The sequence below is a fragment of the Mustela erminea genome, chromosome 10 (genome assembly GCF_009829155.1).
Source record: "Mustela erminea isolate mMusErm1 chromosome 10, mMusErm1.Pri, whole genome shotgun sequence".
Classification (NCBI taxonomy): Eukaryota; Metazoa; Chordata; class Mammalia; order Carnivora; family Mustelidae; genus Mustela; species Mustela erminea.
In genome coordinates this window covers 93,866,671-93,988,566 of record NC_045623.1, presented here as the reverse complement: position 1 = coordinate 93,988,566, position 121,896 = coordinate 93,866,671, and the positions used below count along the sequence as shown (strand labels likewise).

General features: G+C 48.0%; 2 protein-coding genes, 1 long non-coding RNA gene and 1 other non-coding gene across 9 annotated transcripts; 2 read left to right on the top strand and 2 right to left on the bottom strand.

Moving 5' to 3' along the window:
• The first annotated feature begins 390 nt into the window (after positions 1–390).
• On the top strand, positions 391–50,861 carry CDC42 (cell division cycle 42). 2 transcript variants are annotated; one of them, XM_032303358.1, is made up of 6 exons: positions 391–487; positions 31,862–32,017; positions 35,022–35,094; positions 44,041–44,150; positions 44,274–44,471; positions 47,860–48,718. In XM_032303358.1, exons 2-6 carry the CDS (start codon positions 31,913–31,915, stop codon positions 47,947–47,949), a joined length of 576 nt encoding a protein of 191 aa, XP_032159249.1. In that variant the 5' UTR covers positions 391–487; positions 31,862–31,912; the 3' UTR covers positions 47,950–48,718. The 2 variants fall into 2 exon arrangements, with proteins under 2 accessions (XP_032159249.1, XP_032159248.1); XM_032303357.1 differs by lacking the exon at positions 47,860–48,718 and adding an exon at positions 49,344–50,861 and having other exon boundaries at positions 392–487.
• A 2,439-nt stretch (positions 50,862–53,300) lies between these two features.
• LOC116567961 lies at positions 53,301–90,746 on the top strand. 3 transcript variants are annotated; one of them, XR_004276454.1, is made up of 5 exons: positions 53,301–54,363; positions 84,582–85,043; positions 85,400–85,490; positions 87,633–87,766; positions 88,663–90,746. It is a non-coding gene; the product is annotated as an uncharacterized LOC116567961 (long non-coding RNA). The 3 variants fall into 3 exon arrangements; XR_004276453.1 differs by lacking the exon at positions 85,400–85,490; XR_004276452.1 differs by having other exon boundaries at positions 84,582–85,490.
• Positions 73,686–99,137, bottom strand: WNT4 (Wnt family member 4). 3 transcript variants are annotated; one of them, XM_032303349.1, is made up of 5 exons: positions 98,807–99,137; positions 84,812–85,047; positions 75,952–76,083; positions 75,714–75,856; positions 73,686–74,959 (listed from the first exon to the last, which is right to left on the bottom strand). In XM_032303349.1, exons 1-5 carry the CDS (start codon positions 98,881–98,883, stop codon positions 74,591–74,593), a joined length of 957 nt encoding a protein of 318 aa, XP_032159240.1. In that variant the 5' UTR covers positions 98,884–99,137; the 3' UTR covers positions 73,686–74,590. The 3 variants fall into 3 exon arrangements, with proteins under 3 accessions (XP_032159240.1, XP_032159239.1, XP_032159238.1); XM_032303348.1 differs by having other exon boundaries at positions 73,686–75,058; positions 98,807–99,136; XM_032303347.1 differs by lacking the exon at positions 98,807–99,137 and having other exon boundaries at positions 73,686–75,058; positions 84,812–85,331.
• Positions 99,138–111,639: 12,502 nt separating this feature from the next.
• LOC116568305 lies at positions 111,640–111,782 on the bottom strand. Its single transcript, XR_004276542.1, has one exon. It is a non-coding gene; the product is annotated as a U4 spliceosomal RNA (small nuclear RNA).
• Between the last annotated feature and the right edge of the window lie 10,114 nt (positions 111,783–121,896).

Sequence of the window (121,896 nt, the reverse complement as noted above, 5' to 3'; positions counted from 1 at the left end):
GGACCCATGCAGGCCTGGGGGTAGGGAGGTGGTCTCAGGCAAGTCATCACCCCCAGGCAAGTGAAAGCCTCCGTCTTTTTTTTTTTTTTTTAAACTCCGTCTTTTTTTGCAAAATAGGGATGATAATATTTTGCTTCACAAGGCTGAAAGGAACAAAAGCATTGTTAGTGGCAGCGCTCTGCAAATGATAGTTTGTAGCATCATTACAAACATAACCGTCGGAGAAAGAGGGGCGGAGCTTAGCAGCGAACTAGCGAGCCGTGCTGGTCGGCGCGTGCGCGGTAACGGGCCAGACCCGGGCGTGGGGGGAGGGAAGGAACTCAGGCCCCGCCTCCAACCGCTCCGCCAGGACTCGCCTCCGGGCCCCGCCCTCTTCCGCGGGCACCCAACCCTGCGTCCCCTGCGTGCTGACGTCAGGCGCGTGCCCCTGTCCGGCAGCCGAGGAGACCCCGCGCAGTGCTGCCAACGCCCCGGCGGAGAAGCTGAGGTGAGTGCGGGGCCCGAGGCTCCCCGCGGGAGCGGGTTCCCCATCGTCCCGTCCCCGCTGCGCGGCCCGCGCCGTCTCCCCGTCCGCGGGGACTCCCCGCCTCTGGGATCCCGGGAACCCTGGGAGCGCGGGGCGCGGGGAGGGGTGCCCGGCTCGCGCGGCGCCGTCCGGGCGAGCACAGGTCCGGGTTCTGTCGGGGAGCGGAGGGGAGAGGGTGGCGGCGGGGCAGGCGGGGGCGCTCGGCTGCCGAGAGGTGCGCGGCCCGGGCGCAGGGTGCCGGCCCGAGGGCGCGGTCAGGGACGGGCTGTCACCGGACAGCGGCGGAAGGAAGGGGTCACACCCATCCCGGCGGTCTGGGGCCCTCTCCCCCTCGGCCCGGCCCCGCAGGCTCCGAGGACGGGCGACGGGCCGGGACGCGGAGGGCAGGGGCCGCGGAGCCGCTCGCGGGTGGCTCGGGCTCCCGGGCCGGGTCTGCCCCCTGCGCCCCGGCTTGGACTTCCTGCTTCTCCCGGCGCCGCCGCGGACATTTTGCGGCGGGCTGGGGGAGGGGAGCGGAATCGCCAGCGCCGCGGGGAAGTGGCGTCCGGGGAGGGGGCGGCTCGCGGACTGCCCTGGGCTGTGCCTGCGACGCGCTTCCCTCCTCGGCTCCGCGGCCCGGCGGCGCCTGGTCGGGTGGGCCGGGTCTCTGTTTCTCCAGGCTCTTTTATTCCGGCCCTTAGGTTGAGTTTCTAGCACCATTTCCGTTTGCTTCTCCAGTTCTCCCTGCTTATTCAGCTGAAGCTTCCCTTTCAGGGAGTTACCTAACCACCTCTCGAAACTGTCGTTCTGCCGCTTGCTTAATTCCTCTTATAAGGGTGAAATTTTCTTTGTTCATTTGTTTTTTCCTCCCCTTTAAGTCCAAGAGAAATGCAGTGTGGAGGATTACGTCATCGCAGTATAAGGGGTGAGAGTTTTAACTCCTACAAGTCAGGGACTCACCGAATGAAGACAGCGTTTTGCAGCCTCAGGCACTCAGTGGCACATCCTGCCTGCTTCCCAGCGCATCGTGTTCATAGACGATCCTTTGAAATCTTTTGGCTGTCTCAAAGGCATCTAGAAAGAAGGTTTAAAATCTCAAGATTAGCTTGTTCTCGGGAGTATAGCGTAAGACAACACCTACAGCCACTTGTGTAGGCAGTAACTTGAAAGATCCCTTTGCAGTTGAATGAAGTGATTTGTGGGAGAATTTCTTTGGTCCAAAATGACTTTTCCAGACTGTTTTAACTTCTCCCTTATGACTTAGCAATGCACAGTACAGACCCAAGTTGGCTCACGTGTGCTTTTTGTGGCAAGGGTGTGGTGGAAAGAGAATCAGTTTGTTTTACACTTTACCTTTGTTTGCTAGACAATTTAATTTTGTAATTAAAAACGAATTTTGGATTTTTAACCAAAAACACATCAGTATCTATTTTCAGACTTTTGGATCACAGTATTTGTTCCTCAGAATATTAGGTACATCCCCAGTTGTATATCCTTCATTGATTCTGGGGATATAGCACAGAAAAATGTTAGCATTGTAAAGCAAATCAGAGCCCATTATGTAATGGTATTGTAATAAGGGTAGTTCATGTTGGAACAAGTACTTTCCCATTGTTTTTCTTGTGTGTAGATAGAACATCGCTTGTTAAGAAACACTTTAAAGAAGTAGGTTTAAATCAACTTTTCTGTGTTGTGTAGGTGTTGTAGATGATTGGATAGGTATTGGGCTTGGATCTTCTGAAATACATCTGTCATAATGTGGTATTTTGTTTTAAAACACTTCCTGTTGCATTGTTTCTTGAGACTTCTCCATTAAAGAAGTTTAAATATACATACACCAATTTGCATCATTCCTTTTAAAATATAGCAGAATGTTTAAACTTACAATATTTAAACTGAGGCAAGGATAAGAGATTGATAGTTCCACTAAAAATGAGCGGTTTTCTAGTCATTTCTTCAAGACCTGGGAGGTATCACATCCATTTAAAGTGTTTCTGGCCAAAATGTGTATTCAGTTAAACTTGGTTTTTCGGGAGTCTAAGACCGATGTTAGAGTAGTGGAGGTTAGGGCTTAAACATCTGTGAAATTCTTAAAGCCCAACAAGACCATTGCAACTGGGGCACCTGGGTGGCTCAGTGGGTTAAGCCTCTGTGTTTGGCTCAGATCATGGTCTCAGGGTCCTGGGATCAGCAGGAAGCCTGCTTCCCACTCTCTCTCTGCCTGCCTCTCTGCTTACTTGTGACTCTCTGTCTCTGTCAAGGAAAAAAAAAAAACCCAAAACCCAACAAGACCAAATCTTGACATTTTCTGTAATTTCAAGATTGGTTTTCCTTTATTCAGATACTTTTTCTGCTTAGAACTTTATGGTTTATTAGAAAAACATTTCTAGGTTATTTTTAAGATGGTTACACTAATAAAATGTTTTTTTTTTTTTTAATTATTTATTCAACAGAGAGAGAGAGATCACAAGTAGGCAGAGAGGCAGGCAGAGAGAGAGGGGGAAGCAGGTCCCCCGCGGGGCTCGATCCCAGGACCCTGGGATCATGACCCGAGCCGAAGGCAGATGTTTTAACCCACTGAGCCACCCAGGCGCCCCTAATAAAATGTTTTGATTCAAGAGTGTCACATTTAGAAAAGTTTGAAGTACAGTTTATTCTGCCTTTCTAGAAGTAGTATTTATAGGCATTCCTGGGAGTAAAAGTCAGATTGTCCTTTTATTTACAGATACATTTTAGATGTATTTCTTTAGTGTTTTTGGGGTCTTTCTGAGAGGATAAGGAACACGTCAGTCTGTAAGGGCTTCCTCTGCAGGGGAAGGAGGGATTACTATTTTGTTAACTTATGTCCCATAAATAGTTCTTTCATGTATCCTCTGATATCAGAGGACTTCATTCTAGGCTTTTATGATAGTGTCTTATTCAGTGTTCTCTTTCAAATCTTTTAGTGTCCCCCACCAGGATGTAAGTGATATGAGAGCAGGACTTTGACCTGCCATGGACACCCCTGTATCTCTAGCACCTAGAATAGTGCCTGATACATAGTAGGCCTCAAGAAATGTTTGTCAAATGAATGAATTTAATGGTGTCTGAGGGTTAACATTTTCTTTCTGCATATTCCATAGGCGTGTTTACTGTGTTTCCTGAGACTTGTGCTTGGTCAGCCATATCCATATGGAGGCTCCTTGAAGTGAGGATTACTAATCTACTCTGCTTGATGTTAGCCCTCTGTTTAGTCCAGTGCCTTCCACAGCTGTACTGTCTGGACTGTTCACCATCGCTTAGAAAGTTTTTCTGATGATCTGTTCTTATTCTCCTAAAAATTATTTAGACTTTGATGTTTGCTTTTTTCTTTTCGTTGTTGGCTTTAGCTGCTTATTTTTGCCACTTACTTCACTCTGCTTAACAGTATCACATTTCTGGTCATACTAGGCTTTGTCCCTTACCAGTTTCTGCTTTCAGTTACTCATCCTTTTAGTCCAAAATATTTTTGCTAAAGCAATTTTCATTACTTGTTATTTCAGTTATGTTTGCTGCTGCTGCTGTGAAATTCCTGGATGTTAAAACTCTTTCTTAACTAGTTGCCCCTGGGACATTGGTCTTAGAATGTTTATTGCATGAGGTTAAACCAGGTGTGTTTTGTTTTTAATTTTTTAATTTTCTCAGGATTTTATTTTTAAGTAATGTCTACACCCAGTGTGGGGCTCGAACTCACAACTCCAAGATCAAGAGCTGTATGCTGTACTGATTGAGCCAGCCAAGGACCCCTGAAACCAGGTGTTTTCCTTCTTTTAAAAAAATATTGTAGGGACGCCTGGGTGGCTCAGTCTGTTAAGCATCTGACTCGATTTTGTCTCAGGTCAAGGTATCAGGGTGGTGAGATTGAGCTGCACAGGGGGCCCCGCGGTCAATGCATAGTCTGCTTCAGATTTTCTTTCTTTCTATCCCTTCGCCCACTTGAGTGCGTGCTCTCTCCCAGAAAAATAAAACATTACCAAAAAATACTGTAGAGAATATTTCTGAAATACTTAGCTATTATGCTGAAGTCCACAGTAGTTTCTAATACAGGAAAAAACTGTATTGTTAAGTCCTGGGATTCACCAATGATTGGTCATCTGTCACCTCTGTTGCCCACTCAGTTCTTTAACTCCTGCCTCATGTTCTCCAAAAGTAAGCCATTTTGGTTTGCCATCTTAATTTTGCTGTCTTGGGAGCTCTACTGCTGGTATCATAATTAAAGGTGTAGACTCTAGAACCAGACTGCCTGGATTCAAATCCTACCATATATTATCTACGTGCAGTTTGAGTAATGTCTTCGTGACTTAGGTTTACCTTCAGTAAAACAGGGCCAGCAGAAGTCCTGACCTCACAGTGTTGTTTTGAGAGTCAGATCAGTTAATCTGTGTGGAGTACTTAAGACAATTCCCTGGGACATACTAGGTGTGTGTTCTTTTATTACTGCAGCCTCTCTCAGGCCCTCATGTGTGAGGAGCTGGGTTTTCCCCCAAATCAAAAGTTTAGTAACCACCATCCCCCAGATTAATGTCATGAAACCATAAAAATTATTAAATGAAGTGGAGATTGTTGCCTGCCTTAAGTTTTTGTCCACTCTCTTAACCAGGGTTACATAAACGAGGTTGTAAAGTCAAATACAGTGTGTGGACTGTGGACCAGCAACACAAGATCACCTTGGAGATCCATCCCAGTCCCACTGAATCAGGATCTGCATTTTAACAAGATACCCACATGATTTTTATGCACGTTAAAGTTTGAAGCATCCTCTTTAGGACTGCTAGCAGGATGTCTTGAGGGATTTCAGAAACAGCGTTGGGGACTTTATTTTTATTTTTTATTTTTATTTTTCCTCCTACTTAAGTATGAACTGCTTTCTTTTAGGCAGTGTACCAGAATTTATTGCAAGGATCCTAACCTGAGAGTAGGCGAAACTGGTTTGGCTTGTAAAGAAGTGAGTTATAGGGGCCTGGGTGGCTCAGTTGGTTGAGCATCTGCCTTTGGGTTGGGTTGTGATCCTGAGGTCCCTGGATCGAGTTCCACGTGGGGGCTCCTTGCTCAGCGAGGAGCTTGCTATCTCTGTCTGCCTGCCGCTCCCCCTGCTTGTGCTCTCTCCCCTCCCCCTCTGACAAATAAATAAAATCTTTAAAAAAAAAAAAAGAAGTGAGTTACAGTGTCTTACCTGTTGTGTAGAATCGCCTCATGTCTGTGCTCACTGTGAGGAGTGTAAAGTTGTTAAAAGTACCTTTGCCCGCTTAGTACTAAGTAATCATAAGTTCCAGTTTAGAATATCAGTTACACATTTGAACTCAAATGATGTTTTATTGAAAGCATTGTTTGGAAGAGCATATGATCAGGATGATTCCTTTAATAGTTGGTTATGAAAACAGGTGGGCTACAAAGCTGGTGTTTAGCTGGTGAAATGTAACAAATATTTTCTGTTCTCGTTCTTGAAATTAACCATATTTCTAATCCCAAGAGAAAATTCTAATAACTAAAATCTAGTCCTATTTAGCTACCATCCTTTTCTTTAAAGGACTAGATTGAATTTTTTTTTCTAATAACTTTTTCTTAAACTGTTTGGTGTAGGAGAAATCCCCCAGTACTATCCTTTTGTAGTATATGCTTTAGAGAAGTGTTTCCTAATCCTTTTCAAATCAAGGCATACATAGAAAATTATTCATAATGCCACACTGAAGTGAATGGATGAGGCTCCTCTTGGCTGGCTGGACAAGTTGAGACCCCAGGAGAGCTGGGACCAGTGTCTCAGATGCATCTGTGTCCATTCTGCTTCAGGTGGCAGTATGAAGCCATCTAGTGTTGGATATTAAGGCACAGCCATCCTTTTCAGGTAAAAAGATTATCACTGTTTGCTGCTCCTTATGGGAGCAGAAGAGATCGAGAACAGACCAAATGAAGAGAAAATGAAACCAGGGGGAGAACTGGGAGTTAGAATACAAGAAGACTGTGTTAGTTCTTGTTAAGGAGTATGAGAAAATTTCTCATAGAAGAAAGCATAAGTGAGGTTTCAGCAAAATCCATTTGTTTTGTTGATAAGCAGTTTGAGGGTATTTGTAATTTTGGTTTGCTTCGAAATCTGTTTAAAAGCAGATGAAGAGTTGGGGCGCCTGGGTGGCTCAGGTCGTGGCCCCATCGTTCCAGGGAGCCTGCTTCCCCTCCCCACTCCCCACGATCTCTCTCTCTCTCTCTCATGCTCTAGTAAACAAAGTCTTTCAAAAAAGCAGATGGGGGCGCCTGGGTGGCTCAGTGGGTTAAGCCGCTGCCTTCGGCTCGGGTCATGATCTCAGGGTCCTGGGATCGGGTCCCACATCGGGCTCTCTGCTCGGCAGAGAGCCTGCTTCCCTCTCTCTCTCTCTGCCTGTCTCTCCATCTACTTGTGATTTCTCTCTGTCAAATAAATAAATAAAAAATCTTAAAAAAAAAAAAAGCAGATAAAGAGGAATGGGAAGTAATTCAATAAACTTTCTTAACAAGTAATTGTTGGTATTTGTGGGATTTTCATTATACAGCCTCACTGTAGTATTTACTAACTGAATGCTGCTTGAGAGGAGTTTAATTTTATAATCTTTTGAAGTGGATTTAAACCATCTATATATCACTGATTCCCAGAAAACTATATATTTATTTTGGAATTTGAGATTAACAGGTTTTATTATTATTATTATTATTATTATTTTTTAAGATTTTATTTATTTATTTGACAGACAGGGATTACAAGTAGGCAGAGAGGCAGGCAGAGAGAGGAGGAAGCAGGCTCCCTGCTGAGCAGAGAGCCCAATGTGGGGCTCGATCCCAGGACCCTGGGATCATGACCTGAGCCGAAGGCAGAGGCTTTAACCCACTGAGCCACCCAGGCGCCCCGAGATTAACAGGTTTTAAATAAAGTAGTAGATTTTATATATATTTTTACGGAGAGAGCATGCACGTGACCCTGGGGGGAGGGGCAGCGGCAGAGGAGGAGCGAGGGGCTCTCCAGCAGAATCCATGCTGAGCATGGAGCCTGATGGAGAGCTCAGTCTCACTGCCCTGAGATCATGACCTGAACCAAAATGAAGAGTTCCAACGTTCAGCTGACTGAGCCACCCAGATGCCTTAGACTATAGATTTTAGAATGTAGATTTTCATTTAGCAGATAACTAAGAAAAAAAATGAATAGTTCCTGTGCATACTAGAGTACTAGGGCTTAAATCAATATCTAATGCCCTCATGTATTTAAGAAAGTGTCCAAGTAGAATAAATATTACAAAATATAAGCTATGGAAATGTTTGACTATTTTAGGTCATATTATTTTTTTGCTCTGGTCACCACAGGGCCAAAGGGAATGTTAGATGATTCTGAGAGTTCATAAACCAGTAGAAATGGGGGTAGGGGATAATTTTAATTTTAAGAGTAAATTACTGTGTTTTTCTAGTGTGTTTTGGAATACCTGAGGGATATTTCCAGGAGAGTGGCATCAAGTAGGAAACTGTAGTTACTATAGCCCCATCTTGGAAATTCCTGGAAACTTGTTTGATGGACATCCCCTCACCCCATTTTGAGAAAATGGACTGGGAGATGTGGTATCTGGTAGTTTATTAATTTCCATTAGATTCAGGGACTGTTGGTGTGGCCAAACAATGCTCGCTGTGGATAGAAAAATGGGAACAGTTTTCTCAAGTTCCTGAGACACATGAATGGTAGAAACTTCAGCAGAGGCCATGGATGATCTGTTCTTGGTGTGTATGAAGCCCCACTCAAGAGGTGTTGCATTCTTGGGATTGAACGGAGTATGTTATATTTAAAACACATCTTGGGGGTTCTCTGGGCAAGTAGCTCCATCTCAACTTAAAATTGGGGCAAGGTATTGGAAGGGAGAAGCAGACCAGTATTAGGAACTGGGGAAGTGATTGTCCAATGGCTGCGAGGGAATACTCTGAAACGGGGGTCATGATCTCCAGTTTCTTCTGTTCTTGGATCAGTGATCCTACTTAACTGTATTTGACTGTTGTCCAATATTCTGAAAAGCTTGCAGTAGTTTCAAGCCAACATTTTAATATTCTGAAAGTCATAGAATTCATAACTTTTATTTTTTAAAAGATTTTATTTATTTGAGAGAGAGGAACTGAGACAGAGAGCATGAGCAGCGGGAGGGGCAGAGAGAGAGGGAGAAGCCTGCTCGTGGCCAAGCAGGGAGCTTGATGTGGGGCTCCGTCTGAGATCATGACCTGAGCCGAAAGCAGAGGCCTAACTGTCTGGGCTACCCAGGTGCCCCCTGAAAGTCCTAGAATTCATAACTATTTTATTTATGGTTCAAAGACTTTCTGTCTGACTTTTTAAAAAAAAAATTGTTCACATATGTGAAAAGTTAAGTTTTTTTAGGAGTTTGTACAATAATCTGCAAAGTCTTTGTATTTTACTGTTTGACATTTCTTTCGCTTTCTCTCCCTTTTCACACATGCTGCCCATCCCTGCCCCCAAGAAAAACCCCTACCTGGGATCCTATCTTTTAGATGAATGTTTTCTTTTTTCTCCCGGGTTGTATCTATTATGTGGGAGTGAAGGTATATTTTCCTAAAAACTTGTCCTTGGCTCTAGTTAAATCAGAGTCAAGAAAAATCATTTCACTTAAAACTGTGTTGCTAGTCACCCCAGAAATGGGAGAGAGGGGAAAGATGTAGCTAGATAGAACTTTACATGTCCACGTAAGGGTTAGGTACTTAGGTTGGGCTGTCTTCTTTCTTAAAAAAAAATTACTATTTTTTTAGTAATTGAGTACATTTTCTTCAGGGGCAAAATTAATTCATGTCCTGGATGTGACATGTGTTAAAGAGAAAAAAGTTTGTTTTCTGGGTGCCTGGGTGGCTCAGTGGGTTAAGCCTCTGCCTTAGGCCCAGGTCATGATCTTAGGGTTCTGGGATTGAGCCCCGCAATGGGCTCTTGGCTTAGTGGGGAGCCTGCTTCCCCCTCTCTCTCTGCCTGTCTCTCTGCCTACTTGTGATCTCTCTCTCTCTGCCAAATAAATAAAATCTTTAAAAAAAAAGTTTGTTTCTGTTGAAGCCAGATTCTTTACCTTTGCTACTTTCATTTGGAGAAATTAGTATCATTTTTGCTCCTATAAAATACAAATCTTTCTTTCTTGATTTCAGTCTCTCTCTTATTTATCTATCTATTTATTTATTTTTAATTAAATTTTTTAAAGATTTTATTTATTTATTTGACAGAGAGAGATCACAAGTAGGCAGAGGCAGGCAGAGAGAGAGGGGGAAGCAGGCTCCCTGCTGAGCAGAGAGCCGGATGTGGGGCTCCATCCCAGGACCCTGGGATCTTGACCTGAGCCTAAGGCAGAGGCTTAACTCACTGAGCCACCCAGGCGCCCCTCAGTCTCTATTTTTAATATGAAAATGAGATGATTCTTTACAAATATTAAAAAAGTAAAAATCTATCTAAAAAAAGAAACAATACATAGAAACAGCTTTTAAAATAGAACTAATCAGTAGTAAAGATTTTTATGAAGACCTAAATTATGGAGATAATTTTTTTGGCAGTCTTGTGATTCCTTAAGTTCATTATATACTTTCAGTTTATTTATTTATTTATTAATTATTTAGTTTATTATCTCTGCTGGGCAGGGAGCCCAATATGGGGCTTGATCCCAGGACCCTGAGATCATGACCTGAGCTGAAGGCAGAGGCTTAACCTGCTGAGCCAACCCAGGTGCCCCACACTTTCAATTAATTTAAATGTAAGTGAATTGTTCCAAAATTAGACTGGACATTTTTGTTATCTAAAACTACTGAGTGTAAGATGTACATTAACTATTTCACTGTGCTACAGTTGCAGTCACAATGTGATATACATAATTCTTAGGGATGCTGCTTTTTTAGGAATTTTTTGTTTGTTTGTTTGTTTTCTAGTTTAAAAGTTGGTAGAATTAGGCATTCTTGGAACAGGACATGGCATTCCCTGGAAATAATACTGGGTGGCTTCAGATACTTGTGTTAACTATTTCAGCTAGTTCAGGTTGTGGACTTGACTTATGCCTTGGGAATATGGGTTTTCTAGGGCACCTGGGTGGCTCAGTTGGTTAAGTGGCTGCCTTTGGCTCAGGTCGTGATTCGTGGGTCCTGGGATCCAGTATGTGGGCTCCCTGCTCAGTGGGAAGCCTGCTTTTCCCTCCCTCCGCCTGCCGCTCTCCCTACTTGTGCTCACGTGCTCTCTCTGCCAAATAAAGAAAGAAAATCTTAAAAAAAAAAAAATAGTTTTCTCTTCAGAAGGGTAGCAACTAAATTTTTCTTTGTTTTTGGTTCTTTATCCAGATAGTAACAGAAGAGGGTTTAGGAGCCTAGAGGACCCATTAAAGGGGGATATTCTGAGTACAAAGAACAAGTTTTTTGATCTGCTGCATTGCTCACCCATAGTATCTTATTAAATTTATGGATTCAACAATTCTTTGAGTGCCTGCTCTATCAGTCACTGTTCAGGGATTGGGGATAAAGCAGTGAATGAAATAGGTCCAAACAAAATTGTGCCCTCATGATTTACATCATAATGTGTGAGTTGGACATTCTTGTTTGGGGGAAAAAAAAAAAGGGGGAGGATAATTGTGGGGGAGCTGGTGGTCGGGTGCAGTGGAATGCTTCAGAGTTTGGTATAACTTGGGTTGCAATTTGAAATAAGATAGACGAGGGGTACCTGGGTGTCTCAGTGGCTTAAGCATCTGATTTTGCCTCAGGTCATGATCCTGGGGTCATGCCCCACCAGAGGCATGAGCCAAGAGCCTGCTGCTCCCTCGCCCCCTCCCCCTCCTTGTGTTCTCTGTCAAATAAAATCTTTTTTTTTTTTTAATATTATATTTGTTTATTTGACAGAGAGCTAGAGAGATAGCACAAGTAAGCAGAGCGGCAGGGAGAGGGAGAGAGAGAGAAGCAGGCTCTGCTGAGCAGGGAGCCCGATGTGGGGCTCGATCCCAGGACCCTGGAATCATGACCCGAGCCGAAGGCAGCCGCTTAACCAACTGAGTCACCCGGGCGCCCCCAAATAAATAAAATCTTTAAAAAAAAAATAAGAGGAGTTCTCCAAAATGACTTTCAAGCAGAGACCTGTGGGGATGACTAAATGAGCTTTCCAGGCAAGAACATTCTAGAGGGAGCAATTGTAACCACTTTCAATCCGCAACAAGTACTACTGTGCTTAAGTTTATAGGAAATCTTTAAAAATGAACATGAAGCAAGTGTATTTCGTAATGCGTTTGGAGTATTGTTTTAGTAGCTTAGTTTTCCAAGATACGGTGTATGTGTATATTAACCATAGAAGTAGTTGATGGTTAAAATAGAAGTTTGTGCTTTGATGGTGTTGCTTTTGGTTTCAGGTGCTCTTGAAAAGGCAGATTTGTAGCCAACTTATACTGGTTATTTTTCAGAGTATTCGCAACTCTCTCTTTCTTGTTTTTATTTCTCATGCTGAGAGTGGATAAAATACACTTAATCTTCTGTACAACCAAACTGAAATGCCTGCGCTCATGCCAGGAGCCCTGCACCGTCCTGGATTTTGGTGCGGATGTTACAGCGGTGCCTAATGTTTGTCACACTGTGCCTTGAAGTATATGGTTGAATGCGTCTGTCGAAGTTCACCCCATTAACAATAAATCTACATCAAAATTGGTAGACTTTTTTGATTTAGAGTCTTGGTATTCTTGTTCTTTTAAAGTGCGGCTTGTGGTTTATAAGACAGATTGTCTGAGAATCTGAATGAAGGTAACTCTGCCACATCAGATGTAACAAAGGAAGTCATGGTCAGTTTTGTAGTTGGCATCTCATTTGGTGATTTCTTGAGAGAAAGATTCTCAGTTTGTCATTCATTTTATAGTGTGTGTTGTTGCCTTGATAATAGAGTGACTTATTTTTTGCAGCCAGTGTATGCTTGTATGTGGGATTTCTGATACAGGCTGGCACATGATTTCATCCTTGATAGACTTAGGACCAAATTACTGTGTACTGATTGTGAAAAGGCTATTATGTGTTTTCTTACAAGAGGGCTTTAAGAACAGACAGCCTGACAGTAAGGTTTCTTCTTCTAACTTCTCCATTTGTGGTACAAACCAGTCCTCTAATTTCCTAAACTAAAAAACTTCCTCATAATTTGCCATCTCCTTAAACCCATCTTCCAGTCCCAAACCCATCAACTATTTCTACTCGTTTTCCATGCTTCTCCCCTCATGCAGATCCTTCATTATTAAAGTAGTTTCTTAGCTGAGTTCTTTTGCTTTATCTGGTTACCTTTGGCAGTCCACCTTGGAATACAGGTACAGGATTGATTTTCTAAAACAAAGGTGTTCTTCATGAATTTCCCACCGGGTTAAATGAAAACTCCTCTGCTTAGTTTTCAGAGTCTGTATGACTTGGACTTCCCCAGTTTTTTTGTTTCTTCCACTTTGCACGTTGGCACTGCTTGTACTCTTTTTTTTTTAAGATTTTATTTATTTATTTGTCAGAGAGAGAGTGAGCGAGAGCGAGCACAGGCAGACAGAGTGGAAGGCAGAGTCAAAGGGAGAAGCAGGCTTCCTGCGGAGCAAGAGCCCGATGCGGGACTCAATCCCAGGACGCTGGGATCACGACCTGAGCCGAAGGCAGCTGCTCAACCAACTGAGCCACCCAGGCGTCCCTTTTTTTTTTTTTTTTTTTAAGATTTTATTTATTTGGCACTGCTTGTACTCTTTCTGCCCATACTCCATTTAGCAAGAGATTTATTCTTACATTCTTCTAGACCACTCTCCCATATTTATCATTACTCACTTGAAAATCTGTGGCACTTGTAGTTTATAGTGTGATTTTGTAGCAGTCATACTGCTATAGCTGTGTTCCTCTGTAATGCTTATAACCAGTAAAATACATGATGTGATATATGATGTGTGTAAAGCTATTTAACATAGTGTTTGGCACAGAGTAGGCATTCAGTAAATTATTGAAATGTTTTGAAGGCCTTTAAAGGCAGGGTTTCTGTCTTACCCAGTGTAGTGCTATAACAAGCGCTTAAATGTCTTGCTGACTTAACAGTTAATAGAGTTGTTTCTTGGAAGAACAGAAGCCTATTGTAACATGCTCTAAGTCCCAACTTGTGTCCTGATGCAGGGAAGATTGGATAAGATCTGTTAGGTGCTAGGGTATTGTTCGTTCTTTCTTTCATTTTTTAAAAAAACGTTTTATTTATTTATTTGACAGAGAGCGATATCACAAGTAGGCAGAGAGGCAGGAAGAGACAGAGGGTAAGCAGGCTCCGCAGAGAGCCTGATGCGGGGCTCGATCCCAGGACCCTGAGACCGTGCATGACCTGAGCTGAAGGCAGAGGCTTTTAACCCGCTGAGCCACCCAGGCATCCCTTGGGTCTTGTTCTTTAACTGACCCCCACGAATGTGCCAACACAGCTACTGTTTAACTCCTTTTGCATTTTTTTTTAACACATGAGAACTCAAAATTTTAACAATTAGTGATAATACATGTTTGTTTTAAAATATTTATTTGAGAGAGAGAGAGAGAGAGCATGAGTCGGGGGGAAGGGGAGCACAGGGAGAAGCAGGATCCCTGCCGAGCAGGGAGCTCAACCTGGGGCTCCATCCCAGAATCCTGGGATCATGACCTGAACTGAAGGCGGATGCCTGACTGACTGAGCCACCCAAGTGCCCCAGTAATACATATTTTTAATAACATGGTGTTATATTGTTAGTCTTCACAACTGTTTTTAATATGTAAAGCATTTAATCATGTGGTATATTGTTACTTTATCACTTTTCTTTTGCATTAACTATTTTACTGTTAGAACATTCCATTGTTTCTTGATAAAGTTTTTTTTTTAAAGATTTTATTTATTTAACAGAGAGAGATAGCAAGAGAACACAAGCAGGGGGAGTAGGAAAGGGAGAGGCAGGCTCCTCGAAGAGCAGGGATCCTGATATAGGGTTTGATCCCAGGACACTGGGGTTATGACCTGAGTGGAAGGCAGACTCCTCTAATGACTGAGCCACCCAGGAGCCCTTCTTGATAAAGTATTTTATCCATTTTGGATAAATTGTCTAAAGTGGAATTATTTTTTAATTTTTTTTTTAAAGATTTTATTTATTTATTTGATAGAGTTCACAAGTAGTCAGAGAGGCAGGCAGAGAGAGAGAGGAGGAAGCAGGTTCCCTGCTGAGCAGAGAGCCTGCCTGATGGGGGACTTGATCCCAGGACCCTGAGACCATGACCTGAGCCGAAGGCAGAGGTTTTAACCCACTGAGCCACCCAGGCACCCCTGGAATTATTTTTTTAAAGGGGGTTACAAATGTTTTAAGAGGGATAGATGGAGAGGGAGAGAGAGAATCTTAAGTGAACTCCCCAGTGAGAGTGGAGCCTGATGTGGGGCTTGATCCCACAACCCTGAGCCAAAATCAGGAGTCCGATGCTTAACTGACTAAGCCTCCCAGGTGCTCCGTGTACTTTGCATTTTAAAAACTTTTTTTTCTTAAGATTTTCTTTATTTGACAGAGTGAGCACAAGTGGGGGGACAGCAGGCAGAGGGAGAGGGAGAAGCAGGAGCCTGATGCCTGATGCTTAACCACTGAGCCACCCAGGTTGCTCCTGCATTTTATTTTATTTTATATTAAAGATTTTATTTATTTATTTGACAGAGATCACAGATAGGCAGGGAGGCAGGCAGAGAGAGAGAGGAGGAAGCAGGCTCCCTTCTGAGCAGAGAGCCCGATGTGGGTCTCAATCCAGGACCCTGGGTTCATGACCCGAGCGGAAGGCAGAGGCTTTAACCCAGCCACCCAGGTGCCCCATAGATGATTTAAATAGTAGAAATTTATTTCCTGATACTCCTGGAGGTTAGAAGCCCAAGATCAAAGTATTGACAGGGCTAGTCCTTTGAGGGCTTCTTTCTTGGCGGTAGGTAGCTGACACGTTTAGTGTCTTCATCTGGTCTTCCCTCTTTGTCTGTGTGCTAATCTCTTTATAAGCACACCAGCCATACTGGGTTAGGGCCCACCAGTATGACCTCATTTTTTACCTTAAGTACTTCTTTAAAGGCTCTGTCTCCAAATACTGTCAGTCGTATTCTGAGGTACTGGGGGTTAGAACTTCAACAATAAAAATTGGGGGGGGCACAGTTTTGTCTATATCAGGCACTGTGGCTCATTCTTTTTAATAGTTGTGTAATATTTCTTTGTGATATAACGTACCATTCTCTTGTTAGTTTACACGTAGGTAGTCTCCTGTTTTTGTTCCTGTAAGCAAGGCTGTGGTAAACATCCCTATGCTTACCTCTTTGCATACTTGGAGAAGTGGAGTTACTGGTCATAGAATGTACATGTTAAATTTTGGTAGGTGTTGGGCGCCTGGGTGGCTCAGTGGGTTAAGCCGCTGCCTTCGGCTCAGGTCATGATCTCGGGGTCCTGGGATCGAGCCCCGCATCGGGCTCTCTGCTCTGTGGAGAGCCTGCTTCCTCCTCTCTCTGCCTGCCTCCCTGCCTGCTTGTGATCTCTCTCTCTCTGTCAAATAAACAATAAAATCTTAAAAAAAAAATTTTTTTTTGGTAGGTGTTGGCCCAGATGGGGAAGCCTTGTTTCTTATTTTTCTCTTGTTTTGAAAGCAGAAATTTGCCTTGTGTATTATGTCCTAATCTAAAACCAGATTTTGTTTTGAAGAGTAAGTGATTGGCTGTCACCTAGCACTCTGATGTAGTATAAACACAATCTCCTATATAAGATTGTCTAGATAATCAGATTCTAAATTGATTGGTTATTTGGGTTGCTTTATGATGATAAAAAAGAGTTCATATTTGAGTGTAAAGTGCTGTACAGAAGAGTAACCCAGTTAATTCTTACAGTCTGTGATGTTAATACTATTTATTTTATGGATGGAGAAACAGTCTTTTTAAAAAGATTTTATTTATTTATTTGACAGAGAGAGATCACAAGTAGGCAGAGAGGCAGGCAGAGAGAGAGAGAGAGGAGGAAGCAGGCTCCCTGCCGAGCAGAGAGCCCGATGCGGGGCTCTATCCCAGGACCCTGGGATCATGACCTGAGCCGAAGGCAGAGGCTTTAACCCATTGAGCCACCCAGGTGCCCCGAGAAACAGTCATTTTAAAGATTTAATTTAATTAACTAAATTAATTTAATGTTTATTTGAGAGAGAGCGAGCAGAGGAGAGGGGTGAGGGGCAGAGGGAGAAGCAGACTCCCTGCAGAGCAGAGAGCCTGATATGGGGCTCAGTCCTGGAACCCTGGTATCATGACCTGAGTGAAGGCAGACGCTCAACTGACTGAGCCACCCAGGCACCCCTTAGAGGGGTTGACTAGCTTGCCCAAAGTTGCACAAGAAGAGGATATGAGTTCAGGGCTGCTGACTTGAAAGCCTCTGTGCTTGATTACTACTCTTAGATTGTCTTCCTTGAGCACATTATTCTACAGTAAGTACTTGTAGAGTTTTGTTAGTTTATCTCTTCTTAAAATAGAGTTGGATTACAACCCTTTCTGTAACACTCCGAATCCTCTCACTAGGAACATGACATTTAGTTTAAACTGCTCTTCAAGATCAGAGTGTGAGGATTTTAGAAAGGATTAATTTAGCAAATAAGCCTGTCAAGTAGAAGTGAGGATTTTTCTGAGTTTCCTCTTATTTATAGTGTTTCGATGATTTCATTGAACAATTGTAGTTCTGATCTTTATTGTAGGGCCATTTTGGTTTTGCAAATTTAGTTGGGGATGAGAATGGCATATTAGGTGTTTATTCTGTGCCAAGTGATCTATTTAGTTGCTTTATATACATTGTTTCTCTTTATGGCGGTTTTATAAGTTAGATGTTACTGCCTACATGAGAAATTTGAGGTGTAGAAGTGAAGTAACTTGCTGGGACCACACATTGAAATGGAGCTAAGATTTGAACCCATATTTGCTTCTCTTCAGAAATCCCATGCTTTTTTCATGTTATTAACTTCAGTCAGCAAGGTTTTTAAAAAGTTTTTTATTTTGAATTTAATTAAAAAAAATTTCCCCTTAATATAAAGTCAGTACTGCATTAGGTCCCTTGGGAAGTGCAAGCCTAGTTTTTCGGAGCTTAAAATCTATTAGAATAGACACGTGAAAAAAACTAGCATGATCAAGTACGGAGTTTTGTGAGTCATTAGTTCAGCAAGGGCCTGTTGTGTGTTCCGTATTGAACTGTTTTCTGGCAACACAGCAGAGGCCCTGCCTTTATAGAGATTTCCTTATTTTTTATGTCTCCTTTATTGCAGTATAATAAACAAGGTAATTATAGATTATGACCATACTGTAAAGGAAATAAACAGGGTAATATGAGAGAAGTAAGGAGGGCAGAAGCTGGATATTACTGGGGATAATGTGCTCAGGGGAGGCTTTTCTGAGAAGAGGATGATTTGAGCCGAGATCCAAAGAAGTCAGCAGCTTTCAGAGCAGGGGACCAGTACCAGCAAGTATCAATAATAACCTGCAGGACGGACAGGGCATATTGGAGGAATAGAAAGAAGCCTGTATGTAGTTAGAGCATGGGAAGCGAAGGGGAGAGGGGTATGAATTGAGATCTAAGGACTAAGAAGGGTCTTGCTATGGGTGTTCAGAGAATTGGGGCAGGGCAGTTTTTGATAGCTGTAATAGTTAGGGAAGGTGTCTCAGAAAAGGTGGGAATTGGGGGTGGAAAGCTAGAATAGAAATAGGAGGAGTTGTAAGGCCTGACATCCAGGGTTTAGAGAGATGATGTGAATAAAGGCTTAGACTTTGAAATAAGTACACACCATATTGGATAATTCAAATAGTACCAGGCAATCAGCAGTTGATTGGAAGGGCAGAATAAGATGCCTGGAATCTGGTTGAACAATTTTGGTCCTGTTTTTTTCCCTGTTCTTTCTCTCTGTCTAGACTTCAGAGCTGTGGCAAATTCAGATTTGAGATTTGGGATAAGCAAAAATGCTGGTGTCTTTAGTTATCTGTTCTTTTTTTTTTTTTTTTAAAGCATTTTATTTATTCATTTGACAGAGAGAGGTCACAAGTAGGCAGAGAGGCAGGCAGAGAGAGAGGAAGGGAAGCAGGCCCCCTGCTGAGCAGAGAGCCTGATGCGGGACTCGATCCCAGGACCCTGAGATCATGACCTGAGCCAAAGGCAGCTGAGCCACCCAGGCGCCCCGTTGTTGTTGTTTTTTAAAGATTTTGATTTTAAGTAATCTCTACACCCAATGTGGGGCTTAAACTCCACATCCTGATACCAAGAGTCTCATACTCTACTGACTGAGTCAGTCAGGTGCCCATAGTTATCTGTTCTTTTTCATGAAACTAAGGGGAACTTTGAATATGTTTAATATCTCCTTGCCTTTTCTCAAGAGTATAGAACGATACTGCCCTTAATTAAGAGACCAGAGTGGAAAAATTGCATATGAGGGTGTCAGTAATGTTACAGAGTGGTGTAGGTGTTAACTTACTTGTTTATTTTCTGGCTACTCCACTTAGGGTTGTTGCTCCAAGGAGACCTGAACTTTGTTCCAGGCACAGGAGGGATAAGGCTAGGTTAGGATAATGATGGTACTTACTAGATGGTTAAGTGCATAAGTCCCCTTCTATGTGGAAAAGTAGATCAAGACTGTTATCAAAAGTTTGTTGGTGGGACGCCTAGGTGGCTCAGTGGGTTAAAGCCTCTGCCTTCGGCTCAGGTCATGATCCCAGGGTCCTGGGATCGAGCCCCACATCGGGCTCTCTGTTCAGCCGGGAGCCTGCTTCCTCCTCTCTCTCTCTTTGCCTGCCTCTCTGCCTACTTGTGATCTCTGTCAAATAAATAAATAAATAATCTTGAAAAAAAAAAAAGTTTTTTGGTATTATTGCACATGACCTTAGGATCTAAAAAAATTTTTTTTTGTCAAGTTGTGCCTTTCCTCCTGGAATTGTAATTTGAACACAATACTACTAGTACCTGTTTACACTGTGAAGTGGTTCTTGTTACAGAGAACACACCCAGAGGCTTTCTCACTGTTAAGCACATACTGTCTTGTAAATGTATGATCTATGGAGTAACTCCTATAGTTTCATCTGTTGACGCTGTCTGTCTTCTTTTTTTTTTTTTTAGGATTTTATTTATTTATTTGTTAGAGAGTGAGAGCGAGCACAGGCAGACAGAGTGGCAGGCAGAGTCAGAGGGAGAAGCAGGCTCCCTGCGGAGCTAGGAGCCTGATGTGGGACTCGATCCCAGGACGCTGGGATCATGACCTGAGCCGAAGGCAAGCGGCTTAACCAACTGAGCCACCCAGGCATCCCGACGCTGTCTGTCTTGTTGGAGAATATATTTTGGATGTCCCTCTCCTCTCCTCCCTAATTTACAGGTCTTGAATATTTTGAGGAAAAAGTTTTCTTCTAATTAAATAATACTCTTATACATTATTATATACTTTTCAGTTATACCAAATTTTTTGGAAATGTTAAATTAATCAATCAACTAATTAATTAATTTAAAAATATTTTATTTATTTATTTGACAGAGAGAGACACAGGGAGAGAGGGAACACAAGCAGGGGGTGTAGGAGAGGGAGAAACAGGCTTCCTGCCGAACAGAGCCCGATGTGGGGCTTAATCCCAGGACCCTGGGATAATGAGCTGAGCCGGAGGCAGATGCTTAACGACTGAGCCACCCAGGTGCCCTGGAAATGTTAAATTTAAAAAATATCTTTTTTTTTTTTTAAGATTTTATTTATTTATTTGACAGAGATTGCAAGTAGGCAGAGAGGCAGGCAGAGAGAGAGGAGGAAGCAGGTTCCCTGCTGAGCAGAAAGCCTGATGTGGAGCTCGATGCCAGGACCCTGGTATCATGACCCGAGCTGAAGGCAGAGGCTTTAACCCACTGAGCCACCTAGGCGCCCCTTAAAAATGATCTTATTTAAATCTTTACTACTTGAATTTTTAAGCTTTTTTTTTTTTTGGTCACAAGTATAATATAAAATGATGACTCTGGCTAGTATCCCTTGGTTTTTGCCAATTTGAGGCAAACTCAACTTTATCATAAAAATAAGGACTTGAGTTCTTACTGGATCAGACATTTTAGAATGAAGTCATTTTCATAAATGAAGCCGACACAGCAAACTTCTAGCACTGAAGACATCATCTTTTCCCATGTAGACTCAAGATCTTTATGAGTGCTGCTTCAGTTTTGTCTACCCCAGGACCCATAGAACCCTTCTCTCTTAATGTAGTTTGTGATTTCACATGTATCAGTTTCTTTCACAAGTGGCAGAAAATGGAGGAATTTGAATAATTGCTTTAATGAGTGGTTAATATTTGCTATCTGACACTCTGCATTTATTAATGCCTTTTTAAAAAAAAATTTTTTTTTTGAGGGAGTGTGCATGTATAGGGAAGCGGTGGTGGAGGGGGAGGGCGGGAGGGTGGTAGGAGGTGGAGCAGAGGGAAAGGGAGAGCAAGAATCCCAAGCAGGTTCCATGCTCAGATCTGATGAGATCATGATCTGCGCCAAAATCAGGAGTTGGACGCTTAACCAGTGGAGCCATACAGGTGCCCCTATACTGATGCATTTAATCGGCAGCTGGAGATAACTGGGAGTTTTGCAGCCATTCTGTGAGAGACGTTTGTTCAAAGAACTCGAGATGCTATGTATTTGTCAGAAACCCAAAGGTACTTTTGTTTTATGCAGCATCTGAAAAGTACATTTAGAGGAGAAGCCCCAGTATCTTATAGCAGTGAAAAGCTGTAGTAGTGCTGTTATCACTTATATTCTGACTGGGTCTACTTCTGTTGATTTTTTTTTTTTTTTTGACCTTTTTTTGGTAAAATATCTACCAGTCTTGTCGAAAATCAACAAGAGAAAAGCAACAGGGCTTTTGGACATGTACCATGAAGACTTTGTCCTTTAAATTTCTGTAATGACTTAATGCTAGGAGTGATTAAGTGGAATTTGGGGGGAAAATAATTTATTCACAGCTTTTCAAGGATAGGAGAGAACAAAATAAGGTTTTCTTTAAGTTAAAAATTTTATTAGCTTTACTACCTTAAAGCAAAACAATAATACATAATTTCCGTCATTTTTATATGCTCACCCCCTTTCCTGATGATAGGATTCTGGCCTTCACTAATTTTTTCCTGTTAAAATAGACACCTAGAAGATGGAAACATAAACTAAAATAACCAATTTCTAGAGAAGATGTGCTAGCTGGCTTGGGAGTGTGGAGGAGAGGTGTAGAAAGAAAACTTTAAGATTATTTCCAGAGGATTTTCTATAAAGAAAAAATTTAAGTAATGAATAAAATATTTAAAACCATGTATCTGGTAGTTAGTGTAAGAAACTAAGCTTTATTATTTACATACAAAACTTACATTCACAACAAAATGATGATGTCTCACAAAGTTCAATCAAGTAAATAGGTTTGGGATTTTATTTTACTCTCCTTAAAGCTAATAGATTAGCCTGGTATTGTTCTATGGATGCTGGCTGAAGACATGAGACTTCTGGGTCAGAGGCAAAGAATTTAATTACTAAATGCACAGCCAGCAGCAGATCAGTGTCTGTATTGCTTCTCTTTGCCCCTAAGACTTCCATGGGGAGATGCAGTGGGTTTGTGTCAAAGCTTAGGAGCTCAAGTTGAGCTTGGGGAACCCACTGTTTAATGGCAAGCAGGAAGTAACACTGCTCTTTGTCCTAGAGGGAGACATTACTATATTCTTCAAGATCGTTCGCTGCGAACATAACCCATACAGCATGGCCTGGGTGGGGTGGTCAGGACCTTGCATTTCTTAGTATACCCAGCCAGACGTATAAGGGACCTAAGGGACCCCCCAGGTGGAGTGGGGGAGGTGGGGGACTATCTTTACCAACACAGGGTTGTCTGCTTTTTAGTAATTGAAAAATATTTTACAAAATTCTAATTTTATTTTCCAAATTGGAGTGGATATGCTTACTATTGAAAACTAAGGCAAACTGTTGATCATATTAAGCTTCTTTCGTATTTTAATTAGGGCAAATCACTTGGAGCAGTAGCTGTATTGCTTTGGCTTTTTGAATGCATGCCAAAGATTTCTAAGATTATTTGCTGTTTACTGAGGACTCTGAAAACAAATTATAAAGTTGGAAAAGAATGATGTTTATGTGGTTTGTTCTTTATTTGCTTGAAGTCTGAAGAGTTGGAAAAGAGTATCAGGATACCTGGGTGTTAACAATCTGGCTTTGGGATAAGCCCTTTGCTTTTAGGCCAGAATAACTGCAAAATGATGGGATTAAGTTAGTTCATGAGAGGGTATTTCAATTCTAAAAAAAAGTTCTTATTATTTATTTTGGTTCCTTTATGTAATATCGGGTGAACTCATAATTGACCTCTCTTAAATTTTGTTTGAAGCTTAACATTTATTTCAAAGTTAGAAATATTCCTTTTATAGTATATTGTTTGTTTTGGGGGAGGAAGGTAATTATGATGTAGGTATAATAGGGAAACCAAACAAGATGATGTGTTAGAAGACCTGTATACATGTGAATGCATGGGATACATCTCTGTAGTTTGAGTACTTTGTTTTGGGTTACTTAACAGTCACATGGGCAAATGTTTAAAATATTACGCTTTGCATGTGCTACTATAATTTACAGCAAAAGGTTATATAACATACTCTCTGACATGACTGATTTGATTGAGGAGAGACGGGTGATGCTGATTTTATTTGTTTTGTCTAATCCTGCAGCCACACCATTGGATAGGTAAGGAAGGCTTGTGAAGTTCAGGATCACTATTGTCTTGATTTGTGTAGTGCCTCTTCTTTCCTGTATCTTTGGTATGAAATGGGTTACTTCAGGGTGAAATGTATTTAGGATGAAAACAGTATTATTTTTGGTGTATTTCACCTTGGTGTGAAAACTGTCTTTTTTTTCTGATACCACTTATGTCTCTTCAATTCTGACACTGACTCTAAGAGTGAGTATAGACTCCATGGTTTTAAGAGCTTATCCCACAAGACTGCTTCCATTTCAGGCACCAGTTGTAAATGGTGTGCTCACTCTGTCTGGCCTTTTGCCTAGCCTGTTCCCCTGAACCTCCTCAGGTTTGACAGTTCACTAAAATGACTCACAGAACTCGAAATACATTTACTCATTTATTGTTAAGGAAAAACTCAGTAGTCAAACGGAAGAGATGTATAGACAAGGTGTGGGGAGGGGGTAGGGCACAAAGCTACTTTGTCCTTCCTCTGCATGGCACACTCCTCCACATGCTTGTGTTCACCAACTTGTTCTAGATCTCTGTTCAGGAGTTTTCACGGAGCTCAGTCTCCAGTGGGCTTCCCAGTGCCCCTTGCTGAGGTTGGTAAAGTTCCAGCCCTTTAATCACTCGATCTTTCTGGTGAGCAGTCCCTTCCTGAAGCTGTTGGGGGCCCCATCGTACTGTCACCCTAAGTTACTTTAGCATAAACTCTTCTGTGATGGAAGGGGCATTATGAAAGACAAAAGACACTTCACTACTGTCTTTTGGAAATTCCAGGGATTTTAGTAGCTCTGTACCAGGAACTCAGGAGAAAGACCAAAAACTTATATTTACTACAGTGAAAGTGCCAAAAATTTTACTTGCTTTATTTGTTTATTTATATGTTTATTTTTCTTTTCCACTTTTTTAAACTTGCTTTTCATTCAGTTTGTTTACTGTTAATATTTGACACGAGTTTTATAATCTAATTGAGAAATACATCTTTTGCAAAAGATGCTTGTTATTAGCAAAACTTAATCTTCAAATCTTTTCATGCACTGTTTATGGTATGTGCCTAGAATGAACCACTGGGCATGGGGCATCTGTAGCTAGGAAGCCTCCTTTTCCCCCATACAGATCTTTTCCCTAGGGACTGGATTGTCTGGTGGAGTTTAGTGGGCAGCTAGCCAGTAATAATGATACTACAGAGAGGGTTCCATGACTTCAAATTTAGAGCTCCAGGACTCTAGAAAACTTAAAAGGGCTGAGTTCTGATATTCTCAACAGGTAATTGGACTTCTCAAGCATTTAAAAACCTAAGAGATAGAGGTTTTATTGTGGCTCTGTGGTGGAATGGTGGGTACTGGGAAGGAATATGGTAGATACTCCTTATTTCACAATTTATTTTGCTTGTGATTGGCAGAATCACTTTTTATGCTAAAAGTTGCCCAGCCCCAGTTCTAAGTGCTGGTATAACTGAACTTCAGTATTAAAGAGAGTGTTTAGTTATTGATGTAAAATAACTTTTCTAGATGCTCTAGATAGCAAAATGGTAATTGGTACTACATAGCCTCTTTGCTGCTGTAGTGATTGGACATGTTTTGAAAAGGAAGCTAACATAGGACACAGACATGTCTGTCCTAGTTACTTCCATGTTGCTGAAGCTGGCGTTTTATGTATTGCAAAGCCACAGTCTTTTCCCTGGTTGCCTGCTCCTTCCCCATCTGTGGCTCGTCTGGTGACTTCTTAATACATGTCAAATTTTTGGTAGAATTGTCTTAATTAAATTGTGGCTTGACCACTTTGTAGTTGCAGCTAAATTTACTACATTTGTAATAAGAACAATGAGTACTATAATTATTTTGGAAATAAAAAAATTTACGTGTTCTTTTCTAAGTGGGTTGGAATTGTTGGTATTTTAAAAATTTATATTGGCTTAAAAGTGCCTTTAATTATTCAGGAGTAATAGCTAACATTTAGTAAGCATTTACTGTATGCCTGGCACTGTTCTAAATTCTTTACATGTATTAATCAACATAGTTTATGAAGAAGGTCTTAACTATTTTCATTTTTAGAGAAGGGAAAACAGTCACAGACAAGTAACTTGATTAAGGTCATATAGCTAGAGTGGTAGACCCAGTCTGACTCTTGAACCAATGCTTTTAGCAGGGGACCCAAAACCAGTTTCTGACAAATTGCTGAGTTTAGGTCAGGAAGACAAAGAAATGGAAGATTTATGGGAATATAGAAAGGGGAAGAGCAAACCCTGTCTTACTAATTCCTGTTCTCGTCTCCCAATAAAAACTAGTAGTTGTCTACAGGGTGAAGAAATAAATAGGAAATGAACTTAGCTTCTGTTTGTTGCTTCCTCCTCTCTCTTCCTCTTCCCAGTGCTGCACCTATATATATATATACATATATATATATATATAGGTATATACTTGCCACTCCATTTGCAGTAATCATGTTTGTTTTAATCACTGTCACTTCTCAGGAGAGGTAGTGACTAGTATAGTGTTTTAGAGCAGGGGCTTGGCAGTCATACCACTTGGATTTAAATTCCAGTTCTGCCATTAACTGGTTGAGTAATCTTGGCCGACTTAACTTTACTGAGCTTCACACTTTTCTTACCTGCAAAATGGGGATAGTATAGCACATACCATGTAGGGTTGCTGGGAGGATGAAATGTACAAAAGTGTGTAATATGTTTAGAACAGTATATAGCACATAGTAAGAACTATTTAAGTATTTGCTCCTATTATTATTAGTTGAGAACACTATTAGGTTAAGCCAGTAATTGAAGCAGCTCTGAAGTATCTTGATTCATGCGCTCTCAGTATCTAACATGAGTTTTTCCTTACTAAATATGTAAAATGCCTTGTTGATACCCCTAATTCATGTAGGTAATTTTGATTCTACTTTTAGAAGTTCACTTCTAGATGATCTAAAATGCTGGTACTTAGCTTAGATTCTCATGTTGCTGGTATTCCTTGTCTTGCTATCATGTGAAGTAGTAGTTCTCAAGCTTCATTGTACATTAGGATTATGTAGGGAGTGTGAGTTTTTTTTTTTTCTTTTTTAAAGATTTTATTTATTTATTTGACAGAGATCACAAGTAGGCGGAGTGGCAGGCAGAGAGAGGAGGAAGCATGCTCCCTGCTGAGCATAGAGCCCAATGCAGGGGGCTCCATCCCAAGACCCTGGGATTATGACCTGAGCTGAAGGCAGAGGCTTTAACCCACTGAACCACCCTGGTGCCCCAGGAGTGTTGAGTTCTGATTTAAGATTTGGGGTGAGGATCTAGGAATCTGAATTGTTAATAAACCCATTCCAGGTAATTCTGGTGGTCTGATAATTTTGGAATTACTGATTTAGAGGCTGAATTCAAACATGTAGGTAGTGATGATTTGTAGACTAAAAACATTTAAATAATTAGTCATTTAACAGTAGTGATTGGCTGTATTTTCATAATAAATTATTTTGTTAACACCTGTTAGGTAACTTATTTTTAGGAACTACTCTGTAAAATACAGAAATAAGTTACAGGAAATAACAAAAGAAAAGTTCAGAAGTCTTCAGGGGAAGAAATATTTGGGTGGATTTCTTGTTTCATTTATTTTTGTGTGTGCGTCATTAGCTAAATAGCAAATATATTTGGTTCATTTTAACTTACATTTTTGGTATACCTATTATGTGCAAACTGTGAAAAGTTTTGATTCGGTAATAACCCACCAGTTTAAGTTTTGACCCACAGGATGAAAATATGATGTGAAATAGGATCGATTTTAACTAGCACACTTGGTAGATGAATTTTTGTATATTGGATATGTGCTATGAGCTGTGAGGTCTTTTTATTTAATCTTTGTAACAGCCGTGCAGGGTGTTGATGTAATTAGTTCTGTTTTACAAATGAAAACACTTAGGCAAAAAGAGGTTAAGACCCTTGCCCAGGTCACTAGTAAGTGCTGAGCAGAGATTAAAGCCCAGTTTTCCTGGGGCGCCTGGGTGGCTCAGTGGGTTAAAGCTCTGCCTTCGGCTCAGGTCATGATCCCACGGTCCTGGGATAGAGCCCCGCATCGGGCTCTCTGCTCCGCAGGGAGCCTGCTTCCTCCCCTCTCTCTCTGCCTGCCTCTCTGCCTACTTGTGATCTCTGTCTGTCAAATAATTAAATAAAATCTTTAAAAAACAAAAAACACAAAACCCAGTTTTCCTGACTTCAAAGTTAAGAACATTACTGTTACTTATAAATGAAGTTCATGTACTTTGGATATTCTTTTCCAGCTTTTTAGGCAGGACGCACAAAGAAGGACCCAGGTGACTTGGGGGGCTGTTTATTCTTCTGGTACAGGAAAAGATACAGACTTCTGAAAGTTCTGAAAATAGTAATGTTTGTTCAGTGATCTAGCCAGACTAATTCAGAACACATCCCCGTTACACAATCTATTACCTTCCATTGGAAAACCTTAAAGATTGCCCTCAGAAAGTTTGTCATTTAGTTTTAATGAATTTGTGCTTAAGAATACAGAGAGGAGAGACACCTGGGTGACTCAGTTGGTTTTGTGTCTTGACTCTTTATCTAGGGTTGAGTCTTGATCTCTGGGTCATGAGTTCAAGACCTGTGTATGCTGGGAGTAGAACCTAATTTAAAAAAAAAAATGCTGAAAGATTATGAGCCCATTTGAAATAGTGTTACCTTTGTTCCCAAACTTAGATTGTAGATTTCTTCTAGTACAAATTGTGTTGTATCCATATGTTTTACTTCACAGTTGGAAGTTTCCTGGTGGCCAGAATGATTTCCCCTCTCTTTTTAAAGATTAATTTATTTGAGAGAGAGAGAGAGAGAGAGAAAGAGAGTGGTGGAAGGGGCAGAAGGAGAGAATCTTCCAAGTGGACTCCCAGTGGAGCACGGATCCTGACTCAGAGCTGGATCTCACAATCCATGGGATCGTGGCCTGAGCAGAAACCAAGGAGGTGGGCACTTAACCAACTGAGCCACCCAGACACCCCAAGAGTGATCTCATTAACATATTCTTATTCTTCACTGGTGTCAGAGAGAGATACTATGTTTAAAGTTTGCACAGACAGAACCGGTATTCTAAGACTGCTGTTTGTGATGGGCTGCTGAAGACTGCTAATTTTGGTGGAATTTCCAAATATATTTTTAATATATAAAAAAGGGAATTCAGTGTGAATCTGATGTAAATTATTCTTTTTAAATACAGTTATGAATGAAAGCACTTCTCTGGAGTGTTTTAGACTAGCTCCAGCCTTGTCCATCAGAGCTTGTGGTAGTTGTGATTTTAGCACATGAGGCAGTCATATTCATAGTTCTGATCATGGGAACTTCTTGTTCTCAGTGTCGGCTTTCTTTCTTTCTTTTTTTTTTTTTTTAAAGATTTTATTTATTTGACAGAGCTCACAAGTAGACAGAGAGGCAGGCAGAGAGAGAGGAGGAAGCAGGCTCCCTTCGAAGCAGAGAGCCCGATGTGGGGCTCGATCCCAGGACCCTGGGATCATGACCTGAGCCGAAGGCAGAGGCTTAACCCACTGAGCCACCCAGGCGCCCCCAGTGTCGGCTTTCTTATTCCCTAGGGAATCTTAGAAAAATTTCAAGAAACGGTGGCTTTTCCCCCCATTAGAATTTTGAAGCTTATAAGTGGCCTGTTGATTTTGTGTTTTCTTGTTAGTATGGTATACAGAATGAAAATAAGGAGCTTCATAGGTAGGGATGACAATTTGATTTCAACCATGATTAAAATTTTAGAAGAAGCATTTACCTTAGATGTTTTTGAAAGAGCCCTCAAAAGTGGTCAGTTTTACTGTAATTTACTAGAATTTCTGTGATGCTAATACAGTTTTCTTCTGCATTTAACACTTCTAAATTTAGGATATATTTAAAAATCATTGGCTTCTTAGAGTCTGTGAAAGATAGTAATTAGGATATCAATTCTGCTGTTGTAACAGAGAAATCCAAAATACTAGGGACTTAATGGAAGAGAAATTTCTTTCTTTCTTCTTTAAGAGTCCTGGAGGCGGTCCAGGGCTGGCCCTTCCTATTATGTTACTCATCCTTAACATGTAATTTGTGTCTTGTGGTTCAGTATGACTGCGTCAGCTCTCGTCATCACGTCTGCATTCCAGCCTACAGGCTGGAGCAGGGAGACTGTTCCCTTTGCTATTAAGGCGACTCTTGAAGGTTGTTTCATCTGTAATTTCCACTCCCCTTAATCACAGTGGTCACATCCAGCTGCAAAGGAATTTAGGAAATGTAGTCTCTCTTTATTGGGGACCACATGCTTAAGTGAAAATTCTGTTACTAAAGAAGAAAGGAAGAACTGGGAGACCGCTAGCAGTCTCTGCCACAGTGGTCGATGATTACTTTCTGCCCAGTATTGTTGATTAAACTCTACATAAAAAAATCACCTGGTAACAATAATCAGGAGAAATAGAAGATAGAAGGACTGAACTTGAAATAGATTTATAGGCACCTGGAAAATATTCTGTAGAATGATCAGAGTTCTCTGCTTACCTTTCTTTTCTTCACTGTGAATTGAAAAGAAATTCTACTGAAGACCTTATTATTATTTTTTTTTAACCAGAACATTACGCTTTTTTTCAGCAGTAGATTGAGGAGCGTGAGAAGACAGCTATTCTTTTCTCTTCTTTATTATTATGTAAAAGACATTCTTTAGGAGTAATTCTCTATAATTTGTACTCGGTGTTCTAAATTATTTTGATAAATAATTTTGATTTAGTTTAGGGTTTAAGATCTTTAACCTTTAATATTATATTAGTATGAGTGCTTCTTCAGTGCATTATAAGCAGAAGGGAAAGAACAAGATAAAAGGAGGTTAAATAAAGAGAAATACAATCAGGATGATTTTGATGAGGAATGGGAGAGTGTATATTTCCTGTAAGTTACTCCTACTGTATCTACAGAGATGTTAACAATTTGTAACTCATCATGATTAAGAGTTGTGATGGATACTGTAGGACAAAGTAGGCATGGCAGTCAGCCCAGTTAGGTGGTTCTGACATTTTTATGTTTAGTAAGGTGGTGGTTTTGGCAACCCCTTCAGGATTGTAATTGAACTAGGACTTTATCTTAAAATGTAGGAATACAGGGCATGATGTTTCTTTTTTATTCTCCCAGAAAAATTTTAAAGTTTTCATTGATGGCTTGGTGGGTGGCTGGCCTTGGTTTCAGCTCAGGTCATGATCTCAGGGTCCTGGGATTGAGCCCCATGTTGGGCATCATGCTCAGTGGGGAGCCTGCTTTGAGGATTCTCCCCCTTCTTCTGCCCCTCCCCTGCGTGCATGCTTTTTCTCTCTAAGATAAATAAGTCTTAAAAAAATTTTTTTTTTCGTTAGCTTTAAGATGCCATTTATCCTGATTTCTTAGATGTCAGAATGTGGAGAGGGGGATGACTGGTAATGATTTTAAGAATCCTTCAGTAAAGACATGTTCTGATTTTAGAGATGTTTGTTTATTTATAAGAGATTTTATTTATGGGGGAGCCCAAGTTGGGGGGATGGGCTGAGGGAGAGGGAGAAGCAGACTCCCCTCAGAGCAGGGAGCCCAGTGTGGGGCTCCATCCCAGGATCCTGGGATCATGACCTGAGGAGAAGGTAGATGCTTAACCAACTGAGTCAGGCACCTGATTTTAGAGATGTTTAAATGTGAAAGCAAGCATCTATGAACTGATGAAATATAATAAATCTTCAGTGCATTTGTAATCAGTAGCTTCTTAGAGTGGAGAACTATAGTAAGGTAAACTTAATTTTATCTGTTCATAAGTCAGTGTGCTTTAGAGTGATCTCTTTATTATAAATGTGTGGGTTTTGGCCTCTTCGTGCCATGAATATTGAGTTAGTAACTAGGCAACCTGGTGTCAAAACAGCTGCTGAGACCAGGGATCACCCTGATCTTTTTCCAGTTCCTCTGTTACAAGGGGTTGGTGGTGGTGCTCTGTAGCCTGTGGGTTACAGCCTGAGTAACTAACTGTAGCTCTAAGAGTGGATAAATGGACCAGCCTTTAAATCAGTGACTTCTGTATTGCAGTCTAGGACAAATATATGCGTGCACATGTACACACAACTGAAGGAAGAGTTTCACACAGTCATGTGGCACACTACATGGGATTCATTCTGAAATGGCCTCTTCTCTTTCTTTTTTTTTTTTTTTTTAAATTTTGTTATTAGAGAGAGCACATTGGCAATGGGGGAGGGGCAGAGAGAGGGAGGGAGAGAGAGAAGCCCATGCAGGCTCCACACCCAGTGCAGAGCACAGGGCTTGATCTCATAAGTTCTTGAGATCATGACCTGAGCCAAAATCAGGAGTGGGACACTTAACTGAATTACACAGATGCTTCCTTCTCTTTCATTATAGAAATAAATATGCTGCCCCTTACACTACTTTGGACTTTTAAAGACGTTGAAAACAACAGGGATCAGAAACTTAAGAAAATTGACTCTAATTTGTTATTATGACTTTAAACTAGTCACAATTTTTCCTTTAAGGTTCTTTCAGCCACAGTAGTTGGGGTGCTAGTTCTGTTCTTGCTCTGAATGAATCTTTTGCTAGTAGAAGAAATAAAAATAAATATATCACTACAAATGAAACAAATGTCCTTCATCTTTTTGTAGGTCATCACTGAATTTTGAAGTATTTTAAGTGGATACAAAACTGTTTCAGCAATGCAGACAATTAAGTGTGTTGTTGTGGGTGATGGTGCCGTTGGTAAAACATGTCTCCTGATATCCTACACAACAAACAAATTTCCATCTGAGTATGTACCGACTGTAAGTATAAAGGCTTCCATTTGCTAGTGAAATGTTTTCTGTTTGGATCTTTTGAAAACTCTGTGTACTGAAATTTTTCTTTTGTCTGCCTTTGTGTCCTCTTTTTAAAGATCTGTCATGGGTAAATTATATTCACTTTAAAATTAACAGCTGAAAAATCAGTAAAGAGTCAGAGGGGTGATAACAAGGGTTTGCAAGAAGTGCTGGGAGACCAAACTCCAATAGACAAGATTCTTCAAAGAGTGATGGTCTCAGTTTGGAGAAGTATGCTCAGTGTCTTGGAATGAGATGACTTTGGGGGAGGGGGGTGGATAACTTGGCCAGTGAGGAATCAGTGCTTGGAGGTCTAGGATGCTTTTTGGGGTCTTGTAACTTCAGAGAAAGTAGTATGTGTCTCCGTTTATTTTCTGTAGGGGGTAGAAGAGGATCTCATGGAGCTGTTGTCTTAGCAGTAAATGGAGCTCCAAATTGCTTTTAAAGGGCAGAGAACTGTTTTTGTTAGGAGAACACTAGCAGAAGCCTTTGGGCATTCTCTCCCACAAATGCTATGCTTTTTTTCTTTCTTTCTTTCTTTCTTTTTTTTTTTTCTTTTTTTTTTTTTTTTTAAAGATTTTTATTTATTTATTTGACAGAGAGAGACCATAGGAGACAGAGAGGCAGGCAGAGAGAGAGAGAGGGAAGCAGGCTCCCTGCTGAGCAGAGAGCTGGATGCAGGACTCGATCCCAGGACCCTGAGATCATGACCTGAGCCGAAGGCAGTGGCTTAACCCACTGAGCCACCCAGGCGCCCCTCTTTCTTTTTTTTTTTTTAAAGATTTTATCCATTTATTCGACAGACAGAGATCACAAGTAGGCAGAGAGGCAGGCAGAGAGAGAGGTGGGGGAAGCAGGCTCCCCGCTGAGCAGAGAGCCTGATGCGGGTCTCGATTCTAGGACCCTGAGATCGTGACTTGAGCCGAAGGCAGAGGCTTAACCCACAGAGCCACCCAGGTGCCCCCCACAAATGCTTTTTATCAGCTCCTTAGAAGAGTAGGGGGAAAATGGGAATAACAAAGACAACGAAGTGAAAGAGAAGAGTTCTTTGGAGTGACACTGACTTTTGAAGGAATGTGTTTGGAAGGATCCACTGTTTGTTCCAGGTTGGGTGACCCAATCCAGTGGTATAATGTTGTTAAACACAGGCGTTCCTTCAGTATGCACGCTGAGCTAGGGTTGGCCTGGCTTTCAGTAAGCACCTATGTTAAGTGAGTTATTTTAGGGGTTATGAAGAACCTATATATGATTAATATGAAATTAGTATTGTTTGGATGTAAAAAGGAAGAAAATGTCTGAATACTTCAGGTTAATCTTAAGAGACATGGACATTGTTAAGAGAATGAATACAGGTTAAAGGCTTGGTGATTTTGTTTAATTAGAATTGACAGTTTATAATATCCCGAAGCAGAAAAAGTGAGTAGGCCAAGGCTGTAGGAAGCAGAAAGGTTAAGTTTCTTGGAGGGGGAGAATTTGAGGTATAATTAAATATACGCTCATATTTTGGGATTGACCCATTTGTGACTGGGACATGGTAAGTGGAAAGTTCTGAGGTTAAGAGGGACTTGTAGGGGATTTTTAGAGATACAGGAATCTTGTTTCAGAGTGAGGTCAGCTATTGGAATTTTGGCGTTTCAGTCTCCTTTAAAATTATTTTCTTGTAAACATGATTTCTGAGTCTGTGTTATGATTTCTGTCATGAGGTGTTCTGTTTAAGGGGTCTAGCAGGTGTTTCATACATGTGTTTGTATGTGGGTATCTGAAAGACGGGTTAGGTATGACTTAAAAAATAATCTATATGGTTGAGAGCTTAACCACATTCATTATAATTTTCCTTGTTTTTTTTTTATTAAATATTTATTTATTTGAGATAAGCAAGAGAGAGAGCATGAGCAGGGGCAGAGGGGGAGAGGGAGAAGCAGACTCCCTGCTGAGCAGGGAGTAGGCCGAAGGGTTCCATCCCAGGACCCAGGGATTATGACCTGAGCTAAAGGCAGACACTTAACTGATGGAGCCACTCAGGTGCCTCTTTCTTGTTCTTGTTATCAAGAACTGACTTTCCTTTAACTACCACCTGCCCGGTGCCCTTGCTTTCACTCTTGTTTACAAACAATCCATTAAAGCTTGAACCAGAAAGTTAGAGTTAGATGAAGCAGGGCTGATCTGAAAATATAACATCCTTCTAGTTGGAAAGATTGCTTTTCATTTGTCAGTTCGGAAAAATCCATGAATTATCGTTGGGTCTTTTTTCATTTAGCACCATTACCTCCCATTTTCACGAATAATTTAGCACAACCAATATTAGTATATACAGAGTTTGTCATGGGTTTTAGAGTATTCGAAAATAAAAGCATCTAGTCACAGAAGGTCTCTTCAGTCATGTGGTTTGTATTCAGTAACATAAGTTTTATTCATGAAATCTCAACAAATAATCTGCCAGCCTTTTCTTGGACACTTTCCTTGACTTGAGGGAACCTTAATTTCTTTCTGATGGGCTTGTTTGTAACAAGGCGCTTCTTGTCTTGAACCCTGAAAGGAAGAAGATTTTCATGGATCTAGGATATTTAAATTGTAGATTAAAATGAAATGGTCTGTGAAGAATTAATTTCTTAGAAATCAGATTGAGCATTAAGGTAAACTGTAAGCTTACTGTCTCAAAGTTTTAAACTTGAAGAGGATTGTTTTGGGTAGCTCGGGACTCTGCTTCTGTGACACCTCTAGCTTTTCTGTGGCTTTTAATCCAGGCTGCTGGGGTAGAGCAGACCTCCCAGAGTACATTCCCTGTCCCTTTTTCCCAAGAATCATTTAGTTCATGCAAGGGTTTAGTTGGCAAGGTTTGCTATATAAGAACCATTTGGGCTAAGAGAGGTTTAAGTCTTAGGAAGGAAATATTGCCTTTACTTAAGAGTTGTTCTATCCCAATTTGACCATCCCCTTGCATACTAATGATGTTGTATTTTTGTGTTTTTAGGTTTTTGACAACTATGCAGTCACAGTTATGATTGGTGGAGAGCCATATACTCTTGGACTTTTTGATACTGCAGGTGAAAACTTGGTATCTTTTATGTTTTAGTCTATAAGTATTAACAGTTGCTGGTTGTCTGTCTTTTTTTTGTGGACATTTTGGGAAACTAGCATATTAGTAAACCACTTGCCTTTTGTTAATACTTTAGTAGGATTGGATATCGTGATGGCCGATACTTGACTCAGGAGGCAGTCCCAGAGCTGGAATCACAATAGGAGTTTGGAGTTCCTTGGGTGCATGGTGTGGAAGGAAATAAAGTAGGGTGAAATAAAGTACATGTGCGGATAGCTTCTTAGATAGTTTGTTATTTTAACTGTATCTGAAACTGCTTTGAACATGAACCAGTACCTAGCTCATATTATTGACCTTTGAGGTCAGTTTTTGAAATTGAAGGAATAAATTGCTTTCTTCCTTAAGTATACCCAGTTTCTCAGTGTTATTTCCTCGTTGTTTTTAACAGTGGCTGCACAGCTTAATTTCTGACTTCTCTCTGTAGTCTCGGTTATTATCAGCTTAATTAGCCAAAGGAAAATTTCAGAAAGGTAATCTTTTCATATTTAGGAATTCTAAGTGCTTCACATCTTATGTGTGCTCCTCTCCCTCTCTGCCAGCTGCCATACTGCCCTGATGGAGTGTGGTGTACTGCTCACCTTTAGGGACTGTCTAGATTTAATTGGGAGGGTGAAATGGAGAGACAGTGGGACAGTGGTAAGCAGTTCATTTTAGAGATCAGTGGCTTTCTAATGTTGGTTTAGGCCCTGAAATGTTCATGAATTAAAATTTACAAGAGTAATGGTGTACGGGAGGAAACTTGGAAAATAGAAAAAACAATGACCTGTACTTCATTATAGGTGAGGGATTTTTCTGTGTTTGTGTGTGCCCTCGGAGGCAATCTGTATGCAGAAAAAAGATAACTTATGGCCTCTTGGGGTTGAAAATTAATTTTATATTTTATTTTAAAATTTCAAATCAGTATTTAATCAGTATTTTGCTTTTTAGCTGAAGTGAAGTATAATACAATAGAATTCAGTCATTTTATGTGTCAGTTTGAGTTTTACTGACTATATAGTCATGTAACCTCCACCATTATCAAGGTCTGTCACCTAAAAAATTTTCTTGTGTTCTTTCCCAGGCAGCCACAGCTTTGCTTTCTGTCATTGTGGTTTTGCTTTTTTAGAATTTCATATAAATGGAACCTAGTAGTCTTTTGTGCTTGGTTTCTTTTACTTAGCATCATGGTTTTGAGATTGATCTATTTGTATGTATCAGTAGTTTTTCCTAATTGCTGAGTAGTAGTCCATATTGTGACTATAGCACAATTTGGTTCTCTCTCTACAAGTTGATGGATGTTTGGGTTCCAGTTTCTAAGTGTGTGAATAGTGGTGCTGTGTACATTTGTACACAAATCTTTGTATGGACATATTTTATTTCTCTTTAATATTTAGTTTTGGAGTGGGTAAAGCTTTAAATTTAGTTGTATAACTTAATAAATTTTTTAAATTAAAATAGTCACTTTTACGAATAAATCATTCTCAAGGTGGCCAAGGGTCCCTTGATTAATACTGGTTTATTTAACTTATGTTGACAAGACTTTAATCCCAGTCAACCTCATTTACAACTGTGTTAAATATCTTCTGGTACTTTAATCTGCATTTTTAAATTTAATATATTCAGTTTTCTGTTTTAATCAATTCAATTTGCTTGACCTGACAAGTGAAGCAACCCCAGGCTTTTATATACAAAGCTTCAATTAGCCTGATAACTTAGATTTCCTCTGTTTATGTTTTAATTTATCACAAACAGTATTTTTATAACCTTTATAAAATTCTTAACGCTTTTCAACAAAAAAGTTCCAAGGTTAAGATCAGTTACACATTTTAAATTGGAATCAGAGAACAAATCTATCATGTTCTTTAATGTGGCAGATTATTATAAATATTATAGGCACGGTGTGCTAAATAAGGATAGATTATTCCTAAATGTAATGAAAAATTAACAATAGTATTTGATTTATTTCATCTGTTAGATTCTGAATCTTTCTGGGTGTTAAAAAACATTAAGGAAATGATTTTACTAGCCCAGCAAGTTGGGGGGTTTGACAAACATTGGAGAATTGGGGCAGTAGGCATCCATAGTGACTCTCTGTCTTTGATAGACTTAAGGGGAGACTTGTATCTTCTGCAGAGGCCTTAATTTCAGAGTCCCTGTCCCTGGTTCAAGTCATGCCATTAACTCCGTTTTTTTTTCTGCTAAAGCTTTCATCCCCATTGAGATGGCCTTGGACTATTTGCGTTTAATCTGCTGACTTTTTGTAATTTTGTTCTGAATTCTTTTTATAGCATTCCTGTCTCACCTCTGGCTACAATTCTCTGTCTTTTTTTTTTTTGAAGTGTGAAACAAAAACGGACAAGGGAGGACTGTACTTCTCATACAGTCTCTAAACCAAGCTAATGGCTTATGTATAAGGGGTTTAGGAGGTTCTGGCTGCAACTCTTATCGATACATCTAATACCATTGAAGATCAGAGATTGGTGGAAACACCTGGCTGGGTCACTCAGTGAAGCATGCGACTCTTGATCTCAGGGTCATTTAAGCCTCAAGGTAGTTTAAGCCCCAGATTGGGGGTAGAGCCTACTTATTTTTTAATTTTTATTTTATTTATGTATTCATTCATTCATTCATTCATTCATTTTTAATTATTTTTATTTTTTTGAGAGAGAGAGAGAATGAGCAGGGAAGAGGGGCAGAGGGAGAGAGAAAGAGAGAGAAGCAGACTCCCTGTTGGGCAGGGAGCTCTGCATAGGACTTGATCCCAGGACCTGGAGATTGTGACTTGAGCTGAAGGCAGACACCTAACCAACTAAGCCATCCAGGCGTCCCCTATTTTGTAAAACATTTTAAAAAAAGATTTTATTTATTTATTTATCAGAGAGAGTGAGAGAAAGATTAAGACTGAGCAACCAGGGGAGTAGCTGGCAGAGGAAGCAGATTTCCCACCAAGCAGGGGTCCTGATGCAGGACTCATTCCTAGCACCCTGGGATCATGACCTGAGCCAAAGGCAGACACTTAACTGACTGAGCCACCCACGTGTCCCTAGAGCCTACTTTAAAAAAAAAAAAAAAAAAAAAAAAAAAGGGATCACAGGGCTGTCTCTGTCACAGCTTTTATTTCTGTCTCTGTGGTCACAACAGTAAATTTTTGTTCATGAGATTCCCCCCACAGCTCTTTTCTTCTTTTTTCCCCTTCACATGTTGTACTATTGTGTATTTCCTTCTGTATTTAGCTTTTTTTTTTTTTTACTTAACATGTTTATCATGTTAAGTTGTTCTGTAATTGTTGTATTGTTTATAATCATTGCTTCACTGTCAGTTCCTTCCTGTGTCAGACTTTTAAATGTTATTCTTTATTACAAAGATGTGGGTTTTACTTATAGGGAAAAATAATAAAAATGTAGATAAATAAAATAATGAAAAAGCATCTGTATTCAGAGATGTCTTAGTGTATATCCTAAACAGAGCTCTTCCTATACGCTTGTATTTATTCTTAGGGAAAGGGGATATTATTACCCCCCCCCCCCCCCACCTTCCCTTTCCTCTTAAAACAACATGGTGATGTCTCTCAAGGTTGTACTTGTGTGTCATAGTCCTGGTAGTGACATGGTAGTCTTCTTTATGGCAGATCACACCACAGTTTAGTTTCTTTTGTTAATGTTTGGGATCTGTTCACAGTATTTTATATTAAGACCTTTTCTGGGTCAGACATTTTTACATTTTGACACACATTCCTTTTTGTCTTTTTTTTTTTTTTTTTTAAAGTGGACTTCACACCTAGCATAAAACCCATGTGGGGTTTGAATTTACCATCCTGAGATCAGGACCTGAGCTGAGATCAGGAGTCAGACCCTAAACCAACTGAGCCCCCCAGGTGCCCCTTTTTTGTCAGTTTCTGTCCTGATTCAATTTCAGATTTGAAGAAAAGTTGCTAGTACAAAGAACTCCTTACCAGATTTACTGGTTCTTAATGATAGACTTTCTCTTGCTCTGTATGCATGTTGTTTAATTTCTTAACCATTTGAAAGTAAGTTGCATACATCATGCCCTTTTGCTTTTTAATGCTTCAGTGTATGTATTTCTTTTTTTTTTTTTTTAAAGGTTTTATGTATGTATTTGACAGAGAGAAATCACAAGTAGATGGAGAGGCAGGCAGAGAGAGAGAAGGAAGCAGGCTCCCTGCTGAGCAGAGAGCCTGATGCGGGACTCGATCCCAGAACCCTGAGATCATGACCTGAGCCGAAGGCAGCGGCTTAACCCACTGAGCCACCCAGGCGCCCCCAGTGTATGAATTTCTTAAGAGCAAGGATATTCTGTTACAGTATTCCTCTCAAATTCAGGAAATACAACATTATATGTAATATTTTAAATTTTAATCTATAGTCAGTGCCTATAATGTCCTTTACAGCAAAATTTCTTTCTGAAACAGAAAGAAACATGCATGTCACATCGGAAGCAGGATCACTAGGTGCCATTGAATTTTGAATGATTGGTTGTAGAAAAAAATGATTAGGTTTGAGTCTGTAGTGGTAAATACTGTGAAATGCTTAATTTGTTTTCTTTTTGTATTTACAGTACCCTATTGGAAATATCTAAAAATGTGGCTTTTGGCAGTAAATTTATTTTTCATGCCATGAGATTCTTTCAGACTATATGGGCTGGAGTCCTCCGTTCAAACGACTTAGTTCCTCTTGAATTTCAGTTTTAAATACGAGATTCTAAGTAAGGGAAAGGTCAGCAACCCATGAGATGTATCCCTGCTTTTTGGCAAATGTTGGAAGTTGAGCAGTGAGCTTATGTGCTGTTAGAGTAGGTATAATTTAAGACTTGTGGTCAAAACCTGACTTGCACGTAGAGTGAAATTTTCTTGATCATGTTGTTTACTGTAAAGGATGCTCAGTGATGACATTAACGCTATCAAGTGAGTAATAGCTATTTGTGACATTCTTAGAGGATACATTTTACTTGGAGAAATAATGCTTGGATAATGAAGAATCTTGCTCATCTTACGGGACTGCATTCATTCTTCCTTAAATGTAGTCCTTGAAGCAGAACTAGAGGTAAGGTAGCCTGCATCCTATTTATTGAACAATTTCCTTTCTGATTTCTTTCTTCTTGGGAAAGGAAAAGAAAGATATTTATAGCTTTGGGGGTTTGTTTTTCACAAATGTATGACTGGACCAATACTGCTTTGGACATAGTATTAAAAAAAGAACGGCTATTTGTTTTCTGTCTTCATCTGAGTAGAAGGTTCATTGCATGTAACACATTGGACATTCATTTAGATGCTCTTACTGGTGCTCAGGAATATAGAGTTGGATCTGTTTTTGATGTGCACTAACATGGGTTGATTGCAGTGACCGAATGACTAGAAATGAAGCCATTTTCTAGTCTGTGTCAGGCTTAATTTTTTTGAAGTACATTCATTCCATTTGAATAGAGAATAAAGCTAAGAAAAGGTTGTGTGAGTGTACTAATTTTTGTAAAAATAAGGGTTGGTTAGTTCTGTCTTCTTATTTTTAATTTTTTATTTACTTTTTCTTAAGATTTTTTTTCCTTATTAGAGAGAGAGCACTCAAGTAGGCAGAGCTGCAGGCAGAAGGGACAAGGAGAAGCAGGCTTTTTGCTGAGCAGGGAGCTGGATGAAGGGCTTGATTCCAGGACTCTGAGATCATGACCTCAGCTAAAGGCAGCCGCTTACCCGACTGAACCACCTAGACACCGTATTCACTTATTTTTTAAAAAGATTTTATTTTTATTTATTTGAGAGAGAGAGAGAGAACACATGAGCAGGGGGAGGGGCAGAGGGAGAAGCAGACTCCCCGCTGAGCAGGGAGCCCAATGCAGGGCTGGATCCCAGGACTCTGAGATCATGACTTGAGCTGAAGGCAGCCGCTTAACGGACTGAGCCACCCAGGTGTCCTTCTTATTTATTTATTTATTTTTAAAAAAGATTTTGTTTATTTATTTGACAGAGAGAGAGAGATCACAAGTAGGCAGAGAGGCAGGCAGAGAGAGAGGAGGAAGCAGGCTCCCCGCTGAGCAGAGATCTCGATGTGGGGCTCAGTCCCAGGACCCTGAGATCATGACCTGAGCCGAAGGCAGAGGCTTAACCCACTGAGCCACCCAGTGCCCCATGTCCTTCTTATTTTTTAAATTTATTTTTTGTTTTGTTTTATTGGAGCTTTGACAGGCAATGTGTCAAATTTCCAGCCAGTGTTAGAGCTCAGGCTGTTCAGATTGAGAGAATTAAGGAGCTTGGCTGATTTTGTTTTCTTTAAGCCCATTCTTTTCTTAAATCTCTTCCATGTCTGTAATAATACATTCTGCATGGTAATTTTAAGAAGTGAAAGTTACACTTCTAAGAGCATACCTTTAAAGCCTTTGACTCTGACCCTATCATATTGTTAGAGTAAGTATGCAATCAGTACGAGAGGTGGTGATGACCATTTTTATTTTTATTTTTATTTTTTGTAACCTCCTTCCTTTTTCCCTTTTCGTTTAATCTGTATTTTAATCTCTGTATTGTCCTGAAGGTAGATACCGTTTTTGTCTGCTCACAATGTATTGCTCATTCCAAGTGGCAGTAACAGTGATGTCTTTAATTATTATGTTTTGATAGCTATCCTCAATTCTTGTATTTTCTCTCAATGCTGGAAAAAAAAATTTCACTGGCATACAAAATATTTAACTCTCCTTTTTCCTCCCCTGTAAAAGTTCTTTATTGTGGTAAAATAGATACAATGTAGAATTTGTCATTTTAACTTTTTTTTTTTTTTTTAAGATTTTATTTATTTGACAGACAGAGATCACAAGTCGGCAGAGAGAGAGAAAGGAAGGGAAACAGGCTCCCTGCTGAGCAAGAGCGCCTCATGTGGGGCTCAATCCCAGGACTCTGGGATCATGACCTGAGCTGAAGGCAGAGGCTTTAACCCACTGAGCCACCTGGGTGCCCCATTTTAACTGTTTTTAAGTGTACAGTTGAGTAGCACTAAGTACTTAACTATTCTTTTAAAACATAGGATTGCTATAGTTTATTTTCGAAATTGAAGTGTTAAACCCTGTCCTGGCAACTCCTCCCCTCCCCTCATGGTTTTAGAAATGTGTATAGATATTTTTAAAAACTTTTTATCTGGAAATAATTTTCAGGTCTACAGAACAGTTGGGAGAATTGTACCAGGAGCCTCCATACACCGTTTAACCAGATTTACCAATTTACATTTTGCCTTATTTGCTTTATTATTCTATTTCAATGTAATATGCACATGAATTGTTTTTCCCTGAGCTGTTTGAGAGTGAGTTGATCACATAGCCATTTAGTCTTGAATAAATATGTATTTCCTAAGAATGGAGACATTCTTGTGTAATAATAAACAACTTACGGAAATTTAACATTGATACAGAACTTGAATCTAACATCTCTGTCTCTGTTCTAGCTTTGTCAGTTGAGCCAAGCCCAGTATTTTCTGCTTTCAGTACAGGATCATGTATAGCATTTAGTTGTCCTGTCTTTTTAGTCTCTTAATTTGGATCGGTTCTTCAGCCTTTTTTTGGTCTTTCATGACATTATTTTTGTAGAATACAGGCAGGTCTTCTCCCTATCCTCCCGTTGGATTTGGTCTGTGTTTTCTCAGATTAGGTTCAGATTATGTATGAAATAGTACATTGGGGATGTGTCTTTCTCAGGATATAAATCTAGGGGCACACGATATTCATCTGCCACTCAACTGATGATGGTAAGTCAAGGTCATATCCAGTTTCCTGGCAGTATAGTGCCATTCTTCCCCTTGCAGGTTTATTGGCAGTCTTTAAGACCATACAAATATTCTTATTTTCCCTAGGATAATCCCCACACAGATGTGGCATCCATTGATTCTTGCCAAGTTATTTTTTTGTAGGTAGTTTTATTTTCATATACTGGTGTTAATGCACACAGTAACTAAGCCTGTGCATATGCTTTGGTAATCATGATGAGCAGTGGATTGTGTCAGTGCGGTTTCGCTGAGATTTTTGTCTCCTTAGATGGTTTCACTGTGATTATTTCTTAAAAAAAAAAAAAAAAAGAAAGAAACAAATTAATTTATTTAACATTTTATTTATTTGTTTTTAAAGATTTTATTTACTTATTTGACAGAGAGATCACAAGTAGGCAGAGAGGCAGGCAGAGAGTGATAGAGAGAGAGAGAGGAGGAAGCAGTCTCCCCGTTGAGCAGAGAGCCCCGATGTGGGGCTCGATTCCAGGACCCTGAGATTATGACTTGAGCCAAAGGCAGAGGCTTTAACCCACTTTAACCCACAGGCGCCCCTCACTGTGGTTATTTCTTAACCAGATTTGAGTAGGATTTATTTTAACCATTTCTGTAGCAACAGCTTACTGTTTTTGTTTTTTTTTTTTAAAGATTTTATTTATTTATTTGTCAGAGAGAGAGGAGCGAGAGTGAGTACAGGCAGACAGAGTGGCAGGCAGAGGCAGAGGGAGAAGCAGGCTCCCTGTCAAGCAAGGAGCCCGATGTGGGACTCGATCCCAGGACGCTGGGATCATGACCTGAGCCGAAGGCAGCTGCTTAACCAACTGAGCCACCCAGGCGTCCCAGCTTACTGTTTTTATTACGTTATCATTGGGTTGCTGATGGACACAAAGATTGGAAACTACAAACTGGTAATAGGGTAAACAACTAAAGCACAATGGATTTATTGCTGTTTTCAGGGATTGAAATACTGAATTAGCTGAGTAAGAACGTTCATCAAGGGTTATATTAGAAAAGCCATACATTTTATTAGAATAGTAAGTTGCTTTCTCAATAACGGTCAGCGTGCTGTTAGCTGCATGCTTAATCTGTTGACTGACTTGTGATTTTGATACTGTGAGGATGCCAAGATTCAGTAGCTGATTTATCCAATTTTTTTTCTCCAGGGCAAGAGGATTATGACAGATTACGACCGCTGAGTTATCCACAAACAGATGTATTTCTAGTCTGTTTTTCAGTCGTCTCTCCATCCTCATTTGAAAATGTGAAGGAAAAGGTGAGTTGGTCAGATACTCTTGCACTGAAAAAGGTGGTTACAGAACTTCTGTTGAGTTGTTCGGTAAAGCTTTAGAGGCTTGTGGATTAATGCAGGTATATTTTTAAAAATACTTTTCTCTAGTGGGTTCCTGAGATAACTCACCATTGTCCAAAGACTCCTTTCTTGCTTGTTGGGACCCAAATTGATCTCCGAGATGACCCCTCTACGATTGAGAAACTTGCCAAGAACAAACAGAAGCCTATCACTCCAGAGACTGCTGAAAAGCTGGCCCGTGACCTGAAGGCGGTCAAGTATGTGGAGTGTTCTGCACTCACACAGGTGAGGAGAGAGTAGCCCCTTGTTTACTTACAGTTGGGTTGTTTCTTAAGAGTATTCGGGTTTGGGGGCTATTTTTAACAGTGGCCTGCAGTGCTCAAGAAAGCTGCGGGGAAGACTAGGACCAGCTTCATAGTATGTATTCTTTTGGTAGAGGTTCTGTGTTTGTGGAGAAAATTACTAAGCTCTGAGTAAAACTCTTGTGTTGGTGAACTCCCGTATTGTACTGACTCATTTGTAGTGGTCAGGGATTGTGTTAAAATTTTTTTATGGGTGGGTTCCAGATAGCACTCATTTGCAAGAGAGGAGGTGAGTGATCCCCCCACTCCCCTCCCGCCCCCGACACTTAAATTTTTATCTAAATGTATCTGATCTTTTCCTGTCAATTCTGATCACTGATGCTATAGTTTCTGGGGTAATTCAACTGACATCGGGAATTAGTCATAATGATTGAGACCCGCATGTCAGAGAAAGCTCCCTTGGCTATTTCTCAAGCATGCTTTATAAAAGGGCATCAGTGCTTGTGTTTTTAGAGACATTCCTTCCCCATGTGGTCCTCTCTGTCCTGTCCCTTTCTGGATAATTTAACTGGGCTCTTCTAGTTTGATGGGAAACACCAGATTCTGAGGTTAGGGAACAGTGTTAGAATATTTCGAGTGGGAGCTATAACTGACCTGTGTGGTTTTATCTTTTCCACCTTCATGGTATTACTGACTGATTCTCCCTTTGAGTACTGTTCTGGGGGCAAAAGAAAACATTATGGGAACAGAACAGCACAGAACTATTTTATTCTATTGGTACTGGAGCTCTGAGGTTTGAACATTGAGCAAGCATGTCTAGTTAAAATAGGGCAGGGCTAGGGCGCCTGGGTGGCTCAGTGGGTTAAAGCCTCTGCCTTTGGCTCAGGTCATGATCTCAGAGTCCTGGGATCGAGCCCCACATTGGGCTCCCTGCTTGGCAGGGAGCCTGCTTCCCTTCCTCTCTCTCTGTCTGCCTCTCTGCCTATGTGTGATCTCTATCAAATAAAAAATAAATAAAATTAAAAAAAAAATAGGGCAGAGCTAAAGAGGTTTCCAATAATTACATTAACTATGCTTACATTTATCATGCTTACTTGTTTAGGTAATTGCTCTTTTTATTAAGTTTTTTTTTTTTTTTAAAAAACACTATTGTATTCTTGATTGTATGTATACTAAGGCAAATGGCATGTATAATTAACCTAGTATGCATGGTACTAGGTGCTTAGTATGTGTGGCCTAGACTTAATTTAGTAATCTCTAACTCAGTGCCAAGTTGGATATTTAAAGATAAAATTTTTATGCTTAACTGGGTATATTCTGCAGGATGGCTTCAGGTCTAAAATCATACTCCCAGACCCAGTTTTCCTTGGCAGTTCAGTCCTGTTGTAAAAGCAGATATTTTAAAGTTCAGAAGATTTTATATCCTCTTATCCACAGCACTGACTGAGATTTTAAAAAAATGCCTGATGGTTCTGTGTTTTGATACCATCAGAAGAGTCAGAAGGGGTGTGTGTGTGTGTGTGTGAAGGATATATGTGAAACGCGTGTGTCAGATTATAACTAACTCTGGTAGGCATCCTTCTGTACCCTTCTCCTCCAAGTATGGGTTGCTTTTGGGGGAAATGGAGGCAAATAGACCATGTAGACCCAATTCTAGGTCACTGGTAAAGTTTAAAGAATTAGATGCTTCCATTTAAGATTTTTTACAAGGTAAATACGTTTATACAATAAGTCACTTGGCAGATAGTAAGAATTTGAAAAGGTCTTAGCAACTATATTTTTCTTACCAGATTTTGATGTTTGGAGAAGTCAAAAGAGAAGATAGAAAATGGGGTGTCTGGTTGTGTTTGGGAGATAGAACTTTTAGGACTCCAGATTCCATTATTGGTTCCTCTAAAACTGAACTCTTTTTATGATCAGATAGTATAGGTAAAGCAAAGATTAGTTTTGTTATATAGGGGATTGGTTATTTTTGTCAGTAAGCAAGAAGGGATTTGCTTTTTATGAAGGGGTGCCCTAGTTTCTCATGGTCATCCTCTTTTTTTCCCTTATAAAATGCATTTCCCTGTCCATTGTCCCCTTTTTCTTTTGTATTTGACTACCAGAATTTGCTCTGAGATGTGTAGAAATAATTTCTAGGAACTTTGCTTTTGTTTAGCATTTCTACTTTGTAAAAGTCCTAGAAGAAAACTTTTTAACCTCTTTGCTTCTTCTTAAGTACTTAATGTTATTTCTGATTTATTTTCTATCTCAAGGGATGTGTGGGTACCCATCTTCTGGGATATGTACAGGGTTGGGTGGGAATGCCTGGGGTAGTCTGGGGCTGGTGCTTGTTACTGGAGCTGTGTTCTGGGACTTAATGGGAGATTTTTACTTGGGATCAAACTAACGTAAAGAACACGTGAAACCTCTTTGGGTGGTAAACCTGTGGCTTCAGATTTAGGTGAGGTTAGGTGAGTCTATAGACCTGGGCCCAAGGTACCAGTGCTACTGAGTCACACTGTCACGTCGGAGTTCTGCCTGAGGTGTAAGTGTGTTTTTGCATCTTAATTCCTGTAGATCTGAGAATATTCTTTATTTTCACCCCATGCTTTATGCTCTGATATCCATGAAGACATCTTAAAGCATTGGACTGCTTGCTAAAAGTCATTCTAGGACCCCATTCTTTGTTTTCCTATGACTTGGGTGGTGGTTACTTGCTCTAATAACATTACTGAATAACTGAAGCGTATGCTGTTTCTAGAGTCTGTTCCTTAAACTTCTCCCAGGTGGTACTGTTGAACAATTAACACTCTTTCTAAATGTCTGAACCATTTTGTTCCGGGAAACTGATTTGCTCTAAATCCTGATTAATCCCATCCAGATATGTCATTGAATCTAGAAACATGTAGCATGCCTGTTAGTCTGCTGTTTGTGTCCTTCAGTTATTCAGGGGCTGAATTCACAGAAGCCTGAAATCGTAATTGATTTAGTTCCAGAATGTGTGTGCCATTCTTCTCATTGGAGATACTGGAGAGTTCTACAAGGCTTATCCAGTGCATCTGTTTTGTTTACATATCCATTTTTTTCTTCTGGCATTACTTTCATTAAAATAGTGTTTTTTCTAAATGCTATTATTTTAGGAGTCAGTGTACAACATTTTCATAAAAATTGCTTTCTTGCTTAGTTAAGCTTTTTTATGTAGGAAGTTTCTGTTCAGCTGTCTACTGTCCTGATAATGGGCTTAAGATCTAGCTTTCTGGCCCTTATTTTTCTGAAGGTACGTTGCTTCTGTGAATTCAGCCCATTTAATCCGGACTGCTGTTATATCTGCTCGTCTTTCTAATCCTCTAACCTGGCTGCTATTCTCTCTCCTCCCCTCTGTCTTGTAGAGAGGTCTGAAGAATGTGTTTGATGAGGCTATCCTAGCTGCCCTCGAGCCTCCGGAAACTCAACCCAAAAGGAAGTGCTGTATATTCTAAACTGTTCTCTCCTTCCCTCTTTGCTGCTGCTTCCTGTCCCACTACTGTAGAAAGAGCATTTAAAAACAAAGGAATAAAACCATCCTGTTTGAAAGCCTCTGCGTCTTTTTACTCACCACCTAAGAGCAACCTCTGTATTAGTTTTTGATCAAGAATGCAATATCTTATAGAATATTTTTTGTGATCAGTAGTCAAGTTGGACTTGTTTAACTTTCTGCTTCTTGAGTTGCCTGATGCTCAGAGCTTTTGGTTTGGATTACTATTGCAAAAGGGAACTTGGTGTGGCATTAAGAATGTTCTCTTGGAAAAAAACAAGAGTTTTAACACTTCCTAGCTCTAGATGGAGAAAATAACATGAACATCATTTTACTCTTATGATCAATTGTAATTGTAATTGCATGACAAACTTTATGGAAGAAGGGTGACCTGCTAGTAGAGTGTAACGGGGAAGGGAGGATTCTTCTTTGGTTTTCTTTTGTGCAGTGAAACTTTGTGTTGCTATTGCTTTGGCTGTCTGTGCTGTGGTGGAGTATTTGTCAGTCTGGGGTGGGAAAGGTATTAATGTATCTGCTACTGCTCTATGAAATCATTTGTCACACTATCTTTTAAGAACAGCATCCATTTTTAACAGTTGACTCAAGGTTTGTTAATGTTGAGATGTAAAGCTGCCACCTTTATATTTTCCTGCTTCTGATTTTATTGTTGTGAGGGAAACATACAATTGTGGTTACCTTCAAATTTTGAAATTAAAAATATACAGTTGTTTGTATAAATGCCTGATGAAACTTTATTCCTGTTGCACTGACTGGTTCTAGTTTTACCTATGTATCAGGTGCCCACATGTTGCTTCCTTGAGCCCCCTGGCTCTGTCTGATTGGTGGGATGCAGGGAGTTCAGAGTGAAGGTCTTTGACTCAGCTGCGGTGGCCGTGCTCTCCATCCTTGCCTGCGCCTTCCATGTAACAAGGATGCCACTGCCCGCTGCCGGCGCTCTTGGTCCTGTTCCATACTCCGCTGTTTCATTGGAATGCAGAGCTGCTGCCCTTGTGTTTATGTAAAATGTTTCAGCAGCATATTACACAACTCATTGAATGAGCAAGTGACACATGTGGCTTGTTTGCTTCTTGTGACATACATTGGTCTGCAAAAAGCTTTCTCAAAGGACCACTGTCTCATTCATGAATATCCACTCCTCTGCTCCTGAATTGCTGGATCCTTCCAGTGTCCTGCCTGGACAAAACTTGGTGAAGTGTGATGATTGTGTCGAGATTCAGAGTTGTTCTTAGCATTTCGTTCTTTGCCGGCTCTTGGGGGCTTGAATGTTTTTAATTTGATCTTCAGCTTCATTATACTGAAAATCAGACTGCCCATTTTTTTCTTTCTACCCCTTTTCAGAAAGGCCTAAAGAATGTATTTGACGAAGCAATATTGGCTGCCCTGGAGCCTCCCGAACCGAAGAAGAGCCGCAGGTGTGTGCTGCTATGAACGTGTCTCCAGAGCCCTTTCCGCACAGCTGGTGTCAGCATCATACTAAAAGCAATGTTAAATCAAACTAAAGATTAAAGATTAAAATTCGTTTTTGCAATAATGACAAATGCCCTGCACCTACCCACATGCACTCGTGTGAGACAAGGCCCGTAGGTATGGTCCCCTTCCCCCTCTCAGTACTAGTTAATTTGAGTAATTGTGTATTGTCAGAAAAGTGATTAGTACTAGTTTATGTTTTGTTGTTTCAAAAAAAATTTTTTTTTTTTTGTTTAAAAGCAAGGCATGCTTGTGATGACTCTGTAACAGACTAATTTGGGTTGTTGAAGCTGCTCCCGGGCTCCATCCACTCTGGAGAATGATCTGGGACATTTAGGGTTTTTTGTTTTTGTTTTTGTTTTTGCGGGGGTGGGGTGGGGTGCGGGGAGTGTGTGTGGGGTTTGTTTTTATTTAGTTATGTTTTTTAAATTCATTAACCATCGGATAGCCCTTAAGGGGAGGAGGACTGATTGATTCCACATTCCACTTCCTAGATCTAGTTTAGAAAACTTGTTCCCCACCTGGTGCTCTTAGGAAGGAGTATAGTAAATGCCTCATTTAATAACATACTCCTTTTTGAAAGTTGCCTTTTCTCTCCACCCTTGAGTAGGTCCAGTATTTGATGAAACTCATGAAAGTGGGTGGAACCTGTCTTGCCCCTCCTCTTTTCTAGGATGCACTATATATGTGACTGTGACTTTCAAGGAAATTTGTTTGCCATGTGCTGATTTTTTTTTTGAAGTTAATTTCTAACTTCTTTCACTGATAAATGAAGAAAAGTATTGCACCTTTTGAAATACACCAAATGGATTGAGTACGTAATTAAAAAACTTTTTTTTCCCCCTGTCAGTCATTGTCTTATATGCTTAGCATAGAAATGTCCAGCCTAATAGTGTATGATGTAGTGTTCCTAGAACACAGCTGAAGACCTGGTAAATTGAGGAAATTTGAGGGGTGGCGCTAGGAGACAGATGTCTGTGGAATGATGCACATCCTCTTTCAAGTGGGGAGGATGGAGACCTGCTTCATGAAGAAGCTGGGGGTGTGGGGGGGGTGGGGAGAACATTTAACAACATGGGGACCAGTCAGGGGAATCCCCTTATTTCTGTTTTACTTATGAGGAACCCTGGAGTAGCTCGTTAAGGCTCTCTAGTTTAATAAAAAAATCATGGAGTCTTATGAAGACTCTTCATAAGTGTTAATAGGGATTTTATTCACTTACCTTCGTTGCAGTTTCCAATTTTTAAAAATGTTTAGGTAATTTTCTCCACCTTCCCCAAATCCTAATTCTTGTAGATTCATTAGTGTCGAACCAATGCTTTCTCATGTCTCAGTTCTTTGTATATGCATTCTTTTCAGATGTATTAAACAAACAAACAAAACCCTTCACAAGCCAGCCTGGGGGTTGTTCTTTTCCCTCCGCCTCTTTTTAGATACTTAGGAGTGGGAAGTTGACTCTTAATCTAACACATTTTGGGATAAGATTTTAAAGCTTTTTTTTTTTTATGTATTTCCTTTTCTGGCCTTCCGTTTGAGGTGATGGTTTCCCCTCAGTATGTTCAGGTTTGTGCCTTCTTCCCTAAGATTGGCAGGTAGCCCGCAAAGACCCCTTTTCTTTAAGACCAAAGTGGATTCGGGGCACCTGGGTGGCTCAGTAGATTAAAGCCTCTGCCTTCGGCTCTGGTCATGATCCCAGGGTCCTGGGATCGAGCCCCGCGTCGGGCTCTCTGCTCGGTAGGGAGCCTGCTTCCTCCTCTCACTCTCTCTCTCTGCCTGCCTCTCTGCCTACTTGTGATCTCTGTCTGTCAAATAAATAAATAAAATCTTAAAAAAAAAAGAAAAAGACCAAAGTGGGTTCATAGCAGTCCTTAGTGAAGGTGATGCCCAGGAAGCTCACTGCTCTTGTTGGGAAGCAGTGACAGCATATTTCTCTCATCCATTGGTTAGTTGGAAAACAACCAGTTTTTCCCTCAAGTTTTCTGTATTCATGCTTTTCAGGCTTTGTTGCTTATTGAGCAATGGGTTTTTAAAGGCTTTCCATGTATTTCCAGAACACGGCCAAGTTGGAGAACGATTGCTCCTAGATTGTTACCCAGACTGCTTCCATCAGGTTCCAGATTCTGTGCTGTGAATCTGAATATGGGACAGATTTTCTTTAGGTGACAGGAATGATTCATTTACCTTAAGGGAATTGTACTGATCTGTAGGAGAGTCTTAGAAACTAAGAGCTGTTGGCACAGCATAACCTCATTTTGGTGGTTTTTTTCTAAGTGGAATCATGTTTGGCTTGATTCTGTGCTATGCTGGAGCTAAGCTGCATGGCTTGGTTGGGAAGGTGTTAAGAAGAAGCTGATCTCTAAGCTTTACTGTTTTTTTATTTTTTATTTTTTAAAAGATATTATTTATCCATTTGAGAGAGAGAGCCTGAGAGGGGAGAAGGTCAGAGGTAGAAGCAGACTCACTGTGGAGGTGGGAGCCTGCTGCGGGGCTCGATCCTGGGACTCCAGGATCATGACCTGAGCCGAAGGCAGTTGTTTAACCAACTGAGCCACGCAGGCGCCCCTAAGCATTACCGTTTTAACCAATGTTTCTTATTCCTTGTTGACCATGCCAGGGAGAGGTACCGGGATTGTGTTCTGAGATCCTAGGGAGCAGGGGCTGTAAATCCCTTGTTCTTACTATAGTGGCACATAGGTCCATCCTGATTATTGCTGTGTCCCTGGCCTAGAGTAGCGTTTGACACATGAGAGATGGTTCTAAAAGTAGTCACTGGATGGTACATGATTTCAAGAGTGAATGAGTGAAATAAAGGTCACATGGTTGTGTCAGCGAAATAACCATACATCAGAAGAGCAACAAAGACAAGGGGATTGAGTTAAGCTAATAGTTTTCTAACTAAATATTTTCTTATAAAGATTTTAGTTGTTTGCTTGTTTGTTTGTGTATTTAATTATTTAGAGAACATTAGCCATGGAGGGTGGGGAGAGGGAGAGAGAGAGAGAGAATCTCAAGTGGATACCTCTCTGAGTGTGGAGCCCGATACGGGGCTCGATCTCATGACCCTGAGATTGTGACCTGAGCCTAAATCAAGGGTCAGACGCTTAACCAGCTGAGTCACCCAGGCATCCCTAATTAAATATATATTTATTTTTTAATATTTTATTTTTAAAGATTTTATTTATTCGTTTGACAGGCAGAGATCACAAGTAGGCAGAGAGGCATGCAGAGAGAGGAAGGGAAGCAGGCTCCCTGCTGAGCAGAGAGCCTGACATGGGGCCCGATCCCAAGGCCTGAGATCATGACCTGAGCCGAAGGCAGAGGCTTCAACCCACAGAGCCACCCAGGTGCCCCCTCTAATTAAATATTTTTAATTTGACTTTCATGTATCAGAAGAACATGGGTAGGAAATGGATGAAGTTAATATTGTTTTTCTATTAAAAAATACTGTTTTCTGTTTGACTTAACAGACTTGTCCATTATCTTGGCTTAGTGATTCATACTACTCAGGGAGTATCATCTAGAGTTTGGAAAAGGATTATCTGAAACAGTCCTCAGCAGGCTTATTGGGTTGTGGCAAAATACACAATTAGGCTAATATGATACTAATATATCGCTGGTGTTCTAAAATACCAGGTGTTTTACTTTAGGTCTTCGAAATAGGTTCAGTAATTTGTTAAAATTGTACCCTTGGAGCTGGATCTTTTTTTTTTTTAAAGATTTTATTTATTTATTTGACAGAGAGATCACAAGTAGGCAGAGAGGCAGGCAGAGAGAGAGAGGAGGAAGCAGGCTCCCCGCTGAGCAGAGAGCCCGATGTGGGGCTCGATCCCAAGACTCTGAGATCATGACCCGAGCTGAAGGCAGAGGCTTTATCCCCTTGAGCCACCCAGGCGCCCCTTGGAGCTGGATCATATGCTGGTAGGGGAGCATATTCTACTGGGAAAGGGAGAATGGTGATGTGAAAGCACTAGTTGCAGTATTTCCTTCATTCCAAGGTGCATTTGTCCTCCATCTTCCTGTTGTAGTCTGAATACCTCTTAAAATTTGTGCAGTTAATGTAGTAGTATTTTTTTGTTTTTGTTTTTTTGGGTTTTGTTTGTTTTGTTTTGTTTTGAAAAGCTGTCATTAAACCCTCTAGTATCGTAATTGCTATCATCATAGGATGGATAAAAATAATGGTCTATCTTTTTCTTCATTGTTAGATTTGGACTATTTTCTTTTTTTTATTTTGGACTATTTTTTTTCTTTTACTCCCATTTTGATATTATTATTAGTTAGTTAGTACACAGTGCTAAGAGACTCTGGTACGCAAGGGTCCTGCTTCTTGAGGAGGATTGGAACATAGTCCCCCTGGGTGCAGCTGACCCGCTGTTAGAGATTAGTGTGTAACCTTTGGGGAAGTGGAACTTGATTATCTTTTGGGAGGAGAGGCTGAGTTCTTCCTGGTTAGCATAACTTTGAATGACATGTGAAGGAAGTAGCTTGAAATCACATTTCTAATTCACATGTCCTTGTTACCTGTAGGCCTTACCCTGAGTTCCCCCAACTTTAGACAGTGATCCTTTAACAACATAGAACAAGAGAAAACCTTAACTTACTATTTTCTTTCTGGAACTATTTGAATACTTTTAAAATTTATATAGTATATTACTTGGGAGTTTTTTCCCAAATGCCCTCTCATTTTCTTAAGCCTCATTTCTTTAGCTTTTGCTTAGTACTGTATTACAAACCACCCCAACCCTCTGGCTTATACCACAAGCTTATTTTTCTCTCACTGATGGGTCAGTTGGGCTTTGCCTCCAGGTTTCAGCTTTGGCTCACGTTGGCTCCAAGCTTCTCATGCTGCAGCCTGTCCAGAAAGCAGTAGCTATCTAAGAGCGGACTTCTCATGGTGAGTCTGGTGAGCCAAAGGGGGTGCAAGGTCAAGCGCATTTAATTTCTCATATTTCACTGTGCAGAAGATTCCGTATAGTCAAGCCTAATCTGTACCACTTCATTCATTCATTCATTCATTCTTTCAATTCAAAAGTAGTTTTTTTTTCGAAAAAGCACTTAATAAGGCCCTGAAGATAAAGCAGAGAATAAAATAGATGGGGATCCTGTCTTCTACTTGGAATTTTCCTTGCAAATTTGATAGTTTTTTTGAATAACCATTTGATCTCATCGCCCTTGGAATGGCTATCAAGAAAGTAAAAGTCTTGGCTGTGTGCACACGTTCGTCAGAAGGCTTGTTTCCATACTGGGCACTGGAGATACTGCAGCAGGACAGCCCTAACCCAGCTTGCAGGTAGCTTTCAGTCTCCTAGGCTCTTTATCTGTAACATAATTATGCATTTAGTCATTATTGGGGCCTTAAGGGCAAGTCTGTTGGCTGGCTGGTCAGTAATTAGTGGGAAACTTGAAAGATTCCTCTGAGATTTTGAATGTATAGGTATGGAGTGGGGCCTGGGAATCAATTCAGTTTTTAAAAGCTTCCCAGTTAGAACCTTGGTTAGATATGTTTGGGGACCAGTGCACACCTTAGTGGCTCACTCTCTCCTTCCTTCCTTCATGGTGGGGGGAGGAGGAGAGGGAGAATCTCAAGCAGACTGCCTGCTGCGTGTGGAACGTGAAGGGCGCTCCGTCCCAGGACCTAGAGACCATGACCTGAGTAGCTTGCCTGAGCCACACAGATGCCCCACCTCAGTGATTCTTCACTCTGGTTGTGTGAATGTTACTTAGGGAACTAGTTTTTTAAAAAATGAAAATAATGCCTGAGGTCATTTTAGGCAGTCTCTGGAGATAGGGTCACTTAATTTTATCACTTAAATTGTTTTTTTCAAATTATGTTTTGAGGGGCATCACTTCTTTAAATCTCATCACATTATTTTAGTGTTCCTCCAGGTTTGAGAAAGATGTCACTAAATGATTTCTTAAGGTTTCATTTATATCTGACATGAATTTTAGAATAATTTTGTGTCGCAAGTCTTCAGCTTAACTGTTCTTTGAGGAATGAGATTTTCCAGACTCGTGGTTCCAACCAGCATTCAGTTCTTGACTCCTTAACCAGGAAAGAACATGTAGAGAGTTCGCGGTCATATAATTTATTGGTGAACTGGCACTGAGATAGTTTGGGCAGATGCCCAAGTAATTACATTTCTTAGACAGTAGTGTGAGAGAGAGCAGTTACCTGAGTTTAGAGATGAACTATGGTTTTCTATCTCAAACCTAGAATGTAAGCAGCTTTATTTCTCTGATAATTTCAAGACAAGTGTAGCTTCACTGGTGGTGGGTCTCTTTTTCATTCCCCTCATGAATATTCCAGTGCAGAGAGTACTCTGAACCAAATAGTGTAAAGTTAGTACTAGAAATGAGTATAAAATTGAAGTTATTCCAACAGCCTAATAAATTAGACCTGTAGGAGATGAAGTCTCTTGCTAACTTAAAAACAAGGTCAAGGTTCCTTTGTTCCTATTATGTAGATGTCCTTTGTGTGTGTCATCCCCTGCCACTGCATGCATGTGCACGCTTTTGTCAGACCTTTTTTGGCGGGGTGTAGGTTCCCCCTTTGGTCAGTGAATATTTAGTTCTGGGTGGATTGATCTAAGTCTGAGTGAGTAAACAAGTGGTGGCCCTTTGCGTTCTGGCTTGGTATTGATGACTTAACACTTGATTGGATAGGGTCTTAGTTTCTGTGTCTTGGTTTGTGGTTGAGCTGTAAACGTGGCCAGTCTTCTCAATGGGAAGGAGTTGGAGAGGGCTTTGCAGATATTCAGTGCTTTTGAGCCATAAGCACAGTTCTTTCTTAACTCCCTGATTATGGGCTACTGGGACATAGCCTCAAAAAGGTGGGCAAGCTTGTGCCAGTACTGTGCCATCTATTTATTGAGCTACTTTTTACTCTGGCCCCGCTGCTCTGTTCCAGTGTGCTAATCCATGAGCTTCTTGGATTGTTGAGATTAGCTCCACCTAGTGGTGAATTTAAGTTAAAACTGGCAGTTGAATCTATAGTGCACTACTGTACCTACTATCTGGACACCACTCCTTATGGGGTTTTTATAGATGGCAGAAGTGTGGGCAGAAGATGGTTAGGTAGAAGGGAGTAGAGGCTGAGTCAGTACACTGATGGATGGGGGAGACTCTGAATTGTCTAGGAGCGGCTTTTAAGGGTTAGCCAGAGGCTTTATATAGTCAATCAGAATTTAAAATTCAGGATGGTGTCTGCTTTAGAAAAATAATTGCCCTGAGTCTTGACTCCAGCCTTACCATCCACGTGATCTTGGATAAGTCAGTGAATTTCCCTAAGCTCCATTTGCTTCATCTGTAAATGAGGAATAATGGTAATATCTACATCTTGGGGCTGAGTGTGAGGACTAAATGAGATCATGTAGGTGAACATATTTCATAAATGCAAAAGTGCTATGAAAATACTAACAGCTACCAGATTTTCACTGCAATGGGAAGAATTCAGAGCAGGGAGCCCAAAGTGGGACTTGCTCCCAGAACCCTGGGATCATGACCTGAGCTGAAGGCAGATGCTTTAAGTGACTGAGCCACCCAGGCACTCCTCAAGAGTTTATTAAAAATAGGATGACAAATCATGTTGAGTCTTACATACAGAAAGAGAAAAGTTCCAGCCGTTCAACTGCCCTTTTTTTTTTCATTATAGCATCCTATGAGTGGACAGGGCAGAGTTTGTTGATGAGAAAGCTGGACCTTAGTGAATGCCCAGGGCCGTGGCAATGATGGGAGTGCTGGTTCTGAAACCTGACACCTTTTCCTTCTTCTCCTTACCATCCCACAGGATGGCCTTCAGAATAGCACCATTGTTTTCCATATATTTAATATGGGCCTGATTGGTAGGAGAAAGGAACCTCATTATTAGGTCACAAAATCTCATTAGCTTGACTCAAATAAAGTGAGGTGATTGGGATTCTGTCCTCCATCTTTCCTCCACAAAGGTCAGGGGTTTTCATACTGGAGTTTAGGTGGTAGACTCGGAAACCTCAGGGCATGTTTGTATTAGTGATTTCACTTGATCCTTAATACAGCCCCGTAGGGGAGGTGGGACAGATGGTACCATTTGTCAGATGGCAAGACTGAGGTTAAACAGCTTGGCGTTGTGTGCTAAAAAATGCATAACTGGCTTTGGATTTGAGTTCTGGTTCTGTCACTAACTTGATCTTTTGACCTTAGTCAAGTAACCTAAACCTTCTGAGCCTTGCATTCTTCTCTGTGAAATGGAAGTAGCTATACCAAACTTTACCCCTGAGTTATGAGGGTTGCATGAAACACTGTGTAAAGCGTTTAGCACAGTGCTTGCAAGTAGGAGGTGCTAGGCAGTCAGTGGAATGGATTGAAGGGATCATCGCCATTGTCATCCTCATCCTCATTAGTTCTCTTCAAACTAGGGCCAGAAAACTCTGCTGGCTTCTGGGTCTTAGGCTGCTATAAAGTGAGGGGCCCTCAGTCCCCCTGCTAGGAACAGGAGAAGACTTTCAGGTAGTGCGAGAGTATATCTTACTCTCCCTTACCTCTCATCTTTTAAACCAACTCTGTGATTGGGTGGCCCTTTGGAGCTCCAGACCCACAGTGGAGCCTCATTGCCAGTTTCCTGGATCTCCTTTGTAAAGCTTTGGAAGGTCTGCATTTGTCTGATGGGAGAGAGGTTTTGGGCTTGATTCTGAATCTCTAACTCCCTGAAGAGCTGCCCCATTTCCTCCATAACTCGAGGGCTTCACAACTGTTTCGCTGCTGGGGAGTTCTGTGCATCCCTTAGCAGCTGGTGAGGGGTGGGCAGGCACTGTGAATTCTTCACTTGCCTCATGTGAGAATGACTTCACCTCAGGGGGTGCTGAGTTTGCAGAAATTTCCCCATCTTAGATGCAAGTGTGCTCTAAGACCAGTCTTTCCCTAGCCCGCAGGGATCTTGGCCCCTGGTAAGGGTAGCGTGACTCAAATGGAGTCCTGTTTTTGCATTTAGCTTTCTTTACGGTGTTTGATGTTCTCTCCGTTTCTCCCATGATACTAATATAATTCTCCGGATTAGGAGTTGGAAACCCAGGTTCTAGTTGGGCAGCAGTTTCCTTGGACAGGTTGCTGTACGTCTTTGGGTCTCAGTTTCCCCATTTGTAGATAAAACTGCTTTTCTGTTCCTTTTTGGTTTGTGTCTTTTTATCAGTAAACCTCTTTTCTTCCCAATAAAATCTTAAGAGAGGGCGCTGTGAGGGGAATAAAAAGGTGTCCTGTGGAACAGAGATGCTGGGGTTGAAGCCAGGCAAGCAGTTTTTCCTCTCCCACTGCTTCTTTCTCCCCAGTGCAGATGCTCATGCTTTGTGCCCCTCTGTGGGCCTTCTAGGGCTCTGCCAAGAGATGTGAACATCACTGGTACAGGATCATCTCTACAGCTTTAAGAATTTTTTGTTGTTGGCAGGTAGTTAATAAAAATCTGTGAAACCTGTATATGAAATATACAAATAGACTATTGAGTCTTTAAGAATTAGCTTTTCATTGATATATTTGAGAGATTCTAAAGTTTGGTTCAGTCTGTAGTGCTTTAATATATTGTAATGTCCAATAAAGACTGACTGAGTTTTTGCTTGTAGGATAAATAAAGGTTCTTAAGAGTGGCAGACACCATACTTCCCTCTCTTAGGTATCACTTTCTTCTGGGTGTACCGGTACGATCCAAGCATTAATAGAATTCGGTAGTGAAACTAGATGCTTTTACAGGTACCTCTCTTTTAGTACCCTGGCATTTTCCACTTTCTATATAAAGCAGATAGAACATTTTGCTCTTGTTTATGTTTCAGAGAGTCATTCTAGTGCTAGTTTCATATTAAGGTATCTAGGAATATTGAATAGTAAGAAAAACATACATGCTTTGGAGTAGAGGGATATAAATTTGAATTAGATTCTGTCACTACCTGTGTTTGAACAAACTGCTTTAACTTTTCAGTCTTGATTGACATGTCTTTAACTTGAGCTGATAATACCTGCTAACCTTTTGCAGAGTTGTTATAAGGATTAGCGGGTAACATATCTTCAACCCCCCAGCGAACATACAGTCAGACAAAGGGCAAAGATTGGTCTGTTAGGGAATTCGCATAGAAAAGCATCAGTTTTATGTTATTGTGTTACAAAATGATAAGTCACCGAGTGTGATTTGCTCATTGGTGTTTGCTCATTTCAGGGAACATTTGTTTATATCTTGTCTGTTTTGCAGCAGGCAGTATAGAGGAATAATTAGGAACAGGGACTCTAGAGCCAGACTGCCTGTGTCTGAATCTTATATCCACTGTTTATGTGCTGTGTGATCTTGGCTGAGTTATTTCACTTTGATATTTTCCTTGTGAGGATAACAGTAATACTTACCTCCTCAGGAGTTTATTTATTATTATTATTATTATTATTTTTTTAAGATTTTATTTATTTGAGAGAGAGGGTGAGATCGTAAGTGATGTGGGGGGCAGGTAGAGGGAAAAGCTGGCTTGGGGGACTTGATTCCAGGACCTGGGATCATGACCTGAGCCGACGGCAGATGCTGAACCAACTGAGCCACCCAGGCGCCTCTCAGGAGTTTTTTAAAAGAACGATGACAAGTCCATTTTGAGTCTTGTAGAAAGAGAAAAGTTAGAGCGCACAGAGAGCGGGTCTGGTAGTAAGGTACCAATATATATGGATAAAAATTTAGTGAGTGGCTAGTCTGACCTGATAGCATTTTTCTGGTTACAGACCTCTTTCCTACCTTACTTAGATGAATTGCTTGATTGATTGTTAAACAGATCGGTATTAGGGATCACATGTTTTTAGGGTGGATCTTTTATACCTAGAAGAGATCTAAGGTTATAGAGGGTACTTACTCAAAGTCACATATACCACATTTAGTGGCAGAACCAACCTGGAACAGTATATACAATGTAGGACTTTGTTCCTGTTTAACAAAAGAGGATACTCACTTCTATTTTTTTTTTCTTTGAGAGGGAGAAAGAGAGTGAGAGTGGTGGTGTGGGGATAAGAGGGAGAGAGAGAATCTTAAGCAGGCTCCATGCCCAGATCAGAGCCGGTCATAGGGCTTGATCTCACAACCCCGAGATCATGACCTGAGCTGAAATCAGGAGTCAGACGCTTAACCAACTGAGCCATCCAGGTGCCCCAGAGGATACCCATTTTTTAAATGACTGGATGAGCAGTTCTTGTTAGTGAGGAGTACCAAACTTAGTTTTTAATACGTTACAGTAAAACGGGAAATCTGCAGACATGATGGAGTTTTGCCGCACAGCTTATAGGGCCATCATACTCTCTACTCAAGTGCTTGGAAGACTGTAAAGTGAGGGGAATAATCAGTTAGGGGGTGCTTTCCAGTAGGTTGTCTCAAAGAATATTCGGTTACTAAGCTAGGGCTCACAGGACGAGGGTGTATTTCTGATGTCTTGAACAGTGGTCTGACTTGTGATATGATCCCCAAATGATAACACATGCTGTTTCCATAACAGTAGTGAGAGCTTATTTATAACCATTTTTCAGGAAATTTAGGCTCAGGAACTTGCTCTAGCCAGAGCTTCAAAATGATGAAACCGGGGTGCCTAGGTGGCTCAGTGGGTTAAGCCTCTGCTTTTGGCTTGGTCATGGTCTCAGGATCCTGGGATCGAGCCCTGCATCAGGCTCTGCTCAGCGGGGAGACTGCTTCCCTCTGTCTCTGCCTACTTGTGACCTCAGTCTGTCAAATGGATAAATAAAATCTTAAAAAAAAAAAAAGATGAAACCATTATTCAGCTCCAGATCCATCTGATTCCAGAGCCAATGGGCTTCCCGCCATAGTGCTGCACAGCACCCCCCGGCCCCCCAAGTGTGAATGAATATTCTTAGAAAGGTTGAGCTTAGGCAGGAGTCACACTAAATTTAGGAAGACCTCTGTAAAAGGAGAAAAGACCAGAACTAGAGGCAGGCTACATCTGTTCTGTTTTGCTTTCCTAGAGTCATTGGGTGTGTAGATGCCTGAGGTTTGGCTATCTTAAGGTTGGAAGACAGAGTGGCCACCTCTTGGAGACAGAGGCTGCCCAGGGGCTTGAGGGAAGGGCGTGGAGCAAATTTTCTCAGGTGGCCTTTGATGGGACTAGTCTTAATAGGAGTTTGAGTGGTTCAGACCAAGTTACCAGTGCTGGGACTGCCAACGATAGATGGCTCCGTCCATTGAAGGGCCAACCTGGAAGGACCTTTGGAGGTTATTTAGCCCAGCCCTCACTGTTTTGGGGGTGGTGTGGGGTGCAACAGTTTTATTTAGATACAATCCACATACCGTACAATTCACTTAAGATGTATAATAATTCTTTTTTTTTTTTTTTAATATATTCACTGACTTGCGCAGCTATGACCACAATATATTTTGGAGCATCTTTACCTTCTTTACCTCAGAAAGAAACCCTCCCTATACCCTTTAGCTTTCACCTCCTAAACCCTCCTCCCCTGCCTCCAGTCTCTCCATCCTTAAGCAACTACTGGCCTATTTTCTCTTGCTGTAGAAAATTTGAAAATTTGTAGAAATTGGAAAATTTCATATAAACGGAATCACACAATGCGTGGTCTTTTGTGATTGGCTTCTTTCATTTAACATAATGTTTCTTTATATTTTAGCATATATCAGAACTTCATTCCTTTTTATGACTTGTTCCATTGTATGGATATACAGTCTGTTCTAAATAATTTATCAGTTGATTGATTCTTGAGTTGTTTCTGCCTTTGGGTTTGCTATTACGCATAGTACTTCTGTGAACAATTGTGTGTATGTTTTTTGTGTGGCCTTCCAGTATTCAGATGGAGAAATTGATTGGCCTTCCAGTATTCAGATGGAGAAATTTTGGTGGCCTTCCAGTGTTCAGATGAAATTCTCACTGCTGTGCCCAGTGTATCCTGGGGCTGGAGGAGGCTGTGCTGTCATCTGCTTAAGGGTAGCCAACTGTGAGGAGCTTGAAGCACATAGCGATTTGTGGAGAAGCTGAGATTATCTTTAGTTTTGGGGCCTTCATTCCTCCAGGACAAGCAGTAACAATGCAAGGGCATGGAGATGGACTTAGGTAGCACATTTTCCACTGACCTTCAGTGCAGCCCTGGACACGTGACTTTACTTCTGTGAGCCTTGGATTTCCTATTTGAAAAATGGAATTAATGCCCATCATGCAGTCTTTGGAAGAGTAGCAGTAATGCAAGTGAAGCACCCAGCATAATGCTTGACTGGCTAAGTGGTACTGTTATTTAGGAAGATAATGGAGGGATGGCCAGAGGAAAATGGCCAGAGGTAGACTTGTAATGCTCCAGAGGAGCCACTAGATGGCAGAAAAATAGCAAGAAATGTCAGATTGGTTGTGTGCCTGGGACTTAGAAAGGTTTCTTGAATTTCTGTCTTTCTCATTGCCCCTGGGAAAAAAGTACAAACTTTCAAATTGCTGGGAAAAGAGCCCACTGCCCACAGTCATTTGTCACTCATATCGTTAACCTGTACTGTAATTCTTAGAACCATTACTACCTTCCAGAGCCAGTGATCGTGATTTCCAGTTCACCAAGCATCAGTCTATATTCTCCCCATTTAAAAAAATCGGATCATGAGCCAAGCTTTGGTGTAGACTCTGTGTTTGGGGAGCTTGTAGATATCTTTTGTTATGGACAGACACATTCTGTCCCTCCAAGCAGCAGAATCAAGTTTAGGCTGCCAAGGAAGTGTGAAATGTTCATGTGTGGGTTGGGCGTTGGAGGGAATTGGTTTACTTCAGAGCTGTGGAGAAGATTTAGGTTGGTTGGAATGTATGCAAGCAGAGAAGTCCTCTTAAAGGCGTACATTGGGACTGGGCCATTAGGCCAGATGACCTCCACGTTTTCTCACAGTTCTGAGCCTAGATGGCCAGGAAGGGTGAGCGAGGGGAATCTTCAGCTTTTTCCTGGGTTATTCAGAAAGATTTTCTACTGACTGGTTTCTTCCCCCCTCCTCCCGCTTTTGCCCCCAGGGAGGGAACTTTTATATCCAATAGAATTGAGGCTCCCCAGTTTGCAAGGGCCCCTAAGTAGAGGATGGAAAAAGTAGAGAGAGGCAGATTGATGGGCTTCTGGGCTGGAAGGTAGCCTTCAAAGATCATGTGGCCCATGTCCTTTCCTGTGGGCAGATGGAAGTGTGAAGCAGCGGGGGGGGGGGGGGGGGGGGCAGGCTACACCTCTGGTCCTGAGGCTCTGTAGCTCAGAGGACTTGGTCAGGTTGAAGCTTAAAACAGACTGTGGCCTGGCCTCAGCCATTCAGTGGCAAGCATTTGGCTCTGGTCTCCTACTGTCTAATCTTCATATGTTTCGGTCATCTTTTCTTAACCTGCGTATGAGGCTGTCCGTATATCCAGCACGGTGTGAAGCACTTAGTGAGTTCAGATGACTGCACAGGAGAGAGGCAGGGAGAAGAGGGGGCAGTCAGGAGTGCCGAAGAATCCAGCAGGGGAAGAAATACGCACGGGTCATAATGCCATCTCATTTTCTTCTTCCAAGAAGCCTGTGAGGCAAGTAGAGCAGGTGTTTATTTTACAAGTGAGAAAACTGGCGTAGAGTTCAGCTTCTATAAGATTTCACAGATGGAAGCAGAGCCTTTGGTTTGGAGGCCAGTGCTCCTCTCTGCTTGAGCCCCTCCCTCATTGTGGATGGTGCCCCTTTTCTACCAAGTGGCTTCTGTGATTAGGAGAGCTAGGACTGACATTGCACAAATTCACAAAATGGATAAGGTTCCTCCTTAGCACCTCTGCCGTCCATTTTCCTTCTGTGAAGCTCCGGGCCGCTGGGCAGGTTGTTGGCTCTCCCGTGGTCATACTCAGGTGGGCGTGATTCACTGGGGACCAGGTTGGCAGCGGCGGCGGCATGGTTTGCAGATTAAGGAGCCTGCATTTTGCTTCAGTCATCTGAAGTTTTCCCTTCAGATGTTGAAGGGTAAGCCTCTCCCAGTGGAGTTGAAAAGTAGGACTCTGGGGAAGCAGCAACATGTGAAAGCGTGTGTGCGGGGAATTTTAGAGCTACTAAGGAAGTTGCAGGCTTTGGAGTAGAACAGATCTGGGTTTCAGACCATCTGTGCCATCGAACAGCTGTGACTTCTGATGAGTCCATGCACCTCTCTCAGCTTCAGTGTCTTCATCCCTAAAGCAGCACAGTTGCTGTGTTGTAGGGCTGGGGGGAAGTCAGAGATGCGTACACAGAGAAGCATGTCCCCGAGTGGCTCTCATGCATCCGAGTTACTTGTAGTCTCCTGGGTGCTGCCAGTGGATGGACCCTTGGTTGCTTTCTGCTCTGGTGAGCTGAGAGCAGGAATCCCAGGCCTAGCTCTTGGGAAGCTCACCCCAGGGGCGATAGAATCTGGTGCATTTGTACTTTCCCAGGAGAAGGGGGATGATGTCTTTAAACTTCGTGTTGGCTGCTGGGCCCTGGGACAAAGGGGAGACAAGCCCCAGGGCTGAGACAATCATGTCTTTATTATCTCAGATGTCTCAGGCCTGTCCCCCGCCTGGAGATATATGGCCGGGAAAGCTAGCTCCACGGCCTCGGCGCGATTCCAGGTCCTAGGAATGTCTGGCTGTGTTATAGCAAACAGGATCACGCATAACAGCCCAGCATCCAGGCATCTCCGCCCCAGCAAGCTCTTTCTCCGCCAGCTTGTAAAACAGTGGGACCTACAGCAGTGTGACATGGGCCCCATGCCTCTGGGGGTCCCAGCAGCCTGGCACGGGGCGGCAATGCTGGGCAGTGATGGAACCATCTGAGACTCTAGGCACAGGGCCAGCAGCGCAGGTCTGGCTGTACCCAGGGAGCATCTTCCAGACCAAGCTCTGCCTGGCTCAGATCTGACTTGTAAGCCATGGGCTTCCCTGATTCTAGCTGTTTTCTCTCCCTTGTGTCCCCTTGGGAACAGCTGCATGGAGCCACTGAGAAGGGTTGTTTATAGATGCACTTGGCACGCGATGGGGAGACCAGCGGCGATGAGTCCTTGAGTTCCAACTTCCAGCTGCTCCCAGGTGCTGGGGAGCCTTCTGCTCTGGGCCCCAAAGAAATGAGTCTACACTGTTGTCTTTGGCTGAGGCTTCAGGAACGCGGGGATGAGAGGACCAGGAGACAGTGGGTCAGATGGCTGTCCAGGGCACCATTTATAATGAGGCCTTGTGGGCTGGCCTTCCGGGGAGGCCTTGCACAGGGACCAGGACTCTGGACCCCGGCTGAGGCTCTTCTCTGGGGCCTTGAAAGGGGAGCGGGGTCCTGCAATCCAGGCATAGTGGTAGATGAAGATGGTTTCGTCTGTTTGCCTCTCTTGTTCTGGAGAGGGAGTGCAGAATAACAGCTGCAGAGCTGTGGTGTTCACTTGTGCGCCTGCTCCAGCGCAGTCTGCCCTCAGGTAGTCCGCCTCGAGCCTGTCTGGGGCTCAGCAGATGGCTGCATTGCATAATTTTCTGTATTGGTTCATTGAAAACTTACTTAGTGATGGCCGACAACAGCTTCCCTGCCCCTCCTTGCCCATTTAAAATAGAGGATCTGGATCCCACCTTGCGGGAGCTCCCAGTCTGAGAAGGAGGATATGAAAGTGTAAGCAGTAGTGTGTGTGGCCCTGTGTGCCGTGTACTTCACGGGAAGCGCAGATCTGCAAAAGGGGTGCCCGCCTGTTTTTCTGTAAAGTGTGTCCTCTGCCCAGCGGAAGTCGGGGGTTCCACCCTGAAACATCTGGCTTGGCCAGGCTTGGAATCGTGGGCGAGGGAGTGGCCACAGGAGCATTCTGTGATGTCCACAGCAATAGTGCTAGCTTAATAGCCTGGTACCAGCAGTGTGACAGGCAGCTAAGTGCTTTTCGTGCTTTATCTACACAGTAGCTCAGTTTCTAACCAAGGAAGCAGGTGGAATGACTTACCCATGGTACACAGCTAGGATGTGGTAAAGCTGGGGTTACATGACTCCAGGGCTTTTAAGCACTGAACCCCCCCCCCCGGGGTAGACAAATAACATGTAGTTTGAAAGGCTTATGTTAGATACCAGATTTATTTTAAAATGTCAGCTGGAGGTAATAACGTGAGGGTTTTGTTTCTAAAGGCAAGAGGTGTAGGTTAAACGTTGAGAACCCCTTTCTTGCTAATGAACTGATACTTCTGCTGGGCAGGCTAGACAGGGGGGTTCTGATGCTTGAGAGCAAGTTGGAGGGGAGTAAGCTGCTTCTCTCGCCACCATACTGGGGCCCTCCTGTCCCACTGACTCTTGCTGTGGTTGCAGGTGGGTGCCTGAGAGCAGACAGGGGTGGGGTGTGTGTGGTGGGGGGGCTGCTCTCATCACACGTATGGCTGTGCTACCTGGCCCGGTGGGAAGGAGAACGTGCATGTCCTACGGCAGACGTGGGTAATGGGCCAGGCCACTGTTGACTGGGCACTGTCTATATTACACTTCATTTCGCACAGTAGCCTTAGAAATGGCATGGGGGGAGGGGCAGTGGGGACTGTTGGGGGTTAACTTATCTGAGGTCACCCAGCTCACAAGAGGCCTGAGGAGACTCATTCCCAGATCAGTGCAACTTTGGTGCTCAGGCTTCTGGCACCACACTGTGCCTGCTCTTCTGAGGAATGAGTCTAAAGTTCCCTCCCCGAAACCCCCTCTGATGAGTGACTGAGCTACCCTCTCTCTCAGCCTCCCTCTTCCCAGACTGAAGCAGTCTGAATTCTTCGCAGCAGCCCTGCATCCTCTTGGTCGCTTCTGGATTTATTCCAGCTCTGTGATGAATCAGAGGGGCAGCAACTCGCCCTGTCCTGGCCGCGATAACCATCAGCCATCCCTGAAGCTTCCCAGGTGGCTCCAGCCGCTGTCCGGGATGGTGGTGAGGAGGCGGCCCAGGCTGCAGGAGAAGGGAGGGAGAAGGGATAGAAAGACTCCCAGGAGAAGAGAGACCCAGCACACTGGAGTGTCACTGCACCCTTCTGGGGCCAGGAAACTGCTGTCCTCTCAGCCTAGCACACAGTTTCCCTCTGTCTTCAAGAAAGAGCCAGGTGCTGGCTGATGACAAACGTTAGTATCACCCCATTCAGTGTTGCAGTTGGTTCTCCAGAATGACATGGTTGCGGTGGGGGCTGTGTAGAGTAGAGGCTTTGGAATCAGAACTGGGTCCACTTTGGCTCTGCCATTGTCCTCACCTCTCTTTAACTGATGAGATTCAGAGGTTTTAACTTGCTTCACATTCCCCAGGCTGTCAGCAGTGGAGCTAGAGTGACACCCGGGGTCCTGATGGCTGGGAGAGACGGCACGTGGCGGGAAGGGAGAGAGAGGCGGCATCTACAGGGGTCTGGTTAGGGGCTGTTTTAAGTTCTGCCTTGGAATCTTCTGGTTGCTGGCTTCCTTTTTTTTTTTTTTTTTAAAGATTTTATTTATTCATTTGACAGACAGAGATCACAAGTAGGCAGAGAAGCAGGCTCCCTGCTGAGCAGAGAGCCCGATGTGGGGCTTGATCCCAGGACCCTGGGATCATGACCTGAGCTGAAGGCAGAGGCTTTAACCCACTGAGCCACCCAGGCACCCCAATCCATTGGTTTCTGTGTGCTTACGGTCTGTTTGCTTTTCTTCAGTTTCTTAGTAAAAGATCTTTTTGAAAAATACCTCCCTTTTTGTCTGAACTGAAGGGGATGAGGAGCCCTCTATACCATCTTCTATACCTTGGTCCAGGTTAGGTGTTCTAGAGGAGGCATGGGAATACTCCGGAGAGAGTTCAGGCTGTGGATTCTCAGCCCCTTCTGGGTGTGGTTAGGAACCCAACAGCCTGTCTGGGGAGCTGGGCACCAGACCTATACCTTCCGCCACACCAGCCAGGGCTGGGCTGCTGTTGCCGGCTCTGGCTTTGTCAGCCTTGGCAGTGTGACTGCAGCCTTCCTCACTCTCTGCCCCAGGGAAAGCTGGGGCATGGAACCTACAGAGCAATGTGTAGGTCTCCAGCAGAGTGATAGACTTGACCTTAGCCCAGCCAGAGACATAATGCTGCTTTGTGGGGAGTGCTGGGCTCAATCAAGGCTCTGAGGCCCTTTGGGCCAGGACTGTCAAAGGTCAATCTAGGCCAGCAGTGGGGTGAGGGAAGGTGGAGATGGTTGTGGGATTAGAGAAGAGGCCTGGTGACACACTACATCCTGACTAGGAGCCTGAAGGCGTGGGCCCTGGCTGTACGCAAGTCTCTTCTTTCTGTGGGTCTCAGTCTCCTTATCCGTGAAATGGGGTTAAGTCACACACCGGCCTCTCAGCTGGTTTATGCAATAGGAAATACATATGTTCCATTGCTTGCTTGTAATCATGCTGTGGGATAATGCTGGTGGGTGATGGTTAGTGTGGACATGACCCTGTAGTCAGCAGATTCTCAGTGAGCGATGGTGCTGGTTCTTTCTGATGGTTGACACAGTGTCCTGAGGGGCCTGGCTCATCTCGGGAGGCTGTGTCACTTTTCCCAAGTGGAAGCTCCAAGGAGGCTGCAGTTCTTGATGTTGCTACAAAGTCCAGAAGAACCTGGGTAGGTGAGGAACCAAACTGAGAATAGAAGGTTTGGCTCAAAAAGGCGATGCTGTCCTGCTGAAGGCTGGGAGGTGGAATCAGGAAGTGGGGGGTAGGAGTAGGGTCTTGTCTTGGGCCTGGGCTCTCCCAGTGTGGTTGCTGGGTTGAACTAATTATGTCTAGTAATTCCTGGTCCAGGACCAGTCTGTGCCAGAGTTTGTTCTGGATCCCTCCTGTCTCCCTTGGTGCTGTGTCCCCCATTTATCAGTTTCTGGAGCTCAGTTTTTATTTTCTCTGGGGTCCCCTTTGCTCTTCTCAGTTGTGGGGCTTCTACCGTAGCCTTCTTAATAAGTCTGGGGGTGTTGCTTATGGGACTAGAGACTGGCCCTGCTCCAAGGTCATACACAGTGTGGTCTCTCACTAGACCGTGAACCCCTTGAGGGCAGGGTGCAAGTCTGAATTGCCTCTGGGCTCCTGTGTCCAGCATGCTCTGTTGCCAGGCTGGCCAAGGCAGCACAGGCCTGAGCTGGCCCTTCTCCCTCACAGGTGGCATGGGTTGAGGTGGGGATGGGTGCTGAATCAGAGTATATGGCTCCTTGTGTCCAGCTTCCTCTTCCCGGCTGGCCCAAGGCTTGGGAACAGTGGCTGCCTTTCTGGGGCAGCCAGGGCGCCTGGCCAGAGTATGCTCTGTCGGGCACTGTCAGCTCTTCAGCAAGCCCTGGTCCTCCTCTTAACCTAGAGAAGGCCCCGGGTTATTGGTGTTATTCTTGGCGGACCACTGGGCCCCTCAGCAAACAGGGAGGCGAGTGTGCACCCGGCCTGGGCCTGTTTGTGTTGGCCTCGCCAGGCGGGGGATTAGCTCAGCTGGGCTGCTAATTGCCTCCGAAGTGCCGGCCGGGATGCTGACAAGGGCTGGGCCTCTAGGCCCCTCCTCCCCAGCAGGCACTATGCCAGGCTTGGGGGCCCAGCCCAGGAGGGCCCCTTCTCTCCCCTGTCAGCGCCTGCTTGGCCTAGACCCTTGAGATGTGGGCAGGGGGTCACCAGGGCTGGCGGCTCAGGAAGGAGTGGGGGGAGATGCCTATGAAGTCATTGCCTGGGCCAGGCCAGGCCGTACTTCGCCCCTTCCCCCACATCCCTTAGACCCCCTCCCCCTTTCTGGAGTCAGATGCCTTCTGAAGCTCAGCAGTTTCTCCTTTTGTCAGGCAGCTGCTGGGCTCCTCTGCCCGAGATGCCCTCTGGTCCCTCAGCGCTGTGCTCCCCTTGTGCGTCTCCGTTTCTATTCTGTGTCTGTCCTCCCACCTTCTGGCTTTCCCTCACTCTGTTCCTCAGCTTTCTTAGCCCCTCTCAGTTGCCCAGAACCCTGTACTTCCTTCTACCCTCTGTCTGCCTGTGTTCTCTGGCCCTTCCTTGGCCCAAGACCCATCTCACACCCTGGCCCTGGTCTCCCCAGACAGCTCTTGGGCCACTGCTGTCAAGCAGGCGCTGAGAAGGAGGTCCACTTTATCATGGTCACTCTGCTTTCCCAGACACCTTCAGGCCTGAGTTGTGAGACAGACAGCTGTTGAGAATGGATCTGGACACCGGCTCTCCGTGAGCTGACAGTGCTTGGGAGTACCGAAAGCCTTTCATGCTCGTAGGCGGAGCCCCTGGGCCCCACTATATAGGCTTCCTGTAGTTCTGACATTCCTTCCTCCTCCTGTTCCCGGTCCTGGCTCTGCTTCTCAGCCATACTGAGAACTTGGTTCGGCCTCTCCTGCTGGCGCTTTGGGCTGCCTTGCCATTGCCTTGCTTGCTGCTGCCTGGGTATTCTGACCCCATGGGTTCTCTTGTCTCCTGGCTTGGGATCTCTGTCCTGAGACATCTGTCTGTTTCTGATTTTGGGGAAGGGGCCAAAGTAGGATCACCTGTCTTCAGCCCTCAACTATCTCTGATTTCCTCCTGTTCCATCTCCTCTTCTGGCCCCCTCAATTTTAGAGCCACCTTAACTGCCTCTGACATTCCTGAAAAGGGAATAATATTTATAATAGTAGCTGCCATTTGTTGAGCTTTACAGATTTGATTTAACATCCCCAAGAAACTGGTTCTGTTATTATTTAGCCTCACTTGAATTTGAGGCAGGGGGAGCAGGCCCATATTACAAATGAAGAAAATAAGTCCCAGAGAGGAACAGTGAGTTCCTCGATTTTCCATATAGTGAAGAAGTGACAGCACTCGGACTCCATCCAGCCCATGTCTGTTTGATTATAAAGCCTGGGCCCTTTCACCCTCTTTGCTTGGCCATCGTGGACTCCCTGTATGACCTGGTCCTTTCTCTCTGACGTGACCCTGATTTCGGAATAAGGTGTCCTTTTTTCTCCATCCATATCCTAGACCCTTCCCTTCCTGCATTATCCCCTTCCCCAGTTCTTCACCAATCTGTGTGCACCTCTGCTCTCCTGGAAGAACTTGCTTCAGCCCTTTTATATGACACTAAACTTTTGGAAAACAAGTGTATAGTTGCCTAACTGCTCCCAGACATGTGAATTTGCTACAGGGGGGCAGGGGCTGGGGAGGACAGGTCACGGCCCCCTTGGTTAGGACGAGGACTTCACTAGACTGACATTCCCACGAAGCCACCTTGGGTCTTCCCGTCAGCTCTGACTTGGGTTACGTGGAGTTTTCCATCCAGACTTCTCATCCTGACCAGGCTCCAATTCTGGAGTAGACTTCCAGCTACAGGCCTTGGATTCCTGTGTCCTGGCAGGAACTAAGTTCTTCTTGATTTGTTCCCTACCTTCTCGGTTGGCACCCACTTCACCAGACCCTCCTCTGTCATAGTCTTTGTTCCTCTGTCAGTGCTCAAGAAGCATTCTGAGGCCTTAGGTCTGGCCAAGGCTTAAGTAGCGTGCGTGCAGGTAGAGCCTCTTGTGTTACAGGGGATTCCAGACAGCACGCAGGTGGCTTCTTTCCATGTGGCCATCAAACCAGTTACTCAGAAGGAAAGAGGGCCAGGAGCGTCCCCATATCTAGACTATGAATTGGTTATCTGCTTTTCCCATGTCTCTCTCCTCCTTTTTCTGCAAACAAAGACACTTTCACAATTGCAAGATAAAGAAATAATCATTTTATCGTGCATCAGACTATTTCATGGGGCTGTTACAATGGCAAGGGGCCTAGTATAAAAATTAGAAGATGGGGTAGGGCAGCAGAGGGAGTAGCAGCATCCAGAGCTGGGGCTTATCCAGCCCTAGGCCTCAGAGGACATCATCTTTGTTTTGTGGAGACTAGTGGAGAGGGTTTCGGGCAGGACTTGGATCCTCTGGCCAGCTTCCAGAGTGGGTGGGCTACATCAGGCATGTGCTGGTTCTCCCCTCTTTATTTGGGATGGTTGGGAGCTAGGTGTGTCCAAGGAAGCTCCATTTTCCTGTGGTTGTGGGTCCCTTTGGCCTTTGAGGTGCTGGCGGTGGTAGCAGTAGGGCTGGGCAGAGCTTCCTAGACTAGTCTGCTTTACAGAGGTTATACCCTTGAGAAACCCAGGCTGGGCAGCTTTGAGAGAGCCCCTAGGCAGGTGGAGAGGTGAAGCCTGTGAATAGACACAGACCCTCTTACTTCTAATCCTAGGGACAGTATCTTTAATACCAGCATCCAACCTGGGCCTGCCAGTCCCCTGGTTCTGGCAACAGGGTTTGGGGGTGGAGTAGAGTGGCTCTGCCCTGACTCTGGAGGGGGAGGGTCTCCCCTGCTTCCTTTGTCTGGGTCTGGCCTCTGCCAATGAGGGATAGCATTTTCCCTGGCAGTGAGCAGACAGCTGAACAGAGACTGCCTGAGGAGCAGTGAGCCCAGCTTGGCCTCTGTGGGGACACTTAGTGGGCTCAGCTTTCATCCACATCAGAGCCTGCCTGCCCCAAGATTACCCCTCATTCCAGTGTGGCTGCAGCATCTCACTTGGTTTTGGCCTTCTTGGATGGACACTGAGCAGAGAGCTTGGCTGGGGGCCAAGGGTGTTGACCCTCTTTTAGTGAGGGAGCCAATACCAGGAGGCACAAACCACAAGGCCTGGAGGAGAGTTTCTACCAGAGCCCGTATTCTCAGTCTGGGACTTTGAATTCAGACATGGAACCCTGGATCCAAGACTTGGGGTCTGAGAATCTCTCGTGGGGATCCCAGAGCCCAAGATCTCAAACCAGGAGCTTGGAGCCCCATTAAAGGGGCAGCTTGGAGACTGGGCCTCCAACAAGCTCCGCTGGGAGTTGGGAGCCCTCTTGAGAAGCAGCAGTGAGGTCAGGACAAGTCTTGCTGTGTGTGTGTCCTGCTCATGGAAGTTTGGGCTGTGCTCCTGCCGGTTTGGCTGGGGCTAGGCCCGGGCTGCTGGTGCTTTCTCTCGGGGACTCTTATACAGTGCCCAGGGTACCCAGGGGCAGGGGTGCCTCAGCAGCTGACACCTCACTTCATCAGCCCTCTAACTGTCCACCGCTTCCCTCGGAGCCTGTTGTGCTGCTTGGAACCAAGTGGCCGCTAGGTCCAGCCTATAGTCTGTGGCTCCTGCTGCTTCCTGGCCCCTCTTCTCTAGCTGGTGCCCGCTCCCCAAGGCTCAGACCCAAGGAGACCTGCAGTTCCTTGGCTTCAGGGCTCTCTTCTGGCTGTGCCTCTGCAGCCAGCTTGCTCTGGGACCTGGCTGAGTGTTGTCCCCAATGCCGTGAGATGGGCACAAGCATGTTTGTCTTTGCACATCCCAGGACTATTGTGATCACCCTATGAGCTGGCCCAGGATAGGGCCTAGAACATAGTATTTACTTAGGAAATGTGGTTCAGTGAGGGAAGTAATGGGTGGGAAAGGGCTTTTTAACTGGCTGGTTCCTGTGTGTGTGTGATCTCCATTCTTCCTCTCACAGAGGAGCGGCACCGTGAGGAGACACACATAGAGGTGTCCCTGCAGAGGCCCAGCTGGGACCTCTGATCCAGGATGACAGCTGGTGCCTGGGAAGGACCCGGGACCGGTAGCTTCCCCTCTTTGATGGGGAGGCTGCGTGGGCTGGGCTCCAGGGCACGACTGGAGCCTTCTCTGGCCCTTGTCTCACCTGCTCTTCCTGCCTGGAAGTTCCCACAGAGACTGACCTCCAGCTGCTCATGGAGGGTCGAAGCGAACCCTTTGCCCTTGAGCTGGCACCTGCCCTTTTCCAGGGGACTCGAGAGACAGGGCTACCAGGCCGAAGCTGCCAGGGGCCAGGTGTGTGTATAGGGGTACAGCTTCCATCAAGATGGCACTGGTTTCCCCCTGTCTTAGGGCCACCTCCTTCCCGAGATGGCAGGGTAAGTCGGCATGTGCAGACACTCCTTGTCACCCAGCTGAAGTCTGCAAGTAGGAAAACAAATACGGATAGCACCCGAGTGGTCAGCAGTGGCCACATGTGGACAGCCAGAGGCATGAGCAAAGGTCCCTTTGGTCAGTAGCAGCCACAGAGGCCCAGGCTTCAGAGAGGCCCTGGCTGGTGCGCTCGGGGCCGTCTGCCTGCTTTCAGTAATAAATAACATGAGGACCCAAAAACCAAACCAAAACAAAAAATACAACCAGTATCTTTTGGGGTAGGTGCAGGGGGACTTTTTAAATTACCGGCCTTCCCTGGGCCGCGAGGTGGGTGCGGGTGCCGCGGTCACCGGCACGTGTGCAGCTCCACCAGCCGCTGGCACTGGCGGCACTTGACGAAGCAGCACCAGTGGAACTTGCAGCTGCAGCGCTCGGCCAGCTCCACCTGTGCCGTGTGGAAGCCGCGGCCGCAGCACAGCAGCTCGCAGCCGTCGATGGCCTTGGACGTCTTGTTGCACGTGCGGCCCCGCGTGCCCAGCACGCCACTGCGCATGTCCTGCTCGCAGAAGTCTGGGCTGGGCTCTAAATACACCAGGTCCTCATCCGTGTGCGGCTTGAACTGCGCGTTGCGTGGCACCAGCGCCCTGGAGGAGCCCACGCGGCGCGGCTCCACCTCGGTGGCGCCGTCGAACTTCTCCTTCAGTGCGTGGCCCACCTGGCGGAAGGGCGGCACGGCTCGCCAGCACGTCTTTACCTCACAGGAGCCCGACACCCCGTGGCACTTGCACTCCACCCGCATGTGTGTCAGGATAGCCTGCAGGGGGCGGGGAGGGGAGAGGGCCCATCAGGAGATGGAAGGGGTTGGGGAGGGGCCACGGCGGTGGGGGTGCCGCTGGCGGGGCTGGGGAGTGGGGGAAGTGCCACAGAATTGGAGAAAGGTTGACTGTCGTGCATCCAACAGAACCTGCTGTACACCGGGGTGGGCCAGTAAGCTGGGTTGGGGACAGTTGAAGACACTGTCCCTGCCCTTGGGGCACTTGGTGCAGACGGAGGAGAAGCATTTCAGAGGGTCTAGTTACAAAGGACAGTGAGTGACCAGTGGCAACGTGGGGGAGAGCACGGCTGCACTGAAGCTGCCCAGGAGCCGTGGGGAGGATGTGTGGAGGAGGCACGGGGTCTGTGTTGGCACCACGTTCACATCCTAGCTCTGCTGCTTCGAAAGGGTGTGTGTGTGGACACAGACTTGTGGGTGGGCGTGTCAGGGGCACATACTGCTCTGTGATCCCTGCCCACCTGGCCGCTTCCCCACCCGCCGCCCCTAACCCGCTGGCCCACGGGGGGTGCTGGTGCTGGTGGGAGCCTGAGCAGGTGTTCCGTGTGGTGCACGGGGGCGGTGGAGTGTGCGGGGGGGTCCTGCAGAGACTGCCCTTGCCCTGGCGGTGATGGTGGCAGGGGATGTGCTGCACTACCTTCCTGCCAGCCTCGTTGTTGTGGAGGTTCATGAGGGCGCGGCTGGACGACGCCCCCTTACTTCTCTCCCGCACGTCCACGAAGGACTGGGAGAAGGCCACGCCGTAGGCGATGTTGTCCGAGCATCCTGACCACTGGAAGCCTGCGGGGGTGGGGGGTGCACCGTGGCCGCAGTGAGTGGCGGGCAGGGCCCAGGTCCTTGCCCGCCACTCGCCCCCTTCCCCCTCCGACACTCACCCTGCGGGCTGACCCCATGCACCGTCCGGTCACAGCCACACTTCTCCAGCTCCCCACTGCTGCACGCCCGTGTCACTGCAAAGGCCACACCTGCCGAAGAGATGGCGTACACGAAGGCCGCCTCCCGAGTCCCTGTGGGAGGCAGAGGGAGGGCAGGGCTGGGTCTCAGTGCTCTGCCCCGCACCCTCCTTGGTCAAGGGGAGTGGTCCACGGGAGCCCAGGAGGTGCCCCCAGCCGCTGCCCTGGTCCCGCCCAGACCAACCATCGGGTCGCTCGCCGCCCTCCAGCGCTGCCTCCGCCCCCGCAGTGCCACGCTATCTCCCTCTCGGATGAGTCCCCTCCTCTGGGCTCACACAGCGCAGTCCAGCTTCAGTGCTCTTACCTACCAGGGGACACTGTTCTCACTAGCTCTCCGGGAGATGAGTGCTGTTAGCGTCACCACACGGGAGACAAGACAGGCTCGGGAGGTGAGCTGACTTACCAAGGCTGGAGAGCAGAGCCCGGCCGCCAGCCCAGCTCTGGTTTTCTCTGAAACCTCTGCTCGTTTCCTGCTGACCCCCCAACTGGCCCCCGGCGCTCTGAGGGGGTCCCCTGCAATCTCGCCGTGGCCCAGCCCTTTTCTGCTGAGGCCGTGTTGCTTCCTGACACCTTCCTGAGGGTCTGTTGTCACGGCAGCAGCCCCCACTGTTAACCATGACCAGTGCTGAGGAGAGGGTGTCCTCTGCTGCCGGGAGCCTTACTTATGTCCATTTCACAGATGGTGAAATGCCAGTTTGGGGAGGGGATGTGATTTGGTCCCAGGCACCCAGCAAGGAAGTGATAACACCAGGACCCAAACGTGGGTCTGTCCGCCTCTATCCCTGCTCTTCCCCTTCTGTGCTGTGACTTCTTGGCGGTTCTATTTTGGTGCCTGCCCTCCTCCCCTGCCTGAATGGGTGTTTTTATCCTCCTAGGAACTGTGTCTCGGGGTGTAGCTGCTGTGGAGCCTCTTTCTGGGGCTGTGGGTGGTGTATGTGTGTGTGTGTGTGTGTGTGTGTAGTGCATGTGCACATGGCTGGCTGGGTGTGTGACCAGACAGGCCCTGCTCCTCTTCTAGGCCCTGTGAGGGCCTCTGTGTGCCCGTGACTGTCCTCCTGTCTCTTGCTGGAGTGTCTGTCCGCAGGAGTGGAGGGGGGCAGGGTTTGGCCCCGTGGTTGGCAATTACCACTGTGACACCCAGGCCTGTGCTCTCGGCTGCCCCTGGGAGCAGTTGCCGTGGTCAGATGGAAACAATCACCTCCTCTGTGCCCGTGTCTGTGGACGGGCAGCAGAAGCCGAGCCCTGGGATGGGGGACAGCTCGGGCCCCAATGGCTCAGGACGCCCTGTTCCCTGTTCAGCCCTTGAGCTGGGGCTACGGCCCCCCACCTACTCTCCACTGCCCTCCCTCTGCCCTGGCTTGGCCATTTTGGGCCAGCATCAGGGGCCTTGGCTGGAGGAGCCGCCCGGGCCTCGACAGCCTGGGATGGAATCCTCTCCAAGTTAATCGAGGTTAGTAGCAGGATCATGTTGGTTGGTTTTGTGCTGTGGCTGCCCAAAGAGGGACGACTTTAGTTTCTGGTATTTCTGGTATTTCCAGGCCTGAACAAGCACAAATCTTTGCCCCAAAGACTAAGGGGGGAAGGGCAGGCGGGAGATAGGGACTGATCGGGTGGCCCCAACTCTTGGCTGGGTGTGGTCCTTACTTCTGTTTCTCTGGGCTTTCAGGCAGCCCCTGGTCCTCCCGATCCCTGGGCTCATCTCCCCTGTGTCCCCTGAGTTCTGGTAGCCCTGGTGTGCAAGGCTCCCTGTGAGTTTGCCTTATTCCCCAGACCAGCGGCCATCTACTGGGACTCCAGGTTGCCCTTGCCCTGGTCTCGGGAACAGGACACTACGGTTTTCTCTGCTTGGGAGTGGGCCTGAAGGAAGAGATTCTGGAAGGAAAATGTGAATGGCAAGAGCGAAGGCTTGCAGAGCGCTCCCTCTGTGCTGGGCACGGCCTGAGCACTGTACGTCACTTAAATACTCTGCACACCAACCCAACGGGGTAGGAACTTAGTTCTCGTTTTATAGACGAGGAAACTGAGGCACTGAGAGGTGAAGCAACTGGACCAACAGTACCGAGCCAGGAAAAGTAAATCATGGGACTGGTATTCTAACTCAGGCAACTTTCACCCTTGACATTGTCTACATGCAGGGCATCTCTTCCCACCTCCTGTGTGTGAAGCCAAGAAGGGCTTTCTTAGGTCCACCCTGAATCTCGTGCTGTAGACAAAGCCTGGTCCGTTTTGTGGGCTCCTCCCTGGGGGATGGTGAGCAGTTGGCCTGGGCTCAGCACAGGAGGCCCCAGAAGGCCCGGAGAATGTGGCCATACCACCATGCCCCCAAAGGCCCACAACAGTGGCTCTGGCAGCGTTTTCCAGCTCTGGGTCCAGCCCTTCAACTCCAGGGCTGTGGCCCTTCCTGGGTCCCTCCCTTCTGCCTGGGTGCCCAGGCTGGAGCCTCGCTCACTAGGGGCACCTGGCAGAGATAGAAGGGGCCAGTGGCACGCCTGCAGGCGTAGCAGAGGGAGGCCCCATGTGTTGTGGAAGAGAGCTGCGGAGGCTCGCCTGTTCTAGCTGCACCAGAGACAGACCTGGCTTTGTCCTCCGGGGACATCAGAGACAGGCAGAACTCTCGAAGGTGCCAGCCGCCTCTGCCACCTCCTGCCTCTTCCATAAAAGCCATTTGCCACAACCGACAGCCAGCTCCTTTCTTCCTACTCCCCTGGCTCCAACGTGCACCCTCTGGGTCTCACCTCAGGGCCATTTTCCCAAAGTGCGAAGGTGGCCCAGGGCTGGGAACTCAGGGTTGTCCTGGGGACCCAGGAGTAGCTACCCTTTCTGAGGGCCTCCTGAGTGCCAGGGCCTTTCCATGTGCTGTCCGTGGCTCTCGACAACTTAGCACCCGGCTCTCTCCAGCTCTGCTCTGTGGAGGAAGCAGTGAGGCTCCGTGGCCTGTCCAGGGTCCCTTAGCTGGTCAGCAGCTAAGTGGGAACAGGAACTGAAGGCTGTCTGACTCCAGGCCCATAGCCTTCTGAGCCCATCATGTGCGACGTCTCTCCCAGATGTTGGAAGGAAGGACATTTGAGCGGGAAGTTGGGAGGAGAAGCCGTGGGTGCTGAGTTGGACTGGAAAGGAAGCCGCGGGCACAGTGATCCCCTGGGCACCAGGCAGATATCCTGGTGAAAGGGCCGTTCAAGCATAACTCAGTGTTTCCAAAGCAGACCCAGCGGGAGTCCTAGCAGATGGGGCAAGACAGGCACTGGTCTCTGAGGACAATGTCCCGGTCCTTTCCCCTTCCACGCTCCCAGCCTGCCTTCCCAGTTTCCGTTGTTTCTCTTAGCTGCAAAAGCTCACCTTTCCTCGAAACCACCTCTAGGAAGTCTCTTGGGATTTAAGAGACCATGTAGGACAGGGGAAAGAGTCCATTAAGACTCTTAATAGTGGCGAGACTGTCCTCTGTGAGCCTCATTGTCTCCACTCTAACAGGGCAAGAGAGCGCTGCCCAGGCAGGCCAGGCCCGCACTTCGCCCACCCCCCTGCCCACCGTCTTGGACTCCCAGGGCTGCCCGTGTGCTTGCCGGCCTGCCTGCCTTGGGACCAGAATCCGGCTGCAGGTCTCGTCTTCTAAGTGTCTTGCAGCCAGACTGGAAGCTCCCAGGGTCGGCCTGCCCCCCTTCTTCTCCTTTGCCTGCCCAGCACCCAGCATAGGGCTGCGCACAGAGCGGCCCTTGACACAGGTGAGTGCTGGGAAAGGGTCTAGATGCTCAGCCCGTAGGCCTTCGAGCTCCTCGCTCAGCCACTTTCTAGGGGTGTGATTTCAGTTTCCTTGTCCATAGAATGGGGCTGATGGTACTGACCTCAAGAGGCGGCCATGGGACTCCAAAGAGGTGAAGTACAGAATGTGCTTAGTCTAGTCCCTGGCACATAATGGGCACTCGAGACCTATTTTGTGATTATCGTTGTGATTAATGCCATTTTATTCACCTGCTCACAGATGTCCTAGGGCACTGACCCTCTGAGGGTCAGGTGGTTGACTGCATGTTTGCCTTCGGGCTGAGAGCTTCCTTAGGGCAGGGACGTGACTTGCTTGCTCCCTTGCCAGACATTTGCTGATTGCCCGCTGGGAGTCAGGACCGATGCTCTGCACCAGGGATACTGAGGTGGGTTTGTCCTCAAGGAGCTCCCAGGGACAGAATGTCTCTGGGAACCCACCCCAGCCTACCTGGAACTAACTTGATGACCCCAAAAGACTGGCTCTGAAGGTCACCCGGAAGGAAGGCCTGTTCCCACCCTCATGGGGCCCACCATGGTGCCAGGACTGGGGGTCAAGGTGAGAGCAGAGGTTTTGGTAAGTCACAGCCTCAGACCAGAAAGCCTTCACATCTTAAATCCAGTCTGATGTTACAGGCAGTAAGGAGTCTAGGCGACGTTAGACACACGGGCGGGAAGGCGGTCCTGGGTTTGAATCCTCACCTTGCTTTGTCCAGTGCACTGCATCACCTCCCAACCATGGCAGCCAGAGGCCAGAGGGTCTGAGGGCTCATCAAATACCCTCTCCCAGGACAGGCCTCTGTCAAGGTCACAGAATGGGATGGGAGGAGGCCCGCAGAGTCCCGGCACTGCCGCAGATGGAGGGAAAAGGGTTTGCACCGCCTTCCCTAGCTCGCCCGGCCGTGCGCCGGCCGGCCTGCTCTGGGAACCCAGTATGGCCTGCGCATGACCTTGAAACTGCCAGGCTCTACAGGGCTTCACCTTCCCATCAACACGTATTCATCAGTTACCTACTCTGTGTAGATGCTGCGCTAGGCTCTGGGACAAAGCATGACTAAAATATACAGAGGACATCTCACATCCGGTCCTTAACCCCTGCTCAGCAAGAACTGCCACCTGACCCCATTCTTGGCTGCCTCCAGTTTCTCCTAGATTTTTAGCCGAGAGCATACAGTTCGGCCCTCAGTCACACACTGTCCTCATTGGTGACCGTAAGCTCACATCCATCTCCCCTTAGTTGGCCAGGAGCAGGGTGACCTCTGCTGCTGGGGGTCTTAGTGTGCAGGGCTGGAGGCTGGGAGACCTCAGGCAATGTCAGCCTTGGGGGGCTCTGGGGAGTCAACCAGCCCTTAAGAGGCACCATCTCTGGCTGATGGGAATCCTAGGAAGTGGGTCCTGGGATCGTCCCCACTTTACGGGGAAGATGCTGAGGCTAGGAGACACCATCACTCATCCCAGAGACATTCTGTCCCTGGGAGCTCCTTGATGGACCTTGTCTGAGATCTCAGAGCCAAGAGTTGGCAGGTCCTGGAGCTGGGTGGGTGTGTCACCACCCTCTGCTTGCTGAGCCTCCCTTCTTGGTGGTAAAGTGGGGGACACCACCACACATCCAGTTGTTGTGAGGGTGATCTGATGCCAGATAGCACACAGCGGGCTGTCAACGAATGGGGTTCCTTTTCTTGTCCAAGGGATGACGCGTCTCCTGGGCCTCCTCCATGTCTGAGGCTACGACCCCAGCCAGACAGCTCATGAATGTGGGCACCAACCCAAGCTCACCCTTGCCATCACCCCAAAAGCTGGTGGCCTCGCAAAGGGCCTGCCCAGCCTGGCTGCTGCCATTGTGGCTTTCCCCAGTGCCAGCAGCTGGTGAGGAGAAGGGCTCTTCTTGGGTCAGGGCGTACCCTAAGTGCTGCCACAGGGTGTCATGGGACCTTCCCGACGGGCCCTATAAGGTAAGCACACGTGCTCATCTCTGTGACGGGCCTGCGCGCTGTGGCTCGGGATAACACCACTCGCCCAAGGTCACCCCGCCCTTGCCCTTCCCGCAGCTGCCTCCTGAGCCCCGAACCTTCCGAGAGCAGCACCTGCTGATGGCCAAGTCCCTCTTGCTCAGCGGAGACAAATTAACACTTCCAAATGCAAGAGTACAGAGATGGATGAGCGCAAAGAGCTCAGACCCCGCCTCCAGACAGGCCTGGTGTCTGCCTGGTGCCTCCGGCCTGGTGGGTGGGTGCCTGACTTGGCCCCAAGGAGGCTGGATGCTCGACCAAGCCACTCAGACTTTAGTCTGGACCAGGTGTCAGCCAAGCCTGGTAGGGTTAATTCTCAGTGTTCCCAAACTTGCTGAGCCAAGGGTAGGCCCTTCCTTGGTCGTGCTGCTGACACCAGTGAAGAAGGCACTTCTCCATGGGGTTCTCCCCCTGCTTCGGGCCAGTGTGGACCCCATGCCTCCCTTTCTTTGCCCCTTTGAGTCCTTGCCCTGACTTGCTCCCCCTGAATGACATCCATTGACTGTCTCCTCCATGCCAGGCTCTACCATATACTGGGAAACAGGTAAATAAGACAACACCTTGCCATGGGAAGGGCTCATGCTTTAGGGATAGGGAGCGGGGGAAGGGACAGGCATTATAGTTCAGTCTAAAAGATGTAATGAGGGGTGCCTGGGTGACTTAGTCAGTTAAGCGTCCAACTCTAGATTATAGCTCAGGTCGTGAGATCAAGCCCCACATTGGGCTCTGCACTAGGTATGAAGTCTGCTTGAGATTCTCTCTTTCCCTCTCCCTCTGCCCCTCCCGCCACCCTGTGCACCTGCACACTCGCTCCCTCTCTCTCTCAAAATAAAAATAAAAAGCAAAAGGTGTAATGAAAGTTATGTGAGCATGTTAGGCATGCATGTGTGTGTGTGTGTGTGTGTGTGTGTATTAAGGGGGAGGGAGAGAGAAATTGATAAGGCAGATGGGTTAAAATGTGGACAGTTGGTCAATCTAGGTCAAGAGTAGTATGGGAATTCATCACAGGAAAAACCAACATACATAACGGAGAGAACGTACTGGGGTGGCCGACGGTGGGGGTGAGGAGGTGGGTGAGATGGCTGAGGGGCGTCAAAAGGTACAAACTTCAGTGACAAAATAAGTAGGTCATGAGGACGTCATGTGCAGCATGGGGTCTATGGCTGATAGTCCCATGTTGCACATGTGAAACTTGCAAAGAAAGTAGATCTTAAAAATTCCCATCGTAAGAAAAAAGATGTGTCATTATGTGTGGTGATCATTTTGTAATATATGCAAATGTGGAGTCATTATGCTGTATGCTTCAAAAGAATATAAAGTTGTATACAAATTATACCTCAATACAAAAAGAAATGTATCACCTACAGGTGAAAGAATTTTTTTGGTAAATTTCCTGTAAGTTTGAAATTATATCAAAACAAGAAATTACCAAGAAACCCGGAAAAAAAAAAAAAAAAAACGAACCCCAGCATGAGCAAAGAGCTTCAGAGCCCAGAGGAAAAAGCAACTGCCAAGTTGTAGGAGGTAGGGAGAAGCTGGGGGGAGGGAAGCGTTGAGCTGGCAGAGAAAGAGGGGTGAATATTTAGGGTGGAGGCAACAGCACGTGCAAAGGCACAGGGGCTGTGACAGGGCCTGGCACAGGGAACGATGTGTGCCCCTAAAACTCCAAACACGGGCCTTCCTGTGCTTAGAGTCTGCAGTTTAAGCCTAGTATTTGGGCCTCGTCGAACAGTGGCCCCCAGGCTCTGGCAGTAGCACCATTGTCCCGGGGAGATCCTCCATTACCAGGCTATTTGCTGGGTCTCTGCTGCTTCCCCGGAGTAGCAATATTCAGTAATGCCAAGCATGATGGTGCCTTTTTGGCTTCTGCCAGCTCCCTGGAGAATTGCTTCCAAATTTCAATCACAGTTGGTTTCCAACAACATCCAAACGGTTTGCCACGAGCCCAGCAGCCCTGGCTATCCAGGGCCACAGGTGCCAAGACAAAGGTTGGCCCAGGCAATGCCCTCCTGCTGCCTGGTGAGTCAAAGGGCCCCGTGGATGGTTAGTAGCTCCGGAGTGTCAGTTTCATGCTCAGGAAGTAGAAAAAGAGGCAGCTGGTTTACAGCCCTTCCTCGAGGGCAGCAGATTGACCCAGTGACCTCTCAAGGAGCCTTCCAGTTGCACAGAACGTTCCTTCTGCCCTGTCCACCTTCCTCTGGCTTAATGCCTTCTCATATTTCTCATCTCAGCGGAGGGCCTAACTTCTTAGCAAAGCTCTCTCCGAGCACCCAGCCCTGGCAGGGGAGAAGTCTACCCTCGTGTTCCTGAGGCTGACCCCCCATCACGGCATCTTCTCATTATGGGTGACAGCAGGACCCTGGAACTGGCCTGCATGGGCCCCAGCCCCGACTCTGCCACTTGCTAGTTCTCTGACCTTGGGCAAGTTACTGAACCTCCATGTGCCTCAGTTTCTTCATTTGCAATGTGGAAGCCCATCTCCAAGGCCAGAGGACTTCGCATTTACTTAAAACGGGGTCCGGTCCCTAGTTTGTGTTATGGGTGTGGAAGCTCCTGCCCCTCCTGGGCTTGACTTGACTGCTTCCAGGAGGACAGAAGTGGGTTGCGGCTCTTGCTTGGTCTCAGAGCCGGGCATGGTAAGGCTGTCCACATGGCCTCCACCCAGGAGGCCAGGGGTCAACGTCAAAGCAGCATGGGGTTGGGAGGTCTGGAGCCCCAGGTTCACTCTCTGAGAAGCTCTGGGCCAATCCATCCTTCTCCCTGCCTGAGCCTCGGTTTCTTCCTTGGTAGAATGGGGATGGCAGCTTGGGGACGGAAGCACTATGGACGAGAGAGACCTGCACCCACAAGGAACAGCACACCCCGCGCTGGCCTTCCCACCCCAGTCCCCACCTGCAACGTATGCCCTGGCTCCAGCCACGCGCTGGTTCAGCTTGCTCAATGACAGCCGGCTCCCGAGCATCTGTCCCCCCTGCCAGGGAGCTGCCCACCCCTGCCCCTCCCACGAGCCCCTCCCTCACCTTGCGTCACCACCTTGCCGAAGACGGGCAGGGAGTCGAGCGTGGAGCAGTTCCAGCGCCGGTTCCGGAACTGGTACTGGCACTCCTCGATGGCCAGCTGAGCGCCGCGGCGCACCGAGTCCATCACCTCCAGGTTCCGCTTGCACATCTGTACCTGCCTCTGGATCAGGCCCTTGAGCTTCTCGCATGTCTCCTCCTCCGAGATGCTCCCCACCGAGGACAGCTTGGCTAGGTACCTGGGGAGGAGGCGGTGGGGTGGAGTGCCCTGTGGCCGCCTTCTCTTGCCACTGCCGGGACCGGGCTGTGCCCAGCCCAGGTCTCCGGGAACCAACTCATCCCACTGACCGGTCCTGGCAGTGACTTCTCTCTGGATCCGGAGACAGGCTCCCCTGCCTGGCTCTTGGGGCCAAAGAGGGAATGCTCCTTGCATAAGAAAGCCTCTGCCTCCACCAAAGCAGGCTAGGCACCAGGAGGGACACCAACAGAACCTCCACCCCAGCATGACCCTGGGGCTCTGACCCTGTTATGTCCCTCTGACTGCGAGGCTGAGACCACTCCCCTGGTGTGTCTCTCTCTCCCCACCTCCAGGCAAGGATCCTGGCCACCTAAGCCCAGCCCAAGCCATGGCCGGCAGCATTCTCGGGTACCAGATGGAGGCCAGCATCGGGGCTACAGCCGGGTACTAGCACAGGGATGGTGGCGGGGGAGGAGGGCTTAAAAAACACTGTGCTATGCTCTTCCCTCATCCCCTTGAGTTTTTAACAGCCCGGAGATGGGGCACCAATGCTGGTTCCACCTCACGGGGTTATGACAAGGACACAAGCTAGGTAATGCACGTCCGAGGGCTCTGGGACCAGGCCTACGGGGAGCAGGGGGCTCTGGACAGGAGAGACCACAGCTGTTCATTGAACACCCACTATGTGCCACGCACAGTGGCCGTCACTGCTTCCTGCTGCATCCTCGCCCCCAGTCTATGAGGTGGTAATTATTATGCCCATTTTACAGATTCCAGCATGAAGGCTAAGAGGGTGACACAGACAGCAAGTGCCAAAGCTGAGCTGTGAACCCCTTCAAGCCCCATGGGCCTTCCTCCTGCCTGTCCTCCCTGGTGGGTTGAGGGCCAGGCTCTGCCGCGTGTGAGGACAGACCCTGTGTGGCCTGGGCCAGAACGCAAGGGAGCAGGAAGCAAGACGCAAGAATGCTCAGCAGGAGGGGAGCAGAGCTGGGGAAAGGCCCTGTCAGGAAGGAGCCGTCCCCCTCAAGGGAAAGAGATATGCATTAGCTGAATACCTACTAAGTGCCAGCTATGTCTCGGATAGGTGAAGGGTCACCTGACTTGTGAGGGCAGATCTAGATTGAAGGCCAGGTCCAACAAGCCTACGACTGGGTTCTAACCACAGGCCCTCAGCCTGTCCCCCCCTCCACTAGCATCCTTGGCCAAAGAGTGCAAGTATCCAGCTGTCCCGGTCTCTATAGCGAACCAGCCTCTCCCCTCCTCCTCACCCCTCCTCCCCCATAACTTGGCTAACAACCCTGGACTGGGACGGGGGGAGCTTTCCGGAGTAGGGGGTAGAGATGCTGTTGCTCCTATAAGGTAAGCTGCACGAATTTCTTGTCCAAAGGGGAAGGCCACCACCCTCCGGGACTTAGTTTTCTCATCTGTAACGTAGGGAGGTTACCCCTGGTTCTGGCTAAGTCACGGAACTGTTATCAGAGCAAAAGGTGTCCCGTGTGTGAAAGACGGTCTGACCAGGGGTCCGAGGCACGGGGGCAGGAACTGGCCATTTGTTCGCTGAATGAAACGAATGAATGGAGAACAAAGAGAGAAGTTCTCAGAAAGCCCCACAAGATACGGCGCATTTTAATGACAATGATCCTAAGCATCGCTCACTTTGATGGAACTTCGGACCAGGCTAAGCACTTTACTTACATTATTGCATTTATCCCCTCAGCGAGGCAATGGACTCCCATTTTACAGAGGAGGACACTGAGGAACAGACAGATTAAGTAGCTTGCCTTGTGCCCAAGGTCATTCAGCTAGTAAGAGGTGGAGCCAGGACTTGAACCTGGTTTTGCCTGGTTTCACAGCCTGTGCTAGACCCAACGTTGTTTTTTTTTTTTTTTTAAAGATTTTATCCATTTGACAGAGAGAGAGAAATCACAAGTAGGCAGAAAGGCAGGCAGAGAGAGAGAGGGGAGGAAGCAGGCTCCCTTCGGAGCAGAGAGCCCGACATGGGGCTCGATCCCAGGACCCTGAGATCATGACCTGAGCTGAAGGCAGAGGCTGTAACCCATTGAGCCACCCAGGCACCCTGACCCAACATTGTTTTAAGCGGCTCGAGGACTAGACCTGAGCTCTATGGGCAGAAGCTGCTGGGAGCTGGGTTTGCTCAACCTCAGGGTGCTGGTCAAGGTGCAGCCCGTGGTCTGCCCGCTGGTAGCGGGGCTTCCCTCCCCACTGGGGCGTGTTTGAGCGGCGGGTGGATTCTGTTTGTCAGACATGTGGGCTGGACCAGAGGAATGGCGCTCAGATCTGACGGGGCCAATGTGCGGGGTTTGCTGAAAACGCAGGGGCCTGGGTCTCCCTCCAGGTGGGGCTGGGTGGGCACCTGGGCTTTTCGCACGTCCCCAGGGGCAGCTGGGAAGCCAGGCTGGTCCTGGATGGCACTTTAGGGGAAGCTCTTGGCTAACCACCCGTGATGCCTCCTTCTACCCCCGAGAGAGATGTGATTCTGGGACCCCTGTTCCTCCTCCCGGTGGCATCAGCTCCCCTCCCCCAACACCCCAGTTGTGGGGCCTGAGTCTAGCTTTCTTTATCTAGAAGTGGCGAGCATGGATCCTCTCCCAGAGCACCGCCGTGAGAGAAAGCAATTCCACGTGGCTGAGGCAGCTGGCTCTGAGCCGGGCACACAGCAGGTGTGACCAGGAGGAGCCCCCCCTTCCCTGGCAGCACAGGTGAGTAGGAGGTGGGTGGTCTTGGGCTGAGGCAGTCCAACCTTCCCTTCCTCTCCCCAAATTCCCTGCCTCCTGGGAGACCTCCCCGTCTTCTCTACCATGTCCCCTCTAGGGGAGGCACAGAGACTGGTAGGGTCGGGGCAGAAGCCTGAGCCTCCCAGGGGGGAGACAAAGGTGGGAAGATGGTTGAGGGGCGCAGGGAGACTGCATCTGGACAGGAAGGGGGCAAACTTGGCTCTTCAGCCCTGTTTGGGTGCTCCTCTTGCCTGGGCCAGCTGAAGAAAGGGCGGTCCCCCCTGTGGAGCTAGTCCCGCCTGGTGCTCTTGGCCTGCAGGGGGCGCCAAGAGCCCAGCGACTGGCCAGGGGCCAGGTCCATACTTGGGAGGCCGTGAGTGAGGGGACAAGGAGTTGGGCCTCAAGTTGGATCCTTCCATGCTCAGGCCCAGGCCTGACGTCTTGGATAAGGATGGGGGCCCCTATTCCCTGAGCGACACGGGGGTACAGAGCTGGCCTGTACCCATCTCAGCCCCTGTCCCCTCTGCATCCTGCCAAGGGGCCAGGTCAGGCTGTACGGGCTCCTGGCTCCTGGTGAAGGGAGGTGTTCAAGGGCAGGGGAAGCAGGCTGGGGAGGCCTGGCGGAGCCACCAGCCCACAGTGTGACCTTGGGCAAGTCCCTGCCTACTCGGAGCCTGTTTTCGTGGGGACCATAACCTGGCGGGTCTGTGTGGCCTTTCCCACTGTCTGAGGGGCAGTCCTCCTTCTACAGACTGGGAAAGGGAGCTGTCCAAGCCTCAATGGCCTTGGTGGGGGGCACCCGGCCGGGCTGGTAGACGGAGCCCCTATCGATGAGTGAGAAATGGAGTCCACCCCAGGCACTGCCCACCGCTCTCTCCTAGGTCCGGACTCCGCAAGGGGAGGCGGCCTGAAATCACAGTAACAGGGCTGTAGGGGAGCTGTGGGCTGCCACGGCCGTGAGTCACCAAGACAGCTTCCAGGAAGAAGCCGAGAACCCTCTTCAGCTGAGAAGCGTGCCTGCCCCATGGCCGGCACCCGAGCCACCCCCCCCACCCCCTCTGCCGGCCCCTGCCTTCATCTGGCTCAACAGCTGTCCCCTTCCATGCCACAGGAGGCACAGCTCCACCCCACCCGATTCTGTCAGATCCCTGGTCTCGCCCGGGAAGGGCTGGCGGGTACGACCGGACATGCAGCTGGGAATGGGGTGGACAGACCTGGGACCCCAAGCCCTTGCCTGCGCTGCTTGTCTGGGTATCTGGTTCGGGTTTGGGTGCCTAGCCTCATGTTACAGAGGAGCGAACTGAGGCCCAGAGAGGTGGAGGGTCTCACCCAAAGTCACACAGCCAGTGAGTGACACGGAGCTCTGTCTCCCCTGTATCTCGGTTGTGAGTCTGCCCTGTCTGACGGCTGGGGGGCTGACACTACCTTCAGTGTTTGTCCAGCCCATGGCCTCCTCATTGTCCGGCACAGGCGAGGCACACAGAAGGAGTTCAGTCAATGCCTGCGGTGTGACGGACGGCTCTGTCCCCCTCTGGCAGAGTACTCAGGGTACGGAAGGGCAGGGGTGAGGGAGTATGTTGGGAGCTGCCTTTGCCTCCCGCCCTGCAGTGGGCTTGGAGAGGGTCAGGGGTCAGGCACAACTGGTCCTGGAGGCCTCAGGATTCCCTTCCCTGCATCCTAAGGTGGCTCAGCCTTTCCCCCAGAGACATGTGTGCCCCTCGATGACCCTGGAGCTGGGCTGGGCTCGGATGTTGGCTGCACAAGCCATTTCTGGAGAGCTGGAGAGCCAGGCCTGTGGAGGGCCTCAACCATCTCTGCCTCTTCTCTCGTTCGGGTTGCCTTGCCCCAATTTAGGCTTCTTCCTGCCACTGCTGAGTCCAGGCTTAGCAATCTGCCACCTGCTGCCCCAGCCGCCCAGGACTCTCGCCGCAGCCCTGCCATCGATCAGGTTACCCCAGCAGCCCGGGCCACCCCGGCTGCCGCTGCCAGCCAGCTCGTGCCCCCATCTCCTCACCCGGGGGGCTGCAGGTCCTGCAGGCTTCTCCCAGGAGGCCGTCCCCGCCGGCCCGTGCCGCAGCCTTGCAAGGCTGGAGGGCCCTGGCCCTGCCAGGGAGATCAGATCCTCTCAGCCACCTGCTGTTTTCATTAGAAACTAAAATTAGCTGGGCTTGTCCCAAGCTTTTCCAGGTTTGCTTGCTTTTTTAAAAAAATATACAAATTCCTAGAGGAAAATCCGCACTTCTCTGACTGCTCTCCAGCTCTCATTCTGCGCGTCCAGAGGAGAGGGGACGGGAAATAGCTGGGGTGTTTGGGAGGCCAAGCAGATCAGTGTCGTGGGTCCTGGCCCTGCGGGTGTCCAGGTGGGGGCTGGGACGCCAGCCCAGGCCTCTCTGCCCCCTCCCTCTGGCCTCCCTGCCTGCCCGGGCCACATTTAGAGCCTTCTCAGGAGTGGCAGTGCCTGGGACACCCGGGAGGAAGGAGGCCAAGCAGGCGGGAGGAGGAGCCGGAAGGAGCCGCAGCGGCTGCCCAACGGCGAGCCTCCTGGGGAGACAGGCCGGGCGAAGGCACGCGTGCCACAAACCCCACCTGGGACCGCGTTCTCCCTGGGGGTGGCCAGTGCCCGCTTCTGCAGGTCGTCACCACACCCCTTAACTCTCCTTGGGCCTTCGGATACTTCTGCACGCCTGGTCTCCGAATCAGGCTGCCCACTCCCCAACGTGGCCCCGTCCTGGAGACCTATCCTTCCGCACGTCCCGCAGGGTGGCGCACTGTGCAAGAGAGATGGCGGTCAGGATCCCGGCTGTGTTCCTGGAGGCAAGTCAGTGAGCATCTATGAGCCTCAGGGTCTTCCTCTGTAGAATGGGGAGAATAATCGGTCTCGCTTCAGGACGCTTCAGCAGATTAAGGGTTCACACAGCAGACACTGCTCCCCTGTGGGCAACCTTATTATGTGGTCAGATGGCCATCGCTGAGACGTTTACCCTCATCATCACCGTCCTCATCAGGACTACTGCCTGGAAGCCCCTTCCCAGTCCCTTGAGCTGGGGCCCCTGCTGGACTGCAGATCCGTCCTGCTCATTGATCTTCTTTGGCTCAGCTCCCTCCACGCCCCTAGACCTGGATTCGCCAGTCTGAGGGAAGGACATGCTTCCACTGGAAAAGGGGGGTCGCTTCAGGCCCCACCCCGACTGCAGAGCTTGGACGGAATCTCCTGACGGAGCCTGCAGAGCTAGAGGATGTGTGCCAGCCACTTGGCCCCTCGGACGGACCCTCCAGGGACCAGAAGTCCGAGAGGTGGGATGGGGGATAAGGTGCTGTTAGGGAATCAGAGGCTGGGACAGTGGGGCCCAGAACAGGCTTGCTGTGCCCGGGGAACTTGGAAGCCCTTTGCAGGACGAGGCTGACTAGGCAGGAGGGACTGGATGTCCCTGCCGCCTGCGCCTCTCAGAGAGCAGTCACCTGTGTGAATACTTCCTTGGTGCAGCTGTGGGCTTGGCTGGGAGCGTGGCACCCCCTCCGTGATTCGGATTCCGGGAGGCATGTGTTTGAGGCCACGCAGCCCATCAGGTCATTCTGGCTCCTACGCCCAGGCTTGCAGATCAGGACCCGGAGATGGCCCGAGGTACCCAGGGCCTGACGTTTTGGCAATGACTGTGATTTGAGGAAGGTGGCTTCATTCTTCTATTGCTGAGTCCTGCTGTAGTCCCTGGGCCACTGCAAAGGCGTCTGCCCTGCTCTCAGGAGCAAGGGGTACTCGGGAGGGAGGTGTCTCAGTGGCTGCGGGGCTGCCTCGATGGTATGCGGGCCCATGGTCTCAGCAACCTCTGGGCCCATGGAAGGAGTGGCTGCCACTGGCCTGGGACCCCAGGAGGGGCAGCCGGGGAGGAGGGGCCGGCCTCGTAGTCACGGTGGTTGTGGGGTGCTGGGGGCAGTTCCCCTCTATCTTCTCCGCAGCCCCGGCAGGACTCTGGAGTCCTCGATGCTTGGCTCAGGTCCCAAGGACCTTTCCTCAGTTCAGGGGAATGAAGACCTTTTCTGGAGCTCAAGCCCCCACTCCTGTAGCTCAGGCCACTCTTCCCCCTTCTCCCTGTCTCCTGGCATCCCTAGTTCTTTTGCTCCTGATCTTCAGAAGTCCTTGCAACCCCATTTTAAAAATCCTTTTGCTTCCAGCTTCCATTACTTCCTGCACTCTGGTGCCCCAGCTCCCTCCATGTCATTCCCGAGGGCTCCGTGGCCCCCCTTCCTGTGTGGGGGCCCCTCTCCCATCTCACAGTATGTGTTCCTGGGCAGTGGGTGACTGACTCAGGCCCAGGACGTAGGCACTCAGACCTGAGCCCGGATGGCCCCAGAGCTGCGCCTAGACGTGAGACTTTCCCTTCTCTCCGTGGGGCAGGTGTGATGGTGGGGGTGAGTGGGTGTCAAATTTCGGGCTCTTCCTGACCTTTCCTTGCCCCCTCATTTGGCCATGGAGAGCTTCTCCCTTGCAAAGACCCACCTAGATCTTGTCCCCAGAGCCACTGAACCACTGAACGGTCCTCGCTAGCCCGGCTGCGGGAGCCCACGGGGCAGGAGCCAGGAGGAGCGGCTAAATCCCCAGCTGAGCTGTCCAGGTCGGGCGCTGGCTTCCTAGAGTGGGGCTCAGGCTCTGGTGGCTCCAGGCTTCCAGTGAGTTCCTTGGCTTTGGTGGGTCCCTTCTGAAGGCCTCATCCCGGATGAGCCTGTGGTCAAACCGTCACCCTTATCCCAACGAGGCAGCAAGGACAGCTTTGGTTCCTTCCTTGCTCCATTGCTCATAACCTCCCACAGAGGATGACTGGTGAGGGTGTGGGGCTGCAGGGAAAGTTCTGGGAGGACGGTCAGGAGACCTAGCCTGGAGTTCCAGCTCTAGCACGAATGTGCTGTGTGACCCCACGTCCCTAGCACGGTGCCTGGCCGGGTCAGTCTCCACAAGTGAGCACTTGACAGGACTGAAAGGGGCTGACCAGGCATGGCCCTGCTTAGAGTTTCAGTGTCGCTGGAAGGGGTTGAACAGATAATCTCCAGAGACCCTCTGAACTCTGAAGGCCTTGACTTGGTCCTCTGTGCCTGGGGTGCCAGGACTTCTGGGCCTCCCTGACTCAAGAGCAGTACCTCCGTATTGCCAGGCCTCGGGGAAGGATTCTTGGAATCCAACCCTGCCATGAGAGGTCCTGTGTGCAAACAGAGGGAGAAAGAGGGTCTGAAAAGCCCATCCAGGAGTCGCTGCAGAAGAGGCCCCTGGAGTTTCCCTGGAAATTTCCCACTGCTTCTAAGGGGCCTCTCCAGATTGCCCTTGTGGGCTGTGAGCGGCTGGCTGTAGGGAGGCTCCTTCCCACTCTGATCACATCCGTCCCGCCTCCTACCCACCTTCCTCCCCTCTCAGCTCAGACCAGGTCCCCTCCACGGCGGCGGGGGTCACGACTTGGTCAGGGGAACTTTTGGAACATAGTTTGGTTTCAAGTTTGCCAGGAGATGGGGGAGGTGGAGAGGGTTTGGCTGGGGAAAGGGGGGAGCCGGTGGGGTCACAGCAGGGGGCGAGCCTTCTCCTGGGTTTGGCTGAATCACAGAAGACGCAGTTCGGAACTCAGAGATAAAAGCTGGCAACTTGTGAGGACATCTGGACTGCAACCGTGGGGTCCCGGCTTTACCTTCCAGCTGAGCTTGCTGAACAAACGGGTGGCGGCTGCACTGAGCTCCTCTGTAGCAGGGGTGACCGGAGGGGCCGACAGTGGGCAGCTGCCACCCCCTTCCGTGGCTCCCCCGCCAACCCCGTGCCCCGTTGGCTCAGGCCAAGCCCTTCTTCCCAGAGGGAGGAACAAGAAAAGGAGGCTTGGTGTAAATGCTCAGCTTTGCAAACGCACCCACAGGGCCCGAATTGGGCGAGTTTCAACAGGTTTGGGGAACACTGTCTTGTCAGATGTTTGCTGCGTTGCTCAACTGCTAATCCAGGGCTGAGGGAAGAAAGTCAGGCCACAGCAGACAGCTGGGTGGTTACCGCCACTGAGTAAACCCCTCGGGCAGAGCCTGGGCTCAGGGCCCTGCCACGGAGGGTGAGGGGGAGAAAGGGCTTAGCCAGGCTCCAGGGGGTGCACCTGGCAGGGGAGCTGAGGGTCTCCAGAGCAGCAGCCCTATGGGTGACAGCCCTACGTCCCGACACCCACTTCTGCCCCTCTTAGCATCACCTGAGACTCATGGGTTGTAGAGTGAAGCTTCTCTTCTACCTGAGATCTTGAAGATGGGGCACCCTTTGGCAAAAACTTAAAGCCCTCTAGAGTGAACAATCCCTTCTCTCCTTTTGCCATCAGGTACTGACTGAGCACTGGATCTGTCAGACCCAAGCGGGCACAGGGACTCTGAGAGCCATCCGGGCCACAACCTTGGCTTTCAGGTGTTTATAACCTCATGGAAGTACGAGCCATGCTATTGGACCATGGTTATATATAATATGAAACAGTCTTCTAGGCGGGGGATAAGCACCAGGAGATAGGGACATGTGAGAGCAAGTCAAGTTCAAGTTCTGCTTCTGATTTGCATAATGTCCTTGGGGGAGTCACCGCACCTCTGGGTCTCTGAAATGGGGCTGCAAAGAATACAGACTCCTCCAAAAGCAGGGAGAGGTTATGGGGTTCTAATAGGGTCATGGGTGTGAAAGTGCTTCGTAAACCTGACTCTCAACGAGAGGTAATCTTTCCCCACAGGGGACGTTTGGCTCTGTCTAGAGCACCCGGGCGAGCTCCTGGCATCTGACAGGTAGAGGCCGGATGCTGCGGAACATTCTGCAATGCGCAGGAAGGGCCCCAAATATCAACGGAGCTGTTCAGGAGATCCTGGTGCCAACTACGAAGGGACGTGTTGGTGACTGGTCTGATGCCCAGAGCGAGGGGAGGAGCTCCAAGAAGTGGGGTTTACTCTTTAGAAGAGAGGAAGGGACCCTTTGCAGTTGGAGGTTGGGGGACACTTCCTGGGGGAGATGGGCCACATCTTTACCTGTGGGGCCCAACACTGCACATCTGGGCAGACTCTGCCCATCCGTGGCTCAGTGAATTGCACCCAGAGCGCCAGGCCTCACTGTGCCCACGGTCAAGGGGGTCACTCCCTCCACCTCATTGCTGGGCACGTAGGCACACAGGAGCTGGGGCCGGAGACGCACACCTGTGGGGAGTGAGATCCAGTGAAGGTGAGATGCCACCAAACCGCCCTGAAGGGCGTGTCTAGACGACACTCTCTGGCCACCAGGATCTGCTGGGCTGGACGTCCCTGGCTCTCTGAGGCCCGGGCAGGGGCCCCGGTTGAAGAGCAGGGAGGTGGCCTGTGTGAGAGTGCAGGATCCCCACAGAACGGTTTGCGGTACACAGGGCTTGGGAGCAGCGCCCTGAAGGCCCGTTCTCTCTGTCATCCCTGTAAACAAGGACATGGTTTCCCCATCACCGCAATAGCGACCCTCAGTTTCCAGTGGCAGCCGTGGGGGCCACTTCCAACGGCGTGCCTGACAGGGCACTGGGCCGCTCTACGTGTGTGTTCACGCTTGCCTCCCAACTGCCCAGGGGTGGGCGCCACTTAAACAGAGGAAGAACCCGAGGCTCAGAGAGGTTAAGGAACCTGTCCGTGGTCACTCAGCCAGTCAGGGATAGACCAGGGATGGAACTGCGGGCTCTCTTGGAGACTACCTCACCCTCATCGGGGGTCTCTGCTGGGGCCCTGGCCCAGCGCACTGCTGCCTTCCTTCAGGAAATCGACAGTCATGAAACCCTAGCTGATCTATTCCCTGACTCTCCCTGGTACTTCCACTGGGAGTCCAGAGAAACGTGCTGAGGCTGGGGCCCAGGGAGTCAGAGAGGCTTATCCAGAACCAGCCAGCCTGGGGCGGGGGACAGAGCAGCGACTGGAACCCCAGCCTCTCAACTCCCAGCACAACTTGTGTCGGAGGAAATGTTCAGGGTTATTTCTGAGGCCAGCTGTGGCAGAGCCGGGCCTTCCACCGACGGACTGTTCTCATGCATCCATCCCCCCGTCGGCGGTAGGAGCTGCCGCAAGCTGTCAGCTCGCCCGGGGTGCCAGACACAAGTCTAATCAACAGCTTCCAGCTTCTCTGGGCTTGCCCAGGCCTCAGGCTGCGGAGCCCTCCCAGCTCCAGGCTCCGTCCTGCCCAACAGCTGCACGCAGCGGGACACCTGGCCTCCCCGCCAGGCCACCCGCCCTTCTGAGACAACAGACAGCACCGTCTCCTGCAACCGGCCAGCCGGCTGACCCTGGACTGAAGTCTAACGGCAGGTACTAGAATGGGGATGGACACCCAAGCACGCCCCCGCTGAGAACACTGCCCGCCATCCTCTCAGGGCCAGACCTCCATGGTGACTCACGCAGGAAAAGGTAATGCCCGCTACCGTGCCGGGATGGACGTCTGCCTGCCCAAAGCTTTTCCTTCTAGAGGCAGCTTTTGGGTCAGACGCCCCTGCTGTTTACTAGCTAGGTGACTTTGGGTGATGACCTTTGTGATTCTCCCATCTTCCCATCTGTGGACGGGGATTCAGATGATTTGTTTAGAGAGTACAGTGGGAGTTATTATAATGATGACTATTATTGTCATGATTCTGCCACCTTTAGGCCAAGTCCCCTCTGTGACTGCTCCGGCTCACACTGAACGCTTCCTCTGATGGCGGTAGCTTGCACACTGTCCCACCCATCTGTGGTTTTGTTTTGCTTTTTATCCAGACCCCAAGGTCCTTAAAGGCCAGGCTGTGATGCTTAGTTCCCTCTGAGCCGGCTCAGTCCCTGTCCCAGGGATGAAGGCTGCTAATTATAAGGCAAATGATCCGGTCTTGGAGTGTGCCCAGAGATTGCTTCTCCATCACTGTCTCTCTGGTTTGGTAGGGGTCCCGGGAAGCCCCTCATTCTTCCTGTCTCGGGCTGTGCAGAGACCCTTGGCTCAGAGCCTGGGGTGGAGCAGAAGTGAGCAGGGTCACCCAGAGTCCTGCTTCGTGGCAACCTGAACCATCACCACTGCAGAGAACAGGTTTGCCAACCTCTCTTCTCCCTCCGGGGCCGCCCCTCCTCATCACCCCCCGCAACCCGGCGACGCAAGCCCGAGAACTGAGCTGTTGGAATTCCCCATGGTTGGCGTGACCCAAACTGGGGCTGCCTCTCCGGATGGGATTTTGGGCTTAGATGTGGGGTGGGTGATGATACCACCTAGGCCACACCGGCTCAACTTGGGGACGGCTTCAGGGAAGCGGGTATGTCACTGTCTGGGAATCAGCACCTGGGTTCAGGTCTCCGCTCTGAGTTTGGGTCAGTAGCTTCCCCTCCTGGGGCCTCAGTTTCCTCATCTGTGAAAGGAGCTCAAACCCTCGGTGCCTTTGAAGGACGTTTCACTGTGGATGTTGCTCTCTTCTCTGAAGACCTGGGTTGGAGTCTGGAGCTGCCACTTCTTTCTCCTTTTCCTAGCCCATGGTGCTTGGGGGGTCACACCTCATCCGTGTTCTTTCTGATGCTCACGCTCCCTTTGGAGACCCTGACTCTGAACGCCTGCTTTCAAGGGTCAGCCCCAGATCCCCCCCAACCCCCAACCCCGAATCCGAATCAGCTCCTTTCCTCAGCTCGGTGACCTCGTCCTTGCTCAGAAGGATGGCCTGCGGGTGTCATTGGGGGGGGAGGGGTGGTGCCCTGGTTTTTGCACACTTTGCCACTGCCCCTGAAGTGTTAATCAAATTAAGGCTCCAAGAAAAACACAAGCTCCACGGCCACTTTGGGCTGCCTGGGAGTCGCTCGCTCTCCCAACAGCTGGGAGAGTTCTACATCACCTCCGTCCCCCCAGCCCTGGGGGGCTCTGACCCCGAGGAACACACTCCTTCCAGCCTGCAGGGACCCGGCTGGCCACAGTGAGCTCATAGCAACAGCCATTGGACACTCAGGGCAATTTCATGGGAGATATTTGTTCTTTAGTCTTGATGCAGAGAGAATTTTTTCCTCTCCTGCTGTCTCCATGGAAACCCCAGCTACACTGTTGGCTATCCCCCTTCCCACCTCATGCTTTTCAGATCAATATTGGAGCTTGGCTCCCCACTGGCTGCCCACAGCGGATGGGGGCAGAGCTCTGGGCAGAAGGGACTGGGGCCAGGGTTAAGCCTGGGGCCTGGGGAACCCTCACTGATGGGGGGCGATGCAGAAGGACTTAGAGTCTTCCTGCTTTCCTGCTCATCCACTCACCAAAGCTCATCCCTTTGGATCCCCCTCCCTCCGCCTAAGACACCCCCCCACCCCCAGTGAATCTTCTGTCCTTTCCCAGGGAGTCCCCTGAGCCAGGGCCTGCAAAGGAGAAGCAGACAGGTCACCGGTGGTCACCACCCCTCTCTCCTTAGGTGAGACACAGGGAGGTGGTGGGTTGTTGTCCTCTTCAAGTGCTGGGAGGAGTTTCTTCCCGCCCCAGGGAAACAAGGCCAGAGCCCGCCGCGGACTCTCCGAGGCCGGGTGTCCTCGTCCCTTCCTTCCTTCTATCCCTGGCTCCCGCCCCCCAAGCAGAAACAGGTCCCTGCACGCCTCCAGCCCAGCCCGCAGCGACGCGCAGCTCGGCGCGGGGAGCTCGCTCCTGGACTTCCCGGGATTAACCTGCTATTATGAGCCAGAGTCCTTCCCCGTAATGGGCTTCCTCCGCGACCTGTCAGCCGAGCCCGGGGTGCGCCCGGAGCCGCGCACCCCACCCCGGCCGCCGCCCCGCGCTCGCGCCCCTCGCGCTCTCGGGCGCCCCAGTCCGCCTATGGGTGCGGACGCCGCCGCCACCCCTGACGCCTCTGGGCTGGGAGCCGCACCCGGACAGGAGGGGTGCCCAGAGGGAGGCCCGGGCCGTGGCGGCGGCAGCGGAGAGGGCGAGCGAGCCTCGCGTCCCGCCGCCAAGACACCTGCCGGGCGCCCCCGCGCCCGCTGCCCCGCGCCGCCTGGCACCGGCCGGCTGCCCCCGGGGCCTGCCCCGCCCCGCCCCGCCCGGCCCAGCCGGGTCCCGGCCCGACTTACAGCCAGTTGCTCGCGGCGGCCGAGAAGACAGCGAAGACCAGGAGGCGCAGCGAACGCAGGCACGAGCGGGGACTCATGGTGCCGCCGCGGGCGCCCGGCCCCGGGCAGCGGCTCCGACCGCGGGGGGCCTCCCGTCGGGGCGGCAGGTGGGCGCCCCGCGGGCGGGCTGGGGCACGGCGCAGGGCGCGGGCCGGGGCGCGCGCGGCGGGGCTCTGCCTCCGTGCCTGCCGTCAGCCCTGCCCGCTGCTGCGCCCGCTGCCCGGCGCGGACCAGACTGTCAGCGCCGCCCCAGAGCCGGGATGCGGCGGCGGCGGCAGCGGCGGCGGCGGAGGCGGGCGGGCGGGCGGCCGGGGGGGCGGGCCAGGGGCGGGCCGAGGATGGGGTTACCTGGGCGGGCCCAGCGGCCCGGGACACCCCCCGGGGGCGGGCCGGAGCGACCGCGGTAGCGGCCGCCTTGGCCCGCGGGACTGGGCTTCTCCGGGGGCCTCCCCGGCCGGGCGCCCGGGAGGACTCAGGGCCGGAGCCCGCTCCAGGCACGCCTGGCTGCGCGCCGCCTAGTGCGGCCGGGCTAGAGGCGCGGCCACCCAGCTGCCCGGTCCCAGCCCGGGCCTTGGGGACAGGCGGGCACAGCTCCCCCAGCCCGCCGCTTCGGGCACTGCAGCACCGCCCTTGCTGCCCCGCCTCGCCCCCCGCCGGCGCCTCGAAGCCTGACCCCCGCCCGGCCGAGGCAGACCCACCCGAGCGCGGCTGCCGCTCGCGCGCACCCAGCCGCTAGCGCTCCGGGCGCCCGGGGCTGCGCACCCGGGAGTCCCGGGCCACCCGGTCGCCCCCCGCCAGGCCCCTCCCTGCCTCCCGGCCGGCTCGTCTTCTGGCCCAGCCTTTCCTTGGCGCTCACCTCCCTCCAGCCTTCCGGGAGCTGGACCCGGCCTCCCGAGCTTTGGTCAGCTTGGGACAGTGGCCGGAGCCTGCGGGAATCCGAAACCTCGTTTCTGGCTAGCCTCAGGCTCTGGGTGCGCTCTAAGCCGCAAGGTCTTGACCAAGCCCCTTACATCTCTGGGCCTCTGTTTTCTCATCCAGGAAATGGACGTAAGAGCGGGAGATTGCAAGGATAGAAGGAGCTTAGGGAAGGTCTCTTTTTGGCACCCTCACCAAATCTTGCTTTGCGTGTTGGTTTTATGTGCGCTTGTTCTGTTTATCCTCCTATATCTGGCAGATTCGGAGAGCTCAGTGCCTGGCACAGCAGGTGTGACTGCCGTGTTTGTGCGATGAATGAATGAAGTGCCACAGGGCTGTGACGGTACCTCCCTAGGGCAGAGTGCTCAGTTCCACACCATGGTTCCTGGTAAGTCTTATTTGCCCATTCCCAGCTCATGGTCTCTCTGGGTCCCGGATTTGACTCTGTGTCTCTCAGTTACTCAGAGCGCGAAGGACTTCTTGTCTGAATGGGAAAACCAAGGCCCAGGCAGGGGCAGGGAAGGGCCCCACTTCCCTAGGGGTTGGGAACAGACCAGGCCTCCACCCTCACCTCTCACCCTGTGCTCTTCCCTGTTTAGGAACATGAGGCTTGCTCCCATGTGGATGGTCGCGGTTGGGTGCTGGGACGATGCCCTTCCCTCTGTGGAGTCTCTGGGGGCTCAGCACAGAAGAAGGGCTCAGTAAACATTTGGTGTTGAGAGTAGGCAGAAGGTGGCGGGGATATACGGGGCTGAACAAGAGTACAGATGGAGGCTCGTGTACCATATGTCTAAATATTTGCAATTTATAAATCAAGCTAACAAAATGTGAAATAAAATATGTTCTAGTCTCCTACCTTGACAAGTACACTTTCACAGCAACCAGGAAGGCCAGCTTTGAATGTAGAATTCTCAGACTATTGGACCCTGTGCAGAGCCTGGTGGTGCAGGAAGAGGAGACCCCTTCTTTCCCACATCTGCCTCGGGCCTGCCCTGCACATGTGAGCCTCTTAGCCAGTATGTGCAAGCCCGTCTGCACCTCCTCTTCCCTTGGAGAGCTGTGCCTTCGCCACCCCTCAGGCCCAGAACTGGGCATGCCTGTGGGAGGGATCTGCAGAAGAGACCCAGCCATGTGGGCTTAGGGAATCTGTCTGGGCAGGGAATCTCCGGGGCCTGGGGACCTAGAGAGTGATCTAGAGAAAGGGGGGTCATGAGCTCCACGTGGACACAACCTTTTCGCTTTGTGTTCTCCTCTCTCTGTGATGAGAGCTTGGCTGGAGAACTAGAGCTCAGCACCGCCAGGGATTAAATTTATTTATTTATTTATTTGACACAGAGAGAGAGAACAAGTAGGCAGAGAGGCAGGCAGGGGGTGGCAGAGAGCCCGATGTGGGGCTCGATCCCATGACCCTGAGATCATGACCTGAGCTGAAGGCAGAGGCTTAACCCACTGAGCCAACCGGGCACCCCAAGAAATTTTTTTAAAAAAGATTTATTTATTTATTTTTTGGAAGAGAGAGAGCACAAGCGGGAGGAGCAGAGGGGGAGGGAGAGAGAATCCCAAGCAGACTCCGTGCTGAGCCCAGAGCCCAACATGGAGCTGGATCTCACGACCCTGAGATCACCACCTGAGCTGAAACCAGAAGTCGGATGCTTAACCTACTGCATCATCCAGGCGTCCCCCAAGCCAGGACATTTTTGAGAGCGCTTGGGACTCTAACTAGAAGATTTGCTCATTGTCAGGTATAAAGCAGGACAGTGTCCAGCAAACTCAGATGCCTTGTTCTGCTAAAAGATTGAGTCTTCATACGCCAGGCATTGTTCAAAGAGCTTTACGTGGTGTCACTAGCTCAATCCTCAACTGCGAATCTAGGAAGTAGGTACTGTTATATTCCCATTTTACAGGTGAGGAAAGGAAGGTTAGAGAAATAAAACATCTGCCCAAGGAAAGGGGTGGGCCCAGGACTTCAGAGCCATGTCGTATGCCTGGACTCAGGGCTCTGGGCTCGAACCTCTGTCCCATAGTATGTGCTGCCGACCTTGGAGGGAGCTGCTGGGCCTCCTGTGTCTGTATCTGTTAGGTGGGGACAACGTTACCTGACTCACTTGTCCTGGGGCTGCTGGGAGACACACACGGAGTAGTAAGAGTCCTATGAGCTAGGAAGAGCAGAGCGGGGGAGGGAGGGGAACTGAGGCCCAGGGCCAGGAAGGTCCGCCCTGGTTGCGATAAGGGAGAGGCGGAGTCCTCTGGTCTGAGTCAGTGGAAAGTCTTAATGGGAAAGCATCTTTGAGGAAACGCTCCTCAAACTTTCAAGAACAGTCCAATTGTGATGATTTACATACAGATTAATGAGAAAGTTCATTCATTAATAGCTCTTTCTTACACAATCACACACGATGTTAAGACTGAACGTGTGTCTAGTGCTTCTGATGCCCCGGCCACCCAAACAGAGGCTTTGCTTGAATATTACCGCCTTTAATTCTGGCCACAGCCTTGGAAGTAGAAACTGTTAATCCCATTTATAGGCAGTGAAACCGGGGTGGCGGGCGGGGGGCGGGGGCTGCCCTAAGGTGCTTTAAGATGCATCAACAATCCTAGGACATAGGCGCTCTCATGTTATGTATGGAGAAACTGAGGCACGGCGGGATCATATGGGTTGCCTACAGCCATGCAGTTAGGAACTGGCACAGCGAGCGTGTGGACACAGGTGGTCTGGGTGCTGAATTACCTGCTACTCTGTTCTTCCACATGTAAGGGCTGATGTCTGGGTCCGGAAGGGGAAGGTCATAAAATTTCTCTACATTCCTCCTGGAAGTTGCCATCAGTTCTCAAGGGTTGAGATGGGGCCCCTGCTCTGTATCTCCTCTCTGTGCCCAGTGCCTTGAATGCCTTATACGAACTGGAATTTGAGTATCTTCTGGTTGTTTTCTTTTCTTTGATTGAAGAAAATAAGCCTTTGATTCTCTAAGTGTCCCATTTTGTGGAGTGAGTTATCCTTCCTTACTAGAAAGTTCACCAAGGAAGGGAAACCTGGCCAAGTTTCTAATCAGAAAGAATCACATACAGCATGTCTTAATTATCGCCAGTCCTTGGTGAATGGGTCCAAAGCCATGTGGTTGGCTGTTCTCCAGCCAATCTTAGGAGAACCCAGTAACAGAGTGTTTGGTCAGTGGGGGTCTGGGATTTCCAGTCCAGCTTCCCAGATTTTTAGGTGAAGAAACTGAGGACTTAGGCTTGGGATCTAGAACCTTCTTAAGCCTATACATGCATTGTTCAGGGAGATAAAAAGCCATGGGCTCCTCTCCTGCCTCCATGGCCTGCCCCATCTCAGGCTTGGCTGAATGGATCTGCACAGCCGTCCCCTCTGAGCCGTCCACCTGGTGCCCTGACCAAGAAGGGGCAGGAAACTCGATCATTCTCAGCCAGCCACGCACGTCTGTGTGGCTGGGCAGCTCCCAGCTCTTCTCTGGGGCTGTCGTTTGCTTCCTGAATTCCTTTCTAGGAATTTAGAGAGTGGGTAAAGGGGAATGTCAGGTCCTCGGGAAGCCTGTCTATGTTTCCAGTGCTGCTAGATCTCTTCCTCAAGCTGACTCTCGGTTGCTTCATCCATGCAATGGCACTCATAAGAGAGACCGTGAGGACTCGACAGGATGATATGTGTAAAGACTTCTAAGCATGGGGCTCCGCGCCCCTGAATGTTGAGTAAGCCTCTTCATCTGCTTCTATAGTTTGCGCCGGAAGTCACACTCCAGTGGTCTGTTTTACTTGGTCCACCCAATATTTTTAAAATATTTATAATTTGTTGACAACATTTCAAGATTGGGGAAGTTCACAGATTGAAATCCCCAGCTTTTCTTTAAAAAAAAAAAAAAAAGGAAGAACTAGCAACAGGGTACCCACATTCACTGGGGAAGAAAGGTGACCTCTGTGCACCTCGAGTCATTCATTCATTCATGTCCCTGCAATCCCCTAACACGGAGCCAGTGGTTTCTGAGCGCCCTGCTGTGGGTCAGGAGCTGTGCCCGCATAGTGCACTGAATTCTTACCCTAAGTTCTTAACGCCCTTATTTGGCCAACATGGCGTAGAGGCTCAGAGAGTTGGGATCAGTTGCTGAGGTCTCAGGGTTAGCAGATGGTAAAGCCAGGACTCCCCCATAAGACCTTTGCCACTTTCCTTTATATGGGCTCTTTTCCTACCACAGCCTAGCTTTGGTGGAGGAAACCCTAGTTATGACCTGTTGATGGACTGATGGAAGAATTTAGCATGTGATGTCAATGCCCATGGTTCCCATCCTTTACCTTCAGACCCCCTGGGGCTGTGGAGTTAAGGTAGGTGTCCCGGAATTAATGGGCACACCTAGAATTCTTGGAAAAAAACTTTCCCGCCCACAGATAAGATGACTGTAGCTTAACATTTTGAAATGAACATTATGAAAATGTTTAGAGATGCCTGGGTGGCTCAGTTGGTTAAGGATCTGACTCTTGGTTTCAGCTCAGGTCATGATTTCAGGGTTGTGGGTTCGAGCCCCACATCAGGCAACGTGCTCAGCGGGGAGTCTTCTTGGGCTTCTCTCTCTCCTTCTCTCTGCCCTCCCCTGCTCTCTCTCTTCCTCTCAAATAACTAAATATACTTTAAAAAAAGAAGAACAGGTTCATACATCTACAATGGAAGACAGTAATAGTACAGTAAAACTCCATGCTGAATCACCCAGATTCAGCAATGACTAGAATTTGGTCCCACTGGCTTCATCTACTCTTCTTTTTTGTTTCTCTTTTACTTTTCTTTTCTTTCCTTTTTTTTTTTTTAAGGTAAAATTAATTAATTTATTTATTTGAGAGAGAGCACATGAGCAGGAGGGGAGGGGAGGCGCAGAGGAAGAGGGAGAAGCAGACTCCCTCCTGAGCACGGAGATGGACAGGGGGCTCCATCCCATGCCCCCAAGACCATGACCTGAGCCGAAGGCAGATGCTTAATGGGCTGAGCCACCCAGGTGCCCCTGTTTCTCTTTTTCTTCACTGAATTATTTCGAAATGCACTCCAGATATCTTGTCGTGTCATCGGAATACGTCAGAGGTCAGAGCCGGTCTCTAAAACCCGTGGGAGGGTGGAGTCAGCTGGTTGGGGCTGCTCAGAGCTGATGTGAGTACCTCTTCTCCATTCTGCCTTCAGCCATGTGGCATTGGCAGCTGCAAATATAACACGGAAATCAGCAAACACTACAAGACAGGGTTCCCCTACAACTCTCCACCCCAGAACCGGGGTCTGAACATTTATTAGTATGCCACTGCCCGAAACTCATGGACATTTTCTTATATAACCACGGTGCGATGATGTCATTACGGAAATGACCGTTTACATTCCAATCAAACGTCCACGAGAGTCTCAAAGATGTCTGTTTCTGGATGGTTTGTCTGATCCGGACTCAGACAAGATCCACCCCTGACGTTTGGGAGTTTATGTCCCTTAATTTGTCTCAATCTAGAGCACGCCCTTTATCCCGCACCTGGGGCTTTTGTATGCCCTTGACGGCTGCGGAGATCAGGTTGGCCGATCCGTTCCGCAGGTTGTGTATCCTTTGGCGGCTGTCCTCCTCCTTCCCCTTATCACCTGTCTTTTTTTTTTTTAAGATTTTTTTTTTTTTGATTATTTATTTGAGAGAGAGAGAGAGCATGAGAGGAGAGAGGTCAGCGGGAGAAGCAGACTCCCTGCCGAGCAGGAAGCCCGATGTGGGACTCGATCCCAGGACTCCAGGAACATGACCTGAGCCGAAGGCAGTTGCTTAACCACCTAAGCCACCCCCAACTAAGCTTAACCAACTAAGTGCCTTTATCTCCTGTCTTTAAAGTCTGAATCGATTCAGCTCAACTCGGTTGTTTGGTTGGTTTTTGGGAGAGGGTCCAGAAGGCTTCCTCGATGGCTCTGGGTTGAACGTTTGCCTTTTCAGTGCTTGCAGATGATTTGTGACAAATGAAATGCAAAGCCATTGGGAAGCGTTTTTGAGTTTATGATGGCCTTGTGTTACTTCGCCATCCACGTATACCACAAGTTCAGCCACGGTGAAATCTTTTGCTAGAAGGAAGGGCCGTGAGAGTCAGGAAAGCTGGCCTCTCTGATTGGACCTCACCAGCCTGCGCAAGTCTTTCTACATTCAGGTCTCAGGAATGAAGAACTGCCTTTGCAAGTTCATTCCATTGTGCTGTCCCTTGGACGGTCGGATACCCTACCCTACCTCGTGTCTAATTGCAATCTTTCTTGCTTTTCCTGAAGCCCATTTTCTCTGCCTGGATCCTTGGCATTTCTTTCTTTTTTTTTTTTTAATTTTTAAAGATTTTATTTATTTGCCAGAGAGAAAGAGAGAGAGAGAGAGAGGGAGAGAGAGAGAATGTGTGTGTGAGCGAGTGCACAAGCAGGGGGAGAGGCAGGCGGGGGCGGGGGGGAGGAGGAGGCTCCCCGCTGAGCAGGGAGCACAGTGTGGGACTTGATCCTAGGACTCTGGGATCTGAGCTGAAGGCAGACGCTTAACCGAGCCACCCAGGAATCCTGAACCTTGACATTTCTTAAACTCCCCTCTCTCAAGTCTCTTCTACCATGGGGAGAAAAACAAACCGAAATGTCCTGTGGTTCTAGGTTCTGGATCCTGTCCTTGATGTGGCAATCATTTCACCCTGAAGTGGTTTGAACCTCACTCTGTCCCCAGCCCCAAGAGACACTGTACATAACTTCTCCACCCCTGAAGGATGGGAGTCCTCACAGACCAAGGCACAGGACATTTGTCCTGGGAGCCCCCTGTGTACTCTTGCTTGCAGGTCTGGGGTCTTGTCTATGGACCAGCATCAAATTATGGCTTTGGTTCCCGAAAGTTCCTGTCCTTGCCCATCCTTCCCACCCTCTCTGTCTGGACTGAATCCCGGAAGCTGGTTCCTCTTCACCCTCCTCCTCTTGCCTGTTCCTGATCTCACCCACTGACTCGGCTGGGGGCTTGCTTCTTCCTCCCAGAAACAGGGAGCTGTGGTGAAAAACACTTGTTGTGGCTGAGCATTCTGCTTGAATCTTGAAGATGGCCTGAGCTAGAAGTGACACCCTTTCTTTGGGAAGCAGAGTGGTGTCTGGGGAACATAGAAGCTTCCTTAGGGCTATGCCTCATTCCAGAAATTTGAGTCTGAGCCTGTGTTTAAGTTGCCATCAGGACTCAACGTAGGAAATGAGCTCTTCAGGGTGGGAAGGCCCTGTCAGACCTTGCACCTGTAGTGGGGGTGGGCAGCGTGAACTTGACTTTTCCTCCAAGGTAATTCACATTACCTATAAGGTCTCAGACACCTGTACTCCTGCAGTCTCAGAGAAAAAGCCTGACCCGTAAGGAAATACTCAAGGGAACTTAGAAGAGGCATGCTGTCAAGTTCATGGAAACAAGGAACGTGATTGACAACTAAGGATTACTGCATATGGCACCTGATTGCTCTTGAATGTTTATCTTCTTGACTTGTGTTTATTAGAACCATTTAAAAAATGGGCTGTTAAGCTGTTTTAATAGAGGACTTAGTTTTCTTAAATATTCTGAGTTAGAACTAGTGACGTTAATTTGTCATACTTGTAGCTGAAATCCAAAGAGGATGGGGAGAAAATACTACGGGCAGCTCCCAGTGCTGTTTTCCATCAATGGCAACCTGCCCTCATGTTAGAGAGGCACAAGCAAAGACCCTGGGGTCAGCTGGCCTTGGCAAATCATCTTTGGCAAATCATCTCTTCTGTCCCTCTGTTTCCCCTCCCTCTCCCTTCTGGGCTTTGCACGTGCTGTTTCCCCTGCTGGAAATGATCCTCAACTAGTCCTTTCCTGAGCAAATACCCTCAGGTCTTAGCTACCATGTCATGTCCAAGAAGACTTCCTTGGGCTTCTGGTTATACAGTCTGTCAGCTCTCCAGACTTTTCCTTTGGAGCACTACCAACCTAATAAAAAAATGATTATTAAATTGTTATTTGTAAAATTATCTATGTGGTGTGTCTCTTCCAGTGGTTTCTGATCTTCAAGATGGTAGGGATCATGCCTGTTTTCATTGCTGTGTTCCTGGTGCTGCTGTGTGTCTGGCACAGAATGTTGGATAAAGAAATGAGGTGCAGTTCTTTAAGCCTCAGTTTCTTTATCTAAAGAATGGGCCTATGACTCTTTCTTTCAAATGGAAGTCGATAACCCGACAAATATTGATTTCTTTCCTATCCTTACTCCTTGCAAAAGAAAAAAAAGCAATTCAGAAGAAATAAATGGCCTTTTGAATTGTTAGCCTGAAAACCCGTAACTTAAGAGAGCACACACGAAGCTGGAATTGTAATTGTGGAGCGGTGGGGATGTCCCTGGTTTCTGCCACAGGAGGAATGGACTAACTGACTCCCTTAGATCCTGGGGTGGAGGAGCCCTTTCCCCTGGGGATGAGGGAGCTGATTTGTCTGTGTGGAGGGCTCAGGGTAGGCCGAGGATTCCACAGAGAGTTGGGGGGCTCCATTCCACCCCGAGAGTGGCTTCTAAGCTTCCCTTGGCCTCTGAGGTGGAGATGAAGGGTGACCCAGGGTCCCTGCCCCCTGTGTGGCTTAGGGATGCCTTCCTGCAGGTCCAAGGGGTTAGTGAGGTTAGCCCAGCAAATGGCTAGAGGAGAAGTAGTTCAGGCCAAGGGAGTAGCACATGCGTGGGCCTGGAGGTGGGAGGGCATGGTGTGTGGGAGAATGAAGGTTCAGAGGAGGGGCAGGCAGAGAGGGGCATGGCGGAGGCCGTATTGTGGATGCTCCTAGGACTGAGGGATTTTTGTCACAATGGAGCTGGAAGAGGACAGCAGGGGCCAGGGAAGCTCATGGGACACTGCATGCATGTGATACCTGTTCGCGTGTGTATGCATGTGCACCTGTGCATATATGTGCATTGTGTGCACGTGTGCTAGTGCATGCACATGTATACGCGACTACAAGTGTATGTGTGTATGTCTGTACATGTAAATGTGTGCATGTATACAAATGCACACACATATGTGCACGTGCACATGTATGTGTATATGTGCACATGCATGTACCTGCGCATGTGTGTATGCACACATGCACACGCATTTGTACCGGTTTGTGTGTACGCATGTGGATGTGTGCATGTATGTGCGTGTGTACACGTGTATATATGTGTATATATATTTGCGTACCTGTGTGCATGAGTATATGTATTGCACGTATGTGTGCTTGTGTGTATGTACGTGCCTGTTGGGGGGGGGCAGCACCCTCAGCCTCCGGCCAGGAACCGCACACACAGATGCCCAGCAGGCATCCCCACAGATGCAGACGTCCCAGCCCTGGAGTGTCAGAAACCCGCCAGGGCCAGAGCAGCTGCTTCTAAATCAAGGCCAAGGGCAGCCGAGGGGCCGGGTTGGGTTTGGTGGCTTTGCCTCCCGGGCTGATGGGGGCTGGGGCCGAAGAGGTGCTCTCCATTAGGGATTCTGGGCCAGAGTGAGCCTGGCCGGTTTGGGGAAGTTTATTTTGGAAACTGGGATGATGCAAAATTAAGTGCGGAGGAAAAAATAGATGAGGCGGCGGTGAGGGTCTGTCTGTGGCTGGCGGGGCTGGAAGCGCCCAGCTAGGAGAGCACTGTTGGGTAAACAGATGGGGGTGGCAGCTTTTCTGCACGCCCGCTATAAATATCCCACAGTTTGGCTGCCCCTGCTGGGGTTTCCTGGCATGGTGGGAGTGGAGATCAAGGTGCAGACGCAGGGCACTTCCGGGGGCAGCGGAGGGCAGCCAGGGCGCTGCTCAGATCCCAGTTCCTGGGGGCGGTGTGGGTGCCGAGGTCTGAGGCTGAGGCCCTGGGCGGGGGCGGGAGGTATTCCTTCACAGCCCACAGGCCGTGGAGCCCGGGCAAGCTCCCTTCCCTCTGATGACAACAGAAGGCAGGGGAAGTGTCCCTCCTGGTGCCTCGGTGGGCAAGCTGGAGACACGGAGGCAATGCTCTGTCCATGGTCAATCCTCTTAGGTTCTGGGTGGCCTGGGTGAGTTCTCTCATCTCCTGGAGTCTCCATCTCTTCATCGAGTATATGGGGGCGGGGGGCATCTGGGAGGCTGGAGTGGAGGCGCAGGCGTGGCAGTGGGCAGCAGTGGGACTGATATCAGAGCTGACTGTGAGCGGGCTCCCGGGGGACCTCCGTCACCTCTGCAATACTGCGCTCTTCCTAATACCGATGCGGGCAGTGGTTCAAGCCACGCCCACTGGAGGCCTGTGATGATCCAGGGACTTGGCAAACTAGGTTATCTAAGCTCCTTTGTGATCTCGGGGTATTTTCCCAGCCACGCCATCCTACATGTAAAGAACCCGAGGCTCAGAGAGAAGGGACTGCCCACAAGATCCTTCATTCGGCCAGTAAGTATCCAGTGCCGATCAGCCATGAGCTGGGAATTGGGTGGGTCGCTGTGTCCATAGAGCTCACAGCCCAGTTGGGGGGAATGGGCTGACTATCAGGGAAGGAGGGACACACGGACAGGCATCTAGCATCACGCATAGCCTGGGACGTTCTGCTCTCCTGCATCTGTGTGGCTGTGTTGGGGCTCCTCCTAGGACTAAGGTGTTTTTGTCATCCTGTCATGCCCCAGCACCGGCCCAGGAGCTGGCAGGTGCCTGCTGAAATGAATCGAAAACACATCAATTCAGTTCATCAAAATAGTGTCTGAACAAGACTCCGTGTGAGGCTTGTGCCAGCCTCAGCGGGGCCACGAGGGCTGACTGGGCTTCGTGGGGAGAAGAGACCGAAAGCCTCTGCTTGTGCATGTCTGTATGACAAGTTACGATGGAACAAGTATTCTCATGCCTTCCCAGAGCCCAGCGAATGAGGCAGGGCAACCGCCATCCCCATTTCACAGATTAGGAAACTGAAGTTCAATGAAGTTCAGTGACTTGCCCAAGGACGCTCCGCTGGGACGTGGTAGGGCAGGGCCTGGAACACAGGACTTCAAATCTAGGGTTCTCCCTGCAGGTGGGGAGGGGCTTTCGGTCTGTGGGAAACACCCGGAGGGCTCCAAACTCCCTGGGGGGTGCTGTATTAGCCTGGCAAGCTCAGCAGGGGTGGTTTGGCCCAGGGAAAGGCAGGCATTTTACTCTGGCCTCTCATGCCCCACTACGAGGACGTCTGCCTACAGCTTGAGGACAGAAGAGCGGGAAGGGACAGACGCTGGACAGAGTTTCTGGAGACCCAGCTCTGCCCGTTACAAGCTGGGCCCTGGGAATCTCTGAGCCTCAGTTTCTCTCTGTGAATGCAGGGGTTGAACTTAATCGCTAGAGAACATTTTAGCTTGGACGCCCCATACTTCTCCTCCAGGGTGCTCTGTGGTCTGTCTTTGGGCCCAGGAGGGCACAGTTGGGAGCAAGTCTGTGTCTGAGGCAGGACCAGGCAAGATGTATGTTCCGGCCTCCCTGGGGCACCTGGGCTCATGGTGAACCTGAAGTGTGAGCAGGGCCGGGATGCCGAGGAGCGAACATGTCCCCTCCGGCCTCTGGAATCCCCGGATTGAGGAGATGGGCCAGGGCCTTTCCTCGGTTTCCCTTCCGCACTCAGTCCCCATCCCACTGTCTCTGGGGCAGTGCTCCACAAATGTCCAGGTTCTCCTCCTGCGGAATCCATGGTGGGAACTCATTGCCCGCTCCCCTGAAGCTGGGGCGGCCACCTGACTGGCTTTGGCCAACGAAATGTGACAGCCACCAGCGACGGGCAGGATGGTGTTGACTTGGGTCCTGAGTAAGGACAACGTAGAGCAGGGTCCCCCCCCAGCCCACAAGCATGTGGTATGAACAAGAATGAAACCTTTGCTGTTTGGAGCCCTGAGGTTTTTGAATTGTTTATTTCCATGCCGTCACCCTGTACATCCTGACTAGAGTGGGGTGCACAGATGGGACAGCAGCCTTGGGATTAACTGGTTGGACTATTCTTCCTCCTTTTATTTTTTTCAATTAGCAATAATCGCGCCTCGGATAAACCTCATTGGCTACGATACTGCCACTGCGCAAAGCTCCTCCTTTTATTTTTTTGCACATTTATTCATCCATCCATCCATATAGACATCTGTGTATCCATCTACCATCATTCTGTCTGTCCATCTACCCATCCACCCATCCGTCTATCCATTCCTATGTTCAACTATCCATAATTCATCTATCCATCCATCTGTCCGTCCATCCATCTGTCCATCTATCCATCTGTCCGTCAATCCACCTAAGGATTCAGACCCAGTTCAGTCTGACCCTGAAGACCAAACTTCTCTGTTGTGCAAAGATGCTTCTTTGGAAAAGACACATCCTTCTCTCTGCCTGCCCAAATTGCCTCTTTCTGCAGGGCCTGCTCGACCCTCCCTCCTCCAAGATGCCCTCCCTGACCCTCTCCCAGCCCCAGTCAGGGTGTCCAGGGGGCTACACAGGCCCACAGAACCCTGATCACCATGGCTGGCCTGTAGATGAATGGACTGAGTCATGGTCTGGAGGCACAACAGCCCTTTCCCGGAAAGGGCATTGTGGGATTGGCCAATAGTGGTCTTTGGGACTTTGGGACTTTGGGACTTTGATTGCCCCAAATGGACCCACATTCACATATTCAGGGACTCTCATCCTTGGAAGGCTTCATGTGCCCATTTGGGCTTGGCGAATGCACTCCCAGAGTCACAGGCCCACTCTGGGCTCCTCCAAAATTTGGAACATCCTTGGGATCTACCTTGAAACCTTTATTTTGCAAAAAAGGAGGAGGAGATTTTAATGTAGGGAAAATTGGATTTCAGTGAAATTGCCAAGAGCTGGCTGGCTAAGGGTGCCCCTTAGGCCTCTGCTATTTCTTCTGAGGTCTCCCTAGCAGCCTGTGCTGAAGTACTGAGAGAGCAGAAGCTCCCTTCAGACTCAGGGTGGCCTCGTGGCTAATGCCTGGCCTTTGCAGGCAGAAAGTGGGGCTCCGTGGGGTCCCCGGGCAGAAGCTTCACATCTCTGAGCCTCAGTTTGCCCATCTGTAAAATGGGGGTCTCTTCAGCTGGAAGGGCTGTTGGAGAACACGATGGGGTAGTGGAACAAGTGTGCAGGGCCCGGCATGTGGGAGGCATGCAGTAAATTGTAGTTTTCATGAATGGTGGCGTACCGTGAGCTGGACAGGACCTCACTCAGGGGTGAATGTACAGGGTTTGACGTCAGATGTGAAGGTGATGGTGATAATTATCCTATTGAACTGAGTAAATCCAGTCCCTCTTGTGGAGGAGGCTTAGCCCCTGAGTTAAATGCGCAGACCAGGATCAAGGGCACAATTCAAATTATCAGGGAAAGAGAATGATTGTTTTCTAACACTCTGCCTGTGAGCCAGGTGCCGAGGTGAGCAGGGCAGGCGCGATCTCTTGGGAAACTTGCCCGGGGATCATTAGCCTCATTCTACCGATGGTGCCGCTGAGGCTCAGAGAGGCCAAGGGACTTGTCAAGGTCATACAGCCAATAAAAGATGGAGTGAAGATTCCAGCCCAGGGGCGAAAGGAAGGAGGTGGGAAGTGGGCTGGTGACAGCAGGTGGTGTTGGCACTGGGGAGCTGGCAGGCTGTTTCCTACACCCCATCTGTCCCCGCAGGGCCCCTTTCTCCTTCTCAGCCCCTCCCAAGGCCACCACTGCCTTCATTCTGGAGCCCACATCCCTCCCTCTTGTCAGGACAGAGAATCAGTCCGAGGCCCCCTGTACCTGATTTAGGCCACTGTCCCCAGGCACAGGAAGGGGGACACCTGCCAAGCGGCAGAGCCAGAACCGAGCGCGTGGGCTCCAGACTCCTCTCCTCCGGGCCCCGCTGTCTGCAGAACTCCCAGCATGATCCCGTCTCCCAGCTAGCTGGTTTCCGTGGGAAATGGGAACAGACGACCGGAAATCCAGAACTGTGAAGACCAATTCGGGACACACAGCACAACCCAACCACACACTTTCTTCCTTCGTTCTCTGCATTGGGGACCAAACGCTTTGCTTCTCCGGGGACTGGGGACGCAGGACAATGCAGCACCCAAACCCCCAATTCTCATATTGGGTACACGGTGGCCCCAGGGCAGGGTAGAGACCTTGGCACGAGGAGGCATTCCTGGCTTTCCTCCTTCCTGATCCATCACGGCCTTCGGGAAGCTGACCGGAGCCCTTGCGCCAGGCCGGGCCTCCTCAGAAGACCGTTTCTGTGCCTTCCTGTTGCGGTTTTGACTTTGGAGACATGCTCCGGCCTTGAACTCACCGAGGGCCGGCCCCATGTGAAGCTTGAAGTTTGTTCAGCCGTTTTGGGCTCCTGGTGGCAGGGAGCTCGGCCTTAAGCAAAGTCCAGACTGACCGCAGGTTTCCAGGGTGACTCTGGGGTGGACAGGCCTATTTATATGTGGTGGGCATCATATCACCACTTCCCCTGACACTTAGTTTGTGAAGGTTTTTCTCCAGGGGGAGGAAGCTTGGTCTTCTTTCCAACGTCACCCTTGGTTTTCCTGGCCCTTTGGAGCATGGAGGCCAATGGGACCAGGGGAGATTGTGCCATCGTGGTTGGGGCTGGAAGCAGACACACCTGTCTTTGAATCCTCTAAGTCTCAGCTCAGATGTCACCTCCTCCAAGAGGCCTTCCCTGACCACTCTGCCCCTCGCAGTATTGACCCCTATCTGGATGGTCTCATTGTATATTTATTTGTCTCACTCTCTCTCTCCCAGTAAGATGTTAGCTTTGAGGTCAGGGGCTGTGGCTGTTGCCAGAGGGACCCTCAGGACCTAGAGCAATGCTAGGTACACAGTAGGGACTCAAGAAAAGTTGGCCAAATAAATGTGTGACACGGGGTGTTCTCAGACTTCAAGGAACATCAGAGTCCCCGGATGCTTGCTGACTCTGCTGACTTGGGGCCCTGCTGTGGAGAATCCGATTCAGTGGGTCTGGGGTCTGCAGCTGGTCTGGGGGCCACCCCTCGGGAGATGTGAGCTCAGGGACCCTGGGCCTTGGTGAGGCCCAGAGCAGGGCAGGACTGGGGCTGAGCTGTGGTTTGGCTCCCTGAACACCCTGCCCCAAGGCTTGTGGGAAGGGGCTGGGCAGCAGGAACGGCCATAGAGGCCCCAGGCAGGGTATCAGCTGGTGAACCCCCAGGTGAAGCCAGGCTCTGTTCCCACAGGCATTTCTATCACAGATCCCACTTTTTTTTTTTTTTTTTAAAGATTTTATTTATCTATTTAACCCAGAGAGGGATCACAAGTAGGCAGAAAGGCAGGCAGAGAGAGAGGGAGAAGCAGGCTCCCTGCTGAACAGAGAGCCCGATGCGGGGCTCAATCCCAGGACCCTGAGACCATGACCTGAGCCGAAGGCAGAGGCTTTAATCCACTGAGCCACCCAGGCATCCCCATGGATCCCGCTTTTAATTCTTTGTTTAGCATCTGTTCTTTCTGCTAGACTATAAGGGTCCGGGAGGGCAGGGATCCACTCAGTTCCTACCTTCCCTGAGACTGATGCCAGTGAGGCCCTGACCTTGACCCTGGACCCTGCTCTGATTGTCTCTGGCCTACACTCCACCCTCGCAGGCTGAGGGCTGCACCCCCTCACAGCCTCTCCTCCAGACGCCCGCACACCCTGCCTGGAGGCCTGAGCCCCCTCCTTGGTCTGGTCGGTGGGCAGGGGGTGGTTTCCTGGGCCAATGCTCCCGAGGTGCACAGCACCCCAGCTGTGAGCACTGCTGGGCCGAGTGGCCTCGGAGCACAGAGTGCGGATGCGTGGCTGGGGGATCCACACGCAAAACTCAGAGTGGGGAGAGATGGGGACAGGCCTCAGGGCTGCAGCGCTCAGTCTTGCTCCCGCTCTTCCTGCCCGGGCCCAAGCAGGGCCTGGCGCCTGGCTCGGCCCTCCCTTCCTTCTCCCCTGGCCTTTCTCGGCTTCTGGGCTGCACCCTCCTTCGAAAGCAAGTGGGGAGCTGGGGGTGGAGGATGCCCATGTGTCATTTCCTTCCCGTGGCTGCTCATCATTGATTAGTGCCTGCTGCTGTGTCCAGCGCGGCCTTCAGTTTCCATGTTTAATCCTCAAGGTGTCCGGGGTTAGGTCATGTTTTCCCTATCCTGTGATGCTCAGAGAGGTGAGGAGACTCCTCCGAGGCCCCATAGCTGGTAGAATGCCCTCCATCGGTGACTCCAAAGCCAGTGCTCATAGGCTGGGGGAACCTGTATCTTAGGAAACAGCAAAACTCTGGGTAGTTTCATGGGTGCTCGTGCTACTGCGGGCTGTTTCTAGGGTGGTGATGCGGTGGAGGGGGAGAGGGTGGGGATAGCTCCAAAGGGCCCCGTGGAGGTCAAGGACGGGCCCAGTCACGCAGGAGGATGTCGGGGTGTCCAAGGACTCTGGGAGCCCTTCGAACCCTAAAGCCACCATCAGACCTCCCAGAGCCTCCCCAGATAAGCACCAAATTAACAAAGGGTAGAGATTGCCCAAAACAGGTCAATGCCCCTCCCCACTCCCTTCTACCCAGCTGACCGAAAGCAGGTGGCCCCTAAAGGCAGGACTCCCCGCTGGGTGAGGCAGGGTTCCTCCAGCCTGGTGTCCCCTCGGGAAAGAGCTGAGCCCCCGGCCTGAGCCCCTCAAGTCAGTCGGTGTTTAATCCCATGCCAGGCACTACACTAACGTCATGGTCACAACAGCCCCCGGGGGCGGTGACGGTTATTATCTTTGTGCTACATACGGAGAAACAGAGGCTCAGAGAGATGAATTGCTTTGCTTGAGGTCCCAGAGCTTCAAGGATTGGGGAGTGTTGAACTTCCTCTCTCTGACTCCGGAGCCCGGGGGGGCTCACCCTTTCCCATCCACCCAGTGTTGGCTGAAGCCATGGGCAGTGTGGCGGGAGAAGCAGGAAGAGGTGAGCCCTGACTCCCGTTCCCCTTGGCTCCCAGACAGACTAGAAGGTGAGTGCGTGGCACACTGGGGCTGGGGGAACCAGGTTGGGCAGGGGGCGTGTGGGTGGGTGTGGAAGGGTGGGAGCCTCAGCCCGGCAAGGCCAACCCTTTCCAGGAAGCACTTTTGCTGGTCTGGCTGGGCTGTGGGCGGAGGGCAGCTGTGTGGGACGCCCGCTGACACAAGCCGGAGATGGCTTCTAAGGGCAGAAGGTAAACAGTCACCTTGGCTACTGGGGCGTGCACCTGGGGTGATGGGTCAGCCCTGGAATATTCCGGGAAGCGAAGGAGAGAGACGAAAGGCCTTGGCTTCTGAGAGTGAGTGGGCAAGGCGGGAGCTGGAGGACCAAGGAGCCTGTAGTCACAGTGGCGGGCCATAGCCGGTGGGGCCGGGATGGTTTCCGATCTGGGGCAGGGGGGACCCTGGAGTCAGGACATCAGGGAGGCTTGAGCTTCCATCAAGCGGGCGGTGTCGGTGCAATGGCGTGGCTCATGTGTGATGTGCCACGTGTCTCAAGAACCAGGATGCGAGTGCTGTGGCTGTCCACTCGCCCCTTCATTCTCCACGTAACACATGGTGAGCGAGCAGGCTCTGGGCCAGGCACGGAGGAAGAGCAGCTCCTGCGCCCCGTCCCACGGACCTTAGTTTGTTAAAGTCGTACCGGCCTGCTCTCCTCTGCTGTCGGTGCCGTGAAACCAGCTTAAGCCAAACCACAAGAGCACCCGGGTGGGGCGGGGACATCCCGTGACAGGGAAGAATTTCAGACACTGCTGGCTCCAGGGCAAAAGAACATTCTCAGGACCAGTGGCTTGCCCTCTGTCTCCTGGTTCTGCTTTCCTTGTTTGGAACTTTATTCTTGTCCAGGCATTCTCCGTGGGGGTACTGAAGATGCCTGCCCCAACCCATGTCCCTGTACTCCCCCTCTTCTATCAACACCCATCTATCCCGTCTGCATATGGACCCATCTCTGGGATCATTAGGTCCAGTGGGAGGGTTGATCTCCTGAGGAAGAGGCAAAAACAATGTGCCCATGACTAAGGAGACAGATATTCAAAGACTAGTTCAGCCAATACTTAAGTAATTATAATTGTGATTGGGGCTACAAAGGAGACATACAGGGTGTGACCAATAAATAGGGGAGTCTGATCTGGTCTGAGAAATCAAGGAAGACTTCCCTGAGGAAGTGATCTTTGATTAGGGATCTGATGCATAAGCAGGAATTAACTGGCTTCACATGGGGAAGAATGTTCCAGGCAGAGGGAGCAGTGTAGCTATGAGGTTGGGTGCAGATAGCCCCAGGGAGAGGGTGAGTGATGGGTTGGCAGGGTGGTGGGCTCTGCCCACGTGGGCTTCTCTGTGCAGGTGACAGTAGGGATCTTGAAGTTTCCTTGCGAGCAATAGGAAGCCATTGGAGAGTTAGAACTGGGGCTTGTATCATTGAAGGTATAATTCTGTAATGATCTCTCTAGTTAACTAGTTGTCCAGGCAGGAGATCGTGGTGGCTTAAACAAGAAAGATGACACAGGAGACAGAGAGCGGTACATGAATGTGAACTACATTTCGGAGGTAAAATGAATAAGTTCAGTACCAGAATGGATGGCGGGGGGGATGGTGGTGGTGGTCAGAAACACTTGAAGGACAATTTCTAGGTTTCTGGTTCACACAGCAACCCAAGGAGTGGGGATTACCAGCTCTCATTTAACAGCTCAGGACACTGAGGCCCAGAGACAGGAGATGACTTGCCCAGGATCGCACAGCCTGTGGGTGGCCAAGCCTAGATTCAAACTCAGGTCGGTCTGTCTTCCAAATCCACGTTCTTGTGGAAGACATGAACAGACATTTCTCCAGAGAAGATCTACAGGTGGCCCCTGGACACATGAAAAGATTCTCAGCATCACTCATCAGCAGGGAAATGCAAATCAAAACCACAATGAGCTATCAAATCACACCTGGCAGAATGGCTAAGATCAAAAACTCAAGAAACAAGTGTTGGCAAGGACGTAGAGAAAAAGGAACCTTTGTGTACTGTTGCTGGGAATGCAAACTGGTGTGGCCACGGTGGAAAACAGTTTAGCTGCAGATTCCTTAATGGATTAAAAATAGACCTATCCTATAATCTAGTAATCACACTATTGGGTATTTACCCAAAGAATATGAAAACACTAATTCCAAGGGATACGTGTACCCCAGTGTTTACTGAAGCATTATTTACCCAAAGAATATGAAAACACTGATTCCAAGGGATACGTGTACCCCAGTGTTTATTGAAGCATTATTTACAAGAACCAAAGTATGGAAGCTGCCCAAGAGTCCATCGACTGATGAATAGATACAGAAGATGTGGTGTATATACACAACGGAATATTATTCAGCCATAAAAAGGATGAGATCTTGCCATTTGCCACGACATGAGTGGAGCTGGAGAGTACAGCGCGAAGCGAAATAAGTCAGCTGGAGAAAGACAAATATCACATGATCTCAGCTCACGGTAGAATTTAAGAAATAGAACAAACGAATGAAGGGAAGAAAAACAGACAAACCAAAAAACAGACTCAACTCAAGAGAGCAAACTGGGGCTAGCCAGAGGGGAAGTGCGTGGGGTCGGGGGATGGGGCATATAGGGAAGGGGGCTGAGGACGCTTCTCATGATGAACACCAAGTAATATATGGAATTACTGAATTACTCTTTGTACACCTGAAACTGTTAAAACATTGTTAATTATAATGGAATCTACAAAGAAAAAAATCATTGAAAAACCCCCATGTTCTTCTCAGTAGGTTTCTCTCTGCTCTTATTTCCTCCATTAAGGCTTCGGGGACCGAGAGGCAGATGTAGAGAAGCTCAGGGGAACCCAGCCTCCTGCCGAGGGGGCACCCACAATGAGTTGCCTGAGGGTTTTAGAAAGTCCACAACCAAGAGCCCAAGTCAGACGGCCTGTTGGACAGCCGCCTAGGGGAGGGTGACTCAGGAAGGACAATAGCCTCTTCTACGGATAAAGGCAAAGGTGTGTGTGTGTAGCCTGGGGAATCTCAGTGTCTCTTGACAAACAAGGAGATTGTCAGGCCTGGAAGTTCAATCTTGGCCTGGTGACTTCTGAGCTCTGTCTTGAACACTCCATTTCCTTGCTTGTAAAATGATGTCTACAGTTCCTGCCTTGCAGGCTGACTGCAAGGCTGGGATGGAGCCTTGGCACTGAGAAGGGGCCTATAAATTGTAGTTGTTAAAATTCTCTTACGTTAACCCTGGGGTTTGCATAGTACTGAGAAAGTCAAGCAGGTTTCCCTGTTTGAGATTCTGGGGTGGGAGCTCCCAGAGGTGGAGATACTGCCGACAAATGCCCAGGGCACGTGGAGGAAGTGGTGGGCATCGGGGCCAGCCTAGGCACCTTGAACTTGTACCCTTACTCTCCACACCTCAGGAAACTTGTTCTTCTCTGGGATGCCTTCTCAGCACACCCTGATCCACGTGGGCCTGCATGCCTCCAGGTTGGATTTTTCAGTGGATCTAGGCAGATGTGCTGTCTTCTTGTTGATCTGACCTTCGCAAATGCCCACTTAGCTCCCAGAAAGTGACACCAAGCAGAGTTCCCCAACCAGCTGGGTGACTTGGAGTAACTTGATGGTATTGTACCTCTGTTAACTCAGGGATCTGGAGGTGGTAAGACTGTCTTCCCCAGAGGGTGTTTAAGGATTCAGTGAGGTAATGCAGGTCAAGTGCCCAACAGCCCCCATAAACAACGTCTCCCATTGGGTTGAGTACCCAGAGTCTGCAAGAATGCCTGACACAGGGTAGGTGCTCAGTTAAGGCCTGTTGAACAAATGTGCTTCCCTTCTTGGTGTCCCCAGCAGTACCCTGCAAATGACTGAGGATGGGGTGAAGGTTAGGAAGATGAATTTGGGGACCAGACAGATTCTGGGTTCATATCCTGCCTCTGACTCATCATGGCCATGATACTTCAAGTCACTTCACTTAACCTGCTTTCTTCTCTGCCACATTGGATTAAAAGGCCACCTCCCAGGGTTCTGTGATGATTCATTAAGTCACAGAACTCATGCATGTGAAACGCTTCATGTGGTTCATGATGGGAGCTGCAATTATGACAGTCAGTCATTAACTCCCTTGTATGTGGCTGCCCAATGCAGTGGGCCGGTGTGGGTGGCTTTCCCGGTATCTTTCTCCTCCCTGCCCCCTGCCCTCCTGGAAAGCCGTGGTTTTGGTTTGGGGAGCCAGACGACTTCAGGGACTGCTCTGCTTCTGGAACTAGGCAGAACTGGGGTTAAAACAGTACGTGCATTTCAAACCCCTGGCTCAGTGATTGGTTTACATTTGGGCATGTGACCTATACCTGTCACGTCAGAGTGAACTTCAGGATTTTTGTGAGGGTTCTGGGACAAAGATGCTTCTCTGATACCCTACTCAGCATGAATGAGGTGATCTTAGTCTTGGGAAATGCTGGCATGTGTCTTAAGACTATAGGGAAGCCAGTCTTGAAAAAGAAGTTGAGTGAGAGAAACTAGGTCCTTGCTGGCACTGTTAAACTGCTGGATCAAACTTTTCCTGAAGGACTTTTCAAAAAAATAAAAATGAGCCAATAATTTGCCTTTATTATTTATGGCTATTTGAATTGGGTTTTCTGTTCCTAGTAACCAAAATCATCTTTACGGATACAACCCATACATTTCTCCACCTTGTGTAGCTGTCACTTCCTTTTTGTGGGTGGGGTGACATCGGCTCAGGCCACATTTCCTCCATGAGCACATGGACTCTGTGAGAACCAGCTGACGCTGCTGCCTGTCGGAAACCAGACCACCCAAGAGCCGAAAGATTATGGAAACATAAAGAAAACCAGAGCAGGGAAAAATCCAAGTGAATGCTTCCAGAATAACCAGAAAGTTAAAAAAAAAAAAAGTGGTGGCAACTCTAATAGCAAAATAATTGACCACTACACTCCTGATTGAGGAGGGCGTATCCTCATCTAAGCCACCTGAAGGGTATGTCATCTTTGCAGGGAATGTTCCTTGCTTCTGGCTGCCTGCATCAGCTCCCCTGAAGGCCAGCCCTCCGGTTTCCTTTCCTGGAATGCAGGAGTCTCACCTTCCCTAGCTAAAGGTAGGCTAAACAGAAGTTCCTTTACCGGAATGGGATCTTGAACTGAAGAGTCTGATCCATCCATCCCTGAGTCAGGATCATTACTGTATTATTCTGATCATGGACCCAATGCTGTACCTGCTATTT

Coding starts and splice junctions, on each gene's coding strand:
- CDC42 (XM_032303357.1), top strand. CDS start 31,913: ATGCAGACAATTAAGTGTGTTGTTGTGGGTGATGGTGCCGTTGGTAAA. Junction 32,018..35,021: donor CATCTGAGTATGTACCGACT/GTAAGTATAAAG, acceptor TTGTGTTTTTAG/GTTTTTGACAACTATGCAGT. Junction 35,095..44,040: donor TGGACTTTTTGATACTGCAG/GTGAAAACTTGG, acceptor TTTTTTCTCCAG/GGCAAGAGGATTATGACAGA.
- WNT4 (XM_032303347.1), bottom strand. CDS start 85,313: ATGCTGGGGTGGAGGTTCTGTTGGTGTCCCTCCTGGTGCCTAGCCTGC. Junction 76,084..84,811: donor CGGCAAGGTGGTGACGCAAG/GTGAGGGAGGGG, acceptor TGCCTCCCACAG/GGACTCGGGAGGCGGCCTTC. Junction 75,059..75,713: donor ACAACGAGGCTGGCAGGAAG/GTAGTGCAGCAC, acceptor CGCCCCCTGCAG/GCTATCCTGACACACATGCG.